The sequence below is a fragment of the Chiloscyllium plagiosum genome, unplaced genomic scaffold, assembly GCF_037043375.1.
Source record: "Chiloscyllium plagiosum isolate Xiang-an unplaced genomic scaffold, Cpla_swu_hap1 HiC_scaffold_7, whole genome shotgun sequence".
NCBI lineage: Eukaryota > Metazoa > Chordata > Chondrichthyes > Orectolobiformes > Hemiscylliidae > Chiloscyllium > Chiloscyllium plagiosum.
Window position 1 is genome coordinate 109,656,469 of NW_028270145.1, and position 130,762 is coordinate 109,787,230.

At 42.5% G+C, this 130,762-nt stretch overlaps 1 protein-coding gene across 2 annotated transcripts; it reads left to right on the forward strand.

Annotated features, from left to right (window-relative positions):
- Positions 1-6,612: 6,612 nt before the first annotated feature.
- Positions 6,613-116,589, forward strand: ttll4 (tubulin tyrosine ligase-like family, member 4). 2 transcript variants are annotated; one of them, XM_043694273.2, is made up of 19 exons: positions 6,613-6,997; positions 41,783-43,314; positions 55,432-55,517; positions 57,258-57,360; positions 59,289-59,416; positions 66,907-67,017; positions 67,749-67,825; positions 72,988-73,182; positions 80,647-80,729; positions 87,523-87,651; positions 88,849-88,971; positions 89,441-89,539; positions 95,990-96,124; positions 99,313-99,429; positions 101,245-101,332; positions 104,850-105,060; positions 109,023-109,093; positions 111,870-111,949; positions 113,186-116,589. In XM_043694273.2, exons 2-19 carry the CDS (start codon positions 41,855-41,857, stop codon positions 113,274-113,276), a joined length of 3,387 nt encoding a protein of 1,128 aa, XP_043550208.1. In that variant the 5' UTR covers positions 6,613-6,997; positions 41,783-41,854; the 3' UTR covers positions 113,277-116,589. The 2 variants fall into 2 exon arrangements, with proteins under 2 accessions (XP_043550208.1, XP_087845472.1); XM_087989346.1 differs by lacking the exon at positions 6,613-6,997 and adding an exon at positions 8,305-9,272.
- Positions 116,590-130,762: the final 14,173 nt, after the last annotated feature.

The window sequence follows — 130,762 nt, forward strand, 5'->3', positions numbered from 1 at the left end:
TTGTACCCGCATCTAGCACTTCATGTGGCAGTTCGTTTCACACACTCTGTGTAAAAAAGTTGCCCCACTTTAAAAATATACCCTCTAGCCTTGAAATCCCCTCCTTAGGGAAAACACCTTCTATTCACCTTACCTATACCTGTCATGATTTTATAAACCTCTAGAACGTCACCCCTCTGAAAACAAAAAGAATGCTGGAAATCACAGCAGGTCAGGCAGCATCCACGGAGAGAGAGCAAGCTAATGTTTTGAGTCAAGATGACTCTTCAGTCACTTCTAAATCTCGTACACTCCAGTGAAAAATGTCCCAGCCTATCCAGCCTTTCTTTATTACTCAACTCCTCCACTCCCAGCAACATCTTGATAAATCTCTTCTGAACCCTCTCCAGCTTGATAATATCCTTCCTATAACAGGGAAACCAGAACTGGACACAGCACTTCAGAAGAACCCACAGCAATGTCCTATGCAACCTCAACACAACATAACATTATACACAAGTCCAGCAGTTACATTTCACAGCAATTCATTTATTCTGTTTTTTATCATTCACTCATTGGCATTGCTGGCTGGACCAGATTTATTTTCAATCCTTAATTGCCTGTGAGAATGCAATAGTGAATTGTCCTCTTCATACAGATCTAGTCCATATGATATGGTGCTTTCATGATGCTGTGAAAGAGGGAGTTCCAGTAGTTTGACAATCAAAGGACAGTGACATAGCTCCACTGTCAAGGCAGTGCATGACATAGAAGGGAATTGGAAGTTGGTGGTGTTCCTATCTGTCTGCTGCCGTTGTTCTGCTTTAATGAAGTTGTGGCTTTGGAAGGATACAACTGCATTAAAATCAGTTCAGAAAAGATTCATTCAACTCTTTCTTGAGATAAGAAGGTTTTACAGATTGCGCCTATATCCACTGGAACTTGGATGAGTGAGAGGTGATCTTTTTGAAATATATAACATCCTGGGAGAACTTAACAGGCTGGATGCTGAGAGCATGTTTCCCCTCATAAGAGAGACTATAATTAATGGATAAAGTATATAAAAAAAGGTAGCCCATTATGAAAGAGAAGTGTAAAGGGAGTTGGCAGGGAAATAGAGTTATGAGGTCACATCTGATCAGCCGTGATCTTATCAAATGGTGCAACAGACTTAAGGGCTCAATGATCTACTCCCTCTCCTAACTCATATTTGTAAGTGTTGTTGAAGAAACCTTGGGGTACGTTAATGCAGACTGCAATGAAACACTTATGCACAGAAAGCTAACACACAGGGCCAGCAGGTAATCAGGAAGGCTAATGGAATGCTGGTCCTTATTTCAAGAGGGTTGGCGTAGAAAGGTAGGAACTGTACAAGGTGCTGTGGAGACCATATCTGCTCAGTAAGCAATTTTGGTCTGCCTTATTTAAGGAAAGATATTATTTCATTGGAGACAGTTCAGAGAATGTTCACTTAGATGATTCCTGATATAGAGGGATTGTCTTATGAGCAAAGAATAAACAGGTTGGGATTCTATTCACTTCAGTTTACAAGAATGAGAGCTGATCATATTGAAACATATAGGATTCTTAAGGGGTTTGGCCGGGTTAATGCTGAAAGGATGTTTCCCTCCATGGGAGAGTTTAGGACCAGAGCATAGTCTCAGAATAAAGCGGGACCCAATTTAAGACTCAGATGGGGAGGAATTTCTTCTCTCAGAGGGTTGAGAGTCTTTGGAACTCCTGTACTGTGTGACAGATTCCTTCTGATGAAGAGTCGTCTAGACTGGAAATGTTAGCTTGCTCTCTCTCCATGGATGCTGCCTGACTCGATGTGATCTCCAGCATTTTTTTTGTTTTCAGTCCAGATTCCAACATCTGCAGTAATTGGTTCCTAGATAGATTCTTGATCAGTAGGGAAATCAAGGGTGGGGTGAAAGACCAGGAAAGTGGACACCAGGAATGTCAGATCAGCCATGATTGACGGGCCAAAAGGCCTACTCCTGCTCCTATTTCTTATGGTCTTATGATATTATGGAGAGGTGGTGGTATTGTTGTAATATCACTGGGCAAGCAATCCAGTCCGGATAATGACATGGGTTTGAATCCCCGTCATGGTAAATGGTTAAAATTGAATCCAATAAAAGTCTCAAGCAAAAACCCAGTCTAATGGTGAAAAAGTAGCTGCTGTTTGCTATAAAACTGAAATTAGTCTATGAATGTCCTATGGCAATTGAAATTAGCTGCCCTTACCTGGTTTGGCCTACATGTGACTCCAGAGCCACCTCTGGACATTAAGGGATGAGTAATAAATGTTGGCCTAGCCAATGATGCACATATCCCATAACCAAATTTTTTTAAAAAACTTTTAGATGCTATTGCAAATGGTCAACAGTGAAGGAGTGGCTAAATGTTTAGGGTGCAATTAATTGAGTTGAAAACCACTTGAGTTGTTGGAGCTGTACCTGTCTCGGCAAGTAGGGAGTGTTCTATCATACTCCTGACTTGTGCCTTTTGTACACTCACAGGGGAAATCAGGAGACAAGTTACTCACTGCAGTAATTCCTAACCATTGACTCACTCTTCTAGACACAATTTGGATAATGGCATAAAAAAATCAGAATCCAAATGTACTAATGACAAACCATTAAGTGGCATTATACACAGTGGTAGACGATGGCCTAAAATTTCAAAGGAATACTGATAGATGAGACAAATAGGCATAGGGAGTTCAATGTAAGCATTGATTGATTTACAGAGGAACCTCGATTATCTGAACAAGATGGGCGGGCACTATTTTGTTTGGATAATTGATTATTCGGTTAATTGATTCAATGCCTCTCCTCTGGGGCTCGGAGTTTTCTGAAGGTTCCTTTTTCCTTGCTCCACCTGCCTTGCTCTCTCTCTTTGTCTCAGGGTTTGTTTCTGAGCAGACACACACTAGTGTGTAAGGGACCTGCAGCATTGCTGAAGCCTCCTCTCCACCCCCCAATCAGTTCAATGGGATTGACACAGCGAGCACTTGCTCAGTCTGCTCCCCATTGAGGAGGCGAGGCAGCAGCACACTGCGCACGAGCTCCTGCTCTCCCCCCCACCTCAACCCTGTCCAACCCCGCCCCACCCATCCGAGCCTCCCCAAACCCACCCCCTCGACCGACACCCCCCCCCAACCCGATCCTCGGTCGAACCCCCCCAACCCTGCACCCCATCTGCCCTCCTCCGACCCCCCCAAACCCCATCTCCAGGGAAAGTGTGGGGGGAGAGAGAGACAGAGAGAGAGAGGGCGGGCAGTCAGTCAATTGGAGATGGTTCCTAGACAACCATCAATGTCCTGGACGGTCCTTGGCAACATTTCAGTCAGCCAAATTTGTTTTTAATCATTATAAACAAAAGACGCGATTAATGTTGGAAACACCTCTTTGATGTAATGTTTCTACCGGGACCTTGAGATCTCCTTCGGATAATCCGAAATTTGGACAATTGATATTCGGATAATCGAGGTTCCTCTGTTTTTATTGTCACTTGTATCAATGTATAGTGAAAAGCTTTGTTTACGAGCAGTACAGGCAGATCATAGTAAGCAAGGATGTACAGAACAAAAAGACTTAGACGGAGGCATACAGGTTTCGTCACAGGACGTTCAAGAGAGATCAACGTTTGCAAGGTCAGCAATACTTGAAGCTAGACAGTCCATTCAATATTCGAATAATGGCCAGGAAGAAGGTGTCCCTGAACCTACCGGTACATGTGTTCAAGCTTCTGTATCTTTTGCCTGATGGAAGAGATGGTATGAGAGCATTACCAGGATGCGAAAGGTCTTTGATGATGTTGGCAGCTTTTCCATGGCAGCGAGCCGTAAAGGATAGATCAGGATACTTTCTAGATGTAATGAAGTTAAATACAGTGGGTATCCAAAGGGATTTTGTGGGGGGGGGATTCAGGCGTATAGACCTTTAAACTGTCACAAACAGGTGCGCAAAGTAATCAAGAAGGCTAATGAAATGCTAGCCTTTCTATCTGGAGGACTGCAAAAGTAATGCTGCAGTTCTCCAGAACCCTGGTTAGATCCCCCTTGAAGTAATGTGAGCAGTTCTGGGCACCACACCTTAGGGAGGATGTATTGGCCTTGGAGGGAATACAACGCAGGTTATAAGAATGATATCTGGACTACAGGGGTTATTAGCAGAGATTATTCACATTAGACCTGTTTTCTTGAGAATTCAGAAGGTGAAGAGGTGATCTCATTGAAGCTTTCAAGATAAAAACAGGAAAAGGCAGGGTAGATAAAGAGAAACTATTTCTGCTGGTTGGGGATTCTGGAACTAGTGGCATAGTCTGAGAATTAGGGCTCGAACCTTCAGGAGCGATGTTAGGAAGCACTTCCACACACAAAGGTGGTAGATGTTTGGAACTCTATAATATATGATGATCAGGGGAATAGATAGAGTAGACAGTCAGAGACTTTTTCCACGGGTACAACAGAGTGTTACAAGGGGACATAAATTTAAGGTGAAGGGTGGAAGGTATAGGGGGGATGTCAGGGGTGGGTTCTTTACCCAGAGAGTGGTGGGGGTATGGAATGCGCTGCCTGTGGGAGTGGCAGAGTCAGAATCATTGGTGACCTTTAAGCGGCAATTGGATAGGTACATGGATAGGTGCTTAAGCTCGGACAAATGTTCGGCACAACATCGTGGGCCGAAGGGCCTGTTCTGTGCTGTATTGTTCTATGTTCTAACTCTTTTCCACAGATGGTAGTTGAGGCTAGATCAGTTGTTCTTTAAAATAGATTTTGTTTTGTTAAACAAATATATGAAGAGATACGGGCCAAAGGCAGATATACAGAGTTAGGCCACAGATCAGCCATGATCTTATTGAATTGTGGAACAGGCCAAAGGGGCTGAATGGCCTGGCAGCATCTGTGGAGAGAAACAGAGTTAACGTCTTGGGATGCCACCTTCTGGTGAGGGGTCTGTTATAGAGTCACATAGCATGGAAACAGACCCTTCAGGACAACTTGTTTGGTTCTATTTGAACATTTATCCCACACCCTCTTGAAAGCTCCTTTTGAACTTACCTCTGCCTTACTCCCAGGTAGTGCTTTCCAGAGTCTGAGTGGTCACTGCTTTCACTCTGACCACCTCACATCTGCTCCATTTGCTAGATCGCTTTGAAACCATTTCACGATCCATTTATGAAGTGGAAAGAGTTTGAACCCCCTGTCCCATTTTGTCTGGCTGTCGGGATCCCTCATCTGGGAGGTCTCCTTCAATCTACGGCATTAGTCACCCAGCCAGCTATGTGTGTGCACACCCTCACAGAATTGCACATGTTGTCTGCTTTGTTGCCCACACAATGGAAAGGACTGCAAATGTCACCTGTGTAAGAGATAGGGCTGTGCATGTTGTCAGTGTTAGAGAGGGGACTGCACATGTAGTCTGCATAAAAGGGGTCTGTATATGTCACCTGTGTAAAGAATGGGATCACACACATCATTTGCATAAAAGCAGGACTGCACTCACTGCCTGTGTTAAGGATGAGACTGAGCTCCTTGCGTGCTTAAATGGTGTGCTGCGTGTTTGCTGTGTAAAGGGACAACTGTGCATATTGCCTGTATAAGGGGTGAGACTACACTTGTGCCTGTGTAAAGAGTGGGTCCGTATATCTTGCCTGCATGAAGGGTGAGACTGCATATATGTCTGTGTAAAGGGAAGACTGTGCATATTGCCTGCATAAGTGGTGGGACTGTGCATGTGCCTGTGTAAAGGGTGGGACCGTGCATCTTTTAGATTAGATTAGATTAGATTACAGTGTGGAAACAGGCCCTTCGGCCCAACAAGTCCACACCGACCCGCCGAAGCGAAACCCACCCATACCCCTACATTTACCCCTTACCTAACACTACGGGCAATTTAGTATGGCCAATTCACCTGACCCTGCACATCTTTGGACTGTGGGAGGAAACCGGAGCACCCGGAGGAAACCCACGCAGACACGGGGAGAACGTGCAAACTCCACACAGTCAGTCGCCTGAGGCGGGAATTGAACCCGGGTCTCTGGCGCTGTGAGGCAGCAGTGCTAACTGCTGTGCCATCTTGCCTGCATAAATGGTGGAATTGTGCGTGTGCCTTTGTAAGGGGAGGACTGTGCATATTGCCTGTGTAAAGGATGGGACTGCACATGTGCCTGTGTAAAGGGAGAACTGTACACCTTGTCTGCACAAAGGGTGGAACTGGATGTGTGCCTGTGTAACAGAAGGACTGTGCATATTGCATGCATAAGGGCGGGACCGTGCATCACACCTGCATAAAGGGTAGAACTGTGCGTGTGCCAGTGTAAAATGAGGACAGTGCATATTGCCTGCGTAAGTGTTGGTACTGCGCATGTCCCTGTGTAAAGGGAACTGCACATTTGAAGGGTGGGACTGCGCATGTGTTGGTGTAAAGGGCGGGATCGCGCACGTCGCCTGCATGCGTAATCGAGAGGGTGCACGTCACACGCGGGTGACGGCGGGAATGCGCATGTCGTCAGCATGAATGGTGGGGGCGCGCACGTTGCCTTACGAAGTAACGTGTGATCGAGACGTAAGTGGTAAGCGCGGGATTCGCCGGTCGCCCCGAGACACGCGCTGTGTGGTTGCTAAGGGAGCGGGAGGCCGGCCGTCTGCCTGCCCTCAGGAAGGAGCTGAGCATCAACAGCCCGTTCGGGATTGTTTGTTTATTCATTTAGTGATGATGTGAGGGGAGGCAGGAGTGGGGATAGTTAGGGTCCCGGAGTGATCCCGATCTGAACGGTAGGCCCGAGGCCCGCGGGGACGGTGAGGGGAGTGCAGTGAGGAGCAGGAGGATGGCCGTGAGGCGGCGGCGCCGCCGGACATGAGCCGCCTTCAGTCTCGGGAGTACAGGCCTATCGGAGAGGACAAGGAGCGGAGAGAGAGGGGACTGTCAGGCCGAGCCCGCAGCTGGCGCCCGGTCAGCGCTTCCCTTAACCCGCCGGCCCAGCCCAGCCCAGCCTAGCCTCCCCGGTAAGTACTCAGGGAGAGGGAGGAGGATATGGCGGGCTGGGATGAAGGGGCTAGTGGGAGAGGAAAGAGTTGGCGGGGGGGAGGGGATGATGGAGCTGTAGGATCACGGGAGAGAGGGGGGCACAAGGGGAAGGTGGGGGCTACGGGGGTCTGTGGGGGGGCCACGGGGAAGAGGAGGGGGCCACGGGGAAGAGGAGGGGTCTGTGGGGGGGAAGAGGAGGGGGCCATGGGGAAGAGGAGGGGTCTGTGGGGGGGCAGGGGGGAAGAGGAGGGGGCCACGGGGAAGAGGAGGGGTCTGTGGGGGGCCACGGGGGAAAGGAGGGGTCCACAGGGAAGAGGAGAGGTCTGTGGGGGGCCAGGGGGAAGAGGAAGGGTCTATGGGGGGGCCACGGGAAAGAGGAGGGGTCTGTGGAGGGCCACGGGGAAGAGGAGGGGGCCATGGGGAAGAGGAGGTGTCTGTGGGGGGCCACTGGGAAGAGGAGGTGTCTGTGGGGGGGCAGGGGGGAGAGGAGGGGGCCACGGGGAAGAGGAGGGGTCTGTGGGGGGGCAGGGGGGAAGAGGAGGGGGCCACGGGGAAGAGGAAGGGTCTGTGGGGGACTACAGGGGAGAGGAGGGGTCCACAGGGAAGAGGAGAGGTCTGTGGGGGGCCACGGGGAAGAGGAGGGGGCCACGGGGAAGAGGAGGGGGCCACGGGGAAGAGGAGGGGTCTGTGGAGAGCCACGGGGAAGAGGAGGGGTCTGTGGGGGGCCATGGGGAAGAGGAGGAGGCCACGGGGAAGCGGAGGGGTCTTTGGGGCGCCATGGGGAAGAGGAGGGGTCTGTGGGGGGACCATGGGGGAGAGGAGGGGGCCACGGGGCAGAGGAGGGGTCTGTGGGGGGCCACGGGGCAGAGGAGGGGTCTGTGGGGGGCCACGGGGCAGAGGAGGGGTCTGTGGGGGGCCACGGGGCAGAGGAGGGGTCTGTGGGGGGCCACGGGGGAAGAGGAGGGGGCCACAGGGAAGAGGAGGGGTCTGTGGGGGGCCACGGAGAAGAGGAGGGGTTTGTGGGGGGCCACGGAGAAGAGGAGGGGGTCTGTGGGGGGCCACGGGGCAGAGGAGGGATTTTGTGGAAGAATAGGGGTCTGTGGGGGGCCACGCGGGAGAGAAGGGGGCTACGGTGAAGAGGAGGGAATGTGGGGATCACTGGGGCGAGGTGGAGGCCGTGGGAGATATTGTGGAAAAGAGTTTGGAGAAATGAAGGTGGGAGGGTGGTGCGTGTGAAATGGGGTCACAAGGCTGTGGGAGTTTTGATGCGATAAGATAGCTGTGGTTGGGGTGACAGAGGCGTGGCCCTGTTACGGTCGTGACAAAATGGGGTGACAAGAGGCAGGAGTGTAGGGTTGCAAGGGATAAGGAGGTGGAGATTAGCGAAGTGGCATCAGGATCAGTGTTGGGACATCAACAATTTACAATCTGTAACTAACTTGGTTTCAGGGCTTCTGAAAATTGTTGATGAGGCCAAAATGTGTAGGAGTGTAAATTTAAACAGACTCTTGATCAGTAGGGCAATTGGTGTTATGTGGAAATGGCACAAAAGTGGATGTAAGGACTGCTTAATCAGCCATGATCCTAACAAATGGCCGGGGATGCCTGTGGGCCCAAATGTTCTGTTCCTCTTCAAAAGACCATAAGAAATAGAAAGACGATTTTTGAGTCAGCAGAGAGATATAAATGATTCAGTGAATGAAACTTTTGGCTAATGCAATTCAGTGTGGTAAAATAGGATATTGTCCACTTTTGTAAGAAGAATAGAGAAGCAGGACATTATTTAAATGGAGGGAGATTGGCATACTCAAGAGAGTGTCCTAATACTTGGATCAGATTAAGTTAGTATGTAGTTAGATGAACGATCAGAAAGGCATGTAGAATGTTGCTGTATATTGAAAGAGAATGAAATATAGAGGTAGGATGTTGTTCAGAGTCCTAGTGAGACCACAGCTGAAGGAGGGTACTGTCTCTCGTCTCCTGATATCAAGAATATACAGGTCTGGTTTCCGCAGTTTCAATTGCCTGCGGTTTACCACTGTTCGAACATACTACAGAGGAATCTCGATTATCCGAAGGACACGAATGGGGAGTATTCCGTTTGGTTAATTGAATGCCGGATAGTTTCACCAAGCATTGGTACTTTGTGATCTTGCCGGATAATCTAATGTTCGAATAATCAAATGCCGGATGAGTAGGGTTCCTCTGTATAGGTAACATTCCAGAACAAGGGACCAGAAGGTTGCTGGGAAGGTACGTTTCCCATTTAAATGAATGGGTTTGTACATATCTGCAGTTTTGGGCTTCCGCAGGCCTTGGAACGTATCCCTTGCAGGTACCGGGGGGACTACGGTAATTGCTTGTGAAGCACTTGAGGTTTACTCAGTGGGGAAAGTTATCTCATGAGAGACGAGGCCAAGGAAAGAACAGTACATAAATAAGGTGTAACAAGCATAGAGAATGCTAGAGATGCTCAGTACGTTTGGCAGCATCTTTGGAAAGGTTTTGAGTCTGGTATGACTTCAGAAGTGAAAAATAATGGGTCTCTTGCCTGTGAGGGATGTGATATTTGGTTTTCCAGTTGTTCTGTAATTTTTTTATTTGCTCCTGGGATATGGCGTCAGTTGCTATGCTAGCATTTATAGCTCATCCTTAACAGTCCACAGGGAAAGCTAGTGTGCTTCCAATTAAACCTGTTGGACTATAACCTGGTGTTGTGATTTTTAACTTAATAGGGAAATTCAGCAGCTTTCCTTCTCTAAAAGAGATTATACAGGGAGAATTAGCCAGTTGGATACAGAACTGGCTTGAAGGTAGAAGACAGAGCAGTGGTAAAGGGTTGCTTTTCAGACTGGGGGCCTGTGGCAGATGGAGTTTATTGTAGATAAATGTGAGGTGCGCGTGTTGGAAAGGCAAATCAAGTCAGGACTTATACACTTACGGTCTTTGGGAAGTGTTGCTTGGGGTGCAGGTTCATAGTTCCTTGAAAGTGGAGTCGCATGGATAGTGAAGTGAGTGGAATGGGCTGTCAGAGGAAGTGGTGGAGGCTGGTACAATGGCAACATTTAAAAGGCATCTGGATGGGTACGTAAATAGGAAGGGTTTAGAAGGATATGGGCCAATTGCTGACAAATGGGACTAGGTTAATTTAGAGTATCTGATCGGAATGGGCGAGTTGGACAGAAGGGTCATTTTCCATACATCTCTATGACTAATGAACCTGATGAATGTTTATGGCAAATACATGACCTTGCTCAACAATTGCATCTGGGTATAATGCGAAAGCATCAAAGCCAAGCAAAATTTAACTCTATGTACACTTAACAACCATATCCATTTGAGATCTCATTAGTTTTGTCACATGTTCAGCATTGCTTTCCATGATTCCCATGCACAATTTTTAAAAAATTTAACCTATTTTCTAATCAGCCTATTCAGAAATGTTACTATAAATCTTTGGAGCAGATGGGGCTGACCCCCAGACCCCTTGGACATTACCCCTGTACCACAAGAGGGTAAAGCAATATCTTTACAGATTAGGTTGGGATTCCATAAGCCATTTGTACAGAGTGTATTTTTAGTATGTACAGTAAAAGAAATTAGGTTCCATTCATGAGAGCAGTCTTCACAAGACAAACTGAATATATTGCAATTTATAATCACTGTTCTGGGGCATTTCTGGTCAAAAGTTTGTACTTTACAGTTTGTAAACTGGGGGAGGGCAGAACTGATGTTTTGATAATTGTAACTGCAGAGAAAAGCAAACTTTTCATATGACCTATGGGGCAGCGCATTGGCATAGTGGTTAGCACTGCTGCCTCACACCGCCAGGAACCTGATTTCACTTCTAACCTTGGATGACAGCGACAGGTTGAAGCAAATGGTACAGGTGCATTTAAGTTGTGTAATCAAATGTGGGAGAGCAGAAGAGAGGGTTATGATACTTTCAGATGAGGAAAGCTAGGAGGAGGCTGGATGGAGTGTTTGGGCTGAATGGCCTGCTGTGCCCTGTGTAGCTTATGGAGAGGGTTCAGAAAAGATTTACCAGAATGCTGCTGGGATTGGAGGGTTTGAGTTATAAAAATAGGCTGGGACTTTTTACATGGAAAGTTGAGGGGGTGACCTTATACAGGTTTATAAAATAGGTGGGTTATGGATAAGGTGAATGGCAAGGGGATTTTCCCGAGGGTGAAGCATTCAAACTTGGGGGCATTGTTTTTAAGGTGAAAGGAGAAAGTATTGAAAAGATCATGAGGGGCAACTTTTTTTTTACACAAAGTGGTTTGTGTGCGGAATGAACTACTAGAGAAAGTGGCGGATGAGGGTACAGTTACAACATGTAAAAGACATTTGGGTAAGTTCACGAGTAGGAAAGGTTTGGACGTAAATGGGCCAAATGCAGGCAAGTGAGACTAATCTAGTTTGGGAGCATAGACTGTTTGGATCTAAGGGTCCATTTCCATGTTCAGTGACTGTCTGTGTAGAGTTTGCATGTTCTCATGTCTGCACCCTGGTTTATGTCAAGTGCTCTGATTTCCTCTCACTGTCCAAAGATATGTAAGTTAGGTGGATTGGCCATGTTAAATTGTGCCATAGTATCTACACGTGTGCAAGCTAGTGGTTTAACTATAATAAGTGCAGAATTACAGAGATGGTGCCAGGGGTGTTCTGGATCTGGATGGAATGCTATTTGGAGATTCAGTGCAGACTTGATGGGCCGAATGGCTTCTGTCCGAAGGGGTTCTGTGATGTCAGGACAATCTGAAAGTCCTCGCCAGAGGATTACTTTGAAATGCAGCATAAACATTGCAGCTAATTTGAGCCCACCGCATATGTAAATTAGCATATAATAGGATTAAAAGTTAATCTACATCTGGTGGTTAATAGGACACAGAAGATTTGTTCAAATTGTGACATGGGACCTCACTCATTTGAGCATCTTCTAAGTCTTGACCATGTGTATTGTTTTTATTTGTTAATTGCAGCATCTCTGATGTGCTGACGCTTGTGTGTCTGCATTAGAGACATTAGATAGCAATTAGAGGGAGGTATGCCTGACTGAGTGATCTCCTTGCTAATCTGAAATGTTGAGAGGAATTGTAGTGCCCTTCCTACATCCTGGCTGATGTGATTTAATTCAGTAAAGTCCAAGATGAGGCCTTGAGCTGCGTGCTTCAAATCATCACAAAAACTTAAAATTAATTTGTTTTGTGTGGATGTTCATTTCAAGGTTGTTACTGATAATTGGCGAAAATAAATCATGGAATTGAGGAAAGGGGGTGTACATTTAGGATTGAGATGAGAAATTTGTTTACTTCAAGGAGTTGTGTGTCTTTGGCATTCTCTACCACACGACGTTGTTAGTGTCACAGTGTTGGTATAGATGGATTTTTGTTGCATCAGAATTAAGGGAGAGAGAATTGTAGATATGGAATTGTAGTCCAAGATCAGCCATGCTTGTACTGAATGATGGACCAGGCCATGTGATCTACTCCTTGTATCTCTTGTACATGTATATTTTGTAAAGCCATTTACAAGTGGCCTGCCTCAAAATGCATATTAATGTATTACATATTCATGACATTAATTGTGCAATGGCTTCATAATATGTATGAATGTAGGTGAACAATAACTTTGTGAGATATATACAGATATGCTTGCAGGAGCAGTGTATTGAAACATGCAAGTCTCTTGGCTTGACTGCTTGCTCTGGAAATAATGTTCAAGGTGTGGATCAAGAAGTGGGAGCTCAAATGCATAAGAATCTCCCAAGTTATAAAGGCCAGTAGTATAGATAATAGATAATATAGTAGATACCAGTAGTATAGATAATAGTAGATACCAATGTACCATTAGGTGGTGCGATTGGCTTTTGATTGCCGTAGTAAAGCACTAGAAAAGCTATGTCAAGCTGAATGGTTGGCTCTCAGCAGTAAATTTCAGTGGGTTGGGAGTCGATGCAGTATTTTAAAATCTTAATTTCGCAAGTATTATGATGAAAATGTACAAGTGACCATATTGACCTTCATTGTCAGAGAATAGTTACTTTACTGGAGGAACATTTTATGTTGGGTCTCCAAGAATGTGCTCCAGATTACTCGGATATTCTTCGGACCTGGGTGGAATCATTGATTTGTATATATCTTGCATGTGTTCACCCACGTGGGGCTATAAATATTTCAGCAAAAGGGGTTACTTCCGTCAGTAGGAAGATTTTTGCTGACCTGCTTATGGCAACGATGGGATGGGGTGACCAGGGAGCTTCCTGCACAGTTGACAGACCTATCGGGGAATCTGTGGTAGAGGGACTGAATGTTTGGCAAGTGGTGTCAACCAGGGCTACTTTTCTTTGGTTAGTATCGGGCTTTGAGTTATTAAAAAGGCTGGGATTTTATTTTTCCCTGGAGCATAGGAGGTTTAGAAATGACCTGATAGAAGTTTATAAAATAATGAGAGGTATAGATAGAGTTAAAAAATGTGTTGCTGGAAAAGCGCAGCAGGTCAGAAAGCATCCAAGGAGCAGGAGAATTGATGTTTCGGGCATAAGCCCTTCTTCAAGAAACGTCTATTCTCCTGCTTGGAAGCTGCCTGACCTGCTGCGCTTTTCCAGCAACACATTTTTCATCTCTGATCTCCAGCATCTGCAGTCCTCGCTTTCTCCGCATAGATAGAGTTAATACTAGTTGTCTTTTCCCTAGGATGGGGGATTTTAAGAGTAGGGGCATATTTTTAAGGTGAGAGGAGAGAGATTTAACAAAGACACGAATGGCAATTTTTTTTACAAAGAGGGTGGTATGTGTGTGGAATGAGCTTCCAGGTGAAGTGATGGATGTGTGGAAAATTACTGTGTTTAAAAGACATTTGGATAAGTGCATGAATAGGAAAGGTTTGGAGGGATATGGGCCAGGAGCAGGCAGATGGGACTGGTTTAGTTTGGGATTATGTTAGGCATAGACTGATTGGATTAAAGCATCTATTTCCATGCTGTATGATTCTATGGAGCTGTATTCATCCAGGCAAGCAGGGAGTATTCCACCAAACCTACGACTGGTGCCATGAGGACAGGTATTGAGGAGTTGATTGGAAGGAGGGAGGTGAAATTTACTTCAGGATTCCTAAACTCTGACCTGATCTTGTAGCCACAATATTTAAATGACTTGTCCACAATTGTTTCTGGTCAACAGTAAATCCCTGTGTTAGAGAGGGTTACAGTGTAGTCTCGTCAGTTTTGTGAAGCATTTAACTGCCCTTATCCAAGAATTCAGGTTTCTCCGAGGAGTGAAGCAAGGACAGACTGAATTTTGTTTTTAGGTTGGACTTTACTAAAGGAGAATTTGGAGAATTGGCTCGTTTCCACTCAACTTGGAGGGGATAGAATGGTCACTAAGGACTGTGGTTTTAAGAACTTTATTGGTGAATTTATTTTCCACGTGGGAGGATTCTTCAAATTCTGGTTACAGTAAAGGGCTAGTAATTTTTGTTATAATCACTGCATGTTGTGAGTCAATAACTTGTTTAAATACTGGCTGTTAAGAGTCTTATGAAAGCTGGCAATGCCATTGGTTATCGTGAAATGATAAAAGGAGGGAATGAGAATGTGTATCGGGTATGAGCAGGTAGGGAAAGAGTTAAGTTTTGAGTTTTGTGAAACGAGAGGTTCAGCTGAGCATGACTTAGATCAGATAACTTGCAGTTAACAATGGGGTGCTGGAAGCAAGGGTAATGGGTTAACAAGGTGGAAAAGCATTCATTATGTGGAGCCATTTAACTATATTAGAAGCATTCAGTGTGTAAAGTCAGTTTAACAAGGTGAAAAGTATTCATTATGTGAAGCCAATGTTAAGGTTAAGAAAATTCATTGTCACGGCAGATGGCTTAATCTCTACTGTTGATGCTCACTGATTGTAATGGTCACCGAATCAATATTTATGTTGCCTTATCTGGATGCTCCTCCCTGTAAAATGACTGTATAATTCATTAAGAAACTGCTATTCCAGAGAGGATCATGAACTCATGTCTCTGTACACATGGGCAATCATTCTCCCTCCCTCCAGGGCCCGGAGTAAAGATGTCTCTGAGCGTTTTGCTTCAACTGAGGGGAGAAATGGGGTGACAGGTTGACTAGAAGATATCGTGAGCAACTCCTGCAGAGATGTGCTGGTGCTGAGATGACTGACCTTTGAGCCCAAAATCACCATCTGAGCTAGATATGATTCACAGTGGAGAGTTTTCCTTGATTCCCACTGACTTCAGTTTTATGGGGCTCCTTGATGCTGCATTTGATCAAATGTGGCCTTGACATCAAGTTGTAGTCATATTCACCTTACACCTCTTAATTCAGGTCAGACAGTATGCTCTTTTCTCTAAGGTTTCTTTCAAAGACCATCCCCTTTTTTTTCCATTCATTCACGATATGATTGTCACTGGCTGGCCAGCATTAATTAGCCATCCCTAGTTACCCTTGAGAGGGTGGTGGTGAGTTTATTAAGCTTTGACTAGTATTGAAGATGGAATGAGTTTGTGAGGTATTAAAGGGGGCCAAAAGATTTGCCTGGAGTGGAGTTGGAGAAACTAATCTCATGTAATCAGTGTGCTTGTGGCTTCTAATTTCAGAGAACACACCAATGGGAAAATAATAAGGAAATGACCCCTTCGAAGCTATGAACTGTTTGTGATAAAAACCATAATTCTGTAAGTGTGTGGTGTGTGACTAGTAATGAAGCGCTATTCCCTTTTGTAGGCAATTAATACTTTAAACCAGAATTTAGTAAATATTGGCTTTAGTCATTTGATACAGTAAAATGTTTAAAAAGTGAAATCTTGATGTGTTATTCTTTCAGTGGTAAACTGAAAGTTCAAATTTCTCTTGAAGGTTATTGGTCTCTACAGAGATTATAATAATGTTCAATGCTAGAATTCCAATGTGCTTGTCTATCTGAACAACAAAAGAAAGCTAACCTTGTATCTTGTTAGGTTCTGCGTTTTCCATTAGAGTACCTGCTATATTAAACTTTTGAGCTGCCTTCCAACACCTCCCACTGGGATAATTGCCTGTAATTTTATTATTGTACCCTAGTCATAACTTAAACCATAGAGTATTTGTCCATCACTTCATTATAATAAGGTTTACCTTTCCAAAATAGTGACTTATTAAGCCATTTGCCATATCACTAAATTCAAGCTAATTCAAATGCCAAAATGACTCTTTTGTGTGGGGCTGTATTACATGATTACAGAGCTTAAATGTGCAAGTGTTTAGTCAGCACTGCATGACCTGTTCTGCCAGGCACATAGGACTGCAAGCATTGTGTATTTAATTACACAAAAGAAGGATTTATAGCGTCTTTGTGTGAGAGTGAGTAATGCTGTTGATAGCATAAGTTGGAAAAATCATGTCTGTGGAACTGTCCTATTGGCTTTATGACCTGAACAGTTGTACTATTGTCACAAATCTCTGGCACGTTTTTTAGCTGAAGTAAGTAATAATTACAGTTCCTTTTTTATGGAGCCAGTGCCTACAAAAACATTGATTTCAGCAGCTACTCCGTTTTTTTATTTCAGCGGTTTAGTATTCGCTTGTTCAGCATTATATACCTTTTTATGATCAACAGAAATTATGTTTTTCTTTTATTAATTTTTCTAACTTGATATTATTTGTCTGTAAATTGAAATACATAGAAAATCGATGGAATCGCAAAATAGATCTGAAGCATTCTTTTAAAAATCAAGTTATAAGAATGGGATTTGCCACTAATGCAATCATTTGATGATTTTGATTTTAATTCTTGTTGGCTGGGCTAGTATTTTGTTGCCCATCTCTGATTGCGTTTGAGAAAGTGGTGAACCTTGAACTTCTGCACTTGCATCTAGTGTATGCACACTGTTAGACTGTGTGGACACTGGAGGAATTAGTTCTAGGTCTTTAGTCCAGTTGCAATACTTATATATTTCCAAGTTAGAATAGTGTGTGGCTTGGAAGGGCACTTTGAGTTAGTGATGTTCCTATGCATCTTCTGAATTTTTCCATTGAAGTGGATATTGTGAATTGCAAAGAGTTTTTTTTTGAAGGAGGCTTGACGATTTGCTTCCTTCAACAATGCTTTCCAAACTTGTGATCTCTTCCACTGAGAAGGACAATGGCAGCAGATACATGGGTTACAAGTGTGCAGAAAAGTTGTTCCAACGTATTAGTGTGGATTTGGATCCTAAAAAATACCTGGTGCCTCATCGTGATTCTGAACACTGTCATTGACACACCAGCCATGGGGAAAGAATGCACTTAGGAATCCTGCAAGGTCATTTCATGGAAGATTCCAGTAAGATGATGTCACAGAAATTGATTGTTATTTGCTTCTATGCAAATATGAAGATCTGTCAGATAATTCATAGGTTAGTGCACAGATTTCCTCTCTGAGCCATGGCTCCTGTCAATATCACTCAGTTAAGTGCTGTCTAAAAAATGAGTTTTAGTTGATGTTTAGGTGTGAATTCATGATAGAAATGGTAATTCAGGAAATTCCACAGAACATTTAGTAGCATTTTACAAAAATACAATGCAGTATTATATATGAAAGACAATTTCTCAACGGTTTGTATCTGACCTCACTTGTTTTGTAGTGATCGTATCCCTAAGAGTTATGTGTCCTCTTGATTTCTGTGTTTACACACAATTGCCTACAAACAAGGACATGGTTGGTGAGTATTTTTAGTACAAAGTTGGAATCAATTTTTAATTTATCTATTCACTTCATTCTTAATTAACCTATCTTCAGAGACTAGGCTTTGCTGTCGAATGTGTGGAAGGATCAGAAAAATCTCCAAAATTGTAACTAGTTGCTCGGGAACCAACTGGACTTAATCTTATAGCTTCTTTAGGAGTAACTTGTATCCGTAACGTGGCTCACTCTACTGACTTAGCATCAGCTAACTTGAACCTTGAAAAAATGTACCAACCATCATTTTGGGTACTTTTAAAAAATTTATCCTTGAGATGTGAATGTCATCTTCAAGGCCCATCCCAAATTGCCTCAAAGGTGGTGATACACTGCCGCCTTGAGCTGCTGCAGTCCACATCATGTAGATCTTGACCCTGAAAATTGGTGTGAATAAATTTGTTAGTTTAATCCCTTTGGATTATGGTAACATTGTTCTGCAATGTCAACTGTAGAGCCAGGTATGAGGTTTTCTGTTGTGTTTGAAATCTAAACAGAAACAAAGTTGCTGAACAAATAGACCTTGGAATGCACGTTCATAAATCCTTGAAAGTGGAGTCACAGGTAGATAGGATAGTAAAAAAGGCGTTTGGTATGCTTTCCTTTATTGGTCAGAGTATTGAGTACAGGAGTTGAAAGGTCATGTTGCGGCTGTACAGGATTTGAGCTGTAGGGAGAGGCTGAACAGGCTGGGGTTGTTTTCCCTGGAGTGTTAGAGGCTGAGGGCTGACCTTATAGAGGTTTATAAAATTATGAGGGGCATGGATAGGGTAAATAGACAAAGTCTTCCCTGGGGTTGGGGAGTCTAGAACTAGAGGGCATAGGTTTAGGGTGAGAGGGGAAAGATATAAAGGAGACCTAAGGGGCAACGTTTACACACAGATGGTGGTACGTGTATGAAATGAGCTGCCAGAGGAAGTGGTGGAGGTTGGTACAATTGCAACATTTAAGAGGCATTTGGATGGGTATATGAATAGGAAGGGTTTGGAGGGATATGGGCCGGCTGCTGGCAGGTGGGACTAAATTTCGTTGGGATATCTGGTTGGTATGGATGGGTTGGACCGAAGGTTCTGTTTCTATGCTGTACATCTGACTCTACAAAGAAAGGAGTTGCTTAGTGATATGTTATAAATATAACAACCTCTCCCAACTAAAGAGCTGATCGTTGGCTTCAGGAAGTAAGGAGGGGGGCACATCCCTACATCAGTGGAGCTGAAATAGAGATGGTTGAGAGTGTCAAGTTCTGAGGAGTGACAATTACCAACAATCTGTCCTGGACCACCCACGTTGATACGATGGTCACAAAAGCACAATAATACCTTAAGTTGCTTTATTGTTGTCATGTGGATCTAAGTACATTGAAAAGTTTTTAAAAGCCTTTTTAAAAAATGTACAGTGAAAAGTTTTGTTTGTGAGCAATACAGTCAGATCATACGAAACAAGGACATAGTCTGTTCTCCTATAATGTGATAGTTCCGTTCTTGTACATCTCTTGTTACAAGAAAATCGGGCAATAACCATGCCATTTAAACCAATGGAGCTGGAATCTCAATATAGCCAATTCAGATAAGGAAAGTTCATGTTCAGCAAGTTACAGCCTAAATTCTTCAATCTCTTTAAAACCAATGTATGTTGAAGAAACACGCATTGTAGTAGAACTGACTGTACAGATCGTATGGTGTTTAGATGGACGTGGACAGGGTTACGAATACGCAGGAGGTCCACAAAAGCAAGGTTGGTGCTACTTTGAAATTAGAGAGGTCCATTTAGCAGTCTAATAATAGTGGGAGAAGCTGTTCTTTAACCTGTTGGTGCGAGTGTTCAAACTTCTGTATCTTCTGTCTGATGGAAGTAGTTAGAAGGGAGTATTACTTGGATGGGAGGGATCTTTGTTGTTGGCAGCCTTTCCACAACAAGTGTAAATTGAGTCCATGGATAGGAGGTTGACTTCCTTGATGGTCTGGGTTGTGCACACAACTCTCTGTCGTTTTCTTACAGTCCTGGGCTGAGCAGTTGCCATACCAAACCGGGATGCATTCAGATAGAATGTTTTCTGTGATGCATCTGTAAAAGTTGATGAGGGTCCTTATGGGAATGCAGAATTTCCTTAGGCTCCTGAGGAAGAAGAGGTGTTATACCTTCTTGACTGTTGCATCTATATGGGAGTTACAAAAAAAATTGTTGGTTATTGTCACTCCTAGGAATTTAAAACACTCTTGACCCTCTTCCACCTCAGCTCCATTGGCTCAGGAGACTAAAGAAATTCAGCATGTCCATAAGGACCCTCATTGACCTTTTATAGATGCATCATAGAAAACATTCTATCTGGATGCATTCCGGTTTGGTATGGCAACTGCTCTGCCCAGGATTGTAAGAAACTACAGAGTGTTGTGAACACAGTCCAGTCCGGCACACAGGTCAACCTTCCATCTGTTGACTCCATCGACACTTCTTGCTGCTTCGAAGGCAACCAATATCTTCAAAGACCCCTCCCATCTCGATTGTAATCTCTTCTAACATCTTCCATCTGGCAGAAGGTACAAAAGTTTAAATACATGTACCAACAGCTTCTTCCATGCTGTTATTAGACTAAATAAATTTCAAATCTAATGTTGATCTTGTTTTTTTGTACACCACTGTTGTAGTCCTAACTCTGTATTCCTTACTCTATTCTATCACCCTACGATCTGCCTGTACTGCGTGCAAAACAAAACATTTCATACTACCTCGGTACATGTGACAATAATAAACCAAAATTCTTGTAGAATTAGGGGACATGTTTACATTTCACTTTTAAGTGGTTTGAAACCCTCTTTGTCCTTGATATGTTGTGCATGGTTATGTATCAATCTTTTTTGATATAATTGCCTTTAGAAATATTGGAGTTGAGGGCTACGAGAAGCTGGCATGAAAGAAGAGTCGAGGCTGGGCCTTGATTTTATAGAATGTTGGGCAGGTTTGAGGGGACACATCTTCCTCTTGCTCATGTTTTGTATGTTCTTAGGAAGCCGTCATAGTTATAGTTGGTTTTGATTTTCTAGTATTGAATTGAATTATTGATGCCATTTTGAACACTTAAGATGAAACTACATTTTAAGAACATTGTCAGGAAGTTTGCAGTGCATTTTCATTTCACCACTTCTGAATACTTAAACATGAGTAGGCTGCATTTTAATTGTGGTATTCTTTTTCAGAGATTTCACTGTGTTTGTATTGAGGAAGTTATGCCATGTGGTTGGAGGGTTCCAAGGCACCGCCGCCTTGAACTGTCCTACCTGTCCATCTTCCTTCCCACCTATCTGCTCCAACCTCCCCTCCAAACTATTGCCATCAGTTCTTGCCTGTATCTGCAAATCATCTTCCCAGCTACCTTCCCACAGCCCTACTACCATCCTCCCATTTATCCCTCAATCCACTTCTGTTATTCGAGACCGCTCAGGGAATCCCTAATAGACTAGACCTGGAAGCCTTTCTTGGTTCGTCCTGGAGACCGTACTCTCTGGCTGTCTGAAATATAAAAATCTTACAGACAGTTTTGTTTAAATTATTATCTTTTATTTACCAATAGCATCAATGTTATGCTATAACATAGATACCTACAAGTCAGGCTTGAGCGAAGGTTAGCAGAGTAGCAGTGCCAGCTCTTACCCCTAAGAACTCGCCTCGGCTACTCCCCTTATCATTACACACAAGCTGTCTTTATACAGAAATTGGTATCAAAATTACAAAAATCCTCACATGTCTATAATCAGATAAGCAGCAATAAAATGGGCGGCACGGTGGCACAGTGGTTAGCACCTTATGCCTCACAGCGCCAGAGACCCGGGTTCAATTCCCGCCTCCGGCGACTGACTGTGTGGAGTTTGCACATTCTCCCCGTGTCTGCGTGGGTTTCCTCCGGTTTTCTCCCACAGTCCAAAGATGTGCAGGTCAGGTGAATTGGCCATGCTAAATTGCCCGTAGTATTAGGTAAGGGGTAGATGTAGGAGTATGGGTGGGTTGCGCTTCGGCAGGGCGGTGTAGACTTGTTGGGCCGAAGGGCCTGTTTCCACACTGTAATGTAATCTAATATAATCTAATCTAATCTAAAATGGCAAAAGTTTGTACAGGAAGAGAAACTAATTGCCAGGTCTGGGTGTGCTTGACTAATTAAGCTACAAGCACATCCAAGTGGGAAACCGTGATCAAACCAGGCCAAAATGGCTAATTGCATTTAGCAATTAATAAGAGTAATAAGAGTCTTTATTTCTCTAAGGCTCAATTGTCCTTGACCACTCTCAGTTTTGCTATGTTTACTTCTATTGTTAAACACCCTGTCCTGAAAGAAATAGGGCAGAATATCAATAATTTTAGCTTTTGTGTTTGAACAATGAGTCTGCCATTTGGCTAGATAAGATTCCCTTTTTTAACAGTACATCATAACAAGAGACTCGTCTAAACTATGTGGGAAAAGGTCATGAGGTAACCTCGCTCAGCTATCACGCCTAATATCATTGTCCTACAAAATGCATTTTTCTTTTAAAATCCTCTTAGATTCTCAAAATGCAAATTAAATTCATAACATGCCCAGATCTTGAGCTCCAGGGAACAACACACAAACATTCAATCCAAGCCAAGCAAGTGTACACTCAAATCAGACCACAGTTAACCTTTCCACTAGCTTCCATCCTGTCTCTCCCTCTCTCTGTATCCCTTGAACCCTTAGGCCAGTGAATGTAATTTACAGAAGAATGTTTTCTTTCTCTCTCGCGTATCAACATCGTCCAACTTTATTACTATGTCAGTTTCGGCCTTTGTGTTTTCCTAGCTTGTAAGGGTAATGAGACATTCTCATTCCAGAATGGAAGCTCAATTCCCTAATCTTGACCATAAATTCAAATCTGCTCATTGTGGTATACATGAAAATGTTCTGTTATGTGTATATTCCACTCAGTTTATTAAATTACAAGTGTTTTTCCTATTGAGTATGAGTCTATAATATAAACCAGAAATCCAGTTATCCGACATCCAACTGTGAAATATGCACAGCTTCTAGACCTCTGGGTTAAAAGGAAATACTGCCACCTATTACACAAGTGAACAAATGTTATCACCTTATTCACACCAATCCATTGACACGAGGAACAGATGTCGTTAATTCTTCTGAACAAGTGCTGCTCCCCTCCCTCTCTGTGCTCCACTGCTTTCCTGAATATCCTGAAGCAGATGTGTGAGGCTACAAGCTTTTTCATCTCCAACCCCACAATCCTGATAAACGGCTTATGCCTGAAATGTCAATTCTGCTGCTCCTCAGATGCACCTGCTGTGCTTTTTCAACTGCATGTTTGTTTTGTCAGTTATCTGTATGGGATTACTATCTGGAACTAGGATATATCAATAACACTTTAATCTTTTAAATTGTTTTATGTTGTTGTGGAAAAGAACATGAAGGGTGAAACTTTATTCATAGGTTCATGTTTCTGAGTTAGAGATCAGTTCAGTTCCAAGACTTGTCTCGCAGACTGGCTGTCCTAGTCATTTTTGTAAATAAACTTGAGCCAAGAATAAAAAAAAGTTAAGACTAGGGTGAATAGCTAGGAATTCAGGAATTTTCCAAATAGGAAGATTGGTATAGAACTAAAAACTAACATCTCCCTCGAATTCTGATGGCCTTCATCTTAAGGTCTTTGAGAAGTGGCTTTGGCATTGATATGTTGGTGTAGTTTTCCAATATTTCCTTTGTTCTGAAAAGGTTTCATCAGATGGAAAACTAGCAAGGATGACTCCTGTATAAATTAGAAGTATGGCAGGCACCAAACGGTCTGATTCACTTAGCATCTGCCATAGGTAAAATGCTGAAATCCTGTATTAAGGAGGTTAGAATGAGATATTCAAGAAGTCTCAATGCAATCTGATAGTCACTGTTTGTGAAAAGGAAATCATGTTTTTATTGGAATTTGAAGAACTAACGATGTGTCCTTGTCTGTGTTTGGAGAGAAAGAGAGATTCTTGATCAGTAGAGGATTTGAAGGGGAAAAGAACAGGAAAATAGGTGTTAGGAATGTCCAATCGGTCATGCTCCTATTAAATAGCAGAGCAGGCTTGAGGGGCTGCATGGAATACGCCTATTCCTATCTTTTATCATATGGATGCAAAGGACCCTGCAGATGTGCTGCATTTCAAAGGGCATTTGACCAAGTACCACCACAAAGATTATGATGCAAAATATGAGCTCATGGAGTTGTGGATAATACAATGGGTTGGATAGAGGATTGATTAATTAACAAACTGTTTAGGCATGGGTCATTTTCAGATTGGCAAGATAAGCTAAGTAGGGATGTTTTACGACAAAAAAAGCTGGAAAGACAGCAATATTTTACTGAATTGTACACACCTGGTGAGGACACACCTGGGGTGGTGTATAGTTTGGCTGCCTCATTTAAGAAAGGTTATAAATGGAATTGAGATAATTCAGTGGAAGTTAATTTGACTGATGCCTGAGGTGGGGGTGTGATGAAGGCTAGCTTGTGATGAAAGTTTGGACAGACTGGGTCTCCAACCTTTGACGTTTGAGAGATGAACCTACTGAGACACAATTTCCTGAGGAGATTTGACAAGGCAGAGAGTAAATGATGCTTACCCTTTTGAAGAGACTTAGGAGCACGATTTCAGTTTGATATGGAGATGATGAGAGAGTTTTGCTGTCAGAGTCCTATTATAATACTGTGTTATATGGTCTATGTTCAGGAATACTAGGACTGATTGTGTGTCTGGATGTTGCAAGTCTCTTATTTCCATGATCAGAACTCTGTGAACTGTGCTGTTTCAGGAGCACCTGAAAGCAAAATGAACCAGGAGGCACAGCAGAATTTTTCAGAAAGAAAGAAACATGAGGGAACAGCATTTCCCTGACAAAGGAAGTCAGGGACAGTGTAAAAGTAAAAGCATAATGTGGCAAAGGTTAATGTGAAGCCTTTTTAAAAACTGACGGAGGATAAATTGCAAACACTAAGTGGTGAGAGTATGAAATATGACAGTAAGCTAGCTAGTAATAAAGATTATAAGAGAATTTTTAGATGTCTAAGGGATATGAGAGAGGCAAGAGTGGACATTGGATCACTGGGACATGAGGCTGGAGAAGTAGTAATGGGGAACATAGAAATATTGGAGGGACTGAATAGGTAATGTTACAATCCAGGATAAACCCTCCTGCTTAATTTAAAACCAGCAACACAAAAATTTATCCTGTGTAGTAATCTGTAAAGTTTTGAGTGGCCAAGAACTAATTAAAGTAAAAATTAACAATTTTATTTCTTAAAGTATAATAGAGAATAATTAACTAACAACTGTTTACAATTCCTTACTCTAACCGATCTGTAAACTTCCCTTCTATATTACTAGTCTGATAAAACTCCCGATTACGATTTACAGGAAAATTCAAATTTTAAAGCCAGCCACTGGTCGAATCTTCTCTTTATCTTGGTTGGTAGATTGGCTCTCCAGGTCATTGTTGAGGTTTTTCTGTGCAAACATCTTCTCTGGACAAGTACCTATGAGTTCTGACTAGCAGTTTACAGCTGTTGTTCTGGTGGCAGTTTTTCTCGCAACTGTTCAATTTTCCCGGTCTTATACCCCAAAGCATCGACGTGTTGGCTTTTAAGATTGTCATAGAGTCATAGAGATGTACAGCATGGAAACAGACCCTTCGGTCCAACCTGTCCACGCCGACCAGATATCCCAACCCAATCTAGTCCCACTTGCCAGCACCCGGCCCATATCCCTCCAAACCCTTCTATTCACATACCCATCCAAATGCCTCTTAAATGTTGGAATTGTACCAGCCTCCACCACATTCTTGTAAATCTTTTCTGAACCCTTTCAAGTTTCACAACATCTCTCCGATAGGAAGGAGACCAGAATTGCACGCAATATTCCAACAGTGGCCTAACCAATGTCCTGTACAGCCGCAATATGACCTCCCAACTCCTGTACTCAATACTCTGACCAATAAAGGAAAGCATACCAAATGCCGCCTTCACTATCCTATTTACCTGCAACTCCACTTTCAAGGAGCTATGAACCTGCACTCCAAGGTCTCTTTGTTCAGCAACACACCCTACAACCTTACCATTAAGTGTATAAGTCCTGCTAAGACTTGCTTTCCCAAAATGCAGCACCTCACATTTATCTGAATTAAACTCCATCTGCCACTTCTCAGCCCATTGGCCCATCTGGTCCAGATCCTGTTGTAATGTGAGGTAACCCTCTTCGCTGTCCACTACATCTCCAATTTTGGTGTCATCTGCAAAGTTACTAACTATACCTCTTATGCTCGCATCCAAATCATTTATGTAAGTGACAAGAAGTAGACGATCCTGCACCGATCCTTGAGGCTTACATTGTCAATATACTCAATTCAAACCTGATTGCAATTTGGTATTTTTGAGGGTATAATTTAAACTGATTGGCCTCAGTTGAATCTGTTTTGTTGTTTCCAGGCAACTAGCTACCCAGTAGCTGGAGCATGTTACATTGTGTCTTACTGAGAACACTTGGCGCTGTCACTGCTAGCTTTTACTCTCTTATCTTCATAAAACCTCCCCCCTTGAGAAAAAAATGAACTGTCACAATGAAAAGATGGCTTTTTTTCTCTACTTTTTAAACACATTGCCCTAACATACAGATAATATTAATATGTCCACCTTAACTTCTTCCTGTGTGTGTGTGTATGTGTGTGTGTGTATACCATTAAATAAAGACAAATCTCACCTAAACTCTCAGTTAAATCCACAATAATGCTTCTGCAATTACATTCTTCTGACCCACAACATATATGATTTTTAAATTAAAATCTGTGACATAAGACTCCAATAAAATAGTCTCACATTCTTGCCTTTAAAGAGTTCTAAGAATGTAAGCAGATTGTGGTCAGTGAACGCATCCATCTCCAACACATTGTTTGTGATATATACATTAAAATGTTGTAAGGCCAAACTCAGTAGTTCTTTTTTCGATTTGTAGAGTATTTCCTCTGGTGAATGTTGATCATCTTTGAAAAGTAGCCAACTGGCAGTTCAATCCCATCCTCATCTTCCTGTGGGAGTACAGCTCTAAATCCAATGTCACTATCATCGATGATTTTGAAAAGTTTGGTATAGCTAAAACTGGTTTGCTGGTTAATATGGCTTTCAAATGGTAGAATGTCTCCTGGAATTGTTCAATCCGTGAAACTTTGTGTTCCTCAGCAAATCAGTTAACGGTACCACTAAACTTCCTATAGAATCAGAGCACCTCTTTCTTCAAGGTTGGTCATGGAAATTCCTCGATAGCCTTCGTCTTTGCATTCTGTGAGGTCAACCTTCCATGACCGATGTTATGTCCCAAGAACATCACTTCTGCTTTAGAGAATTCCGTTTTATTTAGGATTATCATCAGTTTTGCTTCTCGTAGTTGTTCAAAGAGCTCCACCAAATGTACCATGTGATCTTTCCAGGACTTACTAAAGATCAGTGCATCGTCCAAATAGACTGGACAGTTTGTTAACCCAGCCACAACTCTGTTCATGAGTCTTTGGAATGTGGCGAGTGCGTTCTTCATTCCAAGGGCATCACTTTAAACTGATATAGCCCATTTGGGGTTACAAACGCAGAAGTACCTGCCAGTAACCACGCATTAATCCAACTTGGTGGTGTAACTGGCTTGTCTGACTTTCTCAGTACAGTCCTCCAATCTAGGAATTGGATATGAGTCAGATTTTATTGCGGCATTGACCTTCCGATAATACATGCAGAATCGCTGAGTCCCATCTGGTTTGGGAATTAATACGATCTGCAAACTCCACTCGCTCTGGCTTGGTTCGATGATGTCCTCGTCGAGCATGGCCTCCACCTTCTTCTGGACCTGTCTGGTTTTGAAATGTTTAAGCCAATAGGAGTGTTGTTTTATCGGAGCGGTATTTCCTTTTTTACATGAAATAGATAATAGCATTAGTCCTCCCCGTCTGATCCTTACGTATGTCCTTGTACTGCAGTAACAAATCTTTCAACTGCGTTCTGTGCCCCTGAGACAGATAGCTTACTAACCTATCCAGTTCCTCAAGGACTTCATTTTTTAAATCTATTTTGAAGCTCATCAAAATCCACATCACCTGGATTTGATTCCTCACTCTGCGAGGTAGTAACTAATACCTGTTTCTCCAGTTCTTTATCTCTATAATACAGTTTCAGCATGTTTATGAGATACTTGATACCTTTTTTTCTAGCTAGCATCTTTACTAGATAGTTCACCTGACTCAACTTTTTCTCAATTTGATAGGGACCACTAAACCTGGCTTTGAAGGGATCTCTTATCATTGGTAACAGTGCTAGCATGTTACCCCCTCAGGAAAACGTCAGAGTCTCAGAGGTTTTATCTACAACTTACTTCATGCTACACTGTGCCCTCTTTAGATGCTGTTTAGCTAATACACTTACTCAATTTAGTTTTTCCCCCACCTCCGATACTTAATCTAAGTATGAGATCTCTGACTTTGGTGCTGTCAATTTTTCTTTTAATTAATTTCAAGGGCCTCTCAGTTCATGACCGAATATTAACTCAAAGGGAATGAACCGAGTAGACTCATTTGGGGCATCTTTAATGGCATGGGAATGGAATACCTTTATCCCAATCACTCTGGTTGTCCTGACAGTATGCTCTCAACATGGTCTTCAGGGTCTGATGCAACCTTTCTAAAGCTCCCTGGGATTCAGGATGATACGCACTAGACTTAAAGTGCTCTCTAACCTAAGCTATCCATAACCACATTAAACAATGTAGCAGTAAAATTAGATCCTTTGGTCTGACTGAATCTCTCTGGGTAGCCCCTACTGCATGAAGAAAGCTACAAACTCACCGACCACCCTTTTTGCCTTGATGCTTCATAATGGAATTGTCTCTGGAAATCTGGTAGACACACCTATTATGATTAACAATTACTGGTTCCCACTTTTAGTTCTCGCGAGGGGACCTACACAATCCAATTATAATCCACAGGAAAGGTTCTTCAAATGTGGGAATTGGCAACAAAGGTGCTGATTTTATTACCGCCTGTGGCTTACCTACTATTTAGCATGTATAACAAAAAGATAACTACATCCTTGTGTATTCGAGGCCATTAAAAATGTTTTTGTACCTTAGCCTGAGTCTTTCGTACCCCTAGGTGACCTCCTACAGGTAGTTTGTGTTACCCGTAACACAACCTGTCTGTATGCTACCGGCAACACAGTCTGGTGCACTTTGGCCCATTCCTCCTCTGCACTAACCTGCCGTGGTCTCCGTTTCCGCCTTGGGATTCTACCTTTCAGATAATAACCATCTGGAATATTCTCTGCCTTGTTTTCATCTTTTTATCGTCTTGTATTGCTGTTGCAAGTCTCTTACTCTTTCAAGACCAAACACTTCTGTCTGACCCTCTTTTTTCCCCCCCCCCCCCTGTCTTTTCAGGTTTTTCCTGCACCATTGTGAAACAGGATGTCTGCTAACTGAACCTCAACTCCTTCATCTTTCTCTTCACTTTTCACCTTGTGTTGCCATTTTGATAGTGGGATCAAGTTACCAAATAGTCTAGAAAAATACCAGGATATTTTTTAAAACTCCTGAGTTTTTGGTCTTTCTTGGGCTTCTGCAAAACAAGGGGTGTCACTCCCACCTTGGATCCTGCCAAATCATTCCCAAGAGTAAACTGAATTCTTGGAACTGACACACTGTCAATCACTCCCACTGTAACTTTCCCAGTCTTGAGTTGGCACTCCAACCTGATCTTACATAGGGAAAGGCTAAATTTCTGTCTGTCTATCCCACAAACTCCCACACTGTCAGGTAACGGATCAGAAAGAGTGCATATTCGCTCATCCCTTACTATCAACGACTGGTTAGATCCCTTATCTCTCAAAATTATAACTTATTGTCCTTCTCCCCCTGTTCTTTGAGTAAGCTTTACTCACAGAGGCAAATTCTTTGTAGAAATCAGGTACTAACTCCATACCCAGACCCTGCCTAGGCTGTGCACTCTTCGGCTCTTCTGGCAGTTAAAACACCTTTTCCTAGTGCCCTTCTGAAACCACTGGCATGATAATTTTCTATGTCCTTCTCCATTACAGTGAAAACACCTGAGGCCTTTTACCTCCTGTCCACTTTCTTGGGCTTCTTTTAACCAGTGGTAAATTCTTACCAGTGCTCTCCACTCTTGGTTTTGTAGTGTAAGATCTCCCCTTCTCCCAACTTCTATCCCTCACAGGCCGAAATTCTGGCTGGAAGCTTGTCTTATGCACCAACATGTACTCATCTGCTAATTCTGCTGCTCTTCTCACTTCTTGAACTTTGTTCCTCCACGTGAATTCTTCCCATCTCTGGAAGTGAGTTTTTAAACTCCTTCAGCAGAATAATATCTCTTAGAACCTCAAAGGTTTCAAAACACGCACCCATCAATCAAAATTGCTATGTTTAATTCTTTCGAACTCAACATAATTCTGACCTGGTTCCTTCTGTGTGTTTCTGAACTGCTGTCTAGATGCTTTAGTACCAATTCATAAGCACTTAAAATAGCCTGTTTAACCTCTTCATAATCTCTTGACCCCTCATCTGACAGTGCAGCAAATACCTCACTAGCTTTGCCTACTGGTTTAGTCTGAATTAGCATTCAGACTAACCCATAAAGCCTCAGGCCACTCCACCTGCCTAGCCAATTTTTCAAATGAAAGAAAGAAAGCTTCAACATCTTTCTCAACAAAATGTGGCAGAGTTTTGATTATATTTATATATATATATCACTGCCTTCTCTTGATTTTCATCATGTTGACTTGACTTTGCTGACTAAGTCGTAACTTCAAGTTCAAATTCTCTCTTTTTGTCTCTCCCTTTCTTCTCTCTCTTTGCTCAGCTAACAACCTCTCTTTGTTCTCTCTCTTCTCTCTCCCTCTCCCTTTATTCAGCATCTAAATAGGAATGAGAGAGACAGGGTAGTTGTTATGAGGGACTTCAACTTTCCAAATATTGACTGGGAACGCTATAGTACAAGTACTATAGGTGGGTCAGTTTTTGTCCAGTGTGTGTGCAGGAAGGCTTCCTGACACAGTATGTAGACAGGCCAACAAGGGGGGAAGCCACATTAGATTTGGTACTGGGTAATGAGCCCGGCCAGGTGTTAGTTTTGGAAGTAGGTAATCACTTTGGTGATAGCGATCACAATTCTGTTATGTTTACTTTAGTGATTGAAAAGAATTACAGCTGGGGGAAAGGCAATTATGATGCGATTAGGCAAGATTTAGGAAGCATAGGATGGAGAAGGAAACCAGGGGATGAGCACATTAGAAATGTGGAGCTTATTCAAGGAAAAGCTCCTGTGTGTCCTAGATAAGTATGTACCTGTCAGGGAGGAAGCTGTAGAGCGCGGGAGCCGTGGTTTACAAAGGAAGTGGAATCTCTGGCCAAGAGGAAGAAGAAGGCTTATGTTAGGATGAGATGTGTATGCTCTGTTAGGGCACTTGAGGGTTACAAGGTAGCCAGGAAAGACCTAAAGAGAGAGCGCAGAAGAGCCAGGAGGAGACATGAGAAGTTGTTGGCGGATAGGATCAGGGTACACCCTAAGGCTTTCTATAGGTATTTACGGAATAAAAGAATGACGAGAATGAGATTAGGGCCAGTCAAGGATAGTAGTGGGAAGTTGTGTGTGGAGTCAGAGGAGATAGGGGAAAGCACTAAATGAATATTTTTCAATAGTATTCACTCTAGAAAATGGCAATGTTGTCGAGGAGATTACTGAGATACAGGCTACTAGACTAGGTGTGATTGAGGTTCACAAGGAGGAGGTATTAGAAAGCCTGCAGTGTGTGAAAATAGATAAGTCCCCTGGGCCGGGTGGGATTTACCCTAACCTCCTCTGGGAAGCCAGGGAGGAGATTGCCGAGCCTTTGGCATTGATCTTTAAATCGTCATTGTCTACAGGAATAGTGCCAGAAGACTGGAGGATAGCAAATGTGGATCCCCTGTTCAAGAAGGGGAATAGAGACAATTATAGACCAGTGAGCCTTACTTCAGTTGTTGGTAAAAGTGTTGGAAAAGGTTATAAGAGAGAGGAGTTATAATCATCTAGAAAAGAATAATTTGATTATGGATAGTCAGCACAGTTTTGTGAAGGGTAGGTCGTGCCTCACAAACCTTAGAGTTCTTTGAGAAGGTGACCAAACAGGTAGGTGAGAGTAAACTGGTTGATGTAGTGTATATGAATTTCAGCAAGGCTTTGAAAAGGTTCCCCACAGTAGGCTATTGTGCAAAATGCGGAGGAATGGAATTATGGGAGATATAGCAGTTTGGATCAGTAATTGGCTTGCTGAAAGAAGACAGAGAGGGTGGTGGTTGATGGGAAATGTTCATCCTGGAGTCCAGTTACTAGTGGTGTACCGCAAGGGTCGGTGTTGGGTCCACTGCTGTTCGTCATTTTTATGAACAACCTGGATGAGGGCGTAGAAGGGTAGGTTAGTAAATTTGTAGGCGACACTAAGGTTGAGTTGTGCGTAGTGACGAAGGATGTTGTAGGTTACAGAGAGACCTAGATCAGCTGCAGAGCTGGGCTGAGAGGTGGCAAATGGAGTTTAATGCGGACAAGTGTGAGGTGATTCACTTTGGTCGGAGTAACCAGAATGCAAAGTACTGGGCTAATAGTAAGATTCTTGGTAGTGTAGATGAGCAGATAGATCTCTGTGTCCATGTACACAAATCCTTGAACGTTGCCACCCAGGTTGACAGTTTGTTAAGAAGGCATACAGTGTTTTAGCTTTTATTAATAGAGGGATTGAATTCCAGAACCATGAGGTTATGCTACAACTGTACAAAACTCTAGTGCGGCTACACTTGGAGTATTGTATACAGTTCTGGTCACCGCATTATAAGAAGGATGTGGAAGCTTTAGAAAGGGTGCAGAGGAGATTTACTAGGATGTTGCCTGGTATGGAAGGAATGTCTTACGAGGAAAAGCTGAGGGATTGAGGCTGTTCTCATTAGACAGAAGAAGGTTGAGAGGTGACTTAATAGAGACATACAAGATAATCAGAGGGTTAGATAGGGTGGACAGGGAGAACCTTTTTCCAAGAATGGTGACGGCGAGCACGAGGAGACATAGCTTTAAATTGAGGGGTGATAGATGTCAGAGTATGGAAGGTAAGGGTATGGAATGCTTTGCGTGCAACGGTAGTAGATTCGCCAACTTTAAGTGCATTTAAGTCGTCATTGGACAAGCATATGGGCGTACGTTGAATATGTAGGTTAGATGGGCTTCAGATTGGAATGACAGATCGGCGCAACATCGAGGGCCGAAGGGCCTGTACTGCACTGTAATGTTCTGTGTTCTATAACTCCGTTTTTCTACCTCCACTGTACTTGTCTGTTTCTCAGATACACCTAAGTGCTTGAGTAATTCCCTTACAATTTCAGCTTTACTTCTGTCCTTAGTTAAACCCAAACTTACTATTTGCTAATCCTAAAAGTAAGACGTTTTTTCTTTCCTTCTAAAGTTTCTTGGCAAATTTGAGAATTTCTTTCAAATCCCAGAACCTCTTTAGCAAATTTAAGAGCCATTTCTCTCTCTTTTTTAGTTTATTAACCACAAGGCACCAAAAGTAAACAAATTGCCTCACCAAAGTTTTATTTAAAGATCTAGGACACTGCAAGTGTTTAAATCTGCTATGATTTGTTGTACCCCCCAAATCTATTCAAATCTATCTAAACTAGTTCAAATCACGGACCCGAGCCCCCAAACTGTTATGACACAGTGTAAACTCTCCTGTTTAATTGAAAACCAGAAAAGATTTATCCTGTGCAATAATCTGTCAAATTTGAGTGGCCAAGAACTATTTAAAGTAGAAATTAACTATTTTATTTCTTAAAGTATAACAGAGAACAATTAGCTAACAACTGTTTACAATTCCTTACTCTAATCTATCTGTTACCTTCCCTTCTGTAATACTAGTCCGATAAATCTCCCAATTATGATTTACAGGAAAATTCAAATTTTAAAACCAGCCATCGGTCGAATCTTCTTTTTTATCTTGGTCAGTAGATTGGCTCTCCAGGTCAACGTTGAGGATTTTTTCTATGCAAAACTCCTTCTCTGGATAAGTACCTATGAGTTCTGACTAGCAGTTTACAGCTGTTGGCCTGCTGGCAGTTCTCCTCCCAACTATTCCGTTTTCCCCAGTCTTATACCCCAAAGCATCGAGGTGTTGGCTTTTGAGATTGTCAATATACTCACTTCAAATTTGGTATTTATTTGGGGTATAATTTAAACTGATTGGCCTTATTTGAATTTCCAGGCAACTAGCTACTCCTGCAGCTAGAGCACGTGTTATATTGTGTCTTATTGAGAACACTTGGTGCTGTCACTGCTAGCTTTTATTTCCTTAAAGGTATGGTGCACCCACATCTTCATAACAGTACTTTGCATCAATTTTCATAGTGGAACACACCATAATTTCGAGAGTCAGGTGGCAGAGGTGAATAACATGGCCATCAGTATGGCAACTACTGAAGAAACTGAAAGGTGTGAAGGAGGATAAATCACCTAGGCCAGATGGACTACATCCCACAGTTCTGAAGGAGACTTCCTCAGCTATGTGAAGGCATCGGTGGTGATCTCTCAGGAATCGTTGGAGCCAGGGAGGGACTGGAAAATGGCTAATGTAACACCACTGAGCAAGTAAAGAGGGAGGTAGAAGATGAGAAACTTATAGGCCAGTTGGCCTGACCTGGATAAGATTTGAGAGTCCAGTGTTTAAGGATAAGATTATAGAGTAGGTAAGAGTGCTTGGAAAGATTGGGCAGAGTCGGCATGGCTTTGTCAGGAGAGGTCATACCTCATAAACCTGTGTGAATTCTTTTGAGGAGAGCCAGTGGGCATGATTGATTTGGAATGCCAGAAGGCCTTTGACAATGTGCTGCACAAGAGGCTGCTGAATAAGAGCCCATGTTAGAGCCAAGGTAATCGGTATGGATAGAGAATTGCTGACTGATAGAAGACAGAGTAGGGATGGAAAGATTTTTTTTCATGATGGCAGCAGGTGACAAGTGGAGTTCAGCAGTCAGTAAAACTTTGGATATGGAAGGCTCCTTTAGGGCCTTGGGTGGAGGCGAGGGAGGAGGTGTGGGCGCATGTTTTGCAATTCCTGCGGTGGCAGGGGAAGGTGCCAGGATGGGAGAGTGGGTTGTAGAGGGGCGTGGACCTGACCAGGTCGTACGGAGGGAACGGTCTTTGCGGAAGGCAGAAAGAGGTGGGGAGGGAAATATATCCCTGGTGGTGGGATCTTTTTGGAGGTGGCGGAAATGTCGGCGGATGATTTGGTTTATGCGAGCGTTGGTAGGGTGGAAGGTGAGCACCAGGGGCGTTCTATCCTTGTTACGGTTGGAGGGGTGGGGTCTGAGGGCGGAGGTGCGGGATGTGGACGAGATGCATTGGATCTTTAACCACGTGGGAAGGGAAATTGCGGTCTCTAAAGAAGGAGGCCATCTGGTGTGTTCTGTGGTGGAACTGGTCCTCCTGGGAGCAGATATGGCGGAGGCGGAGGAATTGGGAATACGGGATGGCATTTTTGCAAGAGGTTAGGGTGGGAAGAGGTGTAATCCAGCTGTGGGAGTCGGTGGGTTTATAAAAAATGTCAGTCAAGTCGGTCGTCATTAATGGAGATGGAGAGGTCCAGGAAGGGGAGGGAGGTGTCAGAGATGGTCCAAGTAAATTTAAGGTCAGGGTGGAATGTGTTGGTGAAGTTGATGAATTGCTCAACCTCCTTGCGAGAGCACGAGGTAGCGCCTGCACATCCACCAATATTATTTATTGTATCCGTTGCTCCCGATGCAGTCTCCTCTACATTGGGGAGACTGGACGCCTCCTAGCAGAGCACTTTAGGGAGTATCTCCGGGACACACGCACCAATCAACCACACTGCCCAGTGGCCCAACATTTCAACTCCCCCTCCCACTCTGCCGAGGTAATTGAGGTCCTGGGCCTCCTTCACCGCCGCTCCCTCACCACCAGACCCCTGGAGGAAGACCGCCTCATCTTCCACCTTGGAACACTTCAACCCCAGGGCATTAATGTGGACTTCAACAGTTTCCTCATTTCCCCTTCCCCCACCTCCCCCTAGTTCCAAACTTCCAGCTCAGCACTGTCCCCATGACTTGTCTATCTTCTTTTCCACCTATCCACTCCACCCTCCTCCTTGACCTATCACCTTCATCCCCTCCCCCACTCAGCTATTTTACTCTATGCTACTTTGTCCCCAATCCCACCCTCCTCTAGCTTATCTCTCCACCCTTCAGGCTCTCTGCCTATATTCCTGATGAAGGGCTTTTGCCCGAAACGTCAATTTTACTGCTCCTCGGCTGCTGCCTGAACTGCTGTGCTCTTCCAGCACCACTAATCCAGAATCTGGTTTCCAGCATCTGCAGTCATTGTTTTTACCCTGCACGTTTTTAGACTGTGGGAGGACCGGAGCACCCAGAGGAAACCCACACAGACATGGGGAGAACATGCAAACTCCACACAGACAGTCGCCCAAGGCTGGAACCGATCCCGGGTCCCTGGCACTGTGAGACAGCAGTGCTAACCGCTGAGGCACCGTGCCAGAGGAGATTTACAAGAACGATCCTGGGGATGAACTGGGATTTAGAACGGTGACAGGATCTATTTGAAACTTACAGAATACTGAGATGTCTGGATGGAGCGGACGTGGAGAAGATGTTTCCACAAGTAGGAGTGACTTGGACCTGAGAACACAGTTAAATTGAAGGGATGACCCATTAGAACTGAAATGAGGAATTCCTTCAGCCAGTGTGTGGTTAATCTGTGGAACTTATTGCTGCAGAAGGGTGTGGAGATTTTTATTGAGTGAATTTAAGTTAGATAGGTTTTTGATTAGTGAGGAGCTCAATGGTTATGGGGAGAACGCAGAAAAATTGAATCGACAAACATATCAGCCATGATGGAATGGCAGAGCAGATTCAGTGGGCCAAATGGCCTAATTCTGCTCCTGTGTCTTAAGGAAACAAAGGCCTTCAAGACAAGATCATTTAGTAAGACATCCTTGTTCCCTGCAGTTGTATGTGGTCTAACTACCTGGTATGGCAACTGTAACTATCAAGATCGGAGACGGTTACAGAGAGTGGTGAACTCTGCCCGGACAATCACAAAGGCCAACCTCCTATCGATGGAATCCATTTACCAGGCCCGCTGTCGAGGAAAGGCCGGCAGCATTCTCAAAGATCCGTCCCACCCTGGCAATGTTTTTCTACAACTTCTACCATCAGGGAGAAGATATAGAAGCCTGAACACACACACAAGCCGGTTTTGAAACAGTTTCTACCCTACTGTTGTTAGAATACTGAATGGACTCTCAAACTCTTAACATTTGCCTGTACCTGCGTGCCTTTGCCGCTGTTTACCTATTATTTACTATCTGTGCTCCTTAACTCTGTGATCTGCTTGTATTGCTCACAAGACAAAGCTTTTCACTGTGCCTCGTTACACGTGACAATAAGTTCAGTTCAATTCTTGGTGAGGCCACATGTGGAATATCATGTGCAGTTTTGGTGTCCTTATCTGGAGAAGGATGCTCTTGCTTTTGAGGCACAACTGCTAAGGATTATCAGAGATTCATCATTAGCAGCACTGATGTAGAGCAGTCATTGAATTGGTAAGGATGTATTCACTGGAATTCCTTTTTTAAAAAACATATTTGCTTGTGGACGTTGCTGACTGACCTGTCATCAGTTGCTGTTGAGGAGGTGGTGGTGATGAGCTACCTTTGTTGAATCTCTGCAGTCCACCTGCTGTGGGTTAATACATATTGCCCTTGGGATGGGAATTCTGGCTTGGAGGGGAACTTGCAAGGGGTGGTGTTCGCATGTATCTGCTGCCCTTGTCCTTCCTGATGGACGTGGTCATGGGTATGGAAGCTGCTGTCTAAGGATCTTTGAATTCCTGCAGTGCATCTTGTCGATAGTATGCACTGCTGCTACTGAGTGTTAGTGTTGGAGGGAATGGATACTTGTGGATGCAGTGCCAGGCAAGTGAAGTGTATTTCTTCACACTCCTAACTGGTGTCTTGTTGAGGGTGAACAGGCTTAGGAGAGTCAGGAGGTGAGTTGCACATGCAGTGTTCCTAGCCTCTGACCTACTCTTGTAGCCACTGTTTATGTGGCGAGTCCAGTTGAGCTTCTGGTCAATGGTAACACCCAGGATGTTGGTAATGGAGGGTTCAGTGATGGTAACACTGTTGAAAGTCAAGGGTTGGTGGTTAGATTGTCCCTTTATTGGAGATGGTCATTGCCTGGTGCAAATGTTACTTGTCACCTGTCAGCCAAAGCCTGAATATTGTCTAGATCTTGTTCCATTTGAACATTGAAGTTTAGAACAATTTGGAACAATTAAGGGGTCTTGTTGAAATCCATAAAATTCTAACAGGATAAGACAGTGTAAATGCAGGAAGGATGTTCCGAATGACCAGGGATGATAGAGTCTGTCACTTTGTAAGGACACAGGGTAAACCATTTTGGACTCAGAATTTCTTCCTTTGGAGCGGTGGACCTGTGGAATTTGCTACCACAGAGAACAGAGTTGAAACTTTATTGCTGGAACAGCACAGCAGGTCAGGCAGCATCCAGGGAACAGGAGATTCGACGTTTTGGGCACAAGCCCTTCTTCAGGAATGAGAACAGAGAACAGTCAGGGATAAAACAATGTAGTGCTGTTACATAAGTCCAAACAGCTCTTTGCCATCTTCTGTCTGGCCTCCTTCTCAAAGGAGGTGAAATGTCTTCCAACTCTTTTTGGTAGATTTTTAGTTAATTCAAATCCCTCTTGCGATTTGCAATCATCCTCCGAACTATTATCTCTGTAGCGATTGTAACAAAGTTAGTCAGGTGAACCTGATAGTATGAGTTCCTTGATTGGGGCTGTGAATCTGGTCCAGCAAGGGAGCCCTGACTGACACATGAAAACTGGACTGTCAAACATCCTGGTCACTCTGAGAGCTGGATCAGTGTGAAGGCCTGTCCATGGAAATAAAAGGTTGATTTGGTGATTGGATACTGGCCTCTATGGAGTTTTTCATGTTCTGATTTGTCTCTTTTGGAGTCCAAGTTTTCTCCATTCTGTTTCCATTGCTATTTTCATTCTTCTCATTTCTTTTATCTTTTTGTTTTCTTCCTGTTCCATTTTGCTTTTCCTCAAATTCAAGGGTATTCACTTACTGTTTTCGTGAAATTCAAGTATCTTTTTCATTTTAACTTTTCTTAGCTAAATCCAGTTGTGAATGTCAATTTCATGTTTCTTGTCTTCTGATTTAAAATGTTCGACAGTCACTTTAAGATCTACTCCTTGTGAGATTGTTACCTTCAATTTATCTGCTAACTCTGTTCAACATTGATCACCAAAAACGTTTAGCAACATTCAAAGCTATTTTGAAAAACCATTCCTTTCAATAAACTTTACCACATGATTCTCTTTATATCCATTACCTGTTTGTTCAAAAGACAGACACAGGCCCCTTAAATTCAATAACTTTAAATCCCAATCTAGAGAAACCATTTATAATTCCAGCAGATGATTCTGCGGGAAAAGTCAAATCAAGGAGTGAAATCTGGCTTGATAAATCTTTTCTCTTTTGGTTAGTGTGGTTGTCAGTCAGTGGAACATTGTCACAAATGCTGCAGATATTTTTTAACAACAGGACAGAAGTTTATTATTTAAATGAAGAAATAAAATATATGTAAATGTCGAAGAGTTCAGAAAAGTCTAAGCGTACAGCAGCAAAACAAAGTTTTCACCCAATTTCACAACACCAATTTACAGATATTGTAACTCGGAGCAAGTAAGTCATGTCTTAACTCCTTGGGCTTCTATTTAATTGGTTCTTAACAGTTTCTTTGTCGAGAACTGTGGAGTCTATTCAGAGTCTTTTTGCCAGATCTTCCAGTAACTCTGAGAGCCTAAACTTGTTTAGTTCTAATAACTTGAAGATTCCTAACTAAACTCCTGGTTTAGAGATTTGACTAACTAAGCCATTCTACTGAGGTTACTGTGTTTTTTGAACTGTCCTATACTCCTGTAAGGACCCTGATTTGGTCTCCTCAAAAGTGCCCTAAAACCATTTGTGTTTTCTAAACTAAAATCATTCCTTAATTGTTCTAAGCCTAAAGCAAGCTGAGTGATACTCTGTTAGAAACAACCACTGTATAAATCCTTTTCTATTAACACACCAGAGAGCCATTTGCTTTCTGAACAATGTTAGATTAGGTTCAGATGAACTCTGATCTTTTAAAGAAAATCCTTTGTAAAAGTTACTTTTACCACATCCAAACATCAAAAATAATAACACCTTCCATCATGTAATTAGATGTTGATTAGAGATTTCAAAGGTCAACCAGATCAGTTCAAGGATCAAATTCTGTTTTAGTCAGGGAGCAAGTCAGCAAAAGTGATTCACTGATGTTTAGAAGCAGAAGGTTTCTCTGTTTAGATTGCCTTGATATCCAAGTATTTGGATGCAGCGGCAAGAGGCTTTAGGCAGCCATGGCGCTATGATCAGCAGTCTTGAGTCACTTAAGACTTGGCAGAAGTTCTGAGGAGCTGAGAAGATGACAATGTCATGTTAGTAATAGCTGTGGCTCAGAAGGCCTGTGAGCTATTGATAATTAAATGAAGTTGATTGTGGAGGTAAAGGAGACCCACCAGCAGTATTTTCTTGGTGCAGCTAAGAAATATTGGAGCTTCGAGTAATCCATTAGCAGTGCCAGCTGAGAGAAGCTATCTGTTAGCAAAATAATGGACTTGCACCTGTGTATAAAAGTACTGGTGTATAGAGTCAGGAATCCAGTGAAACACATCTAGAGAAGAGATTAATTAGCTGAATGGAGAATCATTAAGGCTGTCTGTGACAGTATGGCTTTTGAAAGAATTCTGAAGCTAATGTTCAAAAGTGAAGAATTAGAAACTCCACTTGGAGGCAAATTTAAAAGGCATCTGGATGTGGGGGAGAGGTGGTTACGAAGAGTTCTGTCAGATCTGTCTTGATCACATTTGCTATTTATTGCACTCTTTGTGGTGTTTGTTAATTCTTATTTATCTCATTAATTCTAAGTGTTAGGTTAGAATTTGTATGCATGTTGTAGATCATCTAATCTTAATCAAACAGTAAATTTGATTCTTGTTAAAAAATAACAGGGCATCCTGAAGTACTTTATGCTAAAGTACTTTTGAAGTTATTATAACATAGGCAACACCACTGTCAATTTGTGAGTTCAATTTGTGCTTGGTGAGCTCCTACAAACATAGCATGTGTTTATTTTAAAGCTGAGAGAACTGACAGGCTTCAATTTTAATATTTCATCCAAATGACTGTCAGTCTCAGAATAAGACGCAAACCTAGAATCTTCTGACCCCGAGTCACACTTGCTATCCTCAGACCAATACCCTTATTTTAATATTCCCTCTTATAGTCCAGAACTTAGAACCCCTTGGTTCTAGTCTAGGCAATAAATTTGATTGGTCTTAGCATTGCTCCCAAAGGTTGATGCCATGGATATTTGTTCCATTGGACAAATCAAAGAAGTGTATGGAACTATGCCCACTAAAAGTATCTCTAGATTGACTTTTGGGATTTCATTAATTTCTTTACAAGTAGGCAGAGCAGGAGTAGTTTATATAGCTTGTTGGGCCTGCTCTGCCATTTGATTCAGTCATGGCTGGTCTTTGTTTTGAGCTCCACTTTCTGACCTGCTTCCCATATCTTTTAATTTCCTGAAGCCAAAAATCATTGTACTGTATTTCAGTCTTAAATATATTTTGTGATTTGTCATTATGAATATGATCAGAATACCAAATAACACCCTTGCAGTTTTTTGACTCCTTGACTTAATTTGATCTCTCTCATTAAATGTCATAGTTAGTAACTTTGCAAACTTTGTGTATTCTGTTGTCCTGATGTGGAAATTGCTTGTATTTTTAAATATGCTATTTAGTTTTCAAAACAGTTTTGTTTCTTTTTCCAGGTTCAGCGAAAATGATTATTTCATACTGGTTGTTCTGTTGTGCAGCTTCTCTTGAGTTTGCCTGTGTTGTGAATGAAATGGCAGTTCATGGCTGCATCCAAGACTGAGGAGTGTTCTATAGACCCCAGTGGCAAAAACAAAGCTTCACTCAACCCTAGTCCAAAATCTTTTTTTTATGGTCAACCACAGGAGAGTAGACCAGCTTATTCTGTTTCCCAGCATCCACTATGGGAATGGGATGGCTATAATGTGATTGTACCCGTAAGGAAACAGAATACTTGTTCAGGAACGTCTCAGAATGTTGCAAGTCACCCTTACCCTTCTCTACCAGGAGGTAATGGCAAATCCGTAACATTGAGTTCGCACACAGGTTTTCGTTCAAATGTTTTGATCAGTCCTTTTGAAAACTCACCTCTTCATGATCGAATTGGCCATGGATGCAGATCTTATCAGAGACTTGAGTCCCTGGGTTCACGGTTTAATGGACTAGGAAGTAGAACTACATCAAGTTCAGCAAACATTAACAACTTTATCCCCTCAATCCCCTCGAGAGCAATCTCTTGTGAAAATTTAATGAAACCCAATGGTGCCATTACCCCAATTTCACAGCATTATGGTTCTCATAGTGCTGGTTATGAACCTCTGCTCTTGGGCAGAAATGGCCCCAATCATGCAGGTAAACCTACCTCACTATTTTGCAAACCTTTACTGAACACAAATGCGTTCATGAGACCCACCAGTGCCAAAGTGCCTACACTTCAGAAATGTGAAAAGAATGCCAAGACTTTTAATGGAAGTAATGAATTTGGAGACTCAGAAAATGCAGCAAAGCACAATGGTAGCAATGCTAGGGCTATCTCTGGAAGTGCTGTTCATGTTAACACAGACCTTAAGTTTGATCGACCTTTACATCAGAGTGAACATTCCCATGGTAACTTGAAGAGTGCTATCAAGCTAACCAAAAGTAATGCTGGGGATCCAGAGCTTAAGTTTACAGAAGCTATAAGAAGGTTGTCAGAAGACCGCACCCCGAAGAATCATGTGATTGAACGGTGTGTAACATTTTCAAAAGAAACTGAAGGCTTAGCTTCTCAAGGCGTTCATTTTCAGAATGGCCCCTTCAGCAGTGCTGCAGGATTATTGAAAAAAACTGTGCCAAATCTCATTCAGGAGAGAAATAATTTCCAAACAGTCTTAAAAGCTGAGCGAAGTTGTACCAATGTTAACTTGGAGCCTGCAGCTAAAGAGAACTGTGCAAGTAAAGATAATCTAATTGCTCGTACCAACAAAACAGCTGTTGGTATTTTATCCACCAATGTGCACATCCAGAATAGTAGCCCAGTCAGTTTTGCAGCATCCCCGGACTTTCATCATGAGGCTGACCAAAGCAAGAAGTTGATCTCTGTTTCTTCCTCTAAGACAAATGCTGGCTCAGTCACGCTACAGATTGCTGCCATGCAACTCAAGTGTGCAAAAAAGGTTGAAAAAACTGTGGAAAAGCCGAAGAATGATGCAGGTCCTCAAGACTCTGAGTAAGTATCCTTACAGTATTTCCCAACTTATTACATTGCTAATGTTCCATTAAATATTTAAGTCAACCTGTTGCAAAGAAGTGATTAACATATAAAAATGTGGCTGTGGATGCAATATGTTATGATTTGATGAATAGCCTATCTGCATTGGGTTGATGAGTCTGATTGTTTTTTGCTTAGTTCTCACACCACTCGAGATGCTAGCATATTTCAAAACGCTTGGCTGTATTTCTTGATCTTTATTGCAAAGGAGTTGGAGTTTGAAAATAGGAAGGTCTTATTTGAGACAGTGCTAGGAATACTGTGTATAGTTTGCTTTCTCCTAGTTAAGAAAACATTACTGACATTAGAGACGGTTCAAAAGAGCAAGATTGATTTTGAGATAAAAGGGGTTGCCTTTTCAGGAATGGATAATCAGATTACACCTTTATTCGTTAGAGTTCAGAAGTAGGATAATATTATTGAAACACCAGAAGATGGGACGGTCTTCATTTGAACTGTGCTGGGACCAGAGTCCTAGCGAATCGTGTAGCCGGGGCCGTGGACAGCTTTAAACTAAATAGGGAGAGGGGGAGGGTTCAGTTGTGTGGGAAATTAGAAAACCCGATGAAAGGAGGAGGTGCAAGTGCAGAACTCAGGAGGGGTTATTAAAATCTCCAGTGCAGACACAAATAGGACAGAGTAATTGGAAAGGGTTAGCATTCAAACTTCAAGCACACTGGGCAAACAAATGACAATGAGAAAAGGGACGGTTAATGCAGGATTGAAGGTGTTGTGTCTGAGTGCATACCGTATAATGAATAAGATAAATGAGCTTGTGGTGCAAATCAAAAATGGCAGGTATAACGTGGTGGGCATCACAGATGTGGCTGCAGGGTGATCAGGATTGGGAGCTGAATATTCAAGGATATACATCTTATCGAAAAGATAGGCAGGCGGGCAGAGGAGGTCGGGTTGTCTTATTAGTAAGAAATGAAATTTAATTAATAGTAAGAAATGAAGTAGGGTGAGATGGTGTAGAATCTGTGCAGGTAGAATTAAGGAAACAGGTTTTTTTTTGGTTTTAAAAAAAAAACCATAGCTGGAGTTACCTACACTCCAAACAGTAATCAAGAGCTGGGGCACAAAATGCACCAAGAGATAGAAGAGTAAGAAAGGCAAAGTTACAATGATCATGGGGGTTTTCAATATGTAGGTGGACTGGGAAATTCAGGTTGGTAGTGAATTGCAAGAAAAACAATTTGAGTGTCTGAGATGGCTGTTTGGAGCAGCTTGTGGTGGAACTCACTAGGGAACAGGCAATACTGGATTTAGTGTTGTGCAATGAGGCACATTTGATAAGGGAGCTTAAGGTGAAGGAAGCTTTGGAGGCAGTGATCATAATATGATTGAATTTTACTCTGCAATTTGAGAGGGAGTAGATAGAATCAGGGGTAATGGTATTACAACTAAGTAAAGGCAACTACCGAGGCATGAGGAAGGACCTGGGTAGAATTGACTGGGAGCCTGGGAGGAAAGAGTGGAACAGAAATGGCAGGAGTTTCTTGGAGTAATTCAGGAGGCGCAGCAGAGATTCGTCTCCAGGAAAAGAATAATGGAACAGGGAGGGTGAGGCCACCGTGGCTGACCAGGGAAGTCCAAGATAGCATAAAAGCAAAAGAGCAAGCATATAATGTGGTGAAGGGCAGTGGGAAATTTACAAAGACCAACAGAGGGCAACAAACAAAGAAATAAGGAGGGAGAAGATTAAATATAAGGGTAAGCTAGCCAGTAATATAAAGGAAGACTGTAAGAGTTTCTTCAAATGTAAAAAGTGCAAAAGTGGACATTGGGCTGCTGGAAAATGACGCTGGAGAGATAATAGTGGGAACAAGGAAAAGCCTGAAGAACTGAATAATTACTTTACGTCAGTCTTCAGTGGAAGACACGAGTAATATCCCAAAAATTTGAGAATGAGGGGGGCAGTGCTGAATATGGTGGCCATCACCAAGGAGAAGGTGCCAGAAAAACTGAATGGCCTAAAGGTGGATGAATCACCTGGACCATTTGGGCTACACCCCAGATTCTAAGGGAGATAGCTGAAGAGAGAGTTGTAACATTAGTGGTAATCTTTCAGGAATCGCGAGGGTCCGATCGGGTCCCAGAGGACTGGAAAATCACTAATGTGACACCCCTATTTAAAAAGGGAGTAAGGCAAAAGACAGAAAATTACAGACCAATTTGCCTAACCTCGGTCGTGCGTCAAATCCTGGAACCTATTGTGAAGGATGAGTGTATGGTAAAATAGGGCAAAGTCAGCATGGTTTCATCAAGGGGCAATCATGCCTGACAAATCTGGTAGAATTCTTTGAGGAAGTAATGAGCATGTTAGACCAAGGAGAGCCAATGTATGTTATCTATCTGGACTTCAAGAAGGTGTTTGACAAGGTGCCCGACAGGAGGCTACTGAGTTAGATAAGGGCCCATGGTGCTAGAGGCAAGGTGCTAGCATGGTTAAAAGTCTAGCTGTCTGGCAGAGGGGAATAAAAGGGTCTGTCTCAATGGCTACCTGTGATAAGTTGTGTTCTGCAAGGCTTAGTGTTGGGGCCAAAACTTTTCGCTTTGTGCATTAATGATCTAGATGAAGGAACTGAGGGCATTCTGGCTAAATTTGCAGATGATACAAGTATAGGTAGAGGGACAGTTAGTATTGTGGAGGTGAGAAGACTGCAGAAGGATTTGGACAGGTTAAGAGAGTGGGCAAAGAAGTGGCAAATAAGAGTACAACGTGGGAACGTGTAAGGTCATGCACTTTGATAGGAGGAATAAAGGCATGGATTAATCTCTAAATGGAAGAAAATTGAGAAGTTTGAAGTGGAAAGAGACTTGGGAGTTCTAGTGCAGGATTCTCTCTAGGTAAACTTGCAGATTGTATTTGTCTTCCTAACTGATTCAATGATGGAATTTATTTTGAGAGGACTTGAATGTAAAAGCAGGAATGTACTTCTGATGCTCTAAGGCTTTGCCCAGACCATATTTGCAGTATTGTGTGAAGGTTTGGGCCCCATTTCTCAGGAAGAATGTACTGGCCCTGAACCATGTTCAGAGGAAGTTCACGAGAATGGTCCCTGGAATGAAAAGCTTAACACGTGAGGCACGTTTGACTCTGGGTCTATACTCGATGAGGGAAAGTTTAGAAAGATGAGGGAGATCTAACTGAAACTTACAGAATACTAAATGGCCTGGACAGAGTAGATGTTGGGAAGATGTTTCCATTGATTTGGAGAGACTAGGACCCGAGGGCACAGCCTTGGAGTAAAGGGAAGACATTTTACAATGGAGATAAGGAGCAACTTCTTCAGCCAGAGTGTGGTTGAATCAATGGAATTCATTGCCATAGAAGCTGTGGAGGCCAGGTAATTGAGTGTATTTAAGACTGAAGTGGGTTCTTTAAGGTCAAGGTGATCAAGGGTTTTGGGAGAAAGCAGGAGAATGGGGTTGAGAAACTTGACAGTCATGATTTATTAGGTTCCCTTCTTGAGATTCTTATACATTTGATGCAACTGAAATACGCCAACTTCTGTGAACAGCCACAATTTATTTCAGCAAGTAGAATCTTTTGAAGGATCTAATAACACTCTCTTAGCGATGCTTGTGGGGTGTGTCATGTGAGGCTGTCCCAACAAGAGAACAGTTAGGAGAAAGTGCGGACTGCAGATGCTGGAGATCAGAGTTGAAAAATGTGGTGCTGGAAAAGCGCAGCAGACCAGGCAGCATCCAAGGAGCAGGAGAATCAACGTTTCGGGCATAAGCCCTTCTTCAGGAATGAGGCTGGTGTGCCAAGCGGGTTGAGATAAAAGGTGGGGGGGGGGGGGATATTTGGGGGAGGGGCACTGGGAATACGATGGGTGGAAGGAGGTGAGGGTGATGGGCCGGAGAGGGGGTGGGGGTGGAGAGGTCGGGAAGAAGATTGCAGGTCAAGAGGGTGGTGCTGAATCCTGGGGTTGGAACTGAGCTAAGGTGGGAGGAGGGGAAATGAGGAAGCTGGAGAAATCTACATTCATCCCGTGTGATTGGAGGGTTCCTAGGCGGAAGATGCGGCGCTCTTCCTCCAGGCGTCGTGTGATCAGGGTCTGGCGATGGAGGAGGCCAGGAACCTGCATGTCCTTGGCGGAGTGGGAGGGGAAGTTAAAGTGTTCAGCCACGGGGCAGTTGGGTTGGTTGGTGCGGGTGTCCCAGAGGTGTTCCCTGAAACGTTCTGCAAGTAGGCGGCCTGTCTCCCCAATGTAGAGGAGACCACATCGGGTGCAGCGGTTACAGTAAATGATGTGTGTGAAGGTGAAGGTGAATTTGCGACGGGTATGGAAGGATTAGATTAGATTACTCACAGTGTGGAAACAGGCCCTTTGGCCCAACAAGTCCACACCGACCCGCCGAAGCACAACCCACCCAGACCCATTCCCCTACATTTACCCCTACCCCTAACACTACGGGCAATTTAGCATGGCCAATTCACCTAACCTGCACGTTTTTGGACTGTGGGAGGAAACTGAAGCACCTGGAGGAAACCCACGCAGTCACGGGGAGAATATGCAAACTCCACACAGTCAGTTGCCTGAGGCGGGAATTGAATCCGGGTCTCTGGCACTGTGAGGCAGCAGTGCTAGCAAGCATGCCGCCCAGTGGGATCCATTGGGGCCTTGGAGGGAGGTAAGGGGGGAGGTGTGGGCACAAGTTTTGCACTTCTTGCAGTTGCAGGGGAAGGTGCCAGGAGTGGTGGTTGGGTTGGTGGGGGGTGTGGACCTGACGAGGGAGTCGCGGAGGGAGTGGTCTCTCCGGAACGCTGATAGGGTGGGGAGGGAAATATATCCCTGGTGGTGGGGTCTGTTTGGACTCCTCCCACTCTGCCCCCTGTAAAAACGCCATCCCATATTCCCAATTCCTTCGCCTCCGCCGCATCTGCTCCCAGGAGGACCAATTCCACTACCGAGCAGCCCACATGGTCTCCTTCTTCAAAGATCGCAATTTCCCCTCCGACGTGGTCGACGATGCTCTCCACCGCATCTCCTCCACTTCCCGCACCTCCGCCCTTGAACCCCGCCCCTACAATCGCCACCAGGACAGAACCCCACTGGTCCTCACCTACCACCCCACCAACCTCCGGATACATCGTATCATCCTCCGTCATTTCCGCCACCTCCAAACAGACCCCACCACCAGGCATATATTCACCTGTGCCTCCACACACATTTACTGTATTCGCTGCACCCGATGTGGTCTCCTCTACATTGGGGAGACAGGCCGCCAACTTGTGGAACGTTTCAGGGAACACCTCTGGGACACCCGCACCAACCAAGCCAACCGCCCCGTGGCTGAACACTTTAACTCCCCCTCCCACTCCGCCAAGGACATGCAGGTCCTTGGCCTCCTCCATCACCAGACCCTGGCCACATGAAGCCTGGAGGAAGAGCGTCTCATCTTCTGCCTAGGAACCCTCCAACCACACGGATGAATGTAGATTTCTCCAGCTTCCTCATTTCCCCTCCTCCCACCTTATCGCAGTTCCAACCCCCGGATTCAGCACCGCCCTCTTGACCTGCAATCTTCTTCCCGACCTCTGTTCCCCTGCCCCCACCCCCTCTCCAGCCTATCACCCTCACCTCCTTCCACCTATCGTATTCCCAGTGCCCCTCCCCTGCCGCGCCCCCCCCCCCCATCTTTTATCTCAGCCCGCTTGGCACACCAGCCTCATTCCTGAAGAAGGGCTTATGCCCGAAACGTTGATTCTCCTGCTCCTTGGATGCTGCCTGGCCTGCTGCGCTTTTCCAGCACCACACTTTCCAACAAGAGTCATGCATGCAAGACACAACTCACTGGCACTCTTTCTCTCCTCCCTTCTCTCTTTTCTCTCCCCCCCCCCCCCCCCCCCCCCCCCCCGCCACCCATAGTCACATACCACCCAAAAAGAATGTAAAGCAGTGAGGTTATTCCATAAAGCAGTGTAAGTTTCGATTGTCACATCCTGCCTGCAAGACAGAAAAAAGCATCCCCACCCCGTCACCCGAAACACCAAATTTCTTACATGTCAACATAACAGATTAACCCTTTAACACCTCATGAGGTGAAAATGGGTTAGCTGTGCTGAAAGTAATCTGTGCCATTACTGGGCCTAATGTGTTGGGGTGGATAAAGGACATGCAAGATGGTGTTCAGGCCTTCAAGTTCTGAGGAAGGGTCACCAGGTCCGAAATGGTAACTTTGATTTCTCTTCATAGATGCTGTAGGACCTGCTGAACTTTTCTAGCAATTTCTGTTTTCGTTCCTAAAGTTATTGAACTCTGTATTGAGTCCTGAAGGCTGCAGGTACCCAAGCAGAGAATGAGATGCTGTTCTTCCAGCCTGTCTTTTATTCCTTCTCTCCCTTCCCACAACACTGATAGAGCCCCATTGATCCTCACTATCCACCCCACCAACATTCATTGCCATTTCCGCCATCTCCAGTGGGATGCCACCACCAGACATTCATTTGTGGGATGTGGGCATTGCTGGTTGGCATTTATTGCCCATTTCTCATTGCCTTTGAGAAAGTAGTGGTGAGTTGTCGTCTTGGACTGCTGCAGTCCCATCTGCTATGCGTTGACCTGCAATGCCATTCATGAGGGAATTGCAGGATTTTGACCCAGCAACTGGAGGAACACCGATATATTTCCAAGTCAGGATAGTGAGTGGTTTGGAAGGAATCTTGAGGATAGTGATGATTCTGCTGCTCTTGTCCTTCTAGATGTTTTTTCCATCTCTAATCAGCATTTCACAGTCTGTTCCCTCTGGGACACCCTGGTCTTCTACTCCACTGCCAACACCTCTCCACATCACCTTCTCATGCAATTCCAGAAGATGCGAAACCTGCTAGTTTGCAACATCCCTCCTCACTTTCTAAAGCTCTAGATACCTTCCTTGTGAAGCACCAATTTGCTGCACTTCACTCAGTCTAGACTATTATTTTCACTGCTTTCAGTGTGATCTCCTCAGTATTGAAGAGGCTGGGCATCACAGGACATCTGTGTTCTGTGTACAAAAATTATCCTGAACTTTCAGTTGCCTACTGTTGCAATCCTTGGCTAACATTTCTATCTTGAGTCTGTTGCATTGCTCCAACGAGGCTCAGTGTAAGCTGAAAGAACAGCATTTGTTGCTTACGGACCTTGTAGCCTTCAAGACTCATTATAGAGTTCAAAAATTTTGGAACCTGAAAGTCCTCTTTCCAAGTTCTTTATCCACTTCCAAGTCCAGGCCTTAACCTCACATGGTAAATATGCTACTTTCTCCCCACCCCCACCCTCCCCTAGCTTATCTCTCCATGCTTCAGGCTCTCTGCCTTTATTCCTGATGAAGGGCATTTGCCCAAAATGTCGATTTCGCTGCTCGTTGGATGCTGCCTGAATTGCTGGGCTCTTCCAGCACCACTGATCAGAATCTGGTTTCCAGCATCTGCAGTTATTGTTTTTACCTCATTGATTTTAACCCTATTGCGAATCCTCTTGCAAGGATGCCTGCCTTGAAGAAGTTTTCCTCATCTCTCTACAAGAATCTCGGAGTCCCTCTCCCACTGCAACTCCCAGGTCATTTCCTCTGCCCTGAAGCTCTTCAATCATGTTGTGAAACAAACTCGGTACGACAGCCACATTTGCTTCCTCAGTGCATGCCTTCGTAACTCTATGCTACTCTTTCCCCACCCCCACCCTCCCCTAGCTTATCTCTCCACGCTTCAGGCTCTCTGCCTTTATTCCTGATGAAGGGCTTTTGCCCGAAACGTCGATTTTGCTGCTCATTGGATGCTGCCTGAATTGCTGTGCTCTTCCAGCACCACTGATCCAGAATCCCTTATCCTCACATGGGCTGTTTCCAGACCAGCCAACCTATTTTTGCCTACTAATGGTCCCCATTATCACCTCTTTCATTTTTCTGAGCATATTATCATTTATCTTTTTGTCTTCCTAATGGTTGTGTTTTATTTTCTCTTGCTTGTACAGTCTCTCTTGTGCCCTCCCAACTTGCACCCACCCCCTGCTATAGTCCTCATTAATACCACCTTTTTCCTAGCTAACACCAGTTCTGAAGAAGGGTCACTGCACTTAGTCATAGTGATGTACAGCACAGAAACAGACTTGTCTATGCCGACCAGTTATCCTAACCTGATCTAGTCCCATTTGCCAGCACTTGGCCCGCATCGCTCTTAAACCCTTCCTATTCATGTACCAATCGAGATACAATTACAGCATTTAAAATGCAACAGCCTCCATCACTTCCTCTGGTAACATATTCCATACACTCACCATCGTCTGCGTGTAAAAGTTGTCCCCTTAGATCCCTTTTAAATCTTTCCCCTCTCACCCTAAACCTATGTCCTCTAGTCTTGGACCCTCCCACCCCAGGGAAAATACCTTGTCTGTTTACCCTATCATTTTATAAACCTCTATAAGGTCACCCCTCAACCTGTGACGGTCCAGGAGAAACAGCCCCAGCCTATTCAGCCTCTCCTTGTGGCTGAAACCCTCCAACCCTGGCAACATCTTTGTAAATCTTTTCTGAACCCTTTCAAGTTTCACAATATCCTTCCTTGGTGTGTTAATTCTGCTTTCTCTCCACAGATGCTGTGAGAGCTGCTGAGTTTATCCAGCAACCTGTTTTATGTCAGATTTCCATCATTTGCAGTTTATCCCCATTCCCATTTGGTTTGACAAACCCATAGCAATATATTACCACCTAACCAACGAACATTAATTTTACGCACTAACCTCTTGTGTTAGATGTTATCTAAAGCCTTCTGAACATCCAAACATGCAACCTCCAGTGGTTCTCCCTTACCTATATTACTTGTTACATCCTCCTCAAAAATACTCCACTAGATTTGTTAAGCAAGATTTACCTTTCATAAACTCTTGCTGGCTTTGTGCAGTCCTGTAAATGGTTTCCAAGTGTTCTGTTATCATACCTTTTATAACAGACCAGCATTTTGCCCACAACTGATATTAGGCTAACTGGTGTGTAATTCTGTTTTATCTCTCCCTACCTTTTTAAATAATCTGATCACATCTAGTTACCAATCAATCAATAGTAATTGCTGCAGTTCTATAGAACTTTGGAATGTGACTACCAAATCATCTAATATTTCCAGGGCAGCTTCCTTTAGGAACCAAATGGAGAACAGGCTACCCTGGAATTGGGTATTTTGTAATGAGAAAGGAATAATTGGCAAACTATTTGTGGGAGGTCCCTTGGGGAATAAGTGACCATAATATGATAGAATTCATCATCAAGATGGAGGATGTTGTGGTTGATTTTGACAGTAGGATCTGGGTCCTCACACTCCCCTATTCTGCTTTCCTTTCTTGCTGAATTTTAAAATGCTCCCAATCCTCAGACTTGCTTTTTCTGACAGTTTTGTGTCTCCTCTTTGGATCCAGTCTTGTCCTGAATTTCTTTTAAAGCCATTGTTGATGCACCCTTTTCCTTTTCTATTTTTGCCCCAGATAAGAATGAATAATTGTGTAATTTATGCACTATTTCTTTAATTATAAACCAGGTCAACTCTTTAAGTAAGATTCCCCAATCCATCCTTGCTGATTCGTGCTTTATACTCTTTATTTAGATTCAAGACCATCATTTTGGATTTGACTATTTAACTCTCCATTCTGATAAGAATTCTATCATATTGTTGTGTGTCCTCAAAGGGGACAGTACAGCAAGCTGTTAATTAATCCTTTCTCTTTGCACAATACCCAGTTTAGGTAGCCTGTCTTCAGGTTGGTTCATCAATCTATTGATCTTAAAAAAAGCCATTACACATACACCAGAAAATCCTTCTCCTGAAAGATCGTTGATGGTATGGTTTGTTGAATCTATATGTATATTAAAGTCACCCATGACTACATATGTGTTGAAAATGTGTTGCTGGAAAAGCGCAGCAGGTCAGGCAACATCCAAGGAACAGGAGAATCGACGTTTCGGGCATTATGCCCGAAACGTCGATTCTCCTGTTCCTTGGATGCTGCCTGACCTGTTGCGCTTTTCCAGCAACACATTTTCTGCTCTGATCTCCAGCATCTGCAGTCCTCACTTTCTCCTCCATGATTACATATGTGCCTTACTGCCTGCGTCTGATTTCTTATTTAATGCCTTACCTTATATCTCCAGTGCTATTTGGGGACTGATAGGTGTCTTTCAACAAGTTTTTACTTGGTGTTTTTATTTTGTAGCTCCATCCATACAGATTCCACATTGTGATTTTCTGAGCCAGTGTCCTTACTCATTATTGCGTTGATTTCTTCCTATATGTCTGTCCTTCCTAAATAATGAACACCCCCTGAATGTTTAGCTTCCATCCTTGGTCATCCTACAGCCATATTCCAATAATTGCAACTATGTCATAACTGTCTATATTTATTTGCTCTGCTAGCTCCTCTACTTTATTGCTCTGTGCATTAAGACACAGTCTTTAGACTTGACTTTTTTAACCTTGTTAGTCATCTTAGTTTTATTTTGCACTGTGGCCCTTTTTTTTTGTCTTTTCGTTTTGCCTTCCATTTGAGGTTCTTGCCGCCGCCTTTCTTCCTCGCCATGTTCCTCCAGCTCCCAGCTCAGGCTCCTGTATCCTTGCCATTGTAATTTACACCATGCCCGACCACATCACATTATGGCATTGAGGTAGCAAATCAGCCATGATTATTATTGAATGGCAAAGCAGTTTTGAATGGCCTATTCCTGCTCCTAGTTTCTACATTTGATTGAACTTCATAAGATGCTGAATTTCTGGATGAGACAAAGATTGGGGAAGTTACGGATATTGAGAAGGGTTGCCAGAGAATACAGGAAGATATAGATAGGCTGGAGACTTAAGTGGAGAAGTGGCAGATATAATTTAAGCTGGGCAAATGTGAGGTAATATATTTTGGGAGGAAGCAAGTATATAGGAAGCAAGTATATGGGAAATGGCAGACCCCTTAGAAGTGTTACATGCAGAGAGATCTAGGTGTACAGGTCCACAGTTTTCTAAAAGTGGCAACACAAGTGTATGGTATGCTTGCCTTCATCGATCAGGACATGGAATATAAATATTAGCAAAACATATTGCAGATGTGTAGTTGGGCCACGTTTAGAATATGGTGTACAGTTCTGGTTACTATGCAACCAGAGGATATAGAGGCGTTGGGGATGGAACAGAAGATTTTTACTGAGTTGTTGCCTGGTTTGGAGGGTCTCAGTAATGAGGAGAGTTTGCACAAACCTGGTTTGTTTTCACTTGACCGTTGGAGGCTGAGGGCGACCTGATAGAAGCTTCCAAAATTGAGAGACATGAATAAAATGAATAGTCATAGTCTCTTTCACCCAAGGTAGAAATATAATTTACTGAGGAACACATATAAAATAAAGGCAGGAGAAAGTGTAAAGGAGATGTGAGAGCTAAGTTCTTTTAAACAAAGGATGGTGAGTACCTGGAGCGTGCTGTCAGAGCAGGTGATGAAGGCAGCGACAATAGCAACATATAAGAAGCATCTTAACAGATACATAAGTGGGGAACAGAGGGATGCAGACCATGTAGAGGCAGTAGGCTTTTAGTATGGAAAAGCGTCATGTGTTCGTGTTGGCTGAAGGGCCTGTTCCTGTGCTGCACTGTGTTATTTGTCCTTTGTCTTGCGAGGTGGACTTGGTAAGGGTATCTCTTTATAGATCGGTCCAGAACTAGGGGTCACTTTAAATTAGGAATCCCCCTAGAGTAAGAGATGAGAAATTTCTTTGAGGTTCGAAATACTTTATAATTTCCCTCATCAGAAAGCAGTGGAAGCCAATTCATTGAATATTTTTGAGGAGATAAAATATTTAGGCAATGGATTTGAAGGTACTGGTTGGAATATAGGATTTGAAGTGTAAACAGATCAGTCATGATCTTTATGGAGTTCATTCGAGCGACTGAATGGACTACTACAGCTCCTACTTTGTTCATAACCATCACAGCGTTTCCCTTCTATTTGCCCAGTTTAAAAAAAAACTAAGGAAACATAGGTTTTGAAAGAAATTATTGATAGTATATAAAATACTGCACTACCAGGCTATCTTAAACTATGCTCTGTTTCTTACCAGGCAGGAGACTGAGGAGGAGGAGGAGGAGGAGGAGGAGGAAGAGGTTGCAGATGGACTGGGTGATACCAGCAGCCAGGAATGTGATGGTAATTTCGATGTCCTTCAGTAATGGATATTTTCTTATCTTTGGGTACCTCCTTCATTCCTGAAAGCCACGTCATTGTACAAGGCTTATTCATGTAACTTGACAATGTGAAAAGAGATCCTTTTACCCATTATGTCCACACTAGTCATCAAACACCTATCTGCTGTTTCCCATTTTCCAGTATTTGGTCCATAGCCTTTTATTGTCCATGGCACTTTAAGTGATGTCTCAATGCTCGTTAAGTGTTGTGACGGTTCCTGTCTTTAACACCTTTGCAGGGCGAGCTGCTTGTATCTATTACACGCTAGGTAAAAAATTCTTCTTTAAATCTCCTCCTGAACCTCCTGCCCTTACCTTTTAAAGGCGTGCTGTCCTAATTATTGATCCCTTACTAAAAGGAAATATTTCTTCCTATCTATCTATACCCCCTTCTGAACCCTCTTTAGTACAGTCACATCCTTTCTATAATGATGAGACCAGAACTGTGTGGCACACAGTATTCCAACTAAGGTCTAACTAATGTCTTCTACCCCTGCTGTTGTATTCAGTGTTCCTACTAATAAAGGTAAGTTATCCATATACCACCTCAAACAACCTTTATCGGCTTGTCTTGTTGTCTTCAAAGATCTGTTGTAAGCATTAACACCAAAGTTCCTCTGATTCTCTGCACTTCCTAGGTTCCTGCCGTTCAACATGTATGCCCTTTTCTGTAGGTATTGGCATATGTTTTAACTTTTATTTGAAGGGCCTCTCTATGCAAAGTGCTGCAAATCCTAATGACTGATTGAAGCTTATGAACATTTTTTGTAATTCTGCTTCAAATTCCCGTGTCCTGTTTCAGGTCTAGTTTGATTTTTATTTAAAACAAATTTTAGTCCCATTTTCAGTCTAGACCTTTGTTCCCAGATTTGATCTTGGTCGTGGGAAAACTCTTCACAATTTGTTTATTGCTGTCTACAATTTCATTTGAAACATTTAAGGATTTTTTTTCCCAAAAACAACTGAGTTACTTTATTCTACTTGTCATAGCTCAAGAGGCAACAGAAAAGGCTGAGAAATAATAAACTGGGACTTGAACGATAATTGACTTTTTCATATGTTCTGTTTTCTCATGGATTTCAAAATTTATACATTGCCCACAAAAGTATTATTCTTGGTAATGTATGTTTGTTTCCATTTTACTTCTAAGCTTAAGTAGAATAAATAGGTTTAAAGTCAAAATTATTAGGTTTGCATGACATTTCAATGATACTTCCATGGTCTGAATTTAAGGATATAGGGAGTAGGCTCATATATTGGCTATTTGACCCTTGAAACCTTCTATAAGACACAAACAATCTTGTACTTCAATTCCACCTCCTTACACCATAACACATCCTTTGATTTCCAAAATATTTATCAGCCTCCGTCTTGAATAAATTCTACGATTAAGGACCAATCATTAGAGCCAAGAGTCCCAAAGATTCGCAAGCTTCTGTTTTGAAGAAATTTTTCTTCCTCTTAGTCCTAAATGGCTGACTCCAAGCTCTGGACTGCTAAGGCAGAGAAATATTCCCCATTGGAAGTGTACTTCACAGATTTTTCTCTTTTGTTTTTAGAAGGATAACGTATGATTCAGTTGAAAACAATTTTCCTTTTTAAGAAATCTGCCCAAGCTGAGGACTAAGGGCTCATTACTGTTAATTTTAACATTGTTGCATTTTAAGGAGTAAGCAAATACTAGTTGCTGTTTCGTTTTTAGAAGAGTTGGAGTGTTCTACCATCTCTGATTCTTGTTCAACTGAATCAGCACATGGTTTATCTAAGGTGGCCTTTAGTGAACTACCGGAATCTACTGATGCCAGGTAAGTTTGCTGAAATGTTTTATTTAATTTGACTGAAGAACTGAAAGTCTTACTGTAGTTTGCTTTTATTTTCCTAGTATTCTGTAAGGAATTGTACAAAGATTGATAGAATTCCTAGAGTCCAAAAAGAGGCTATTCAGCCCATCAACTCTCACCCAGACACCTACCTTTTCTCCAAAACTTCTCATTTACCCCATGGCAAATCCTCCTAGATACAACAGGCAATTTAGCATGGCCAATCCACCTCGTCTGCACATCTTTGGACTGTGGGAGGAAACCAGAGCACCTGGATGAAACCCTTGATAACACTGGGAGAATGTGCATTTTTCGCACAGTCAGTCAACTGAGGCAGGAATCGAACCCCAATCCCTGGCACTGAGGCAGTTTATTCTCTCCCTCTCTTCCTTATCTGTACCTTTTTAAGTTATACTGCTTTGAAATGTATTCGTTTCTCCATGGACATAACTGGGCACTTTGAATCAAGATGCATATTTGTCTAGTTCTTTATTTAATGCTGCAGGTTGCAATGTTTCTTTTAATTTGAGACAAAGTTGATGTCTATTAGGGTTAGAAACTTCCTGACTTTCATGTTGCTAGGTGCTTAGATGTTACTTAGATGTTGATTAGATTGTTGAATGGATATTGGTTGCTATTAAGATAAAAGCCTGCTGAAACTTAGGAGAATTTTTTTAACCTGAATATAGTCCATGCTCATTGCAGAGCCATACCAACTTTTGGGTTTTCGTGGCCAAATAACTTGTTCACTATTTGATCAAAATTCCTCATTCCCCATTTATTTTTAAAGAAAGGATATTCATCAGATGGGCACATGGGCCGGGGAGTGGCAGATGGAGTTTAATTTAGATAAATGTGAGATGCTGCGTTTTAGACAGGCAAATCAAGGCAGGGTATATACACTTAATGATAAGGTCCTGTTCAGCAACAAGTGTTGCTGAACAGAAAGACCTTGGCGTGCAGGTTCATAGTTCCTTGAAATTGGAGTCGCAAGTAGATAGGGTAGTGAAGAAGGCATTTGGTATGCTTGCCTTTATTGGTCAGTGCATTGAATAAAGGAGTTGGGAAGTCATGTTTGTGGCTGTACAGGACATTGGTTAGGCCACTTTTGCAGTATCGCATACAATTCTGGTCTCTGTCCTAATGGGAAAGATGTTGTGAAACTTGGAAGGGCTCTGAAAAGATTTACGAGGACATTACCAGGGTTGAAGGGTTTGATCAAAAGGAGGAGGCTGTATAGGCTGGGGCTGTTTTCACTGGACTTTCAGAGGCGGAGGGGTGACCTTTTAGAGGTTAATAAAATTCAGGGACATGGATAGAGTAAATAACGAAGATCTTTTCCCTGGGATGGGGGAGTCCAAAACTAGAGGGCATAGATTTAAGGTGAGTGGGGAAAGATTTAAAAGGGACCTAAAAGGGCGCACGTTTCACGCAAAGGGTGGTGCATGTATGGAATGAGCTGCCAGAGGAAGTGGTGGAGGCTGGTACAATTACAACATTTAAAAGGCATTTGAATGGGTATATGAATAGGAAAGATTTGGAGGGATATGGGCCAAGTGCTGGCAAATGGGACTAGATTTCTTTGGGCTATCTGGTTGGCATGGATGAATTGGACTGAAGGTTCTGTTAACGTGTTGTAATCTCTGACTGTGTGTGTTCTTCTACTCATTGTACAAAGTCCAACGGTTGTGAAAATGTATGTTGCTGCCATTTTATCTGAGGTAGCTTCCAGCAACCCCTATCTCAAATAAGTAATTTCTGTGTTTTTCATATTGATGTTTTGAACAATCTTTATGCAATTTTCTCCTCACATCAAGATATATTTCTTGCAATGGTATTTAGTGTACAGTGAATTTAATGTTGTATACTGCTAATGCACTTACATATTCTCTGTGATTCCCTTTTTCCCTAAGGAATGTTTTTGATTCTTGCTACCCACAAGTAACTGAATGTAAAATTCAAGTTGCTAAACCAGCATTGGTAAAAAGCTTATTTCATGATATGCCTCTGACGATTTACTTTGGAACTTCGAATGAGAAAAGTAAGGAAGAAAACCTAGATTTATTTGTACTTATTGTTTCAGTAAAGGATTTTGTATTCATTCATATGGTGCTGCATTGTTTCAAGAAAAAAATAAAATTTGAATTTCTTTTCCTTTGTTTGGGTCTCTTAATTTTGGTTTACTTTTAAACTTCTGCACCCAATACATCTTGTCTGTCTTCTAATTTCTTTCTGTATGGCTGTCCCTTCCTTGTTTAAATCTCATGTCGAGACCTAGATATTTGGACGCAAATGATCTCTTCCCAGGTGTGAATTCATTTGCAAGCTTGATATTACGTTGCCTTTTTGTTCACTCTGGTTATTCTTCAATAAGTCATACTGCTGGTCTGCCTTTTTGGATTAGTGTAGTCTGTGTTGTAGAGGTCTTCCCATAGTCCCTATTCTCTGGGATCCAATAGGAGGTTTAGCACTGGAGTCATCGTTGTGGTTCTGTTCGCCGAGCTGGGAATTTGTGTTGCAGACGTTTCGTCCCCTGTCTAGGTGACATCCTCAGTGCTTGGGAACCGGAGGAAAGATCACAGAAGTGCTTCACAGGAGGCTCCCAAGCACTGAGGATGTCACCTAGACAGGGGACGAAACGTCTGCAACACAAATTCCCAGCTCGGCGAACAGAACCACAACAACGAGCACCCGAGCTACAAATCTTCTCTCAAACTTTGAACTGGAGTCACCCTTCGGCAAACCAGGTAGAACAGCGTATTTCATCCACTGAAAAGATGATAGTATACAGGACTCAACGCAATTTAACAACTTTACGGTCACTTTTATATGTTTTTAAATTTTCTGGATTCTTTTAAAATGAAATTTGTCCTGGATTTCTGATCCAACCATGTAACTATTACGCAACCATCTTTGAAACGTTCATGGCCTGCGAAGGAAGTTTGAAGGCTAGTACTTATTAACCTATCCAGTTTCTGAAAACAGACACACAACTTAAGGAAGTTCTATTAATGTGTGAAAGAAGGGAAAGCACATTTGATAACACTGAAAGGAAAATGACGTGAGAAGAGAGGGAGATTTGTATCCTGGTTTGAGGAACAGTGAAAAGAATTTATGGAGGGGGTCAACGCATTGGGATACGTGAGTGGCCAGGGAGGTAAGGGAAGGAACATAACACAGGCGAAAGCTTTGAAGGAAGGAATGAAATTTGTTTCATTGTGTTTTGTGGAAATGTTTTCAGTTTTGTTGTGAAATTGTGAAAAATCCTCATTGTTGGGTCCTTGCCTTAATTTCCCTAATCTTATTTGCTCAATGCCAATTAGCACATGGCTCAGGTAGTAATCCAGAGGTTTTTACTTTTGATTGTTTTTCAATTTTTAGTATCTAGCCTCTCGTACTCCCTCCGCAGAATTTCTTTCCTAATTCTACCTATGTTGTTTGAAAAAGCATGAATAACAACCACTGAATTCTCCCAACTTGCAGTAATTTCATCTCCAACACAGTTCAGATATTCCAAATACTGGGACTGGAGACACAACACAGCCATCTGGACTTACTGTCTTGGTTGCAGCAAACAATGTCGGTTCTCTCTCTTCCCCCTCTTTCTCCTTTTCCCCCCACCCTACCGCAAAGTGTCTTGCAATCACTGCGTTGCTATTTGTTCCTTGCTCTTGTATGGCTTCCTGTGTTATCTACTGGATGTTGGCTCACCCATCCTGTAGCCCTCATTCTCATTCAAACAAGTTGTGAAATCCCCAGATTTCTTGGACAGTTGCAAAGCCCAGTAATCCTGTGCTGCTGCTCTCTGTATTCCCTTACCCGCTTCATTTGTGGTCTCACACTCACTCATGTTTCTGACCACTGATTAAAGCAGAGGACTTTCTCCAAAGGCACGTGGTCACCTCTGGACTAGTGTGTCCAGGAAACATCCCTTCCCATCATTCATAGAACATTATAGCGCAGTACAGGCCCTTCGGCCCTCGATGTTGTGCCGCCCTGTCATACTAATCTGAAGTCCATCCCACCTACACTATTCCATGTACGTCCATATGCCTGTCCAATGACGACTTAAATGCACTTAAACTTGGCGAATCTACTACCGTTGCAGGCAAAGCATTCCATATCCTTACTACTCTCTGAGTAAAGAAACTATCTCTGACATCTGTCTTATACCTATGTCCCCTCACTTTAAAGTTGTGTCCCCTCGTGTTTGCTGTCCCCATACTTGGAAAAAGGCTGTCCCTGTCCACCCTATCTAACACTCTGATTATCTTGTATGTCTCTATTAAGTCACCTCTCAACCTTCTCTCTAATGAGAACAGCCTCAAGGCCCTCAGCTTTTCCTCGTAAGACATTCCTTCAATACCAGGCAACATCCTAGTAAATCTCCTCTGCACCCTTTCCAAAGCTTCCACATCCTTCTTATAATGCGGTGACCAGAACTGTACACAATATTCCAAGTATGGCCATACCAGAGCTTTGTACAGCTGCAGCATGACCTCCTGGTTCCAGAACTCAATCCCTCTATTAATAAAGGCCAAAACTCTGTATGCCGCCTTAACAACTCTGTCAATCTGGGTGGCAACATTCAGGGATCTGTGTACATGGACACCGAGATCCCTTTACTTATCTGCACTCCCAAGAATCTTACCATTAGCCCAGTACTTTGCTTTCCGGTTACTCCGACCAAAGTGTATCACCTCATACTTGTCCACATTAAACTCCATTTGCCACCTCTCAGCCCAGCTCTGCATCCTATCTATGTCTCTCTGCAACCTACTACATCCTTCGTCACTATCCACAGCTCCACTGACCTTAGTGTCGTCTGCAAATTTACTAACCCACCCTTCTAAGCCCTCATCCAGGTCATTTATAAAAATGAGGAACAGCAGTGGGCCCAACACCAACCCTTGCGGTACGCCGCTAGTAACTGGACACCAAGATGAACATGTTCCATCAACTACAACCCTCTGTTTTCTTTCAGCAAGCCAATTACTGATCCAGCAGGTCAGGCAGCATCCAAGGAGCAGGAGAATCGACGTTTCGGGAATGAGCCCTTTTTCAGGAAAGAAGGACTTTCCTGAAGAAGGGCTCATGCCCGAAACGTCGATTCTCCTGCTCCTTGGATGCTGCCAGACCTGCTGCGCTTTTCCAGCAACACATTTTCAGCTCTGATCTCCAGCAACTGCAGTCCTCACTTTCTCCCCAATTACTGATCCAAACTGCTATGTCTCCCACAATCCCATTCCTCTGCATTTTGTATAATAGCCTACTGTGGGGAACCTTATCGAACGCCTTGCTGAAATCCACATACACCACGTCAACCTGTTTACTCTCATCTACCTGTTTGGTCACTTTGTCAAAAAACTCAATAAGATTTGTTAGGCACCACCTACCCTTCACAAAACCGTGCTGACTGCCCCGATCAGATTATTCTTTTCTAGATGGTTATAAATCCTATCTCTTATAACCTTTTTCAACACTTTACCAACAACTGAAGTGAGACTCACTGGTCTGTAATTACCAGGGTTGTCTCTGCTACCCTTTTTGAACAAGGGAACCACATTTGCTATCCTCCAGTCCTCGGGCACTATTCCTGTAGACAATGATGATTTGAAGATCAAAGCCAAAGGCTCGGCAATCTCTTCCCTTGCTTCCCAGAGGATCCTAGGATAGATCCCATCCGGCCCAGGGGACTTGTCCATTTTCAATACCTTTTCCTTGTGAACCTCAATCTCTTCTAGTCTAGGTGCAAGTATCTCTATCTTCCTCGCCAACATTTTCATTTTCTATAGTGAACACTGTCGAAAAATATTTATTTAGTGCTTCCCCTATCTCCTCTGACTCCACACACAACTTCCCACTATTATCCTTGATTGGCCCTAATTTAACTCTCGTCATTCTTTTATTCCTAACATATCTGTCGAAAGCCTTAGGGTTAACCCTGATCCTATCCGCCAACAACTTCTCATGTCTCCTCCTGGCTCTTCTGAGCTCCCTTTTTAGGTCTTTCCTGACTTCCTTGTAACCCTCAAGCGCCCTAACTGAGTTTTCACATTTTGTCCTCACATAAGCCGCCGCCTTCTTGACCAGGGGTTCCACTTCCTTAGTAAACCACGGCTCACGCGTTCTATATCTTCCTCCCTGCCTGACAGATACATACTTGTCTAGGACACACAGGAGCTTTTCCTTGAATAAGCTCCACATTTTTAATGTGCTCATCCCCTGCAGTTTCCTTCTCCATTCTACGCTTCCTAATTCTTTCCTAATTGCATCGTAATTTCCCTTCCCCCATCTGTAACACTTGCTCGGTGGAGTACACCTATCCCTTCCCATCACTAAACTAAACCTGAGAGAATTGTGATCGCTGTCTCCAAAGTGCTCACCTACTTCCAAATCTAACACCTGGCCAGGCTCGTTACCCAGTACTAAATCTAAAGTGGCTTTGTCCCTTGTCGGCCTGTCTACATACTGTGTCAGGATGCCCTCCTACACACACTGGACAAAAACTGACCCATCTATAGTACTCGTATTGTAGTGATCCCAGTCAATATTTGGATAGTTAAAGCCCCCCATGACAACTACCCTGCCTATCTCACCCCTATCGAGAATCATCTTTGCTATCCTTTCCTCGACATCTCTGGGACTATTTGGAGGCCTTTTGAAAACTCCCAGCATGGTGACTTCTTTCCTGTTTCTAAGCTCAGCCCATACTACCTCAGTTACCGAGTCCCCAAACATCCTTTCTTCAACTGTAATATTGTCCCTGATCAACAATGCCACACCTCCCCCTCTTTTACCATCTTCTCTGTTCTTACTGAAACATCTGAATCCCAGAACCTGCAACAGCCATTCCTGTCCCTGCTCTATCCATGTCTCAGTAATGGCCACAACATCGAAGCCCCAGGTACCAACCCATGCTGCCAGTTCACCCACTTTATTTCGGATGCTCCTCGCGTTGAAGTTGTAAAAAAATTCTCAACCTGTACTCTCTATTGGGATTTCTAGAAGGAGCAGGAATTCTTGAGGTCACTTGCATCTTCTGGTACAGCAATTCTAACTAACGCAAGCCGAGACTGCATAAACTATACAGAACTGGCTCCAAGGTAGAAGGCAGAGGATGGAGGGTTGTTTTTTTCAGACTGGAGGCCTGTGACTAGTGGAGTGCCACAAGGATCGGTGCTGGGTCCACGACTTTTTGTCATTTATATAAATGATTTGGATGTGAGCATAAGAGGTACAGTTAGTAAGTTTGCAGATGACACCAAAAATTGGAGGCGTAGTGGACAGCAAAGAGGGTTACCTCAGATTACAACAGGATCTGGACCAGATGGGCCAATGGGCTGAGAAGTGGCATACTGAGTTTAATTCGGATAAATGTGAGGTGCTGAATTTTGGGAAAGCAAATCTTAGCAGGCCTTATACACTTAATGGTAAGGTCGTAGGGTGTGTTGCAGAACAAAGCGACCTTGGAGTGCAGTTTCATAGCTCCTTGAAAGTGGAGTCGCACGTAGATAGGATAGTGAAGGCGGCATTTGGTATGCAGGAGTTGGGAGGTCATGTTGCAGCTGTAGAGGACATTGGTTAGGCCAATGTTGGAATATTGCGTGCAATTCTGGTCTCCTTCCTATCGGAACGATGTTGTGAAACGTGAAAGGGTTCAGAAAAGATTTACAAGGATATTGCCAGCATTCGAGGATTTGAGCTAGAAGGAGACACTGAACAGGTGGGGGGGTGTTTTCCCTGGAGTGTTGGAGGCTGAGGGGTGACCTTATAGAGGTTTACAAAATTTATGAGGGGCATGGATAGGATCAATAGACAAAGTCTTTTCCCTAGGATGGGAGAGTCCAGAATTAGAGGGCATAGGTTTAGGGTGAGAGGGGATAGATATAAAAGAGACCTATGGGGCAACATTTTCACACACAGGGTGGTATGTGTATGGAATGAGCTGCCAGAGGAAGTGGTAGAGACTGGTACAGTTGCAACATTTAAAAGCCATTTGGATGGGTACGTGAATAGGAAGGGTTTGTAGGGATATTTGGTCGGCATGGATGGGTTGGACCGAAGGGTATGTTTCCATGCTGTACATCTCTATGATTCTATGTCTGGGAGATATTTGTTTACTTTCTGCTTTCCAAGATAATAACATCAAATTGGGGAGAATTGTGTTCTGAGTTCCATCATCAGAGTAAGCACTAGGGATGTTTTAGTTTGCATTTATGATTCAAAACAAATCAGAGCAATATCCATACCTGTTATGTCATTGCACAGCTACCCAGGTTTTCTTGTGGGCCCTGCAAAACTGACTGACTTTGTTCCTGATGGAGGGTACTTAAGGAATTCAAGACTAAACTGCAGAGGATTTTAAATGCATGTGCTAAACATGCAAGAGCAGGAACTTTGAAAATGAATTTGTAGTAGTCGCTGGCAAGTGTTATAACTTTAAATCAAAGCCAATCTATCTGTCTGGTTTGTTTTGTAATTGTCAGCGGTGTAATGCATGAAGAATTGCTTCGCATAGTAATGAGTAGAGGTCTTGAGAAAAGTACTTATCAAGACAGTGGTGTGGTGTATATTGTAGAATGTAGTGAACATGAGTAATGAGTTTTCAGGATGGTGGAGAAGGCAAGATCAACGGTGAATCAAGAATAGGCAGTGTATCCTAAGGAATGAGAACGTGCTGAGGAAGCTGGTAGATGATTTGAGGATTTAGAATTAAGATGGAGGGAGTGGTATAGTAAATGGCTTGAAATTGAAAATGGGAAGCTCCTACTAGCAACTGAGGAGGCAACCATGAAGAAATATGGAGTTGAGAGGGGAAAGATGTAAGCAACCTAAGGCGCAACTTTTTTACACAGGGTGGTGTGTGTATGGATTGAGCTGCCAGAGGAAGTGCTGGAGGCTGGTACAATTGCAATATTTAAAATGCATCTGGATGGGTACATGAATAGGAAGGATTTGGAGGGATATGGGCCGGGTGCTGGGAGGTGGGTCTAGATTGGGTTGGGATATCTGGTTGGCATGGACGGGTAGGACTGAAGGGTCTGTTTCCATGCTGTACATCTCTATGACTTGCCCTTAAGCTGGTAACAGCTAAGCTGGAGGGTTTTAAGAAAATAGGACAAAAATAGCAAATTGATTTGAGAAGTAAGATCAAATATGATTTAATTTGCATTGTTAAAAAAGCTCAAGGACTGAATGGTGACTCCCGTTCTGTATAGTGTCCATATATTTTTACTTCTGACAAGGATTAATAGATAACAATCAAAGTAGGAATTTTCCTTAAAGTTACACTGAGGCCATGTGTGCATTACAGTAACTCATCACAAAATTTGGATTAAACCTAAATCTCTGATCTGTAAGACTCATTACTTATTGTCTCAAATAATTGAACTTGCTTTGCTATTAAAAGTCTTAAGTTTGCAGCTTTTAAAACAATCTTTTTGTTTGCTTTGCATCTTTCAGAATAGGATTGCTGTGTAATTTCAGTTTTCTTTACTGAGTGACTGACTTTGACTTTGATATTCACAGTTGAACTTTTGCCGTGGGATCAACGAAGACAGATGAAATGGAAAATGTCCACCGTGACGCCAATAGTGGTGAAAAATGCTATTGCCAGATCACATTTTAAAATTACTAAAAGTAAGTCATGTGAGCACTAATAAGTGTGTCTTAACCTTTTGATTCCACTTTTAAAATTTGGCACTAATTATGCAATTATTGCTGGTTTATGGATTTCATGAAAGATTAAGAAACTTGGACTGTGATTTCTCAATATAACAGGTAAAATTGCAAAACAGCAACTTAATACTGTCACATCTAACAAATGTGTTTAGCCAATGGCTATTATATGGAAAAGCACCGTTCAATTTTCAGTTGAAAACACCCCACATATTGGGATATAGTCCTGAAAGCACCTAAGTCCCATATAATTAAAATAAAATTTGAATTACTTAAATAACCATCCGCCAATGACTCAGCAATACTAAATTGAACTAAAGAACGTGAATGTGCAATTAAGTATCAACACATCTTTAACATCTGAAAGTTCAATAGTCAGTGCTACTGCACCTTGTTGACTGTGAACATCCCAGTTAACTGACTGTAACAGAGATAAACTGTTCTTGCTGCTTAGAACCAAGAAGAGGAAATCATATTTTACAGTGCCTCTGCCAAAGCAAAAATGTATGGTTGCTGAGTGCACTTGCCTGATGCTTCTCCACAGGTGAAATTACCAGTGCTCACTGTGTAGGTTCAAAAGTCAGAAATGGCCACTGGGATGAGAGATTGGATAGCGGTCTTCCCCTACTGAAAAATCAAGTGGCATTTAAAAATTGCCTTAAAGTGGAAAATTGATATGTTGTACATTTCAGGATGTTATGATTGGCTGGGCTGCTGGGGACATCACATGAAATCACCACTATTCAGAACCCTTCGGGAATATCAGAAGGTAAGCCATTAGAATTTCAATATTAATATTACTGTGAGCTCTCCCTTTCAATGCAAGTGCTTATTCTATTTTTATCGAAATATTAAAAAAAGCACGTATTTATTGTTGCAATTATCTGTCTGTCTTTGAACTCCTAAAACCAATGCCGATGTATCCCTTCAGGACTTGAAAGCCAGACTCGATGTTTTCCCTGAACCCTATATGAACGTTTTAATCATAATTTCATCCTTTTTCTGTTGTTGATGGTGGTTACTATTCTGCCCTAAAATGGAGACTCTTGAGCCAAAGCATTGGCTTTTTGAGTGGCTAAGTCCAATTTTAGCACCAGATTACCTTTATACGACACCTTTCCTATGAGGAAATGTATGCTATTCACATGTCTTGGGGATATGCATCAATCAGAGACCTCTGTATTCCTCCCAGCTTCATTCATTCATTGGATGTGGGAGTCACTGGCTAGGCCAGCATTTATTGCTCGTTGCTACTTGCCCTCAAGAAGCTAGTGGTAAGCTGCCGCCTTGAACCGCTCATTGCCCTCCTTTTTAAACTTTCCTTTCGTGGCTGTGCTTTCAGTTGTTTGGGTCCAAAGTTCTGAATATACCTCCCTCCACCTTTGGGTCTTCACTTACCTTCTCACAACGATCGTAAAGCTTACCTCTGACCAATTTTTTTTTTTATATAGGTATTTTTATTGAAAAAAGAGAATTTTTGAGGTCTTTTACAAAATTACAAAAGTAATACATGTGTTTGACAAGGTTCCCCATGGGAGACTGATTAGCAAGGTTAGATCTCATGGAATAGAGGGAGAACTAGCCATTTGGATACAGAACTAGCTCAAAGGTAGAAGACAGAGGGTGGTGGAGGATTGTTTCTCAGACTGGAGGCCTGTGACCAGTGGAGTGCCACAAGGATCGGTCCTGGGCCCACTACTTTTTGTCATTTACATTAATGATTTGGATGCGAGCAAAAGAGGTACAGTTAGTAAGTTTGCAGATGACACCAAAATTGGAGGTTTAGTGGACAGCGAAGAGGGTTACCTCAGATTACAACAGGATCTGGACCAAATGGGCCATTGGGCTGAGAAGTGGCAGATGGAGTTTAATTCAGATCCCTGTTAGGCAGTCCAAACCTCTGGTGCAACTGCTCAAAGGACGACATAACCTCCCCATCGAACAGGTCTCCAAAGCAGGAGATACCTCTGGACTTCCAAGTTTTAAATGTTGCATCTGTTACACCTGGCTGAAATCCCGGTGCTCCCACTATAGGAGTATAAGGGGAGGTTTTTAGCAGGTTACCCTCATCTTGTTGCATTATCCTCCAGGCTTTAATTGTATTTAATAATACAATTATTTTATTGTTTTTAACAATAGCCCATAATAGCTCTCATCTTGTCTATAAATAAAAGATTGATGAGGGGACATTTTGTTTGGGAGGTCTCAATGTCTAACCAGATTGGGTCTCTTGTGACCCACAATCAGTCAGCTACAGAAGATACCTCCTAAAATCTGGAAAGTCCAGTTCTCCCCTTGCTTGTGGGAGCTGCAGCTTTTCTAATTTGATAAGGGTCCGTTTATGATTCCAAATAAAGGAGCCGAGCCAGCCGGAGAGCTTATACAACGCCTGTCTCGGCAGCATTAGGGGGAGCATTCTCATTGGATGTAGAAGACGAGGTAGAATATTCATCTTAACTAGGGCTACTCTGCCTAACCAGGATATTGAAGGTCCTGCCTTGTTTTCTCTAAGTGCATGAAATTAGCTTTATACAGCTGACCAAATACTGGTGTGATAAAAATACCTAGGTACAGAAAATCTTTTAGTGACCACTGAAAGGGAATCAAGATCCGTCCGGTAAATTGGATACACTGGCAAGACCTCCCAACGGCATGGCCTCAGATTTCACAAAATTTGTTTTATAGCCTGAAAATATCCCAAATAAATTAATCACTTGGATTAGACGGGGCACAGATATCAAACGATCACTTAAGAAGAGGAGGACATCATCCGCAGAGAGTGATTTTATGTTTGCCCAATCCAATCCTCTGAATCTTTATGTTAGGGTCAGTTCGTATAGCTTCCGCCAGTGGTTCAATCACGAGCGTGAATAATAATGGTGAAAGAGGACGTCCCTGACGACAGCCCCTGCCAACACTAAAGCGATCTGAACTTAAACCATTGGTGATCACTGCTGCTTTGGGATCATTACTGAAACCCATTTAATTAAATACCTCTCTGACACCGAACCTTTCCAGTGTATAAAAAAGGTATGGCCGTTCTACCCGATCAAATGCCTTCTCTGCGTCCCAAGGCGACAGCTAAACCTGGTAATGTTCCCTGTTGACAGGCTTGTATCATATTTAAGACCCTTCTAATATTATTAGTTGACCTGTGGCCCTTTATAAATCCTGTCTGGTCCTCTTGTATGGTGAGACCTTCTCCAGTCTTAATGCTAATATTTTAGAAAGAATTTTGAAATCCACATTTAGTAAGGATATCGGTCTATATGATGAGCAATCTTCTGGGGCCTTTCCCTTTTTAAGAATAAGAAAGATGTTTGCTTCTCTCAACGAAGGCGGGAGGCGGCCCTGACTATGTGAATAATCATACATATTTATGAGTGGCCCAATCAGTTCCCCTCTAAATTCTTTATAGAACTCAACTTGGAATCCGTCTGGTCCAGGTGCTTTGCCACTCCGAAGCTGCCTAACCGCGTCGAGTACTTCCTGGGTTGTCGGAGGGCATTCAAAATCAACACCTGCTCAGAGGTTAAGCCCGGAAGGGCCAAATTTTTAATGAAGGATTCCATCTTCTCGGTTCTATCCTCGCAGTCCTGCGATTTATACAGTTCAAAATAGAACTTTGTAAAGGCTGTATTGATCTTTTTACAATCACTAGTCAAGGTACCAGCACTTTCTCTAATAGACGTAATGGCTTGAGCCTTTTCCTAGGTATGCTAGGTATCTGCCATGCTGGTCGCCAAATTCAAATAATCTCTGCTTTGTGAATAATATTTCCCTCTTTGCTGTTTGGGTAAGTGCAGTATTCAAGGCTGCCCTAAGGGCTGTGATCCTTTGTAGCTTAGTAATGGAACGCCTGTTAAGATATGCTGTCTCAGCTACCTTCAAGCAAGCCTCAAGCAGGCGCTGTTGCTCTCCCTTTTGTCTTTTCCGAGACGCAGAATATGAGATGATCAAGCCTCGCACATGTGCCTTAGTGGTCTCCCACATCATCAATGGGTCACTGGCCGTACCTGAATTAATTTCCCAGAAGGTTTTGAATTCCTGCGAAAAATACTTTATAAATTTGCTATCCTTCAATAAGAAGGGATCCATATGCCAATGTCGGGGGCCTATCCCATCATCCCTAATCTTGACTTCCATATATACTGCGGCATGATCAGAAATTACATTAATACCTACTTTACAAGACAGTATGGAATTCAAAAGGGTCGAGGGGGCAACAAAATATCAATTCTGGTATGGCATTTGTGTGGGTTAGAGTAGAAAGTAAAGTGTCTATCCTAGGGGTGAAGGCCCCTCCATACATCTACTAGCCCTAGCTCCTTCATATGTTCCAGTTGTCTACATCTCGGAGATATTCCCGTAGTGTTCTTAGGTATCCTGTCTGTCTCTGGGTCCATAATACAGTTAAAATCTCCTCCTATAATTATATGGTGGACTCCAAAAGCCATCAACTTAGAGAACACTTCCGTTACGAATTTAAAGAGATGCGTCGGAGGGCAATAAAGATTCAAAATTCCATATTCCTCTCCATGTATTAGGGCTTTGATCAGCATATACTGTCCAGACTCCCTATCCACATGGTTTGGATCCCGCAGTCTATTTAAGAGAGTCCAAGAATTCTTTTGCTTTTTCCGGCGACCCAAAGTTGTAAATGGATCCTCTATGGCTGAAGCGCAGCGTTGCCGGATAGCGCATGGAATATTGGATATTTGGGTCTCTCAGACATTTTTTGCTTCATCGAATGCCCTCCTCTTGTGGACCATGGTTGTAGAGAAGTCCTGAAATAACATTATTCTGAAACCCTTGTGCATCTTGGCCTGGGGATCCTTCCCCAGGACTTTGGAGGCTTCCAGGCACATTTCTTTTTCTTTGGTAGCATTGTAGTCCGATTAGAACCGGGAGGGGGTGCTAGTCCAACCTGGGCCTGCGTATAGCAACCCATTGGGCCCACTCCACCCACACCCGACCTGGTCCTAACTCCAACTTCAATAATTGTGGGAGCCGTCGCTCCAAAAGGTCTACAAACTGGCCTTCCTCTTCGCGTTCAGGAAGGCCCAGCAACCAAATATTTTTCCGACGGCCCTGATCATCAAAGTCGTCGATGTGCTCCTCCAGGGTCCGGATTCGCTGCTCAAGAGCCCGGACCTGACCTACAGATGACTCGGCAGCCGTCTCGGACGCCGCGGCCCATTGCTCCACCCCTCCGACGCACTGCTCAAGTTTTTCGATTTCTCGGTCATGCTTCTGCAGCATGACTGAGAACGATTCCCACCTTGACCAGGACTCAATAAGAGCGTTGATCTTCTCTTGAAGTTTGGTGATCCTAGAGATCAGGCTCCCCTCCGCAGGTATATTCCCCCAAGGCGGCTGCAGGCGTCTCTGCTGCTGTGGGAGTGGGTGGGGGAGGGGTTCATGCCTGTTGCAAGCTGTGGGAGTTTTTACCCTTAGTCATTTTAGAAACAGCACCAAACTGTCCATGTTTGATGTAAAATGACTGAATACGCTGGGCAAAAGCCATCTTAAATGATTTAAAGGGTGAGGTGAAGGCGGGTGCCCCACTCTGCCAGAGTCTTAGGCAGAGCACTACAGACTCAGACTTGCTGGGTCGCCGCCATCTTGAATCTCCCTGACCAAATTTTTAATCATCCATCCTCAAACCTTCTCTTAGTTTGTTTCAATACATTTCTGAAGTTCTTCTGGACAATTTATTGCCTTTGTTGTTGCCATGTAAATGCAAATTGTTCATTTTGCAATTGCTAAATTCCACTACTTTTGTCATTTTAATAATCTCTGAAATTGTATATTTTGGCTTGTGGAGGTTTGTATTTTGTATTACTTCTCTCAAATCAGGTAAACAACAAAAAACATTGGTGCACTTTGAAGGGGAAAAGAATCTAACTTCATATTTGTTCTCCTTCCTAGCTGAATCATTTTCCAGGATCATTTCAAATTGGGCGTAAGGATCGCTTGTGGCGTAACTTATTGAGAATGCAGATGCGATTTGGGAAAAGAGAATTCAACTTTTTTCCACAGTCCTACATTCTCCCTCATGACATCAAACTGCTGAAGAATGCCTGGGGGGCTAGCTCTGGAAAGCAGAAATGGATTATTAAACCAGTAAGTTAAGTCTAAGTTTTAAGTTAATTGGAAAAGAGCCAGAGAAGAGTTGAGCATTTTTGTCTTGTGATGTGAGTTATAATTGAAAATTTTGTAAAAACAGATTCACTGTAACTTTTAAGAAAGAATTGAATATATTCTTGCAAAGGGGTAACCGTTATGGCTGTGGGCAACAGTGTGAGTAAATGGAACTAATTTGGATAACTATTACAAAGAATGACCAAAGTACCCCTTCTATAATGTAATTCTGAGAACTAATTCTGAGAACTAGCCTAATTAGTAAATACAGTTTCCACACCAATTTGTGGGAATCTCTTAGCCAAGACCACGCAGATTGGAGAATCAACTACAAAAGTACAAAATGCTTCAGTCATCTGACATCTAAGATGGTGAGCAGGCACAAACAACCAAAGGCGTGTACAAAAACCTGGACATCCTGTGCATCCACACTTGTGGCAGGATTTGTACAGTTCTGAAGAAACGTCATAACTGCCTCAATGTTAACTCTTTCTTTCTCCACAGATCTTACCTCACCTGAGTTTCTTCAGTTTCATTTATTTGCAAATGGATCTCTAGATTATAAAATTGTCATCATGATCCCAAGGGACTGCCTAAGAAGAGAAAGGAGCAAAATTTGGCTTTTGACAATTTTAAAAATGAACACTAAATTTAAACAAGTACTTAGGTTTATACCTTTCTTTATCAAGATGTCCCAGCAATTTAGATTATTAAAAATTATTTTATTCTGTCATGGGATATGAGCTTTACTGGTAAGGCCATAATTTGTTGCCGATCCTTATTTGTCCTTTTGAGAATTTGGTGGTGTTATCAAGTTGTCTCGAGTACTTCTGAAGTGGAAGGCAGGAAACAAGAATTAGTTTGTATAAATGATAGGAGGAAAGACTGTGTGTGGTCCCTTTAAGAGGTAATGGGTGGCACAGTGGCTCAGTGGTTAGTTCAATTCCTGCCTCAGGCAACTGTGTGGAGTTTGCACATTCTCCCCCTGTCTGAGTGGGTTTCCTCTGGCTGCTCTGGTTTCTTCCCACAGTCCAAAGATGTGCAGGTCAGGTGAATTGCCATGTTAAATTGCCCACAGTGTTGGGTGCATTAGTCAGAGGGTAATGCATGTGGGTGGGTTACTCTTTGGAGGGTCTGTGTGGATTTATTGGGCTAAAGGGCCTGTTTCCACACCGTAGGGAATCTGATCTAAAACATTCCTGAAAGAAGGATTACTGGAACAAAGGCATTTATGATTGAAGAGACAAGAAAACATTCTGGAAGAGACATCCTGTATGGACTTTGAGAATCTAATTTTTAATTTAGTTGTCTTATTACTTAGGTTTGTTGGAACAGCCTACCAGCAGAATTTAATTCTGTAAGGGAATTGTTAATAGTTAAGGTGAAATTGTTTGGTGTGTTAGTAATTCTGTTAATTTGTTCACTGTTAGTGTTAAATAAATAAATTGGTACTTGTTATTTATAAAGCAAGTATCGGGGATTCCTTTCATTTAACCACACTCTTTAACAGATTGTAGGGGGCAAGGTGAGCTTCTCTGGGTGTTGCAGGTTTAATTATTGGAAGGAAACTTATTCTTCATAACAGATTAGGGTTGGTGTCTAATTTTAATTATCAGGGGGGTTTGACCCTTTCCCCTTTGTAACAGTAGTGAACTTCCTTCTTGAACTCCTATACTCGATGTGATGTAGGTAGACTCGTAGTGCTGCTAGGAAAGAGTTTGTGTGAGTAAAGAAATGGTGACATAATTCCAAGTTAAGATCTCATTTTTCGCATTGTAAATCAGAAGAGACGTGCAAGTGGCAGTTTTCTCCACATGCCTGCTGGATGGTAGAGATTGCAGGTTTGGAAGCTACTGTTGGTAAATCCTTGGTGAGTTGCTACAGTGTAATTTGTAGATGGTACACAATGCTGCTACTGCACGTTGTTAGTGGAGGGATTGAATGATAACGTGGTGGATGGGATATCAATCTAAGTGTGTTTGTGTTGTTACTGTTGTAATGTGGCAGCTAATTTGTGCACAGCACATTCCTCAAACAATAACTAGATAATCTGTTCAAGTAATGGTCAAGGCACAGGAGAATTTCCCTGCTCCTCGAAATAACGACGAGGGATTTAATTTTTTGAAGAAGTAACATCGATGATTGTTGTAGGCAGAGCAGTGGATGTGATCTGTATGGACTTCAGTAAGGCGTTCGACAAGGTTTTTCATGGTAGACTGTTTAGCAAGGTTAGATCACATGGAATACAGGGCGAACTGACTCGAAGGTAAAAGACAGCATGGTGGTGGAGGGTTGCTTTTCGGAATGGAGGCCTGTGACCAGTGGCGTGCCACAAGGGTCGGTGCTGTGTCCACTGCTTTTCGTCATTTACATAAATGATTTGAATATAGGAGGTCTGGTTAGTAAGTTTGCAGACGACACCACAGTTGGAGGTGTAGTGGACAGTGAAGAAGGTTACCTCAGAGTACGACAGGATCCTGATCACGTGGGCCGAGGAATGGCAAATAGTTTAATTTAGATAAATGTGAGGTGCTGCATTTTGGAAAGACAAATCAGGATAGGACTTGTACACTTAATGGTAAGGTCCTGGAAAGTGTTGCTAAACAGAGACCTTGGAGTGCAGGTTCATAATTCCTTGAAAGTGAAGATAGGATAGTGAAGAAGGTGTTTAGTATGCTTTTTCCTTTATTGGTCAGAGCATTGAGTATAGGAGTTGAGAGGCCATGTTGAAGCTGTACCGGACATTGGTGAGGCCACTTTTGGAATATTGATTGCAATTCTGGTCTCCCTCCTAGAGGAAGGATGATGTGAAACTTGAAAGGGTTTAGAAAAGATTTACAAGGATGTTGCCAGGGTTGGAGGGTTTGAGCTATATTGAGAGGCTGAATAGGCTGGGGCTGTTTTCCCTGGAGCGTCAGAGACTGGGGGATGACCTGATAGAGGTTTGTAAAATCATGAAGGGCATGGATAGGGTGGATAAACAGTCTTTTCTCTGGGTTAGGGGAGTCCAGAACGAGAGAGCAGAAGTTTAGGGTGAGAGGAGAAAGATTTAAAAAGGAATTTAAGGGGAAATTCTTTTCACGCGGAGGATGGTGTGTATATGGAATGAGCCAGAGGAAGTGGTGGAGGCTGCTACAATTACAGCATTTAAAAGACAAGTGGATGAGTCCATGAATATGAAGAGTTTAGAGTGATATGAGCCAGGTGCTGGCAAATGGTACTAGATTAATTTAGGGTAGCTGGTTGGCATGGACAAGTTAGACCAAAGGGCCTGTTTCCGTGCTGTACATCTCTTTGACTCTGTGACCTTTTACCTTGCAAGAGAAAACTGATCTGTGGCTTACTATTGTCTGTGAAAGAGAGCCTCTAATAATGAGCACTCCGTCACTAGTAACAGCGATGTCAGTCTACATTTTGTGCTCAAGACTCTGAAGTAAAGCTTTCCCCTCTTGTGTTCCGATTTGAAAGTGGGTGCTACTTTGTAAGCCATGGTTGACAAGGTTAGTCATTTGAAGCATCGTGTGCAGGCTGCTAGAATATGTATTATCACTATTTCAATGGAGTAATCATGTTCCTAACTGGCCAGAGATCAAAACAGATTTGAGTTGAAATATATTGCAATGTTGCTAATTTGTATGGAGAATTTCAGATAGTTCTTTCATCAAAGACTGTGAAGCAAAACATCTCACTCTGGAGAATGCTAAATGAAACCATCCCTTTCCATCCCTTCATCTTGATGCCATTCCCTGTCACTCACTCCTTGAATGTCATCCTACTCATGTTCCCAGCCTACTACATCCCTGTACTGACCTTCGACATGTTATTTGTGCTCATGCCAGCCATCCCACTGCAGCATTTCCTTGGCTGTCATTTTGAAATGGACCTAATTAAAATTCAGTCACATCAATTACATCTGAATTAAACACAGGCCGGCACTGACTCAAAATACAATGTTGCTTTAACAAACAGGCAAGATACTGCAGGAACTCAGGTCTGGCCACATCTGTGGAAAGAGAAACAAAGTTAGCAGAGCTCTTTGAGTCCACTGTGAAGACTGCTAAGCATTGAATCATTCTTCTGAGGAAGAGTCATGCTGGACTTGAAGTGCTTACTCTGTTTCTCTCTCTACCGATATCTAGCATTTTCTACATCTATTCTGGATTTCCAGCATCCAGGGAATTTTGTTTTTATTATGATCATTGCTTTGTTCTTCCTTACTATTATAGTAAGGAGGGGTGTACCTTCCTGGGTTAGTCAGGGTTTCAGCAATCCAGCTACTGATTCATCAGCACTCCTGCATTGGTCACAATCTGACTGTTTCACTGAGTCGACTTTTGAGTAATGCTCATCTATTTCCCAGCTGCTGTACCTCCTTTCCACCAGAGGGAGGTGAGAGGAAACGTAAGAGCATGAGTGGGTCATTGACCCTTTGAGCCGACTCCACCAAATTGCTTTGGCGTGGTCTCAGTTCATTTTATCCTGTTCGCACCCATAACATTTAACATATTTGTCTATCAAAAGTCTAATTCAGCCTTGAATAAATTGAAAGATCTCCCCTCCACACCCTCTGAGGAAGGGAATTCCACCCTCCAATTGACCTTCTGAGAGATTGATGTTCTCCTCGCTTCTGACTTATAAGGGTAACCTCCAATTTTTAAACAATGTCTCTTGGTTTTTGTCTCTCCCCACAAGAGGAAGCATCCTCTGGGGCATGCAGCCTATCTAGTTCCCTCAGCATTTTGTTTCAAGAAGATCACCCTTCATTCTTCTAAACTTCAGTGTTCCACCTTTCCTCAGGAGCGAAGTCCTAAATCAACTAAGCAAATGATGAATGCTCTTATATGTGCACTATTGCTTTTAGAAGAAAACAGCATTCGTAACTCGGTCAGAGTGGCACAGCACGGAAACAGACCCTTTGGTCCAACTCGTCCATGCCGACCAGATATTCTAAATTAATCCAGTCCCATTTGCGAACATTTGGCCCATATCCCTCTAAACCCTATCTATTCATGTACCTATCCATGTAGCTTTTAAATCTAATTGTGCCAGCCTCCACCTCTTCCTCCTGGCAGCTCATTCCATACACACACTAACCTCTGCATGCAAAAGTTGTCCCTTCAGTCCCTTTAAAATCTTTACTCACTCATTTTTAAAAAAAATTCTATCTTGCCTCAAGTACAAACTCTAACTTTACATGGAGGCAGTGACAAACCTACCATTGATAGCTGCACGTGTCATGTGCTCCAGGCTGCATTTGTTCTTACATGTGCTGGGTAACCTACTGATCAATCAAAACACTTTGGGCAGAAAGAAACTGAGCTTTATTTTAGTTTGTCACCAGTTGGATTTCTAAGATTGTTCCTGGTGTTTACCCTTCTGCCTCTTTAGATTTACCTTTGCCAGGAAAAAGGTCAATTCTCCAGAACAACTTGGGGGCATACAGTAAATTGTGACCTTACCAGTGATAGTGTGTCGCACGGAAGAAATTTTTAATAAAGGCATTTTCATCCCACTTCATTGTTGGAGAGGAACTATAGGAGATAGCTCCCAGGCTGTACTTCACTAGTGTGAGACAGTAAAGGGCAGTGAGAGCACTGAACACTGACAGCTTGAATATTAGCATTGAGGCAGAGTATGCATCCTCTTTTTTCTTCATTACGCTACACAGTCTATAAAACCATTAGACATAGGAGTGAAAGCAAGGCCCATAAAGTCCACTCCGCCATTCAATCGTGGCTGATGGGCATTTCAACTCCACTTACCCGCAGTCTCCCCATAGCCCATCATCCAGATCCTGAATATATAAAGTGAACAGTTTGCGGCTCCAACACTGAGCCCTGCAGGACACTGCTGTCATAGCTGCCATTCCTAAAACGAACCTTTTATCCCAACTCTCTGCCTTCTGTCAGACAGCCATCCTCAATCCATGCCAGTAGCTCACCTCTAACACCATGGGCCCTCAGCAGCCTTCCATGAGGCACCTTATTGGAATTCTAGATAGATAACATCCACTGTGTGTCCCTGGTCTAACCTACTTGTTACCTCTTCAAAGAATTCTAACAGGTTTGTCAGGCGCGACCTCCCCTTACTAAATCCATGCTGACTTGTTCTAATCCGACCCTGCCCTTCCAAGATTTTAGAAGTCTCATCCTTAACGATGGATTCTAGAATTTTACCTACAACAGAGATTAGGCTAATCAGCCTATAATTTTCCATCTTTTGTCTTGATTCTTTTTTGAACAAGGGGGTTACAACAGCGGTTTTCCAATCATCTGGGACTTTCCCTGACTCCCGTGATTTTTGAAAGATCACAATCAATGCCTCCACTATTTCCTCAGCTACCTCCCTCAACTCTAGGATGTAGCCCGTCAGGTCCAGGAGATTTATCAATTTTTAGATCTTTGAGCTTTTCGATCACTTTTTCTAATGGCTACCATACTCCACTCTGCCCCGACTCTCCTTAATTGTCTACCTCCAGTACAACTTAGTTACTGTTATTATTGGCTATTCTTTGCAGGTGATTATTTTCCATGAGTCTGAGAATAACAGATGAAGCTGTCTTGGGAGTTGAAGGGGCACTTGGGCATTTATCATGTGGGATGTCCAGTCATGTATTATTTCAAGTCATGCCTGGTCCTTTACCTCTGCATTTTGTCATTGCATCTCAAAATGCTGAGATCTCTCCTACATGGGTATACCTCCATCTGGTATGTCCATGCTTTGAGATCATAGCTGCATCATCTTCTGTTGTCTTTTAATACATACATGACACATTTATTTTCCATTGTCCTCTGCTGTGTTCTTCTCTGACTGAGCTAGCAGAAAACCTGTTGGGGGAGCCTGATATCTTGCTTCAAATGAACTTTTGTGGGAATTGCAATATGTGTTGTGACTGGGGAATACACTCAGAATTAGCATAAGCTTAAATCTGCATTATGTATGCACATAAGTGTGTTCACTGGACAAGTTTGGATAAATTAAGTGCTACCACTTCCCTTTATAGTATTTAGCAAGTAGGTTCTTGTCACCCTGAAGAAGGGCTTATGCCTGAAACGTCGATTCTCCTGCTCCTTGGATGCTGCCTGACCTGCACTTTTCAGCTCTACCCTGTTCAATGTGTTGATCTCATTCTGTAAGTCAACGTCAAAAGTTGTAGGGGGTCAGAACAGAGCCTTTGGGAAGGGCCCAGTCAGTAGTAGAGTTTCAGATTTAGCAGTGTTAGATTTTGCTATATGATATCTTTTGCTTTATGATCAAGGGGACTTGCAAAGTTGTGACCAAATCAGTGTTTTAATGCTAATGTTAATGCAGTACTCAAAACACAATCGCTCTGGATAAATGAAAGCATCCCTATTTTTATAAATGATAATTACATTCGCATTACTAGAGGGGAGAAAAGAAATTTAAAATTTGCATACTGATTTTCTTTTCTTTTTTTTTGTATAGCCTGCATCTGCCAGGGGAATTGGCATTCAAGTAATTCACAGGTGGAATCAAATCCCCAAAAAACGACCTCTGCTAGTTCAGAAGTATGAATTTATTTCTGTATGAAGTGTATATTTTATATCTTTGGTAAGATAAAGCATGTCGGTGTGAATTTATACAGATTTAAATGTTTGTCACTTGTAGGAGTAAGAGAAAATTTCAGAAAGTAAAGATTTTTGTACCTGGAACAGTCTAAGTATAAGCAGAGGGAAGGAAAATTGGCAGAGGACAAAGAGAAATGATAGCCCTTGAACTGTACAGCACACTCAATTTCACTATTATTTTTAAATGGGAAAACTGCAAACTTTTTAAAGAGGCGAAAGAGAGCAGGAACTCTTAGGCTATCTGTTTAATGAGTTTTTGAGATGGTGCTGGAATCCATCGTCATGAACAGAGGGATGACCACTTGGAAGGTATGTAAGCATATGAGAAAGTTGCCATGGTTTTGTAGAGAGAGCCACAGACGTGGTTATTAGGCAGTTTACTATGGATGTTGTCTGTGTAGACTTTCAGAAAGCATTTGATGAGAGTTTTGCATGAGAGGTCATCAGCAAAAATAAGAGACCTGGAATTGGAGATAATCTTGATATTGCTTGGAAATTAGTTTTGGAGAAAGAAAGCAGGAATCAAAGGAATGTTCTCAGCTGGGATGTAACTAGTAGTGCTCCCCCACAAATCCATACTGAGGTGCAGCGTTTCATCATGTATTGAAGAATGTTAAAATGTTTCAGAATGTTGTATCCCCAAATTTGAAGATTGCATTATGATAAGAGGCACATTAGGGTGTGTACATAGCAGGAAGTGCCCCCAGCTTGCAACTATCTATGGGAGCTGGAATTCATTGTGTGCAAAAATGAAGGAACACCATTTTAGATCTGAGAAAATTAAATGGACTGTGAATTGTGAGACGTTATTAGGATCTTTGGAAGAGCAGGTGCATTTAGCTGTCATATGCCTGAACTTGTAGCAAAATTGTTAATTGACTGTTGACTTTTACCTTGAGCTGGTTGGAATACAAAATTAGTGGGATTAGATTAGATTATTTACAGATTAGATTACTTACAGTGTGGAAACAGGCCCTTCGGCCCAACAAGTCCACACTGACCCGCCGAAGCGCAATCCACTCATACCCCTACATTTACCCCTTTTTACCTAACACTACGGGCAATTTAGCATGGCCAATTCACCTAATCTGCACATCTTTGTGACTGTGGGAGGAAACCGGAGCACCCGGAGGAAACCCACGCAGACACGGGGAGAATGTGCAAACTCCACACAGTCAGTCGCCTGAGTCGGGAATTGAACCCAGCTCCCAGGCACTGTGAGGCAGCAGTGCTAACCACTGTGCCACCGTGCCGCCCAGTTGTGCTTCAGTTGTGCAGAACCTTGGTCAGGTCATAGAGCTGTATAGCACAGAAACAGATCCTTCGATCCAACTTGTCCATGCCAACCTAATCTAGTCCCAATTGCCAGCCCATATCCCTCTAAACCCTTCCTATTCATATACCCATCCAGATGCCTTTTAAATGTTGTAATTGTACCAGCCTCGATTACTTCCTCTGGCAGTTCATTCCATACACGCACCACCCCCTGCATGAAAGTGTTGCCCCTTAGGCCTCTTTTATTTCTTTCCTCACTCACCCTAAACCTATGCCCTCTTGTTCTGGACTCTCTAGCTCAAGGAAAAGACCTTGTCTATTTACCCTATCAAACCTCTATAAGGTCACTCCTCAGCCTCTGATGCTCCAGGGAAACAGCCCCAGCCTCCTATTTGGAGAATGGCCTATTTCTGTTGCTACAATCAGCCCACCAGGACTGGCCTGCCATTCTAGATCATGGCTGATTGCCTCCATATAAATACCATTTTCCTGCATTATCGCCGTATCACTTAATATCATTAGTCTCTAAAAACTGATTTATTTCAATCTTGAACCTTCCTAGTGATAGAATTTCCACAGCCCTTTGGGATAGGCGATTCCAAACATTCATCACCTCTTGAGTGAAGAAATTGCTTTTCATCTCCGTCACAAATGGTCTACCTGTTATCCTGAGATTATGTCCCCTGGTTCTAGAATCACCAGCCATCAAGAGCATCCTACCTATTTCACTTTGTCATGCTCTGTCGGAACTTTTTAAGTTTCAGTGAGATCACCTTTCATTGTTTGCAACTCTAGAGAATCAAGATCCAGTTTCATCAATCTGTTCTCCTAAGACAAGCCCACCATCCCAGGGATCAATCTGGTGAACCTCCATGTCAAGTATATCCTTCCTTTTGAAACGGGGACACAAACTGTATGCACTGTTCCACGTGTGACTCAACAAGGCTGCAGCAAGAATCTTTACTTCTGTCCTTAAATCCCCTTGAAATGTGTTCACAAATGCCATTTTCCTTGCTGCATCTACAAGCTAGTTTTTAGTGACTTGAGGATAAGGACATCTAAATTCTTTTGGACATCATTTCTCAACACCCCCTGCATTTGAGAAATATTCTGCCTTTGTTTTTTGTTCCTATCAAAGTCAGTAATTTTGCTCTTGCAAGATATTTCATCTGTCATGGCCAAACTCTTCTTGAAAGCTCCTTGCCCCAACTCTCAGTTCATACCTAGTTTTGTGTCATCAACAGATTTGGAAGTATCGTAATTACTCCCTGCATCCAAATTAAGATTGTGAATAGCTGTGGACTGAGCATAGAGCCTTGCAATGCCCCACCAGTAATAGCCTACCACATGTGATCTGCTTATTCCTACTTTCTACTTTCTGTCTGTCTGTCTGTTATTGAATCCTCAATTCATACCAATGAATTCACCCAATGCCACATGCTCTAATTTTATTTACTAACTTCCTGTGGGACCTTATCAAAAGCCTTCTAAAGTATAATTCCTTGGTTCTCCTTTGTCTGTGCTGTCACAGAAATCTTAAAAATGTGACACCTGGATTTGGAGATACATTTGTGATATTTGACCCACTGTTCCTCAAATAATGATCATTACCTAGTGCCAGTGTCCTGCCTTTTCTCCATTCATTTGCACGTTATTTTTATCCAAATAGTTATCCAGTGCCCTTTTGAATGCCTCAGTTGAACCACCTCCACCATACTTCCTGGTAGTGCATTCCCACAGGTGGAAAAGTTAGTGACATCCTCAAAAAAAGCTTTGTCAAACATAATTTTACTTCCATATTTTCATGTTGATTCTGTTCAATGTTGCCAATTTTTGCTAAATATCCTGTTACCACTTATGATAGATTTTAATTATTTTCCTAATACAGACATCAAGTTAACCGAGCTGTAATTCATCTCTCCCTCTTCCTCCCTTCTTAAATGGCAAGATTACTTTTGCTAATCAGAACAAAAAAAAGCAAAGAAAATTTACAGGCCGTTCGGCCTCCAAGCCTGAGCCGATCCAAATGTAATGTCTAAACCTGTCGGTCAATTCCTAAGCATCTGTATCCCTCTGCTCCCCACCTACTCATGCATTTGTCCAGACACATCTTAAATGAATCTACCGTGCCTGCCTCTACCACCTCTGCTGGCAGCGTGTTCCAAACGCCCACCACCCTCTGTGTGAAGTACTTGCCGCGTGTATCCCCTTAAACTTTCCACCTTGCACTTTGAAAGCGTGACCTCTCGTTATTGAATCCTTCATCCTGGGAAAAAGGCTGTCTCTATCCACCCTGTCTATACCCTTCATGATTTTGTAAATCACAATCAGGTCCCCCTCTCAATCTCCTTTTTTCTAATGAAAATAAACCTAACCTACTCGACCTTTCTTCATAGCTAGCACCTTCCATACCAGGCAACATCCTCGTAGACCTTCTCTGCACACACTTCAAAGCATCCGCATCTTTTTGGTAATGTGGCGACCAGAACTGTACACAGTATTCTAAATGCGGCCGAACCAATGTCTTGTACAATTTTAACATGACTTGCCAGCTCTTATGCTCAATATGCCGTCCACTGAAGGCAAGCATACTATATGCCGCCTTGACCACTCTATCCACCTGTGCAGCAACCTTCAGGGTACAATGGACCTGCACTCCCAGATCTCTCTGCCCATCAACTTTTCCCAAGGCTCTTCCGTTCATTGTATAATTCACTCTAGAATTAGTCTTGTCTAAATTCATCACCTCACATTTTTCTGGATTGAAACCATCTGCCACTTTTCCACCCAATCTCCAGTCTATCTATATCCTCCTGTAATCTCTGACAGTCTCTTATGCTTTCTGTTACTCCACCAATTTTCATGTCATCTGCAAACTTGCTGATTATATCAACAGTGCCCTCTTCCAGATCATTTATGTATATTACAAACAGCAGTGACCCAATACAGACTCCTGTGGAACACCACTGGTTACCTTTCTCCATTTCGAGAAACTCCCTTCAACTACTACTCTCTGTCTCCTGTTGCTCAACCAGTTCTTTACCCACCTAGCTAGAATACCCTGCACACCATGTGACTTCACTTTCTCCATTAACTACCATGGGGAACCTTATCAAACGCCTTACTAAAGTCCATGTGTATGACATCAACAGCCTTCCTTCATCTCTCAACTTGATCGCTTCCTCAAAGAACTCATTAAGTTGGTAAGGCACGATCTCCCTTGCACAAAACCATGTTGCCTATCATTGATAAGCCCATTCTTTTCAAAATATAAATAGATCCTATCTCTTAGTACCTTCTCCAGCAACTTTCCCACCACTGATGTCAAGCTCACTGGTCTGTAGTTACCTAGAATATCCCTACTACCCTCCTTGTACAAGGGGGACAACATGAGCAACCCTCCACATCTTCCCTACTTACGTCAATGTGATCAAGACTAATCAAACTTCTATCTCTAATCTCAACATTTATCATGTTCCTCTCCTCAGTGAACACTGATGCAAAGTAATCATTCAGAATCTCACCCATTCTCTCAAGTTCGGCACACACAGCCTTCCTTTGTTATCCTTTAGTGGACCAATCCTTTCTCTAGTTGCCCGCTTGCTCCTTATATTAAAATAAAATGCTTTGGGATTCTCCTTAATTATGCTCGCTAAAGCTATTTCATGACCCCTTTAGGCCGCATGATTCCTTGTTTATGACTTGTCCTACTCTTCCGACATTCTTCCAGGGCCTGTTCTGTTCTTAGCTGCCCAGACCTTATGTATGCTTCCCTTTTCCTCTTGGCTAGTTGTACAATTTCTACTGTCATCCACGGTTCACGAATCTTGCCCTTCCGATCCTTTGCCTTCAACGGGACATGCTTATCCTGCACTATCTTTAACCTATCTTTGAAAGTCTCTCACATCTCAAATGTGGACTTCCCTTCAAATAGCTGTGTCCAATCCACATTTTTGAGCTCCTGCCTAATTTTGATATAATTGGGCTTGGCCCAGTTTAGTACTCTTCCCTTAGGACCAAACTCATCTTTATCTACGAGTATTCTAAAACTTACAGAATTGTGGTCACTGTTCCCAAAAAAATCCCCCACCGCAACTTCTACCAACTGGCCTGGCTCATTCCCCGGTACCAGGTCCAATATGATTAGATTACGTAGTATGGATACAGGCCCTTCGGCCAAACAAGTCCACACCGACCCGCCGAAGTGCAACCCACCCAGACCCATTCCCCTACATTTACCCCTTCACCTAACACTATGGGCAATTTAGCATGGCCAATTCACCTAACCTGCAGATTTTTGGACTGTGGGAGGAACCCGGAGCACCCGGAGGAAACCCACGCAGATACAGGGAGAATGTGTAAACTCCACACAGACAGTCGCCTGAGGCGGGAATTGAACCCGGGTCTCTGGCGCTGTGAGGCAGCAGTGCTAACCACTGAGCCACCATGCTGCCCATTCCCATGTCAGACTATTGACACACTGCTCTAGAAAACTCTCCTGGACACTTCTTACAAATTCTACCCCATCCAGACCTCTGATGTTAAGTGTATCCCAGTCAATGTTGGGAAAATTAAAATCTCCCATCACCACTACCCTATTGCCTCTACATCTTTCCATAATCTGTTTACCTATTTGTTCTTCTACCTCATGCTTACTTTTGGGATGTCTGTAATACAGCCCCAACAGTGTAACTGCACCCTTCTTATTTCTCAGCTCCACCCATAATGCCTCACTACCCAAGCCTGCCATAGTGTGCTCCTTTATCACCGCTGTGATATTGTCCTTGACCAGCAATGCAGCTCCACCCCCCACCCCCCCCCCCCCCCTCTCCTTTTACTTCCCTCCCTGTCCTGTCTGAAGCATCTATATCCAGGAACATTTAATTGTCAATCATCATGCCCTTCCTTCAACCAAGTCTCTGTGATTGCAATAACGTCATACTTCCAGGCATCAATCCAAGCCCTAAGTTCATCTGCCTTACACACTATACTCTTTGCATTAAAGTAGATGCATTTCAGGCCACCAGTTTTTTTTTGCGCTCTGCCTACTCTTTCCTTTATTAATTCTATCTTCATAATTCTTACAGTCTCCATCTCGCTGCCTACTTGTTTTCTCTTCTGGTTCTGAGCCCCCTGCCACATTAGTTTAAAATCTCCCCAACGGCAGTAGCAAAACCTCCCCCAAGGACATTGGTTCCGGTCTGGTTCAGATATAGACCGTCCATTTTGTAATCGTCCCACCCTCCCCAGAACCGGTCCCAATGTCCAACAAGCCTTGAAACCATTGAAGCTGAGCAAATGTACAAATGCAACTGCGAAATCTTGGAGTAAAGAATTAATTTGCTGCCTTAAGGCTTGATCTGTTGGCTCTGTTTACAAAGTGTTGATATTACTAATAATGTCTTATTTTGCTTTTCAGTAAATTATTGTAAATTCCATTTTTTTTTCTTCACTCTAGATACTTGCACAAACCCTACCTCATTGGCGAGAGCAAGTTTGATTTGAGAATTTACGTGTACGTGACCTCTTATGATCCTCTTCGGATCTATGTGTTTACAGACGGCTTGGTCCGTTTTGCAAGCTGCAAGTAAGTTCAAAAAGAGCAAGGTTAGAGAGAGGAAATGGATAATCACTTACTTGTAATTTGTGTCTGCTGGGGCTTGTGATGTAGTTGGTCTTGCCTGAAATACTAGTCTCCTTTTCTCAAAGGCATTGATATCTTTAAATTAAAGTTATAGAAAATATTTAAATTCATATAAACCTGCCTCACCAACTTCTGATGTGGAATTCTGTCCTAAAAGGATGACCTCTAATATTTGAAACTGATAGGAAAGGTTTAGAAGGATATGAGACACGTGCAAGGAACTGGGGTTAGCGTTGATGGACATTTTGGTCGGCTTGGCCAAAGGGCCTTTCTACATGTTGTAGGACTCCTATGACTCTCCTCTCGTAGCTCTGCGCTTGCTCATCAAAATAAAGATCCTTTTCCTTTCATAGATTCTAAGTGTTTTTGATACTTTGATTAGATCACTCCACGTTTTTCTAAAATCTAAAAAGCAGCCATGCCTGTCTAACCTGTCCTCATAAACAACTTGCTCATTCCCAGCGTCAATCTAATAAACCTCCCCTGAATAGTCTCCAATAGTGAGTTTTGAGAAGATTTGTAGCTCAGGTTGAGCTTCTGGATGTAAGTTTGCTAGCTGAGCTGGAAGGTTTGTTTTCAGACATTTCGTCACCGTACTAGGTAACATCATCAGTGAGCCTCTGGTTGAAGCACTGGTGGTATGGCATTCCAACTAGAACTCTATCATATTGACTTGGATCCCATTTACCATCCCCTGAGAAAAAGAACAGGGAATGATGTCACATGAAATTACATCACTAACCCAAGGAAACCTAAACACACAAATAGAAAGCGGGCCGTGCCACCAGTGCTGCTTCCAGAGGTTCACTGACGATGTTACCTAGTATGGTGACGAAATGTCTGAAAACAAACCTTCCAGCTCATTGAGCAAACCTACATCCAGTCTCCAATATGTTCACACTCTTTGCTAACTAAGGCGATCAAAACTACACTCATGCATAAGGATGTAGGTGAAATGCTCTCCATTTGCCAGATGATTCCAGCCTCAACAGCATTCTGCACTTCCAGTTCAAAGCGGTCAGTACTGTAATAGCAGTGCAGTATTGATTGGTATAATGTGCTTTGGTCTTTGCCTCTAATATTTTAATTGTAGGTCCCTCTGCACTGTGGGTAATATTATTTTTTTGTTCTGCTGCCCAGGTATTCGTCTTCCATGAAGAGCCTTGGTAACAAGTTTATGCACCTTACAAACTACAGTGTGAATAAACTAAATGCAGAGTACAAGCCCAACAGCGATGGAAAGCTCTGTCAAGGTCACAAATGGTAAGCATGTAGGTCTTCTGGGGCTCTTGGTTATATTCAATTAACCCATTGTGTGTTAATACCAAGAGTTTATTGATTAGGTTTTATGCTGCTGACTCTTTGTAGCTTTGTGATGTCTCAACAGCCCTTCCTTGGGTATTTCTCAACAGCAACCTAATTTCAAACTTTGTTGTTTTCTCACTCTGCTTTCTCTCCCCTTTGCAGCATATCTCATCTATTTTGTTTATGCTAAGATTGTGTACCTGTAAATTTTCTTTGGTTTTCTTACTGCTCTGCACAATATCCATCTTCCATGTATTTTCATTCTGCTGAAATTGAGACAACATTCAAATCTCCTTGTCTCCCTTTTATCTTCCCTTTTCTACAACCTACAGACCTTTTTCAAAGTACACCATTTCTGGGGTGTATAGATCAAAAGCTTTGTGGTTCAGTTCATGGCCTGAGTTGATGTTTCCCTGCTTCCCTATAGGAGCCTTAAGGCATTGTGGGCATACCTGAGTCAGAAGGGAGTGAGGACTGACCTATTGTGGGAGCAAATAAAGGATGTGATCATCAAAACCATTATTGCGTGAGTAATGAGAGGGATCTTAATGCGGAGCAACTGTAAACTGCAAGAATTAAAGATTGTAACTAAATGTAGTCCTCCTCAAACAAAGTTAGCACCCATGTTGTTTATGTAATGAGGAGGAGAACTTTTATGTTGAATGACCTTTTATAAGTAAATTTTATCAAATTAAACATTGAGAAGACTGAAGCTAAAAATTCTCCCCTGACTGCAACATCGTATCCTATCCTGAATCTGTTTCTTTTTGTTTTGTCCAGCTGCTATCTGAAGCTAAACTGGTTGCTTTGCAGAATAATTGCTATTTGTAACAGATTTATTTGATCAACACCTTAGTTTATAGACCAAGGCTGCCTACTTTGTGATCTAACTTGGGTTCTCACCTCATTCAATCTAATGCCTTTATGATCTCCAGAATTGCCTATTCCAATTCTCACCTGTCTAACCCACTCCATCCTCTTCCTTAGTAAAAACGTTATCCAAAACCTTTCCTGCAGCCGACCCTGCATCAAAACGTACTATCAACCCTATCCATGCATCTCGTAATTTTATAGACTTCTGTCAAGTCTCCCCTCAGCCTCTTGTGCTCCAGTGAAAAGAAGCAGAGCTTTTTTTCACCTGTCCTAGTTCATACCCTCTAATCCAGGCAACATTCTGGGTAAACCTCTTCCACATTCTCACTAAAGCCTCCATATCCTTTCTGTAACGTGGTGACCAGAACTGAATGCAGTACTCCACGTGTGGCCTAACTCAAGTTTTAGAAAGCTACAATGTGACATCCTGACTTTTGTACTCAGTTCCTTAACCAATAAAGGCAAGCATGCCATATGCTGCCTTCACCACTGTATCTACTTGCGTGACCACTATCAGGGATTTATAGACTTGAACCCCAAGTTCTTTCTGTACATCAATGCTGTTCAGAGTCCTGCCAGTAACTGTATGTTTTTCCTAAACATTTGATCTCCCAAAGTGCAGCACCTCCCACTTAACTGGATTAAACTCAGTCTGCCATTTCTCTGCTGATAACTGCAACTATTCTGTATCTCACTGTATCCTTAGGCAATCTTCTACACCATCCACTACTCCACTGATCTTTGTATAGTCTGCAAACTTACTAACCCACCCATTTACATTTTCATCCATGCCACTTATATATATCACAAACAGCAGAGGTCCTAGTGCAAATTCTTGCATAACACCATTATTGATGGATCCCTAACCAGAAAAACACCCTTCGACCACCTTCTGCCTTCTCTGGGCAAGCCAATTTTGAATCCAAGCAGCCAAGTCACTGTGGATCCCATGCGTATTAATCTTTTGGATGAATCCACCATGAAGAACCTTGTTGAAAGCCTTACTGAAATCCATGAGGTCAACAACATCTTCTCTACCCTCATTGATCATCACATCAAAATTCAGTCAAGTTAGTAGGACGTGACCTGCCCCACACAAAGCCATGCTGATTGCCCCTAATTAGTCATGCTTTTTCAAACACACTCAATCTTATCCCTATGAATTCTGTCAAGTAGCTTCTCAACCACTGATGTGAAACTCATCGGTCTATAGTTTCTTGGATTATCCCTACTTCCCTTCTTGAACAGAGGAACAACATTAGCTACTCACCAGTGAGTAGCAAAGATACAAAGGTCTTGATGAAGGCCCCAGCAGTCTCCTCTCTTGCCTCTCTTGCCTCTCTCAATATCCTAGTTAGGTACTATAAGGCCCTGCGGACTTAACCACCTTAATACTCTTTAAGAGATCCAGCATCGCTTCTTCCATGATCTCAAAATGCCCTAGCGTATGAGTATGTGCCACACTAATCTCACTATCCTCCATACCCTTCTCCTGGGTTAATACTGATGCAAAGTACTCTTTTAGGATTTCACCCACATCCTCTGCCTCCAAGCACAAGTTCCCTCTTTTATCCTTGTGGTCCATCCTTCTCTCTGTTATCATCATGTTTTTAATGTATGTATAGAATCCTTCGGGATTCTCTTTAACCTTACTTGCCAAGGTCATGGCCCCTTCTTGCTCTTCTTATTCCCTGCTTGAGTTCTTTCCTGCTTTCTTTATATTCCTCATGGGCCCTGCCGATTTTAGCTTCTTATTCCTTATATATGCTTTTTTGACCAAATTCACAACATCCCTTGTTATCCAAGGGTTTCTTACCTTGCCATCCTTGTCCTTCCTCTTTACTGAAATAAGCCAGTCCTGAACTCTCATCAGGTATTTAAACAATTCCCACATGTCAAATGTGGACATGCTGCATAACAACTCCCAATTAACACACCCTAGCTCCTGCCGAGTACTGACATAATTTGCTCTATCTCAATTTTTATACCTTCCCACAGGTCCTGACTTCTCCTTATTCATAGCTTGAATTTAACTTATAATTGACTTTGTGAAGTGCTTTAGGTTCAAAGATGTTGCCAGGGTTGGAGGATTTGAGCTAAAAGGAGACGCTGAACAGGCTGGGGCTGTTTTCCCTGGAGCATCAGAGGTGAGGGGCGACTTTATAGAGGTTTACAAACTTATGAGGGGCATGGATAAGATAAATAGACAAAGTCTTTTCCCTGGAGTCAGGGAGTCCAGAACTAGAGGGCATAGGTTTAGGGTGAGAGTGGAAAGGTTTAAAAGAGACCTAAAGGGCAACTTTTTCACACAGAGGGTGGTATGTTTATGGAATGAGCTGCCAGAGGAAGTGGTGGAGGCTGGTACAATTGCAACATTTAAAAGGCATTTCGATGGGTATGTGAATAGGAAGGGTTTGGAGGGATATGGGCCAAGTGCTGGTAAGTGGGACTAGATTGGGTTGGGATATCTGGTCGGCGTGGACGGGTTGGACCGAAGGGTCTGTTTCCATGCTGTACATCTCTATGACTCTATTATGCCACGTCAAAATCAGGTTCATTGAGAGGGGAAAGATTTTTAAAAGATATGAGGGGCATTTTTATACAACTTTTTATTTTGATGGTTCAAGTGTGGAAGATGCAGGTACATAGAACATAGAACATAGAACAATACAGCACAGAACAGGCCCTTCGGCCCACGATGTTGTGCCGAACTTCTAACCTAGATTAAGTACCCATCCATGTACCTATCCAAATGCCGCTTAAAGGTCGCCAATGATTCCGACTCTACCACTCCCACGGGCAGCGCATTCCATGCCCCCACCACTCTCTGGGTAAAGAACCCACCCCTGACATCTCCCCTATACCTTCCACCCTTCACCTTAAATTTATGTCCCCTTGTAACACTCTGTTGTACCCGGGGAAAAAGTTTCTGACTGTCTACTTTATCTATTCCTCTGATCATCTTATAAACCTCTATCAAGTCACCCCTCATCCTTCGCCGTTCCAACGAGAAAAGGCCGAGAACTCTCAACCTATCCTCGTACGACTTCCTCTCCATTCCAGGCAACATCCTGGTAAATCTTCTCTGCACCCTCTCCAAAGCTTCCACATCTTTCCTAAAGTGAGGCGACCAGAACTGCACACAGTACTCCAACTGTGGCCTAACCAAAGTCCTGTACAGCTGCAACATCACTTCACGACTCTTGAATTCAATCCCTCTGCTAATGAACGATAATACTCCATAGGCCTTCTTACAAACTCTATCCACCTGAGTGGCAACCTTCAAAGATCTATGTACATAGACCCCAAGATCCCTCTGTTCCTCCACCTGACTAAGAACCCTACCATTAACCCTGTATTCCGCATTCTTATTTGTTCTTCCAAAATGGACAACCTCACACTTGGCAGGGTTGAACTCCATCTGCCACTCCTCAGTCCAGCTCTGCATCATATCTAAGTCCCTCTGCAGCCGACAACAGCCCTCGTCACTGTCCACAACTCCACCTATCTTCGTATCATCTGCAAATTTACTGACCCACCCTTCGACTCCCTCATCTAAGTCATTAATAAAAATTACAAACAGCAGAGGACCCAGAACTGATCCCTGCGGAACTCCACTTGTAACTGGGCTCCAGGCTGAATATTTACCATCTACCACCACTCTCTGCCTTCGACCGGTTAGCCAGTTTTCTATCCAATTGGCCAAATTTCCCTCTATCCCATGCCTCCTGACTTTCCGCATAAGCCTACCATGGGGAACCTTATCAAATGCCTTACTAAAATCCATGTACACTACATCCACTGCTCTTCCCTCATCCACATGCTTGGTCACCTCCTCGAAGAATTCAATAAGACTTGTAAGGCAAGACCTACCCTTCACAAATCCGTGCTGGCTGTCCTTAATCAAGCAGTGTCTTTCCAGATACTCATAAATCCTATCCCTCAGTACCCTTTCCATTACTTTGCCTACCACAGAAGTAAGACTAACAGGCCTGTAATTCCCGGGGTTATCCCTATTACAGTTACAGCATTTTAAAATATATTTAGAATAGTACATGAATATGAAATGTTTGGAGGGATATGAGCCAAGCACATGCAGGTGGGACTAGTTTAATTTGCGATTATGGTCGGCATGGACTGGTTGAACCAAAGAGTCAGTTTCCATGCTGTTATAACCCTGCTCATAAGACAGCCCCCGTCCCTCCCCACCCCCCAAACGAATACATAGTCGGGGGTAAATGGGTCTGGGTGGGTTACTCTTTGGAGGGTTGATGCGGACTTGTTGGGTCAAATGGTCTGCTTCCACACTGTATAGATTCCATAATTCTATAATTTACTGTCTTGGGTCATGTTGGCTGGTTTAGATGGTAGTACTTGTGCTTCAGAACTGAAAGGTTACCTTTGTCAGATCTAACTATGTAAAGGTTAACTCTCCAGGATAATGTTGAAAGAATACTGTGTTTGCGTTACTATCCTTTAGCCAAGACAGTCTCTCGTAATGTTTTAGGTAAAAGTGGAAGGTCCCAACATATTGTTCAGAGGAGCAGAGAGTGCTTGAGTCCTGGGAAATGTTCTCCCTTCAGCCAGTGTCTTCCAATAAAAGCCAAAGTTTACTGTCATACACCCCTTTGGCAATTGCTTTTGTAACTGTCATATTTCAGAATACTTCCATCAATTAGTTGATCCATGCATGGTTTTATGTCCAGAGGGTTTAAATCAAATGTTGTCTTCAGATGGGATCAGAAACTTATAAACATTGGGGTGAGGATGCAAAGCTGTAATTAGCCCTCCATTTTATAGCTCGCCTTTAGTTCTTATAATCCTTGTGTTTGTACATTTTATAATGGAATCATCCTCTAGATCTGTTTTGCTGCAGTTGTTCTCTTCTTCCAGTGGTGATGCAACACAGATTCACATAATAATGTCAGGGGGAGCAAGAGATATTAAACAGGCGGGTAGGAAAGCAGTTAAGCGAGTTTAAAAAGGTGAGTTTTTAATGAAGAAGGATTTTGCGGGAGAGAGAAATATCAAACTGCGACAGGTTTAGCAGAAGAGTTTCAGACTTCAGGGGTCAACATTTGGATTTTTTAACCTGTATTCTTATATTTTTAATGTTTATGTATATCAGAGATCAGGGGAAGGGCAAGGTTGACTGGTTTTCTGGCACACTAAAATCTGATAGTTCTGTCAGCCTCTTTAATAGCAGATAATCTTGTTTTGGAGTTAAAATTTCATTTTGTTTTCATTGGCGATTGTGCAAAACTTGTACAATGGAAAGATAGATTCTATCGTTTGACAAATTTGCATTGGTGTCTGCAGACTTAAAGCGAATGTGAGAAATGGTGTTTTATAGGGACTGCACAGGATGCCAGTTGGCAAGCAGAATGAGTAGTTATTTAATGGTATGGTGAACTCGCAATGAAGCATTAAAGACTGCATTATGATTTTACTATATTAATTACTGATTGCTGAGTGGGCTCCATTATGTGGTTTTTCTTCATAATTTGTATTGGTGTTACGTTGAGACACAGGCCATTCAACCTAGCTAGTCAAAGCAGATGTTTATACTTCACACAAACCTCCTCACACTCCTAAATTGCCACTTCTCACCTGGCCCCTTTCTCCTGCATATATGTGCTATCAGTTTCAATAGCTTCTGCTTGGCACTGCAGACACTTCCCCATTCTGAGCAAACTTGTCAATACATCCCTCCTAAAATTCTTTGATTGATCTGTAATGGTCTTTTTTTTTAGTTATGCCCTCTGTTCTTGACTTACCTATAGCACTTCAAACATTTATTATTAGGTCTTCATCACTTTGAACATAGTGAGGATCTGAAAGAATGCATGTTTGTTCTGTTTTTCTTTTTTCTAGCCCATGAAAATAAACTAGCCTCCCTCTTGCATCAAGCAGGAATTCAGCAAAACTAAAAACCTTTGTACTATGATTAATTGATTGGAAGCCCCCTCACTTCATTCCCTTGTGTATAGTGCAAAGTTTCCCAGTGGAATCCAGAAATAGATTACTATGAAATGTATCAACTGTAGAAAGAACATTATAACTGGTTTTGGTTTTTATAAATGATCTCTCTCCTGTTCTGCAGCTCTGAGTCTTACGTGAACAGCCAAATACATTTGTATGTACGGAGTCGTTACACTTGCCATGAGCTCTTTGGATTTGACATCATGCTTGATGAGAACCTGAAGCCATGGGTTCTAGAAGTGAACATCTCCCCAAGGTACCTGTATGATCATTTTGGTAATTAACCACCAGAGACATCAAATAGGAGCAAGACTAGGTCATTTGACCCCCTTGAGCAAAATGCAGTAACAGAAAGTTTATTATAGACACGGGCAGTAAATGTTGACCTAACCTATGAATCACAAATTTCATTAGTGAATAAAGAAAAAAAAGTTTCAGCTGTTAGACCTAAAGCAGTAAAGACTAAACCTAACCTTGTGGCACAAAGCAGATTAGTTGCCCTTAGCGCGATACAGTGGGTGAATTTTGTTTAAACTACAGATTTTGGAAATCAGCAGCAAAGTTAGAAATTGTTGGAAAAGTTCTAGTCTGGCAGCAGCTGTAGAGAGAAAGCAGTTAACATTTCGGGTCCAGTGACCCTTTTTCAGAACTCCAGAATCGTTCGGATATGTTAAGCCCTAGCAAAAGCCCTAGCAATCCATATCTCTGCTGGATGGGGGTCATACCTAGCACATAGAAAGATTTGATGAAGATCAATCATCTCATCTCTAGGACAGCTTTGTAGGAGTTCCTCAGAGTGGTGTCTGAGACCCAAACATCTTCAGCTGCCTCCTCAATGATCATCGCCCCCATCATAAGTGGGGATGTTTGCTGCTGATTGTGCAATGTTCAGCACCATTCACAACTCCAGATACTGAAGCAGTTCGTGTTCAGATGCAACAAGATCTGGACAATATCCAGATAGTATTTACGCTACACAACTGCCAGGCAATGAATATCTCCAATTCAGTGGTGTTGCCATCACTGCATTCCCTGCCATCCACATTCTGAAGGTTACCATTGACCCGAAACTCAGCTGGACTGTCTACAAGAGCAGGTCAGAAGCTAGGTTGGTGGGGAACAACTCTTCATTGCATTGCCATCCAAAGCTTCAAAGGAAATGAGTAATAAGTCTTCAGCACCATTCATATCTCCTCAGATATTGAACCAATCCATAACTAAATGCAACAAGATCTCGGCAATATCTAGCAAGTCAAGTGGCAAGTAACACTCGCACCACACAATTGCCAGCCAATGATCATTTGCAATAAGAGACAATATAACCAAATGGTGTTACCACCTGAAATCTACTCTCTATCAACATCTTAGAGACTATCATTGACAAGAAGCTGAACTGGACTTGTCATATAAATATAGTGGCTGCAAGAGCAAGTCAGAGTTTAAGAACCCTGCAGCAAATAACACACCTCCTGACTCCCCAGAGCCTGTCCACCATCTACATTAGGATTGTGATGAAATATTCCCCACTGGCCTGGATGGATGCAGTTCCAACAACACTCAAGAAGCTTGACACCATCCAGGATAAAGCAGTCTGCTTGACTGACACCACAAACATCCACTCCCTCCCCCACCAATGCTCACTCACAGCAGTGTACATTATTAACAAGATGCTCTGCAGAAATGTACCAGTAATCCTCAGCACCTTCCAAACCCAGGACCATTTTCATCTAGAAGGACAAAGACAGCAGATACATGAGAAAACCATCACTTGCATGTTCCCTTTCAAGCCACTCACTATTCTGACTTGGAAATATATCGCATTCCTTCACTGTCACTGGGTCAAAATCCTGGAATCCTCTCCGTTAGGCCATTGTGAGTCAACCTACAGCATATGGACTCCATTGGTTCAAGGCAGCAGCTCACCACAACCTTCTGAAGGGCAGCTATGGATGGCATAAAAGTTCTGGTCAACCAGCGATGTCCATGTCTCATGAGTGAATATTTTTTTAAAAGCACACCATTTATAGCATTTTATTTTTATTTTTTAATCCAAGTGGTCTATGCCAGTGTTTGTGCTCCATTCAGGCTTTCATCTCCACTTCATTAATTGACCTTGCTGCTCCTTTCAGCTTTATTTAATTTTCTGGTTTCTCCTTAAATGAATCTATGCTATTTGCCTCAACATTCTGCTAGTGACTTCCAGGTCAGGCAATGGCCTAGTGCTGTTATAGCTGAAATAGCAATCCAGCAACCTAGACCATGTTCTGGAGAAACCAAAAGAACTACAAATACTGGAAATCAGAAACCTGTTCTGAGGGAGGGCCAGTGGAAGCGTTAACTCTTATTTCTCTCCTGATGCAGCATGACCTGCTGAGCTTTTCCAGCAATTTCTGTTCTTGTTTCTAATGTTCTCTTTGTGGGGCTCGTGCAACATGAATGGCAGGCTAATTTGATCAATTAATGTCAATTAAATGTCTGTGGATTCAATTATGCAGTAGCTTATTTTCTTCTGTAACATGGTTAAGTGGAAGAGAACATTTGGTATGCCTGATTAATCTAGGTCATTTGACGCTTCAAAAGTTAACCAGAAGCAAAATATCATGTATCACTTCTCCTTTTAATCTTGACAGTTCCACAGAGCATACAAATTAAGAGCAGGAGTAAGGCATTTGATGTCTCAAGCCTGCTCGTCCCTTCAATAAGATCAAAACTAACCTGGTTGTGGCCTCAGCTCCATATTTGTGCTTTCTTCTGGTAGCTTTTGAATCCCTTGTTAGTGAAGAATCTCAGCTTTCCCCAAAGTCTGTCCACCATGTATACAAGTTGGCAGTATGATAAATACTTAACTTGATGAGTGCAACACCCAAGAAGCTTGACTGTATCTGGGTCAAAACCCACTTTGTTGGCACCACACTCTGAAATATCTCCTCCCTCCTTCACTACTCAATAGCACCAGTATGTGTTATCTACAAGATGCACTACAGAAATTCACCAAGTCTCCTTAGGCAGCACCTTCCAAACTCTAAACCACTGCCATCTAGCAAGACAAGGGCAGCAGATATATAGGAGTAAAGCAGTTACAAGTTTCCCTCCAATCTACTCATCATCCTGAAGGAATGGCGATATATTTCCATGTCATTAGTTCAAAATCCTGGAGCTCCATCCCTAACAGCATTTTCAGTTCATCTATATTAAAGCACAGGTTAATGATATTGAGCGCAAGTTACTGAATGCTTTCAACTAATGTTCAATAAAAATGCAATCTGTTGAATTATTTTAGAAAGTATTTATTTTTACCAAGGTTTAGCACATTTGTCAAGTCTTAATACTTTACACAATTAATTCATTTTACTTAAGTAGACAAAGCTATTGCTCTTTTTATATTGAATTTATTTTATTACTGAGTGAATGTAATTTTTATTCCTCTTAACCTCTTTCACTCAGCTTACATTCAAATTCTACACTGGATGTTATGATTAAGGGGCGGATGATTAGCGATCTCCTGAATCTGGCTGGATTCATTATTCCTAGTAAGGATGAGGTAACTCCAACCATAAAAAGGTAAAAAGGCGCAATCCTTTCCTGAAATATTTGCTGTATTGATGTATGAAACCACATGTTCCTGGGCACTGATCACAAAACATGTGACAGCATTTTCAATTGATATTTCAAATGAAATGAACAGTTATATACTTTGTCATAAATACTTGTGTAACTATGTCAAATTGTTTCTTAGTTCCCTGAGTCGGTGGTTTGCTGCAAAAAGTGGTTGGCTTTATGTGGTGTTTCTTAGTGAATTGGTACCATTCCAGTTTGCTGATGAAACTACACCATTTGAAAGGGAATTGGTATGGGGCCTCTTGTGGTGCAGTGGTAGTGTCCCTACCCCTAAAGCAAGAGACCCAGGTTCAAGTCCTACCTGCTCTAGAGGCGTGTAGTAATATTTCTGAGCAGGTTGATTAGAAAAACAGGTTAATGAAGGGAAAAAAATGGATTGGTGGGGAATCTTCTAGAGACAATTATTTGGGATAGAACTAAGAGTTCCATGCAGAAAGGTGGGTTGATTAGGAAATGTCAGCACAGATTAATAAAGGGGAAATTATACTTAACTAATTTGCTGTGGTTTTTATTTTGAGGACGCAGCAAAGGGTTGCTGAGGGTAGTAATGTTGATTATGGTCACAAGGATCTCCCTTAGCATTTGTTGCAGTGCCACACAGCAGACTTGTAAAGAAAGTTAGGAGTCATAGTATAACAGGGTCAGTAGAAATATGGAAGCAAAATCGGTGAAGTGATAAGAAACAGAGATTAATGGTCAACCGATCACTGGGGCACGTGCTCTTCCTGATTATGTACCATGACATCCATGCTCCTACCAAGATCCTATGTGTGAGGCAGTCCTCTTTGACTCTTCTGTACAACTGAAACTTGGAATATGTATTGCTGCCACCTCAAAGCTGTTGAGAGGAACTATGAACGCAGTCTGATAATCATTCTCTGCATCAGCTGGGAGAGCATGCACACCAACATCAGCATCCTTGAAACAATCAGTAACATCATTATCAAAGCCGTGATCATCTAAAACCAACTTTGCTGAGTCGGCTTTGTGCTGAGGATGCCTGAGTTCCAACCACCAAAGTAAGTCATGTTTGCCCATGTCAAGGAAGGCCTCGAATGAGAGGTGAGCAAAGGAAGCTTCTGAGAAGCTCCCTGGAGGCTTTCCTCCAGGAATGCAACATGGATGTCAACTCTTGGAAGACCCTCATTCAGTAGGAACAGACTTTGAGGTACCTCCTATACGAAAGGAAAGTATTACTTGAGTACATCCGTCAGCAAGAGGAGGTGTAGAATGGGAATCTGAAATGAATGGCAGTCTCAAAGCCAAGGACCGGTTCCACCTCCTGGAAACACCTGCCAAATGTGTGAACAGAGATGCTCTCAGATTGGGTTCATCAACCACATAATTAATGATTTGTATCTGGGTATGCAGGAGACAGTTTCAGAGTTAAAGATGACTCAGAACTTGTAGGAATTGTGAAGTGTGGGGACAAGTGTAGAGCTCTTTAAGTATGGTAGTTCAGAAGAAGCTGTTCTCATTTGTAGAAGGGAAAAAAGTGTGTGAAGGCAGGGATTTAAGCGAAGTAAAGGTGATGTCAGGAAAAAACTTCTCTCACTTGAGTAGTTAGGGTATGGAATTGTACTTCCTGTAAATGGGGTGGAAACCGTTTCAATTGAGGTATTTGAGAGGGCATTGGCTGATTATTTAATTAGAAGGGAGTATGGAGAAAAGGCAGGAAATTAGCACTAGATGATAGAGCTGTAATGCCCTTGAATGCAGAGTACAGGGAATTAAGATTTTTTTCCTTTTGTTCTGTAGCAATTCTTCTAGGCCAAAGAGTAATGAGCTTACCGCTGACGAGAAACTCAAGCGAGTTTACTACCTGAGCCAGAAATCGCCACCTATGGTAATTTGTCTTCTCACAATATCATCAGAAGTGTAAATAGAGAGACGTTATTAATATTCCTGACATAAATGCTCATCATTCATTACATCTGGCAACACTTCATTCATTTTGAACTATCTAAATTCTGCTTCATTGGTTTGGGTCATCTGCTAATTTGTACCATGAATGACTGCAGATTAATGAGCTGGTTTCGCAAGTTTATTGCCCATTCTATTCAAAAGGATGCACTATTGACAAAAAATTGATTTCATGTTTTACTTCCACCAAAGACTTTGTTTCATTTCTGAGAATTTTGATTGAGTGGAAAAACAAAATAATTTTTTTTAATCAGGAAAGAGATGACCATCCAAGTCCAAAATTTTTGAGATTGCAAAGGAACTACGTGGCTTTTGTTACAAAAGCAGACGATGCAGGAAGCCTTGGTTTCAAGACTACATAGTGACATTGTACTTTTTTTTATATGTACTGTAAAGACATTATAAGATCTCACAGATCCCATATTTCCATCCCTTTTTAAATTTGGCTGTGGATGTCAGTGCAACTCTTTAGCAGCAAGGGTTGGAGAATTGCTGATGTATTCTTCCTATATTTCTCCAATGCTTAGCAATTATACCAGTAGTAATTTTCTATCACAGCAATTTTAAAAAATAGCATTGAGCTAATCTGTACTTGTTAATCTAATCGGAGAAAATCCGAGGAACAGGTGGGCTACAGTTATTCTTGCTGTGCTTCCAAGTCAGTACAGTCCAACCAATCAGCACTCTCTTCTCATGCTGTACAAAATAGTGTCCCGTTTTTCAACTCTTTCTTGCATTTAAGTTCTGGTAAGTATAAGACAAAAAACTTTGACCGTCTCCTTTTTAGCAATGTTTAAAGTAAACAGTATAAACATTACCCCTTAGTGGATGTCAGTTTGATCGCTGAGCTGGAAGGTTCGTTTTTAAATGTTTCATCACCATACTAAGTAACATCATCAGAGACCCTCCAGAAGAAGCACTGGTGGCATGACCCGCTTTCTATTTGTGTTCAGGTTTCCCTGGGTTGGTGATGTCATTTCCTGTTCTTTTTCTCAGGGTGTGGTAAATGGGATCCAAGTCAATGTGTTTGATGATAGGGTTCTGGTTGGAATGCCATGCTCCAAGGAGTTCTTGTGCATTTCTCTGTTTGGCTTGTCCTAGGATGGATGTGTTGTCCCGATCGAAGTGGCGTCCTTCTTCATCTATGTGCAAGGATACTAGTGAGAGTGGGTCATGGCTTTTTGTGACTAGTTGATGTCCATGTTCATGATGTTCAACTAGCCACAAAAAGCCATGACCCACTCTCACTAGTATCCTTGCATACAGATGAGGAAGGACACCACATCGACTGGGACAAGCCAAACAGAGATACATGTGAGAATTCCTAGAAGCATGGCATTCTAGCCGGAACTCTATCAATAAACAGATTGACTTGGATCCCATTTACCACACCCGAGAAAAAAAAACAGGAAATGACAACATCACCACAGAAAATGATATCACCAACCCAAGGAAACCTAAACACATAAATAGAAAGCGGGCCATACCACCAGTGCTTCATCCAGAGGCTCACTGATGATGTTGAAAAATGTGGTGCTGGAAAAACACAGCAGGCCAGGCAGCATCCGAGGAGCAGGAGAATCGACGTTTCGGGCATAAGCCCTTCTTCAGGAATGAGGCTGGTGCGCCAAGCAGGCTGAGATAAAGGGTAGGGGGGAGGAAGTTTGGGGGAGGGGCGCTGGGAATACGATAGGTGGAAGGAGGTGAGGGTGAGCAACAACGTCTCCTTCCAATCCTCCCACTTCCTCCAAACCAAAGGAGTAGCCATGGGCACCCGCATGGGCCCCAGCTATGCCTGCCTCTTCGTCGGATATGTGAAACAGTCCATCTTCCGCAGCTACACTGGCACCACCCCCCCATCTTTTCCTCCGCTACATCGATGATTGCATTGGCGCTACCTCGTGCTCCCACGAGGAGGTTGAACAGTTCAAGCACTTTACTAACACCTTCCACCACTACCCCTCAAATTTACCTGGACCGTCTCAGACTCCTCCCTTCCCTTCCTAGACCTCTCCATTTCTATCTCGGGCGACCGACTCAACACAGACATTTACTACAAACCGACCGACTCCCACAGCTACCTAGATTATACCTCCTCCCACCCTGCCCCCTGTAAAAACACCATCTTGTATTCCCAATTCCTTCGCCTCCGCCGCATCTGCTCCCAGGAGGACCAATTCCACTACCGAACAACCCAAATGGCCTTCTCCTTCAAAGACCACAATTTCCTCTCCGACGTAGTCGACGATGCTCTCCTTTGCATCTCCTCCACTTCCTGCACCTCCGCCCTTGAACCCCGCCCCTCCAATCGCCACCAGGACAAAACCCCACTGGTCCTCACCTTCCACCACTCCAACCTCCGGATACATCCTATCATCCACCGTCATTTCCGCCACCTCCAAACAGATCCCACCACCAGGGATATATTTCTCTCCCCACCCCTATCACCATTCCGGAGAGAACACTCCCTCCGCGACTCCCTCGTCAGGTCCACACCCCCCACCAACCCCACCTCTACTCCCGGCACCTTCCCCTGCAACCGTAAGAAGTGCAAAACTTGCGCCCTCACTTCCCCCCTCACCTCCCTCCAAGGCCCCAATGGTTCCTTCTGTCGCAAATTCACCTGCACCTCCACACACATCATTTACTGTATCCGTTGCACCCGATGTGGTCTCCTCTACATTGGGGAGACAGGCCGCCTACTTGTGGAATGTTTCTGGGACACCCGCACCAACAATCCAACCGCCCCGTGGCTGAACACTTTAACTCCCCCTCCCACTCCGCCAGACCCTGACCACACGACGCCTGGAGGAAGAGCGCCTCATCTTCCGCCTTGGAGCCCTCCAACCGCACGGGATGAATGTTGATTTCTCCAGCTTCCTCATTTCCCCTCCCCCCACCTTATCTCAGTCCCAACCCCCGGATTCAGCACCACCCTCTTGACCTGCAATCATCTTCCCGACCTCTCCACCCCCACCCCCTCTCCGGCCGATCACCCTCACCCTCACCTCCTTCCACCTATCGTATTCCCAGCACCCCTCCCCCAAATTCCCTCCCCCCTACCCTTTATCTCAGCCCGCTTGGCACACCAGCCTCATTCCTGAAGAAGGGCTTATGCCCAAAATGTCGATTCTCCTGCTCCTCGAATGCTGCCTGGCCTGCTGTGTTTTTCCAGCACCACATTTTTCAACTCTGGTCTCCAGCATCTGCAGTCCTCACTTTCTCCTCCCTGATGATGTTACCTAGTATGGTGATGAAACGTCTGAAAATGAACCTTCCAGCTCAGTGAGCAAACCTACATCCTGAGCTACAAATCTTCTCAAAACTCATTATCTCTTACTCTTTATAAATGCTGATGATTTGTATACACCTCACTCAACATTGAAGTCAGGCAACGTGGTGATTTGATTTTTAACCCACATGATATATCTGTCTTCCAGCATTTCTATTCCTCTCTACTGGACATTCTTACCCCAGATGATATTCGGATGTTAATGGAATCGGAGGATGAGTACAATCGCCGAGGACAGTTTGAGCGGGTATTCCCCTGTCGACATTCGTCCCGCTATCTCCAGTTCTTTGAACAGCCCCGTTACTTCAACATCTTGCTTGATTTATGGGAACAAAAATATGGTCAGAATAGAGAAGCAGGTAATGTTTAAAGACACCTTCTCTGAAGCTACCTGGGGAAGAAAATAAAGGATTGGTTCTTTTCTTGTGAAGCCTTGTCAAAAATATGCTTTCCATTGTGAAGTTGCTGCTGCCAGAATTTATTTATTTATTCTTTGTTAATTCCTGGATTTGAGGGCATCGCTGGCAAGGCAACATTTATTATCCATTCCTAAATGCTCAGAGGACAGTTAAGAGTCAACCACATTGCTGGGTCTGGAGCCTCATGTAGGCCAGGCCAGGCTAGGTAAGGATGGCAGTTTCCTTCACTAAAGGACATTAGTGAACCAGTTGGCTAATCACTGAATATTAGTTAGTATTATGCATTACTTGTGTGTGATGTGACAACTCGATGTCACTTGAATCTAAGATCTCAGGAACCTAAAACATTAGTTGAAAGACAGTGGCATTGTGAATGTGAAGTATTTCACATGGAAAGAAAGGTGGATTGTGCACGGTGACAAAATAGTTTTGTGTAAAATAAGAGGGTTTTATTATGGCGAGCATTTATTGCCCATTCCTCGCTGCCTAGAGAGCAGTTAAGAGACAACCATATTGCGTTAGCTTGCTCTCCATGGAAGCTGCCTGACCTGCTGTGATCTCCAGCATTTCATGCTTTCAATACAGATTCCAGCATCTGCAGTAATTTGCTCCTATATTACTGTGGGTCTGGAGTCACATGTAGGTCCAGGTGAGGAAGGCAGGTTTTCTTTCCTAAATGACCTTAGTGAGCCAAATCTTTTTATACCCCCCACTAATCAACAGTAATTTCACGGTTGCCTCTGTTTGCATTGGATTCAAATTCCACTAACTACCATAGTGGGGTTTGAACCCATTTCCCCGTTGGGGGCGGCACGGTGGCTCTGTGGTTAGCACTGCTGCTTCACAGCACCATGGACCTGGGTTTGATTCCTACTTTGGGCGACTGTTTGTGGAGTTTGCGCATTCTCCCCGTTTCTGCTTGGGTTTCCTCCGGGTGCTCCGGTTTCCTCCCACAGTCCAAAGATGTGCGGGTTCAGTGAATTGGCCATGCTAAATTGCCCATAGTGTTAGGTGCATTAGTCAGGGGTCTGGATGGATTACTCTTCAGGGGGTCGGTGTTGGGCCGAAGGGCTTGTTTCTATACTATAAGAAATCTAATCCCAGACATTACCCTGGACTTCAGAATTAATAGTCCAGTGACATTACTACTGTGCCACAGTCTCCCCTAAGTCCAGGCTTAGATTGTGTTCCTGAGAGAGAGGCTAATGCTGAGAGGGCACAGGTGAAATTTGAATTCAGTTCTTTAAACCTGGAATGAAAGCTAGTTTCAGTAATGGTAACCATGAAAATACACTGATTTGTGGTGAAAATCCATTTGGTTCACTAATGTCCTTTTGAAGAAAGAAACCTGATGTCTATACCTGGTCTAGTCTACATGTGAGCCCACCCCCAATGAAATATGATTAACTTGTAACCACCCTCTGAAATGGTCTAGCCAGCCATTCAGTTCCAAGGTAGTGAGGGATAGGCCACCAATCTTGCTTTTCTAGTGATACCCACAGCCAATGAAAGAATACTTTGTTTAATGTGATTATCACTGAAAGGAAAAGCCAAATAGATTGCACCTGTATAGTTCAGCAATGTTGCATAATTTGAAAAAATACATCTGCTTCAGACTGAATAAGTTATTCTGTTGAATTCTCAACACTAATGCATTCAGGCACAAGAGAAAATGCTGAAAAGATAATTTGTTTTGATTTCTGAAGGTAGTAGTTGAGTTACAGGGACATCCTAAAGGAGGATGGTATCTTCAGCTTTGAAAGGAGGCACCCTAACACTATGTGGGGTACTGGGTAGTATAGAAAGGGTAAGGCTGGAGCATTTGTTTAAAATGAATTGTGACTTAATAGGGGAGTGTGAGTGCAACTAGATTTGATAGTAAGTTCAGGTTGTTTTTTGTTTAAATTGACTTGTGGGTACAGTGAATGGGACAACAAACTGAAGTAATTCAGGAAATGTTTTGGGAGGCGGAGCTAGTGTGGTGGTTGGGACAGTGTAGTGAGATTAGATTAGATTACTTAGTGTGGGAACAGGCCATTCGGCCCAACAAGTCCACACCGACCCGCCAAAGCGCAACCCACCCAGACCCATTCCCCTACGTTTTACCCCTTCACCTAACACTATGGGCAATTTAGCATTGCCAATTCACCTAACCTGCACATTTTTGGACTGTGGGAGGAAACCGAAGCACCCGGAGGAAACCCACACAGACACTGGGAGAATGTGCAAACTGCGCACAGTCAGTCTCCTGAGGTGGGAAATTAACCCGGGTCTCTGGCGCTGTGAGGCAACAGTGCTAATCACTGTGCTACTGTGCCGCCCACTAAAATTGACCTATCATCACCTGTATCTTGCATTGTTAATTCAGTTTGTACTTTAACATGCTTGTAGGCACCTGGTGTTTTAATAATCATTTGTTTTAAATGTTGAATCAATGATGCTGAGGATCGTTATGCTGGAAATTTCCTTGTTTGTTTCTTTGCCATAAATTCTCAATAACCTTTCAGCTCATCATTTATATCTTTTAGTACTCTCCACAAGATGCCTTTGGTCCTTCTTTATCATCATATCCTATTCTTTTATCCCTTAGTAAACCTGGGTAGCTTACCCATGAATTGATGCTTTTTAACTACTGCACGGTTTAGGAAATTGCACTTTTAACACCATGCTTCAGTATTGCAGAATGCTAACAGTACAGGTGGACACCATTTGGCCCATCTAGTCTGGGTTGGCCCCCTCCCAAAACATTTTACTTAGTACCATTCTTCCACCACCTCCTCACAACTTTGTACATATCCATAAAGCAGTCTCCTCCACATAGCAGCTGTATTCCAGACCTTAACCAGTAATTAGGTAAGCTGATGGAATATACTTATTTTTTGCAAGGGAATTGACTACAAAAATAAGGCTATGCTTTCAGGTATACAGAGCTTTGGTGACACTGTATCTGCAACATTGTGTGCATTTCTGGTTGTCATGTGTAACAAAGGTGTCACTGGACTTCAAGCATTTCAAATGAGGTTACTAGACTAACACCTGAATTAGGTGAAAGTGAGGACTGCAGGTGCTGGAGGTCAGAGTCAAGAGTGTGGTGTTGGAAAAGCACAGCAGGTCCGGCAGCATCCGAGGAGCAAGCGAATCGACGTTTTGGGCATAAGCCCTTCATCGGGATATTCCCAAAACATCGATTCTCCTGCTCCTCAAATGTTGCCTGACCTGCTGTGCTTTTCCAGCACCACACTCTTGATTGACACCTGAAATAGGCAAGTTGTCTTATGCAGAATGTTTCACTAGGCTAGGCTTGTATCCATTGAAGATGGATGAATAAGATGTGCATTATTTGAAACATGTAAGATGCTAAGAGACCTTCTAACTTTGTATGCACATTTGGGTTATTAATTACGATTTGACAGTTATAGTCTGCCAACAATGTATAAAAAATATGCAGTACTGTGTACTCTATACCCATTTATATTAAGAAATGCATGGTAGCCTGATTGTCTTCTAATATATAATCTGTCCACTGTTCATACTTTAGTTGTGTTTGTTAAAGTGGGATATGAAATAGGTGCACAATATTTCTGTAGGCACTGTGATTGTTATAAAATCAAAGCTGTATATAGCACAACAGATTGCCAGGTTCAAGTTTCTGCCTGATCAGAACTGCAGCAGCTGTGCTGGTGTTTTAGCTGGTGTTCCCTTTACTTGGGGAAATAGAAGTGAAGAGAATATCGTATGCCTGAACAAATCCATAAAGAATGGTCAATTGAGTGCTGAAGGATAGCTGAAGCATGGAAATCACATCTCATCGGTAACTGAAGAGGCGACAGTGCTTTAACAAGAGATCAGAAGAAAGATTTTGTACTTGTATTTTATTCTGTATTGCGTTTACCATCTTACAGGAATTGATGTGCTGAAAGAACTGAGTTACAGAGGGGTTCATCTGGGACTATCTGTTCATCCCGCGCATATTGTGAGTAACCACAAATGTTGTCTTTTGCAGTCTTCTGCTGCCAAATTCTCTTTCTTTTTAGTTGATTATTTGTGTGATGGTAAGGTTGTATGATGCAAGTGTTTCTAATTGTATAGTGATTTTGACACAGACCAAATCACCTGAGGGGAAAGTGGAGTGATCTTCCAATTGCAGGAGAAATTAGTCACAGTGGCTCAATCAACTAGCTGCTGGAAGTAGCAATTGCAAGATTTTAACATTGGAAGAACTTAACATCTCTAATGTGCAAAATGTGTATCTTTAAATTATGCCAATGGATCTCATCTTCTAGATTTCTTAAATGTGAGTCAGGCTGAACAGTATTATAAAATCTATGACTTGTTCAGGCAAGGTCCAAGAAAACAAAACAGCTACCAAGCAATTTTGCCAGTTAAGTCGACTGAGCATAATGACTTTCTTTTAGGTTTCCAGTATGAAAAGCTCAATGAATGCTGGCAATGCTAAACTTCTGTTTTGTCAAATCTGTACTTTTAGTCACAAAGGCCTGTTGGGTTATCTTGTCTGAAGCTGAGATAATTGACCTTTGTTAGATCCATATGTTTGGCCTGGTATCCGTCTTGTATTTGATAACTGCCCATTGTAAACCATCTCTGTGAAAACTCAGCTCTGCCCAACCTAAACTTGGGTACCTCCAAATAGCCTTTCCTTTCCCAACATGCCACTTTTTAAGTGATAGCTATTATTTTCATGGTTTTTGACCTTTTCAGTTGAAGAGGTTAAAAGGTGGGTTTGAATCCAAATTTTTCTACCCCTCAGAGTTTGTGAATCGATAACAAAGAGGAATAGATAAAGAATCACAAACACTGGGAGGTTGACTGATTCCAGAAAACCAGATGATAAAGGATAAAACTGAAGCCAACCTTTACACACTCTAGTTTATTTATAATTTATTGACCAGGATCACACCTTTGAACACACATCTCCTAACTCAATGACCACAGTTTCAGAAAGTTCATATTTATAATTAAGTGTATTGCAAATACTATTAATATAACTAAGTATATTCTGCAGACACATTATAATATTGAACCATCCAAACAAAAGGCGGGAAAGATTTAATTGGTTCATTCAAACATTGTGTTTCACTCCCCACTAGGCCCACAAGTCACTTAATCAGGCAAGCAGAATTACTTTTGGTTAATTTAGCGGGGTTGAGTGAAAAACCTATGATTCCAATCTGTACAATCCCTAAAGATAATTGCTACTGCAGACTTCAGCAGGTACTGTGCCATTATTCACAGGTAGTGCTCACCTATCTTTTGTAACTAAAGATGTCTTCCACTACCAGGAGCTTGTTTAGCTGATTTTTCTTTGAAGGGCTCCAGTGAATCTGCATTCTCCATACGGTCTGCTTCAGAGGTTGATGACTGCCTAAAAGATGTACACCAATTCAACTGTGCTCCATAAATTGCAATTAAACAAGAATTCCTTTGAAGCAGGAAGCAGCAAAAGTCAATGCAAATCGAGGCTGATCTGATGCATAGCAATCTTTTATTTGCTGAAGTTTTTTCATGGGAAACTACGGTATTACATCTTCAAAAACAAATAAAAGAAAATGCCACCTTGAATTTATGAAGTGGAGAATTATTTATAATATTTTTAAACGTTGCCACCCGTTAGAGTCTCATGAAAGTGAGATTTCTACAGTTAGCACTGCATGTAAAAGGGAATTGCAGTGAAACAATTTTTATGACGTATGGGAAGAAAAATAATATCTGATCCCATTAATGCTACCCCACTCTGTCTAGCTTAAATATCCTAACCATCCAAGCGAAGTCTGTTCCCTTTATCATCTTGAAGCCACGGTTCATATCGCCTTGGACTTCTCCGGTGAAAACTGGCCCACCACCCTGAGTGTATTGTGCTAATAGAAGTTGGTATCTTTTAAGTAGCTCTTGTAGATACTCTGGGGACTCGATACCGGTAACAGGTAAAGGAAGCAAAACCAAAATTAGATGCAGCCCCCTTGAGACCTTTTTAAAAGGTGTATTTCTGGTCTCCAATGACACTTCTAGTTATACAGTCTACAACCATATTAACTTTCCCTATTATGGCTCTTCATTCATTAGAGGCCCTTTTATTTAGTGTTCATTTTTTTGCATTACTCCAGAGATTTGAGCAGCCTTCTATCATCTATACACCGGAGTATAGCACGGGTTAATGAAATGTGCCATGATGTAAGCAACATCATTATGGGGAAAATGCAGTGTGTGCGCACCCCCCAGCCATTAAGAAAAACCAACAATATTTCAGCTCTCTTGTGATAAAAGCTAACCTTCTATCGCATTTTATTTACTATGCCACTAACTTCGTGACTTTGTATACAAGGGCATTCAAATCGCTTAATAGTTCCTCATTCCACTAATATAGGGCAGAACAGATGTCTCTGTCGAAACAAAAATACTTGCCTACTTGAACTAATTGAAGATGTAAAACCAAGTTCTGTCCATGTTTGTAAATTGTAATTTCACCTGAACAACTTACGGTCTTCCTGACTGTCGTGCCAGTTGCAAACTCTACTCTTACATCCAAATAATAAATTTAATCTTGGTGAAAATCTGAGGTTCCAATGACTAAACTTCCTTTAAAGTAGGTTATCACATCTACGTCCTGTAGTGCAAACCCCACCCCCCCCCCGGGAAACTGTACTGGTCCCAGTTGCTCCATGCCATATTTTCAGTTGATTTATATTTGAGTTATTCTGGGTAAAAATGAAAACTACTTTTCCTCTTGCCAGTGGCGTCCACCTAAGTTTCATTTCCCTGCAAAGTTGGACCTCAAGGTCAACGGAGAGTCTAAGATCAATCCTTCTCAAAGGTAAGAGCATCAAACTGTGGATTGAAGTTAATTTAAAAACTTAATTTATAATTTAAAAACATTGTTGACTTGCGTATTGATATTTTAAAACTCCAGTTAATATCAAACTTTCGTTTGAGCATTTTGGGTGTAATGAAGGAAGTTTTGTCAGGTACGAACCCCTCCAACCTTATCTATTTATTTTGGGAGCTCTCATTAAGGAAAGGAATTTGATTACCATAGCACTTCAAAACCTCACATTGCACAACCCTTTGCAAACTTTCTGAAAGATGGGCACTGTAATATAGGAAATGCAGAGCCAACTTCCACGCAGCAACCTCCAAAAAAAGCAATGTGATAAATGACCCGATGATCTGTTTTGGTGATATGGGTTGAGTGATTTTAATTGCTTCATCAGTGTTGCCTGTGCTTTTTACTGTACAACTTTGAACTCTGCACTTCTCTTTCTAAGTTTCCCTGTACCTCGCGCTTTCTCATGCTCCTTTTAAATTCATCCAGTTGACTGGAATTTTGGCCGTCTCTGCTAATGTTGCTTTTTTTATGATTTGGCAATAAATGTTAGTTTATTACACTCTAAGGACATCTAATTATGTCAAGGTCACTGTTTAAATACAGGTAACTGCTGGTAAATATTCACTAAGTTACACTCAGACCCAAAAGAATTACTTTTGGTTAATTTAGCGGGGTTGGGTTAAACCTCTTCTGTCCCTTTAGATTAATGCCCTGGGTTTCTTGCTTCACCACAATACCAGACAAAATCACGGTTTAGACGTGCTCAATTGGAACATCAACTTGAGGTTGTGTTTCAAAATCTCTAATGACTGGGTGTGTACTTAATGAATCTGTATCAGCGAGTATAATCAGTATTATACTGAACCCAGGCTGATGTAGGTGCAGAGAAAGCATGAGCATTTTATGCAAAGCTTCCATTTCATAGCCTCAAATTACCTACTGACAAAGTTACCTGAAGCCAAATTGGAAGTATAAATCTCCTATGAATTGAGGGGCTGGTTGCTTTCTTCGTTCTTTCAAGGGTGTTGCTTGCAAAGTCAGCATTTGTTAGTGATCTTTAATTGTCTTTGAACTGCATGACTTCCTAGGCCATTTCAGAGGGTCATTAAGAGTTGTGGGAAGTAAACCGCTCTGATCATGAGCATAATATGTTTCTCTCTAATAATCTAAATGGCAGAAGTAAACCGCTTGGTTCACAAGGCACCGGTTTTGTTTTATTTGCAGTCGAGAAACTATGCCAAAAAAGAAAGTAGCTGCGAATCAAGAACCTAATCCTACTCCTCCACAACCAGTGGAAGGCCAGCAGTCATCCTGACAGCCAACAGACTAGCTGCTACCACAGCTGGCTAGTGGAGTACTTCTCACCATTCAGCCAACACTTCCAGAAGTGAAGCTTACAGCTATTTGCCGACAGCTTGATCTCTCAGATTCAGAAGTCTACCTCCGCTGAGGGAGAGGATATGGGGGAGCAGGGTATTGACCACTTGCTGAAAGGAGGCCTTACTGTGGCCTGTGTTTGCTAGGCGCAGACTCACCTTAGTCTACGTTCCCATTGCACATCAACTATTCACCACATTGTAAAACGTGCGCCCTGCATCTAAAGAGTCAAAGCCTTACTGAACTGCCAAAGTAAAATGCAGAAATTTGACTGGCTGATGACCTGTGGCATTTGACCACTGTTCAAGAAGCTTAATTGAACAATCCTCTGGCTGCACAAGAGTCTTTTACAGTGTGGTGAATAGCTAAACTGTTGGTATGAGAAATTCTCATGCCAAATAATATTACTGAAAAGTGTCCGTGCCCTACAAAATCACTTTAAAACAGTGCAGTGACCTACCAGAGCAATTATGTCACAAAATGGATATGGTCTAGTTGCTAATTTTAATTAGTTTTATTCTTGATTAATTGAGACCTGGTCCAATGTCGTCTTAAGTTATTTAATCCATTCTTAACTCATTGCACTGGATTATGTGAATGCTGACTGTGCTGTCCTCATCACTGGCACAGTCAGTACTTTGTTAGGTTAAAAATTATTGTTCTTTTATAATCAAATCTTTAAGACGAAAAATAGTCTTGGAGCTTAAATTTGTCTTTAATATAATCTTAACAAGTTATAAACTACACAATTTTGTATGAGTTCAATCCTGAAAAGAAAATACGTAAACCATTTATTAAATCCCTGCAATATTTCATCTTGACTGCCTTGATATGTGTGAATCTGTTTTATCAGACTGAGTGTCAGCAGATGTAATGGGTAACTCAAGTTCTTGTCTGGTTGAGGGCCAGTACTTAATTTTTATTTTGCCTGATGCCAGATGTTGAATATCCAAGACTTCTTGCAGCTATGGAGCAGTTAATGCAGGGAAGCCTTTAGATCAAAGTATTTGTGGAGAGCTCCTGATCCAGATCTGTGCACTGTTGTGAAATGTGCTTACTGCTGGTCCACAGTGCAGCTGCAGTGTGGAAAAGGATGTGCTGCATTAAACACTTGTGTAACTGATGTAAGGTTTCTCATGTTTCCACTCTAGATTCTGTGGAATCTGATTATAGACATCAAGCCTAAGTGTTTGTTTTTTGTGGAGATTAGTTTATTTCTGTCTCTCTCCACTCCTTCCTGCCAAGTTTCTAAACACCTTCCGGATAGTTTTCAGACCTCTATCAGGAAGTCCAATGACCTGTTGTTCTTCTCCTCCCTACCCCTTGATGCTGTCTTTTTGGCAAGCCCATACTGTGTTGCCCACACTGCTGAGTCACCTTGATTTTCTCATTGGAGATGAGAGGGGTGGAATTAACATTGAAGCTATACTGGCCAACTTGGATAGTGCCAACCCACCATAATGTATTTTTAGCCTATTGTTTCTTCATTTCACTGAAGCAACATAGTGTGGTACAAGGTTGAAGCTGGGATTTCTGATGTTGATTTGACACTTGCTAGTAATTTAACTTTATGTGGAGAATTGGAACGGACAGAATGGCAGTCGATAAACAGGTCTTCCCACTACTCCTAAGGTGCCAAGTAAGCAAATCAGAAGATTGCATCAAAGGAAAAAGCCTTCAGCTTTTTGTTAAACTTTGGGATTTTGAAATAAATGCAAGTATAGCAAATGCCTGGAGTGAAAGTAGAAAAGGTAGTGGGGAAGACAAACCAGTTGGACAATTGCGATCTGTGCAGTGAGTCTGATCTTATGGGATTGAGTTCTATTTTTTGCTTTTGTGTACAGATTTTATTGACTTCATAAATAGTTGAGGGCTTCATGCTCATTTTAGGTTTCACATTTCCCAGTTATGTCATTCCGCTCTGTCAAATTTTAAAGAAAGTGGCATCTTCTCTTTAACAGATTCATTGAGTGGGGGCAAGATGTTTGGGTTTCTGTAAAATGTTCTGCTTGTTCTGTGTCCTCCTTTAACCCTTTCCTGGCTGCATCAAAAATAAAGTCATCGACAGTAGTTGCTGAAGCTCCCGAGGTGAGAACTTGTGTGCTGGAGTCTCCAGTTTCACTAATACTGTAATTAGTGACTGCTTCCAGTAAATGTAGTAATTCCCATAAGACTGCTCTCTTTTCATTTGATTTCATTAATAAAGAATACATATTTTAAAAAATCAATCAGAAGATCAAACTTTATGCTCCTCAAGCTACTTTCCACTCTAGACTTTTGCTGTGCAATGCAAGTAAAAAAAAAATTAGATTATTCAAATATGTATTCACCAGTTTTGACATGTTTACAAGTTTGCTGTGAATTAGGAATGAAAGAAATAACATTAGTGACATCTGTGAAATGATAATTGAAAGGTGACAGCTGCTTTGTGGGATTTCTGTTGCGCTTTAGTTTAATGATAAACCTATTGTTGCAAAAACAATTAATGTTCTTCCTCTTCCCCATTTAAGGTTTTGGACAAGATTTCGTTGTGGGAATAATTCAAATAAACTTTGTTTTTAAGAAACATTTGAGTATATGTTGAATAAAGTTAAAGCAACAGTGAAAATGTTGCAATTGCTTAAAATCTAGCAATCTGAATAATGTAACTGAATCCAAATCCACGTTTTATATTTGTGACTGCTTTAACTGTATGCAGCCTACTTGTCCAGCATCCTATCTGCTCCAAAAAAAATTATAGGATTATGCGAGAAATCCTACAGTGGGCTGCATATCAACAGATTTAACCCTATTTATGTAAGGAATTGTTTACAAGACTGGCAAGGCTCATAAATTCCAGAAAGTGTTCAGTCTTTGTTTTATCCACCGTGAATTCGCTTTCTACACTACTCCAAGGTTCTGCTGCAGCACTGATTCAGCCCAGGCAGAAATCTTTTGCCACAGCGGGCTGTGTTCTGGGAAAAGCAATGAGCATAAATGCCTTTCTCAAAATGTGATACATGTTTACTGAGAAGCAAGTTTGTAATCATTCAGAATCTGTTATGTCATGAACAGACTTTTTAAGAAGTGAATTACTAATAGAGAACTTTTGTGTATTCTGGCACTTGTCTGCTGTCATTATGTTTACTATTTCTTGAAGTATCTGAGTGTTTGATCAAGATTGGTTTCTAACAGTACAGAAGCTGTTGAGAGACTGCAGTTTTGAGTTGAGCAATAATTTAAGAATCCTAATAAATATATCTTGCAGTTAATGCTTTTGAACAATTGTCTTTTGTTCATTTCATTATTGTTCGCAATACCATCCCATTGATGCATTATCTCAAGTAAATGCTCATGAAGTGACAAGTGAGTTGGGTTTGATTTGTGATGGAAATTACACAAGTATAGCTTTCATGTCTTGAATACATTCAGAGATCAAAGGATATTGAAAGTCTGGAATGGGCAGGCTGGAAAAAAAATTGCAAATAAATGAAAGTGAATCAGTTCTGAGGTAGGATCACCAGACCTGAAATGATAACTTCTCTCCACAGATGCTGCCAGACCTACTGAGCTGCTTCAGCAATTTCTGTTCTTGAAAATGAATTATAGAATGCCTAGAGTACAGAAATAGGCCATCAGAGAGTCTGCATTGACCCTGTGAAGGGCCTCCCACCTAGACCCACGCCATCCTTGTAACCCTGGCTAATCCACCCAACCTACAGCTCCATAGACACTGAGGCAATTTTAGCATTCTAATCCACCTGGCCAGCACATCTTTGGATTGGGCAAGGAAGCTATAGGAAACTCGCACAGACTTGGGAAGAACATGCAAACTCCACACACAGGCACAAGGCTGGAATCAAACCTGAGTCTCTTAGACTGTGAGACAGCAGTGCTAACTGCTGTGCCAACCCTGGAAGACTCCTGTAGTTGGTGTAATCTGTCCAATGACATTTTAGCCATCTCTTAAATTATCTCTCAGTTTTAACTCAAGTTTATGCAAGCCAGCCTTATCATTAATTCATTCAAAATGAATCTTTCTGTCTTCCTCCAAGTTCAAACATTCTACCTGAAGCATGGTGCCCATACTGAACACTGTATTCCAAAAGAGATCTGATCAAGGCTTTGTGCATCTGAACATCAATTCCTCCTGTTTATATTTCAATCTCCTGGCAATAAAGACTAGTTTTCCGTTAGTTGTTTTGACATTTTGTATTGTTAAAAAAAAAAATTGAGGGTCCAGTACAGATTCATTGGAATTTCTGGGATTTGTTCTAGGCTCAGCCATCTTCAGCTGCTTTCCTCTATCACCAGGTCAGAAGTGGAGAACTGGTTGCATCATTTATGTTTCTTTGGGTCCTGTGTCTATTTGCAATATTCAGGCTTGGGCAGATAAGTGGCACGTAATATTCATGTCATGCAATCTCCCTTCATAAGGCAAGCCTTTCTTTCGAAACAGTCTAGCAAAACTCCTCTGAACTGCCTCTGTGAAATGAATTACTGAATCATCTGCTACTCTAGATATAGGTTTGCTCGCTGAGTTGGAAGGTTCATTTTCAGACGTTTCATCATACTAGGTAGCATCTTCAGTGAGCCTCTGGACGAAGCGCTGCTGATGATTCCTGTTTTCTATTTATATGTTTAGGTTGGTGATGTCATTTCCTGTTCTTTTTCGCAGGGGGTGGTAAATGGGGTCCAAATCTATGCGTGTTGGATCTCTAAATCTTCTCAAAACTGGCTATCATCTGCTACTTGCAGCTTTTGATTGTGAGAAGAGTGATCTCCAAATCTGGGTGGGGGGTTCTGTTTTGTTCACACACTGCCATAGTCGCACAGGACAGAAACAGACACTTAAGTCCAACTTGTCCAGGCCAATCAAATTTCCATAAATAAACTAGCTCACATACATTTATTGACAGGATGCAGAGATGGGCTGAGAGGTGGCAGATGGAGTTCAATCTGGATAAATGCGAAGTGATGCATTTTGGAACGTCAAACTTGAAAGTTGAGTACAGGATTAAAGACAGGATTCTTGGCATTGTGGAGGAACAGAGGGATCTTGGTGTGCAAGTACATAGATCCCTTAAAATTGCCACCCAGGTGGACAGGGTTGTTAGGAAAGTATATGATGTTTTGGCTTTCATTAACAGGGGGATTGAGTTTAAGAGCAGTGAGATCTTGTTGCAGCTCTATAAAACTTTGGTTAGACGCACTTAAAATACTGTGTCCAGTTCTGGTCGCCCTATTATAGGAAAGATGTGGATGCTTTGGAGAGGGTTCAGAAGAGGTTTACCAGGATGCTGCCTGGAATGGAGAGCTTATCTTATGAAGAGAGACTGAGATCGGACTTTTTTCATTGGAAAAAAGAAGGAAGAGAGGGGACCTAATTGAGGTGTACAAGATAATGAGAGGCATAGATAGAGTTAATAACCAGAGACTTTTTCCCCAGGGCAGAAATTGTTAACACGGGTTATAGTTTTAAGCTGTTTGGCGGAAAGTATAGAGGGGATGTCAGAGGCGGGTTCTTTACGCAGAGAATTGTGGGAGCATGGAATGCGTTGCCAGCAGTAGTTGTGGAAGCGAGGTCATTGCGGATATTTAAGAGACTGCTGGACATGCATATGGTCACAGAAATTTGAGGGTTCATACATTAGGTTTACCTTACATGAGGATCAATGGTCGGCACAACATCGTGGGCTGAAGGGCCTGCTCTGTGCTGTATTGTTCTATGTTCTAAGATTGCATGTTGGAGCAGGAAAATCAGCACTTGTTTCCACATTGCATCCAAAAAAATGGCAGCTGTCAACCATACAGCACTGGCCCAGAATACCAAACTGGATAGCATGGAGGTTAAGTCAAAAAAAATTCCTAATAAGATTTTTTTAACAAACAAAAAGTATTTGGGTTGTCACATTTTTAAAATGTCTGCTGTAAACAAAATGCAGACGGTTGTTTTAAAGCCTGTATGCAAGAGTAATATGGCAATGAATTGCAAGTTCAAAGATGTTATATATAGCTGGAGCAGGGTTGGGGGAGGTGGCAGTGAGGCAGAGAATGTGCTAAATATAATCATACTGGCCTGGGAGCTATGTGGAACTAGTTGCACTTTGTATCATTATCCCATCTACAGAACTGCATAGTGTCACAATGCTGCAATCACATGGGTCAATCCACATCCTTCTTCCTCAGCAGATTGCTTTGCTTTGAGTGAATATAGAATCAAGACTGTTTTCTCCAATGTCCAGTGAGAGCACCTTATGTAGCAACCTACATTTAATGAAGAACCTTTTACATGATGGAAGTATGTCATGAACAACAACACTAGTTCTATCAGATTATAGACTGTCTTATTAGAGCGACAGACAACTGATCAGACCACAGATTTACTACCCTCGATGGAAGAAAATCTTCCTCTATCTTAAATAAGCAATTTTTTAAACTCAGATTGTACCCTCTAGTGCTAGACTCTCCCATAAGGGAAAACAACTTTTCCACATCTACCTTGTCAAGTCACTGAAGAATCTTGACTGTTTCAATCAAGTTGCCCCTCAGCCTTTGAAATCCCTCACCATGCCTCAGGCACGGGAGGAGATTGAGAAGGAATATCCTTCATAACAATCGCAGCCAGTACTGAATCCACGCCATAGGTGCCACCATGCATCACAAACCAGCTGTCTGGCCAACTGAGCTAACTGAACCTCCCCTTGTACCCCTCCCCTTCCCCAAATATACCTGTAACAATGGAATTTCCAAAAAAATCTTCACAGCAAAGAATGATAAAACTAAACATGATAGTGATTCCCATTGGGTAGTAATAAGTCAGCAGACCAAAGATTTGGCCAAAGAGAGAGAGTTTTTAAACAGTTGTTTGGTAGTACAGAACTTGAGCGATTCTAAAGAAAGACCATTTTGTTGAAACCCTTTATCTTGCATTCAGGACAATTCACAAGAATGCCAATGTAAGGAGAAAGGACATGTACAGTAGAACCTTGATTATCCGAACATCAATTATCCAAATTTCAGATCATCCAAACAAGATCTGAAGGTCCCATAAAAACAGCATTAGGCAACTCAGCATTCAGTTATCAATAAAGGCATGTGTGACTTAATAACCAGTACTCAAATTACAGCTTATTTACGATAGATCAGTTACCTGTTAAACTGCATAATGGTGTGTATTGCCACATAACTAAGAAATGTCTGATAATAGGCACTCATAAGTTACAGCTTGTTTCTGGTTATCCGAACGACCAATTATCCAAATAAAATACTACTCGCCCATGTCATTCAGATAATCAAGGTCCTACTATATATGGTGTATGAGAGGGGTGTGCTGATTGGTTGACAAGCGAACTCCCATTGGTAAATGCAATTCTGTGGAGAATACAAAAGTTAATACCATAAACAGTAGACCATTCAACTCATCAAGTCCAACCTGTCATTTAATAAGTTCATGATCTGATAGTCTTGAACTTCACTTTCCTGCCCATAACCCTTGATTTCCTTTCTGAATAAAAATCTGTTTATCATAACCTTGAATATACTCAATGACCCAGCCTCAACAACCCTCTGTGGTAAAGAAGTCCACAGATTTACTCCCCTCAGAAAGATGAAATTCCTTCACATTTCTGTCTTAGATGGGCAACCCTTTACGCTGAGATTGTGCTGTCTGGTACTAAGGGGAAGCAACCTTTCCACACTTACCCTGTCAATGTGGTCACCTCTCATTCGTCTAAACTCCAATGAGTACAGGCCAAATCTTCTCAACCTCTCCTCATAAGACAGTCCCTCCATACATGACATCATCTCTGAATCATCTCTGAACTGTCTCTAATGCCTATGTATCTTTAGATAGAGGGCCCAAAACTGTTCACATTATTCCAACTGTTATTCAACTAGTGCTTTGCATAGTTTAATCGTAGTTTTATATTTTTATACTTTATTCTCTTTGAAATAAAGGCCAACATTCCATTTGCCTTAGAAGAACCAAAAAAAAACTGTGGCAACTATGAATCAGAAACAAAAACAGAAATTGCTGGAAAAGCTCAACAGGTTTAACGGCATCTGTGGAGAGAAATCAGAGTTAATGTTTTGAGTCCAGTGACCCTTCCTCAGAAGTGATTATCTAAATATTGTTTAAATTTTTCAAGAATTTTTGATTCCAAAGTCCCACACTGTGTGAAAACATTTCTCCTTAATTCTCCTATTAGCCTTAATTTCATTTTTTAATCAACCTGTTCAGCGATATTATTAGACACCTCTGGCACAGGTGGAGCTTGAACCCAGGTCTTCTGGTCCAGGGGTAAGGGCACTACCACTGTGTCACAAGCACCCCCTCCTATTAGTCTTCTTAGCTAAACTTCTTACCCCTGAGCTTAGACCTATGCCACCTGGGTTATTTACCCCTCTGCCAATGGACAAAGTATCCACTCTGCCCCTCATGATCTGATATACCTTTAGCAGGTCCCTTTGCTGCTTCACGGCAGATGATTCTAGCTGATCTTTCCTCATAGCTCAGACCCTCATAGCGCAGGAGGATCCTGGTAAGCTGTCTCTGCACCCTCCTGAGTACAATCACTTCCCTCCTAAAATGTGGTGACCAGAACTGCACACAGTACTCCGGTTGGAAGCTAATTAGCGTTTTACACAGTTCTAGCAGAACATCCCTGCTCTTATGTTCTATGCTTAGGATAATATGGGATAAAGCATTCTATATCCCTTCTTAACCACCTTGTTTACCTGCCCTGCTAACTTCCAGGATCTCTGGATATGTACACCAATGTCTCCTTGATTTTCAGTGCTTTCTGGGTTCATTCATAGTTAGCCTTCTCAAGTGCATCACTTCCCACTTCTCCAGTTAATTTCCATTTGTCACTGCGCTGCCCAGCAGACCCATCTGTTGATAGGGATATAGGATGCTTTATCCCATATCATCCTAAGCATTAGTCCTGCAGTAATGGCTATAACCCTCAATATTTACCACTGCATCCTTATCCTAATCTCTCATGCTGACCAAAATGTTCATCTACACTAACCCCAGTTCGCTGCACTTGGCCCATAACCTTCTAATCTTTTCCTATTCATGTATTTGTCCAAAATCCTTTTAAATGTTATTAATGTACCACCTCAACCACCTCTGCTGGCAGCTCATTGGGTTGGGTTTGGGTCTGGGTGGGATGCTCTTTGGAGGAGCGGTGTGGATTTGATAGGCCAGATGGCCTGTTTCCACTCTAAAGGCTTTCTATTCTATGATTGTGCAAATAGACCTCTGTTCTATTGATCTATGTCCTAGTGACCACTTAGTGATGACAGAGGCATTCTGCCTACCAGCTACAGTGACTGGTATCCAGGAACAGCTTGAGGATGCGAGCAAGATACAAAAAGCCATCAGCTCAGGTGCTCTGTTCTCTGTCATAAACAGGGTTCTTTCCTTCAGTTGTGGCTCTTTAAAATGATAAGTCAAAGGTATTTTTATGACTGTTCCTGACACCCTACGCCACTTGCAAACTAACGGAAACTCTGAGAGAAAAGTTATTAAGAAGCAGCCATCTAACAAATCCTGTGAACAGGAACCACTGAGCTGCCTTCCATCTATAACTCTCACATTTTCTTTTGTCAGTGTAAAGGAAAGTCAAAAGGAGATTACAGTTTTAATTAGTAAAATGATATATGCTGAGGAGGTTGAGGCGTGACCTAATAGAGGTTTGTACGTCATGAGGGGCATCGACAAGGTGAATAGCAAAGGACTTTTCCTTCAGGTGGGGGATTTCAAAACTTGGGGCCATATTTTTAAGTTGACAGGAGAAAGATTTAAAAGAAACCCGAGAGGCAACGTTTTCATAAAAAAGGTGTTTTGTATGTGGAATGAACTGCCAGAGGAAGTGTTGGGTGCATGTACAGTTTAACTTTAAAAGACATTTGGATAAGTACATGAACAGGAAAGGGGTTAGAGGGAACTGGGCCTAACGCAGACAAATGGGACGAGTTTAGTTTGGGTAACTTGGTCAGCATGAATGAGTTGGACCGAAGGGTCTGTTTCCATGCTGTATGACTCTATGATCCTATGACAGACTTATTATCTATCTATAGCTTGAAAGCTGATACCTAATTACTTGTAATAAATAGTCATTCTTAACTACTAGTACCTCGTCTGCACATTCTGTCAATCTAGGTCTGTAAGACAAGTTGGGGAATTCTGCGCAGTGTAAACATCTTAACTTTTGTGATGACTCTAAGAATAGTGAGACTTGATTTCCAGTGTGCTTATCTCAGTGAGATGTGACAATTGATGTCTTTTAAATTGAATTACAACAAAGTGTAAAGAATTGGATTCTATCATGTTTAATAAATTAAGTAATATAATGATGTCAGGACAAGAGATGTGCAGAATGTGGGTGCTGCTGGACACCAGTGTGACCATGTGCAGTCCTTACTGTCTCCCATTTTTCTTTATTCTTGTTTCCATGTGTGGTTTCTCTCATCCTTCTCTTGTGGTATTCTTCACTCAATCCTTAAAATCTCACGAGTCAAGGACACAAGCTCTCATTAACCAAAATCCTCAGCTTTCCAATTTGTGGTGCAAGATTAATTGGATGTGAGGAATATGGAAAGCAATCCAACTTCTCATGCCCATAAGTTGTTTATTCAGCATGTTTTGTTGTTTTTTTAATTCATTCATGGGATGTGGGCATCACTAACTGGGCTAACATTTATTGCCCAACCCTAGTTGCCGACGAGGAAGTATTGGTGTGCTGCTGCCTTGAACTGCTGTGGTCCATGTGTTGTAAGTAAACTCACAATGCCACATGGTAAGAAGCTCCAGAATTTTGACCCACCAATAGTGAAGGAATGACAATATATTTCCACGTGTGAGTGGATTAGAAGGGAACTTGCTGGTGGTGATACATCCAAGCATCTGGTCCTCCAGGTCCTTCTAGAGGTGCTGTCCAAAGGTTTGTGGTGATTTTAATTTTGCAATGCGTTTTGTAGATGCTGCACACTGCTGCTACTGAGCGCCAGTGGGGAAGGGAGTGAATGGTTTATCTTATCGTCATCAAAAATTTTTTTTTTAAATGGGGTGAATCCTATATTATGAAAGAAAACCATTATCTCTTTGAAGCATTCATCATATGTTCCAGACACTTGAATATTAGAATTAACAATTTTAGAGCAAACCATTAGCTAGTTATTCCGATAAAGCTGCTATATCTCCTGAAGAATTAGAATTATTCACTGAGTAATTTAAATGGCTTCTATGATTTGCAGCAATGTTTGATCATAAATAGTTACCTCAATGTTAATGTGTTTCTGGAATTATAAAATTAGATCATTTAAAAACCCATAAATAAAATTCAACACCTTTGTTTTAATTGTGATAGACATGGGATAAAATGAGCATCATATCCACCTGAAATTGTCTTAATGGGAAATTTGGGTGTGTGGTATTTGCTATAGGACACAGTCAAGGTCAAAAAATTAGGGGAAAGTAGGTAACTGATACCGCACTTGGGTTTAAGAAGTCTATAATGTATATACGAGACAGAAAATGTATTAATGTTTGGATGATAACCCTTCCATTAGAGCTTCCAAATGTTCAACAGAACTGAGGAAAGGTCCCTGGATTGAAATGCAAACTCTGCTTTCTCTCCGCAGATGCTGCCAGATCTGCTGAGGCTCCTACTTTACACACCCCAGGCAACAATGTCACCACTCCTAGTATGTCCTGTCTCAACAGTCCCAGCCCAGGTCACTGCACAGTGAAATACAGTCAGGAGGGTGTTGCCCAGGAGGTCCTCAACATAGACTCTAGACCCCATGACCTATGGCATCAGCCAAAGCATGGGCAAGGAAACCCCCTGCTGATTATCATGAACCATATTCCCCTCAGCTGACGAATCAGTGCTCCTTCATGTTGCACAGCAATTGGAGGAAGCACTGAGGGTGACAAGGGTGCAGAACTTACTCTGGATTGGTGATATCTATCACTAAGTGCCTCAACAGCACCACTACTGAACAAACTGGTTTTGTCTGAAAAGAAATAGACCCCAAATCTGTGGCAGGAACCACCAACAGGGAAAAACCTACTTGACTTCATCCTAGCTAATGTACCTGTGACAGTTAGAATCATAGAGCATAGAGAAGGGTCATTTGGCTCAAACTGGTCCATGTTGACCAAAATGTCCGTTCACACTAACCCCATTTTCCTGCACTTGGCCCATATCCTTCTAAACCTTTCCTATCCATGTATTTGTCTAAATGCCTTTTAAATGTTGTTAATGTACCTGTCTCAACCACTTCTGCTGACAGCTCAGTCCATATTTGTACCACCCTCTGTGTAAAAAAGTTGCCCAGTAGGCTCCCTTTTATTCTTTTCCCCTCTAACCTTAAACTGATGCCCTCTAGTCCTCGATTCCCCAACCCTGGGAAAAAAACTAAGTGCATTCACCCTACCCATGCCTCTCATGATCTTATACACCTCTATAAGGTTGCCCTCAGTCTACTACACTCTGAAGAAAAATGTCCTAGCTTGTCCAACCTCTCCCTATAACCTCTCCCTTGCACATTGAGTGCAAGCAATATCCTTGTAAATTTCTTCTGCACTCTTTCCAGTTTAATAACATCTTTCCTGTAGCACGGTGACCAAAAGTGAACACAATACTCCCAAGTGCGTCCTCACCAACGTCCTCAATTGTACATCTGCAACATAACTTCCCAACTTTTATACTCAATGCCCTTACTGATGAAGGCCAGTGGGCCAAAAGCCTTCTTCATTGCCCTGTCTACCTGTGACTCCACGTTCCTGTTGTATCAGGACCTTGAGCACTCTCTCTTCACAGATGCTGCCAGACCTGCTGAGTTTCTCCAGCAATTTCACCTGTATACATCTAAATATTTTGAAAAGTGAATAGTTTTAACAAACAGAACTTCTTGGCATCAAAAAATTATACAGGGATCCTAAGAATTCAATATTCTATGTAGAGACCATTTGAACTTCTGAAATCAGTCTGTAAATCACTCACCTTAATGACCTTAATGTGCCTTAATGACTGCCATCTGGAGGCTCTGACATCCATTATTATGAAGTGTTTTGAGAGGTTAGTAACAATGCACGTAGACACCAGCTCCCAGTTTGCCTTGATCCACTACAATTCACCTACTGTCACAATAGGTCCACAGCAGAGCTAACTCCCTGGTCCTGCACTCATCCCTTGATCATCTGGATTACAAGGATACCTACGTCAGGCTCCTATTTATTGAGTTCAGCTCCGCCTTCAACACCATAAATCCAAACAAACTATCGCCAAACTCCAGCATCTAGGATTACATAGAACATAGAACAATACAGCACAGAACAGGCCCTTCGGCCCACGATGTTGTGCTAAACACTTGTCCTAGCTTAAGCACCCATCCATGTACCTATCCAATTGCCGCTTAAAGGTCACCAAAGATTCTGACTCTACCACTCCAAAAGGCAGCGCATCCCATGCCCCCACCACTCTCTGGGTAAAGAACCCACCCCTGACATCTCCCCTATACCTTCCACCCTTCACCTTAAATTTATGTCCCCTTGTAACACTCTGTTGCACCCGGGGAAAAAGTTTCTGACTGTCTACTCTATCTATTCCTCTGATCATCTTATAGACCTCTATCAAGTCACCCCTCATCCTTCGCTATTCCAACGAGAAAAGGCCTAGCACTCTCAACCTATCCTCGTACGACCTATTCTCCATTCCAGGCAACATCCTGGTAAATCTTCTCTGCACCCTCTCCAAAGCTTCCACATCTTTCCTAAAGTGAGGCGACCAGAACTGCACACAGTACTCCAAATGTGGCCTAACCAAAGTCCTGTACAGTTGCAACATCACTTCACGACTCTTGAATTCAATCCCTCTGCTAATGAACGCTAATACACCATAGGCCTTCTTACAAGCTCTATCCACCTGAGTGGCAACTTTCAAAGATCTATGAACATAGAACACAAGATCCCTCTGTTCCTCCACCTTACTAAGAACCCTACCGTTAACCCTGTATTCCGCATTCTTATTTGTCTTTCCAAAATGGACAACCTCACACTTGGCAGGGTTGAACTCCATCTGCCACTCCTCAGCCCAGCTCTGCATCATATCTAAGTCTCTTTGCAGCCGACAACAGCCTTCCTCACTGTCCACAACTCCACCAATCTTCGTATCATCTGCAAATTTACTGACCCACCCTTCGACTCCTTCATCCAAGTCATTAATAAAAATTACAAACAGCAGAGGACCCAGAACTGATCCCTGCGGAACTCCACTTGTAACTGGGCTCCAGGCTGAATATTTGCCATCTACCACCACTCTCTGACTTCGACCGGTTAGCCAGTTTTCTATCCAATTGGCCAAATTTCCCTCTATCCCATGCCTCCTGACTTTCCGCATAAGCCTACCATGGGGAACCTTATCAAATGCCTTACTAAAATCCATGTATACTACATCCACTGCTCTCCCCTCATCCACATGCTTGGTCACCTCCTCAAAGAATTCAATAAGACTTGTAAGGCAAGACCTACCCTTCACAAATCCGTGCTGGCTGTCCCTAATCAAGCAGTTTCTTTCCAGATACTCATAAATCCTATCCCTCAGTACCCTTTCCATTACTTTGCCTACCACCGAAGTAAGATTCTGCAACTGGATCATCGAGTTCCTGATCCACAGGTTGCAGTCAGTGAGGATAGGCAACAACACTTCCGTCACACTAATCCTCATTAAAGGCTGCATACTCAACCCCTGAATATTCTCCTATTCGCTCATAACTGGGTCGACAAATTCAGTTCTGATTCCTTTGACAAATTTACCGATGACAACACCAGAGTGGATCAGATCTCAATGACGAGACAGAGTACAGGAAACATAGTGTAGAGATAACAACCTTTCCCTCAATGTCAGCAAACTGAAGGAGCTGGTCATCGACTTCAGGAAGCAGAGTGGAGGACATGCCCCTCTCTGTATCGATGGTGCCGAGGTGGAGGTTGTCGAGAGCTTCAAGTACCTTGGAGTAAACTTCACCAAAAGTCTGACCTGGTCCATCCACATCAGTGCTACAGTCAAGAAAACACACCAATGCCTCTACTTCCTCAGGAGGCTAAGGAAATTCAGTATGTCCACAATGAATCTTACCAAGTTTTATAGATGCATAGAATCCCTACAGTGCAAAAGCAGACCATTCGGCCAATCAAGTCGACATTGACCTTCCAAAGATCATGTCACCCAGATCCAGATCCAAACCCTTACTCTATCCCTATTAGCCTGCATTCCCCATAGCTAACCCATATCCCTGGATACTGTAGCATGGCAAATCCACCTAATCTACACATTTTTGGACTGTGGGAGAAAACCAGAGCACCCAGAGGAAACCCATGCAGACACGGGGAGAATGTGCAAACTCCACACGGATCATAGAGTCATAGAGTCGTAGAGATGTACAGCACGGAAGCAGACCCTTCGGTTCAACCTGTCCATGCCGACCAGATATCCCAACCCAATCTAGTCCCACCTACCAGCACCCGGCCCACATTCCTACAAACCCTTCCTATTCATGTACCCATCCAGATGCCTTTTAAATGTTGCAATTGTACCAGCCTCCAACACACCTCTGAGGAATAAGAGAACGATCGAGGAGAAGGTAGGGCCGGTCAGGGATAGCGGAGGGAACTTGTGCGTGGAGTCTTAGCAGATAAGGGAAGGGCTAAATGAGTTTTTTGCTTTGGTTTTTACCAAGGAAAGGGACCTTGTTGTGAATGAAAGCTTTGAGGAGCTGGGATACAGTCTTGACCAGATCAAGATTGATGAAGTTGATGTGCTGGAAATGTTGGAAAACATTAAGATTGATAAGTCCCCAGGGCCAGACCAGATTTATCCTGGGCTGCTCCGGGAAGCGAGAAAGGAGGTTGCTAAGCCGCTGGCAAGGATATTTGCCTCCTAACTCTCCACAGGAATCATACCTGAGGATTGGAGAGAGGCGAATGTTGTTCCTCTTTTCAAGAAGGGGAATAGGGAAATCCCTGGCAAGTACAGACCAGTCAGTCTTACATCTGTGGTCAGCAAAGTTTTGGAAAGAATTCTGAGGGATAGGATTTATGACTATTTGGCAAAGCATAGTGTGATTAAAGGCAGTCAGCATGGCTTTGTGAGGGGCAGGTCATGCCTCACTAATCTTATTGAGTTGTTTGACGAGGTGTCAAGACAGGTCGACGACGGTCGAGCAGTGGATGTGGTGTATATGGATTTCAGCAAGGCATTTGATAGGGTTCCCCATGGTAGGCTCATTCATAAAGTCAGAAAGTATGGGATACAGGGAGATGTGGCTATCTGGATTCAGAATTGGCTGGCTGACAGAAGGCAGAGAGTGGTTGTAGATGGGAGGTATTCTGCCTGGAGGTCAGTGTTGAATGGGGTCCCGCAGGGCTCTGTTCTTGGGCTTCTGCTCTTTGTAGTTTTTATAAATGACTTGGATGAGGAGGTTGAGGGCTGGATTGGTAAATTTGCAAATGACACAAAGGTTGGAGGTGTCATCGACAGTATAGAGGGCTACTGCAAGCTACGACATAGACAGGATGCAGAGCTGGGCTGAGAAATGGCAGATGGAGTTCAACCTGGATAAGTGCAAAGTGATGCATTTTGGAAGGTCGAACTCAAATGCTGAATGTAGGATTAAAGACAGGATTCTTGGCAGTGTGGAGGAACTAGGGATCTGGGTGTGCAAGTACATAGATCCCTCAAAGTTGCCACCCAAGGGTTGTTAAGAAAGCATATGGTGTTTTGGCTTCCATTAACAGGGGGATCGAGTTTAAGAGCCGTGAGGTTTTGCTGCAGCTCTACAAGTCCCTGGTGAGACCACACTTGGAATATTGTGTCCAGTTCTGGTTGCCCTACTACAGGAAAAATACCGAGGCTTTGGAGAGGGTGCAAAGAAGGTTTATGAGGATGCTGCCTGGACTGGAGGGCTTGTCTTATGAAGAAAGGTTGAATAAGCTCAGACCTTTCTGTCTGGAGAGAAGGAGGAAGAGAGGAGGAGACCTGATCGTGGTATACAAGATAATGAGAGGAATAGATAGAGTCTGTAGTCAGAGATTTTTCCCCAGGGAAGGATTGACTGGTACAAGGGGTCATAGATATAAGATATTAGGAGAAAGGTATAGAGGAGACGTCAGAGGTAGGTTCTTTACGCAGAGAGTTGTGAATGCATGGAATGCATTGCCAGCGGTGGTGGTGGAAGCAGAATCAGGGGCATTTAAGTGACTGCTGGACATGCACACGGATAGCAGTGAATTGAGGAGTGCGTAGGTTAGGTTATTTCATTTTAGATTAGGATTAATCCGCGGCACAACATCATGTGCCAAAGGGCCTGTTCTGTGATGTAATTTTCTACGTTCTATGTTCTATGTTTCACCACTTCCTCTGGCAGTTCATT

What these genes read in the sequence shown, in the direction of transcription:
- ttll4 (XM_043694273.2), top strand. Translation starts at nt 41,855, where the DNA reads ATGAAATGGCAGTTCATGGCTGCATCCAAGACTGAGGAGTGTTCTATA. An exon ending in CGACCTCTGCTAGTTCAGAA is followed by an intron (nt 80,730 to 87,522) that starts GTATGAATTTAT and finishes TCTTCACTCTAG; the next exon opens with ATACTTGCACAAACCCTACC. An exon ending in AAGATCAATCCTTCTCAAAG is followed by an intron (nt 111,950 to 113,185) that starts GTAAGAGCATCA and finishes TTTTATTTGCAG; the next exon opens with TCGAGAAACTATGCCAAAAA.